The sequence below is a fragment of the Thamnophis sirtalis genome, unplaced genomic scaffold, assembly GCF_051295495.1.
Source record: "Thamnophis sirtalis isolate CommonGarterSnake01/CBP01778 unplaced genomic scaffold, rThaSir2_p1.2 scaffold_3, whole genome shotgun sequence".
NCBI lineage: Eukaryota > Metazoa > Chordata > Lepidosauria > Squamata > Natricidae > Thamnophis > Thamnophis sirtalis.
The window spans coordinates 3,591,271-3,735,449 of NW_028261383.1; the positions used below are offsets into that span (position 1 = coordinate 3,591,271).

A 144,179-nucleotide genomic window follows, 5' to 3' on the forward strand; every position below is an offset into this window, starting at 1 on the left:
TTGGTACTGATTTGAGAATTGCTTGTTCCTGAAGTAACATTTCATTTCCCAATTCATCTAGAAGCATTCACTTTTGGATGAGAGCTGATAAAGAGACAGGAAAGTGGTAGCTTGTGGTTTATATCTTTAGATAAAAAGAAAGAAAGATACAGAGCAGATTGAAATTTTTATTTTTCTTCCTTGACACTCTTCATATAGTCTTTCCATATTGATGGAAACACACTGAGAACCTTTATATTTAGAAATGTGTGTTTGTGTGTGTCAGTGTTGGGTTTCAAATTTTTTTAGAACCTCTTCTGTAGGTGTGGCCTGCTTTGTGGGAGTGGCTTGCCAGCCATGTGACTGGGTGGGCGTGGCCAAACTCACTTAGCAACACTCTGCTTAGCAACCAAAATGTTGGCTCAGAAACTCTGGCATTTGAAGCACACAAGTCTTAAAGCTGTCAAGTTACAATACCCTTGCTCCCATAACCCTTTAGAAAACACCCCCCCCGGGGTGTTCAAACTTGACAGCTTTAAGGCTTGTGGACTTCAACTCCCAGAATTCCTCCTCCAGTCATGTTGGCTCAGGAACTCTGGAATTGAAGTGTGCAAGTCTTAAAACTGTCAAGTTTACAAGACCAAGACCCTTGCACCCCTAACCCTTTAGAAAAAAAAACCCAGGGGTGTTCAAACTTGACAGCTTTAAGACTTGTGGACTTCAACTCCCAGAATTCCTCCTCCTGTGGACGGGCAGGGGGAAGGGAGCTGGAACCGGTTCTAAACGGCACTGTAGATTTGTGGAACCTCTTCTATAGAAGAGGTTAGAACTGGCAGGAACCCACCCCTGGTGTGTGTGTCCTTTTTGGCTGTGAAATTTGCAGCTGAGGTAGCCGTTATTATGGTTGTGTGGATGCATCTGGTATGGTGGGACCCTTTTGGCATTCCTGTCTGTCAGGTTATTTGTGAACACCATGCAAAAGGCTCCAAGTGTTTGGAGGTAAAGTTGGGACTCCCTGCGTCCTAGTTTATCTGGATCAATTGTTGAGGGATTATGTTTCTTATCTGGAGGGGGGGATTGGCTCAGAAGAAAGAACTGGGGATTTGAATGAGAGTGAGGAGTATAGGAGATTGGCAGGTCCATCCTGTTGGCGAGGAACAGAGAACGGCCCATTTTTTCGATACGAGTTCCACAACTTGATCTCTCTAGATGGCTTGTACTTTCAGTGCCTCCCTACCAGATCGTTGATGGTTCTAGACTCTGGCTGTTGCTTTTGAATGTCAGGTTGATGTGGAACAAGACTGTTCTCATCCATGATGTTTTCTGCCATTTCTCACTGCAGCCCAGCTGTGCACAGTGGGGGGGGGGAGCCCCTTCTTGGTCAGAAATGTGGCCATCTGGTTTCTGGATTTGTCTCAGGCAAGACCCAAGAGAGGGAAGAATGGGTGGCTATTGTCTTCCATGGTTTGTTACAGGTTCTCTGGAAGCTGCATCTAGACCTGTTTTTGACCTTAGGGTGACTATGAGAAAAAAAATTTCTGGCCTAATTAAGTATACGTCATGTGAATATGGTCCTTGCCAAAAGAAAAATGTCCCATGCTGACTTCCAATACAAAGTATTGTACAGATTGACTCTGTTCAATGAATGAACTTCAGGTTTCTCTTAATTCTTAATAATTTCAACCTTAGAAAACAGACCATGGTTAAAAGTTAACATGTGAATACAGCCATTGGTGAAGTGAAAGCTTTAAATGGATTGCATGGATAACATCAGAGCCACTCTACTGTAGTGGTTAAGGAAATGGGAGACCAGGAGGTCTTGAGCCAGTCACTCCATGCCGTAGGAAAGTGGCAACCCACAAATCACTTCCCAAAAAACCTTGCCAAAATCTCCCAGTCAGCTACACCTGTGGCCTTTCTGACAACCACACAAAACTGCCCAAGGCTTCAGACCTTAGTGTGCATGGCTTCTTTCAGGCAAGCCTAGCCAAATGACCTCCAACTTTTAAACTTCAGAAAGGTGTGCCACACAGAGATGGAAGTAAAGTCCAAACATTGACCAGGAGAGGAGTTTGAAGTCCTCTCAAAGGCAGGAGCAAAGGGGGGGGGGGAGATATTTGATGAGGAAGGCCCAGTACTCTTCAACATCTTCATCAATTATTTGGACGAGAGGATAAATTGAGAACTCATCAAATCTGCAGATGACACCAAACTGGCAGGAATAGCCAACACTCCAGAAGACAGGCTTAAGATACAGAAGGATCTTGACAAACTTGAACATTGAGTGGTAGCTAACAAAATGAAATTCAATGGTGAAAAGAGTAAGGTTCTACATTAGGCAAGAAAAACAAAATGTGCAGGTACAGTATATGTAGTACCTTGCTCAATAGTAGTAACTGTGAAAGGGATCTTGGAGTCCTAGTGGACAACCATTTAAATCTGAGCCAGCAGTGTGCAGCAGCTGCCAAAAAAGCCAATACAGTTCTAGGCTGCATAAATAGAGGGATAGAATCAAGATCACATGAAGTGTTAATACCACTTTATAATGCCTTGGTAAGGCCACACTTGGAATATGGCATCCAGTTTTGATTGCCATGATGTAAAAAAGATGTTGAGTGCAGAGAAAAGCAACAAAGATGATTAGGGGACTGGAGGCTAAAACATATGAAGAATGGTTGCAGGAACTGGGTATGCCTGGTTTAATGAAAAGAAGGACTAGGAGAGACATGATAGCAGTGTTCCAATACCACAGGAGCTGCCACAAAGAAGAGGGAGTCCAGCTATTCTAGGACAAGAAGCAATGGGTGGAAACAAATCTAGAAGAGAAGCAACTTAGAACTAAGGAGAAATTTCCTGACAGTTAGAAAAATTAATCAGTGGAACAACTTGCCTCCAGAAGTTGTGAAGGCTCCAACACTGGAAGTTTTTAAGATGTTGGATAATCACTTGTCCGAAGTGGTGTAGGGTTTCCTGCCTAAACAGTGGGTTGGACTAGAAGGCCTCCAAGGTCCCTTCCAACTCTGTTATTCTAAGGGGTTCTGGAAGGCCTGGCTAGGGGGGCTGCAGGAGGTCTGCATCCCTTCCTGGCATGGGCAGGGAGGCTGCCCTGGAGGAGACAAAGGCAGCAGTGGCCTCTTAACCAATCTAATACGTGTACAAACTCTGCTCTGAGGGAGGAGTTCTGTTTGCACCGACGGTAATTCAGTGACATTGGTTTATAACACCCCAGTTGGACCTTAAGGTCTGTCCATTTCTTCCACTAAGCTCTATTTCTGCAGCTATAAATATGTCCTACTCATTTACTTATATTAATTTAGGCTGAAATTGGAGTGTTATATACAAGATGACTCCATTAGTCTTTTTTAGACCAGTGGATATGAATTCCTCCTCTAGTTATTTATTAGGTATTCCTTATCTTAAAAGAGCTGAAGAAGCTTCTTGGATGAGAAGCAAAATGTTTTCAAAGAAAAGGAAAAGAAGAAAGTCCAATCGCCTCTTGAGAAAACCATGACTGGGACAACCATGACTGGATGATTAAGAAACACTGCAGACATATTCTTTATCTTGTACCTTAATTTCTGTTTCTTACAGACAAATTATATTGAGATTCAATTTTCTCAGCTAATGGAATATTTTTTTCCACTAGGATGGGAATGGGAATTGCCTCATTATTATTTTATGTTCCTTAGTCAGCTATATATTTTTTCAGGCATGAAGGAATTTTAAAATCAGCTCCAATTTAGGATTAATATATGGAGATCTCATAGAATAGAAAATCTGAAACAAGAGTTACTCTTAACATTAGGCAGAGTTCAAGGGTGCAGATGGTGTTAGAAGAAATAAAGCACTAGAGTTAAGTGTCAACAACCTAGAGTGGCACCAAACTCCATAGCTCCAGGTGATCTTTCCCAGCAGTATCTAGAGACCATATTCCACAATGGAGGACAGCAGAAGTCAGTTCCCTGGATGTTGAAGTATCTTCCTCAATCCTCAATTTGTGGACACGTCTTAACAGGAAGAATAACATTCACTGTAGAATAGAGTCCCCATGGGATGACCCTATCAGTGACATTTCCCTTTCTCCAGCAAGCCCTCTGTACATGGAAGGTGTTCAGAAGCCCCAAGGACAAATTATCACTCACAGTAATGATTATGATACTGGTCTTTGTGATCTCTGCTCCTACTTCTCCAGTGACTGCCAATGATGTAAACATGAGACAGAAGCAACATAGAAGGGACCTTGCATCAGAAAAAGATAAAAGCCTCTATTCATGCTGAATGGTTTGCCCAAGATTTAGGATGGGCAGAGGCTGTGTTTGTGAATGTACTTTCTCTCCTTTACAGATGAAGCTTGGTTTGCCTCTGTTTGAATAAGGAAAGCCACGGGATATTCCATGTTAATTGAATTCTTCTAACTATTTTTCAGAATCAGGAAAGGGATTGATTCAGCTTCATGAATTATGAACCTCCTGCTTCTGCTTTTGATGCTGCCGATATATCAGTTAGTCTCTGGGAAACCCAGCATGAAGTGCACACTGAACTTGGACCACCAGAGTGGAAAAAGACCATGGAGCTTCTATAGGCCAGGAGACCATCTCATTAGCATAATCATCAGTAAATCAACAATACTAAGTGAAATCCTCAATTTCAATAAGACTCCTTACATGGCTCACACGTAAGTCATTCAGTGTGATGGAGTTGCTCTCTCTCCGTCTGCAGTTGTAACATTCTCATTCTTTTCTTCATATTCTACTTACTCCTAAATTGCAGGAATTGTCCAATTTCTTGAATCGTTCTGATTTATATGAGTTCATTTTTTGTATTATTTTCTGGAAGAGACAAAAAATGCAAAGGCAGGGCATAAAATTACCTGAAAGAAGTCCATATTCTTTTCCTCTCCTTGTATAATCATAAAATTATAAGTTGAATACTGACTTTTGTTTAAAATAGTGATTGCTGTAGTTTCCCTTGATCAGTGCATGTTTTTGTAACCACTCAGTGATATTTAATACCTGATCCTTATAGAACTAGAGGATGTCTTGTTTTTAGAATGATATTGCTGACTCAGTTATGAAATACCTGCTTCTTCCTTTTCTGATGGTTCTACTGTAAGGGTTGACTTATTTTGCAGACTGGGTACTGGGCTGATGAAAATTAGTACTATTACATTTTGTGATTCTTAACTCTTGTGAAGAACAATATCCATTCCATTTTCTCAACATTCACAAATATTAAGTGTTGACTAGAGATTATCATTTGCATCTAGTTTTGGCTGAATATTTGCTCAATAGTCCATCTTACCAGGCATTCTCATTGAAAAGTTGACTGACCTGAATTTCCCTCCCCTCACTTGTGAATGGATCAAAGTCTTCCTGATGGATCATCCACAAACAGTAAGGGTTGTGTCCTTTACATCTTCCATGCTGAAACTCAGCACAGGCTCCCATCAGGGCTGTGTGCTCAGCCCATACCTGTACTCGCTATATACATATTATTGCATATCCTCTGATCCATCCAATATCATAATAAAGTTTGCAGATGACACAACTGTGCTGGGTCTCATAAATGGAGGGGACGAATCAGCATACAGGGAAGAAGTGCAGAAGGTATCCACATGGTGCTCAAGAAACAGCTTATATCTAAATTCTAGTAAGACAAATGAGATGGTGCTAGATTTCTGGAAGCACAGAGAGGAACCTGCCCCACTGTATATCGAGGGGGGCTGTGTGAAGAGGGTTTCCTCTTTTACATTTTTGGGAGTGCTTATTAGTCAAGATCTCACCTGGGAAAGCAGCACGTCTCTGCCAAGGTGCCAAGAGCCAAGGTGGCGCAGTGGTTAAAAGCAGCACTGCAGGCTACTGCTAGATCAGCAGGTCAGCGGTTCAAATCTCACCGGCTCAGGGTTGACTCAGCCTTCCATCCTTCCGAGGTGGGTAAAATGAGGACCCAGATTGTTGGGGGCAATATGCTGACTCTCTGTAAACCGCTTAGAGAGGCCTGAAAGGCCTATGAAGCGGTATATAAGTCTACTGCTATTGCTATTGCTATTGCTCTGGTGATTGGAAAGGCCCAACAGAGACTTCATTTCCTTAGTGTCCTGCAAAAAATCAGTGGAACAATGGCTGATGATCTCTTTCTATCAGTTCACCCTAGAAAGTGTCCTCACATATTGTATTACAGTATGATATACTGGTTTAACAGCTGCAGACAGGAAGGAACTGCAGAGAGTGATCAATTTGGCAGAAGAAACCATTGGTTGCCCTCTGACACCACTGGATGACATCTCCAGATCTCTCTGCTTTAGCAGAATAAGGAAGATACTCAGAGATGATTCACACCCTGGTCAGTGTCTCTTTACACTTCTACCATCAGGCAGAAGACATCGAAGCATAGCCAGCCGAACAAATAGGTTTAAAGATAGTTTCTATCCTTGGGCTGTGAGACTTTTAAATACGCCACAATCACTCCATGCATGTACTAGTTTTTTTTCCTTTTTCTGTCTTTTTTTGTTTCTGTTATAATTTTGCACCAGTGAGGTTAAACCAATTTTGTTGTATTTAAGTACAATGACAGTAAAGATTATACTTATACTTAGAGTCATATGTTGACAAAAAGGATGAAATTGATAAAAGGTATTATATTATTGCTGTTGATCCTGCTGATATTAACTGGAGTATTTTTTCACATTAGTTACCCTTATGCTACCTTAGGAATAAAACCCTTTGTTTTCATCATTGAAATGGTCAACAAGAATATCCAGCTCCTGCACAATCTCACCCTTGGCTACAACATCCATGATAATTCTTTGAACACCTTTGGCACTTCAGATGCCTTGCTGGACATGCTCTCCACTGGAAAGGCCAATGTTCCTAATTACAGCTGTGGAAGGAAGGACAATCTTTTGGCTCTTCTTGATGCAGCTGATAGGGCGATCTCAATCCAGATGTCAACATTAGTAGGCCCTTACAAAGTCCCACAGGTTTGTGCTTTTGTTGATCTATCTGGTAAGGTAAATGAGGTGGTATGATAGATCGAACCATATCTTCTGCTTGGAATTCAAGAACTGCTTTTCACTACGGCCATTGTAAGTGTCATGGCTGGGAATTGGGATACATATTAGTATGGGAGCATCATTCAAAACAGATGTATCCTCTCATGACACCATCCTCATTGCTTTGATGGCTGCTACTGCATAACTGTGATGGCGAGAAGACACTATGCACAATCAAAATGTCTTCTATATAATAAGGTGCAGCACTGCTGGAAAGCTCACATTTTGTACATTATGCTAAAACATATAATGATATTTTCAAAGCTGAACAAATCCCATATTCATGATAGAAAACCCAATCTTAAATAGTGTTGATAAAATATATATGTCTAATTGAGTCATTGGGAACACCATCATTATTTAACCACTTTATTCTAGAAATTACAAGCATCCTAGCCAACATGTGGACTGCGTTTTACCCTAATATGTGCATGATCAAATTCAACATAAAATGCTTGAAAACCAATAGAGCTTCTGGAGAGAACTTTCTACCAGTTGAACTATTCAAAAAAAGTCAAAATTTGTGGGTCCCTCTATTGGCTGGTTTACATATATTACTATTACTATACCCATTACTATTGTAGTATGTTTTTTACATATATTTGTTAATTGGTTAGCAAAGAATTCATCCATTTCTTCTGCTTGGTTGGGTGTCCTGCAGTATATGCCTATAGCAATGTCAATGTTATTTTTTTTTTCATTTTATATTGACACAAATGGATTTTAGGAGATTTTCATTTTTGATTTTATGCATTTCGGTAAAGATGTGATTATCATTTATAGATAATTCAACTCCACCTCCTCTTTTGTTAGGTCTGTTTCTTTTGAATAATTTGTATCCTTCTATCAGTACATTCCAGTCATGAGTTTCATCCCATCAAGTTTGAATAATGGCAACCCTATCATAGCTGTCTCCATGTACTTTTCTTGTTATAACTAAAAGATGGGGAGGTAGGGAATAGGAGAAATGAGTATGGAAGTGGGATTTGCTCTTGATCCATCAACCATCTCCAGTGTGACAGTCCCCAAGCCAACAAGCCAAGCCAGGTTTTCAGGTTCTTGCAAAAGGACAGGAAGATGCGATCCAATCTAACTCCATGGGACAAAAATAATGGCAGAGAAGTCTCTTCTCCTAGACCCCACCAGTTGAATTTCCTGACCAACAGGATTCACTGCTTGCCTCCTCTGTCAGTACACATCAGGAGTGGGATTCACTTACCTTCTCTACTAGTTCTCAAATTGCACATGTGCACTCACTCCAGGGGTGGGTTTCAACCGGTTCGCGGCGGTCCCCGCGATCCGGTTGGTCGCCGAACCCGGAAGTAAGTAACTTCCGGGAATGGCGAAGCCCCCCCCCCGTGCCCGCGCCCGCCCGCGCCCGCCCCCTCCTTACCCGGTTTTGCTGAATTCTGCGCTTCCATGCATGCGCAGGACGCATACAGCGCCTGCGCGATCCTCCAGGAGCAGCTGGAGCATCGCACAGATGCTAGTACACATGCGTGCTGTGCGCGCATGCACGCGCACACCGTGCGCATGCGCAAGGACACCGCCGGCCTTGTTCCAACCGAACCGGTTGGAACGGGGCGAGAAACCCACCCCTGACTCACTCGCTTTGCTGGCACATGCCACATCTGTGCATGTGTACTGCCTTCTGCACATGTGGGTGGCTGGAGCATCTCGTTGCTGCCACTACCAGTTCGCTTGAACCAGAGAGAACTGGCTGAACACCACCTCTGGTACAGATGTTGTGGGCCAATCCCATTGGAATGTGGAGGTTCCTCAGTTTTTAGGCAGAAGTTTGACTGATCAAACACATTCAGCATGTAGTCCTTGATGGAACCTCTTGGATTATACAACTGGCAAATTATATGAGGGCCTAGCGTCTCCCTGTTACAACTCTCTGTTACAACTGGAGAAGAAGGTAGAAAGCATGTTGTGCACAAAGAATCAGGGATCTAGAAACAGAGAAAGATGTAGCAATCTTCAAAAATTAAATAAAACATGGCCCTTCATTGGAACAATATACTAACATTTTTTATTATTATTATTACCACTCTGTTGCTTTGTATGTACACTGAGAGCACCAGACAAAAATTATCTGTGTCTCTAATCAGTCCTAAATAAAGTATTCATTCCTCTGCATACATGAATCTTATTGTGATAAATTGTAGGGGTGATAGAGATGTTTTTTTATTTGTTTCTTCTATTCCATGTTTATATACAGTCTTGTTAATATTCTGTGTTATATATTTTAAACAATGCCTAATCAACAAAATATTCTGACATGTTTATCAGGGCAAAGTTGGGTTTATTAAAACCTTACTTTTGGTATTTGATCTGACCCCAAATATAAATATAACAAAGAATTCTTCATTGCTTTTCCAGATCAGGGACAGAATTGCTTCAGAGGTTTTGAATGATAAAAGCAACTTCCCTTTTTTCCACCAGATGCTCCCCAAAGAAGGGTTTCAGTACCCAGCAATTGTCCAACTGCTTCTTCATTTCAGATGGACCTTGATTGGTCTCCTTGCTTCAGACACAGAGGACGGAGAGCAGTTCCTGATTACGTTTCCTCCTTTGGTTGTGAGGAATGGAATTTGTGTTGTTATATCACAACAATTATTACTAAGAGAATATACTGAATCCCTTAGGGATGCCATCTCTAAGTGGAGACAAGTCAATGTCTTTGTTATCTTTGTAGAATATATTATTCCTGCCCGCATGTTTTATTCTTTACAAGTATCACTTCAAGATTTTTCAAGTTCCATTGAAGGGAAAGTCTGGATCACCACAACTTTGGGAAAATGTTTAATATTTCATCATGGACTGCTCAAATACATTCACAGTATTTGGAACTTTGATTTTCTGCAAAATATAAAGCCAGAATATGGTGTTTTTGAATCCTATCCCCCTTTAGATTCCCGGTTTGAACCTCAGAATTTTCAATGTTCTTTTTCAAAGCATGTCTTTTCTATCAAGGGCCGGAGAAGATGCACCCAAAAAGGTTCAGTGAAGACCCAAAAGAAAAAGGACATCGACTCTCTTTACCTTATCTTTATGACTCTGGTCCATGCCTTGAAAGCTGCGTATTCAGCCAGGTCCTGGAGGAGATGGAAGGAGGCCCACAGGACATTGGGTGTTCCAAGGCTAAAGCCATGGCAGGTATGGCATCAAACAAGGATCCAACAAATTGTGTTCCTTTGCAGAAAAAATACATAGGAGAAGGAGGAGAACCATATCATGCTCCTAGTGTTACAAAAGTGTTACATTTGGTCAATCTGTTGCTTGGGGAATAATTTACCAAGGAATTGGCACCAGATATATTTTGATATTAAACACAGCTAATGTTTAAAAGATGTCTGTATTTTTGTGAATAATTCTGTATGTATGATTTGTAATTAACATAGAAGATTTTTACTTTTTATAAACTTGAAGGAGAACTTGAGCATTTTCCCCAGTTTATTTAGTTTATTTAGCACCCCTGTCAAGGTACTTGTTTTTGGCATGGGGACTTGATATTTTTAGAAAAAGCAAAAAAATGTTTAAGAATGTTACACAAATCTTAAACAAAATAATATTTTACCAACACTACTGTTAATGACAATATATGTTTTATTTGGAAAACATTATGTTGCTGCCTACTCACAGCAACTCAAGGCAGCTTACAGCTTAGGAAAACACAGTATAAAAGAAATAAAAATGATAAAATAATAACCCCATCCTCCCACCGTAATGACAACAGACACATACCAGCCATTTTACGGGCTCCATCCACCTCTGGAAGAATGATAAAGGATGAATTATTATTCGTAACTACCTATTTTATGACATTTAAAAGATTTTAAAAATAGTTTTTATTTGCTTAATTACCATACCATCCAAAACTTGTTAATATTTTGCTGAAATGAAATTATATCACTACTATCCCCATAATCTATTAAGGAACGGTAATGATATGTGAGAATAAACTTTGGGGAAAGGCAGAAAATAACCTGCCCGGGGAATGATCAGATAAACTCAGAAGGACCCTCCCCAACTTTTCAGGATAAAAAAAATGAATTAGTGGGATATTTATACTTTTAGACTTACAAAATTCTATTAATAGCACTCCAATAAACTAGAATTAGCTCATGTGGTCATATTTCCTGTTTAGTCTACCTGGCAGCAGATTAACTAGGAAACTTTCATCTTAAAAAAAATCCATGCTTCCTTAAAAACATCCATGCTTCCATCCTAATCATCCTCTTGTTTTCAAGGAATTTATGAATAATCTCCTTTTTTGTTGTTGCTTAATTTGCTTGATACCTGCTCTAGAATGTTTCATATAGTTTTCTTGAATTTTCTTTGTTCACTTATAAACTGAGTGGTAACTAAGAATCATACATGAAAATACCAAATGGGATAACAAACATAGATTTATGTTTTTATTCCTGGATGTTTCCATTCTAGTTCCATCCCTTTCTGGAGAAGAGTGAGTTCTATAATCTGTCCCACTGGAAACTTTACCTGGACCAAAATGGAGAAGTAACGGCAGATATGGACATTCAGTTTGTGGTGGTTTTATCCAGGTTACACTTGATCAAAAGGAGCCTGGGTAGTTTCAAAAGACAGAGAGTTTTTATCAACCAAAGTGCTCTTTCATGGCTAAAGTTGATCAACAAAGTGGGTAAAATATTGCTATATTTTCTCTTTTTTCTAAAGATTATGACCCATTTCTTTTTAAAAAATTTTTTTAATAAAATTTAATTTTTAAACAAACATAAACAAACAAGACATATAAGGTAAAAACATCTTCAATTACATACAGTGTGTCGATTGGTTACAAGGTTTCAAGGTTTTTGTGCATTCTTCCATATCATCAGCTTAAATTTTATCTAAAGTCACATGTCATCAATCAAATATATTTTTATTTAAATACATTATTATTATAGTACTTCATTTGTTTGATTATCACTATTGTTTGTTCATTTTAAACATGGTGTTCTAAATATAAATTCATTTATATTATAATAGTCCATTATATCATCTTCAATATGTCCACAAATAATAAAGTATTTTTTATATCCTATTCTAAGTCATTCTATTATTTTAGTATTGGTAACATTCTCTAATAATTTCCAATTCCATGTTTTTTTCCATTATTAATATCATCAATCTAATATATATGTATACAATTATTATAATTATTAAATATTCATTGGGTATAGCTATTATTACATTCTTTTTATGTGAAGCATAACTAAATTTAAAGTAAATTTATATTATGGCGCTTCATTACATCGTCCTAAAATCATCCAATGATATTACATCTTTATATTCCATTCCATATAAAATTGTTTATCTTTTATAAAAAGCTTTTCAACCTCACCTCCATAGTCCCACTTGCAATTTTATATAAACTTTCATATTATCAATCTAGTATATATAAATGCATTATTATCATTGCTAATCATTTATTTGACTATAACTATTATTACTTTATCTGTTACATAATAATCAAAGTTTAACTAAGTTTAGCTTGATTTTATTGCAACATTTCATTTCATCATCCTGTATCCTTTCAGTAGTAGTACAATCCAATATCTCTTGCCATTTGTAGAATCTGTATTCTAAGTGTTTTCTTGAAAGTCTAATGTGGACTTCTCTTAGCAACTTGTTGTTCATTCCATATCTTATAGAGAATTGAAACCCTCCATCTGTTCCTTCTATCATCTTGCCTTTGGTTATCACTGGTAATTCTGCCAAAATTACTCTCATTGTTTCTGCCAATTTTTCTCCCCTTTCTTCATCTATATTTTGAAGTCTGGGATAGAGTTCGAGTATGTGATCTCTTCTTTCAGTAATTCATACATATCATTTCCCTCCACTCTCAGTTTGCTGTCAATGTCAAAAAAAATCTTATCACTTTGTTCATATTTCTCTGCAGTTTTTTGAACTCTGTCCTCAAATTTTATCATTGTTTTGTAAATATTCTCAACTCTTCCCTCTATTCTTTCTATTTTTTTGTTCTATAATCTCAAATATCTTATAAATTTTCTCTGTGCTTGTTAGAACTTTTTGAATTTCTAACATAATTATTTGCAATGTTAATTCCTTTTCTTCTTCATGCTGTGCAATTTTTCCAGGTTGTAAGCACTGCCACTAAACCATCCAAGGCTTATTGTTAAATTTCAAACAAATTCACTATAATCTTTCAAATCCAGGCTTTCTCTTTACTCCAGTTCATCTACTGATAATACCCCCAAAGAATACCTGTATAAACAAATTGTGCTCTTCCCACTGTTCCTTTCAGTAAACAAATTCAAGGACTTTGAGATATAAAACACAAATCAAATGTTCATAGTAATTAGTGTTTCCAAGCCTCCAGCTTCTAGGTGGCAATGTTACTTCTTTTTCTCCTGATTTTAGCCCTTTCTTTGTTCCGAGCTTCAGAGAATTTTTTTAAAGGTAAAATCCACCTGAACATTGCAAAAAGAAAGAGATTCTTACTCCACAAATACAAAAAGTGAGGAAAAATAGAAGAAGAAGGAAGAGAGACTTCCAATTTAAAAAGTAAGAGGCATTTGTAAGAATTCCATCCAAACAAGGAAAACAAAGTTAAGGGGAAAAAGATAACACTCTAATATTAATGCAGGCTTAATCCACTACTTACTGTCTTCTGTCTTCAATTTTAATTTTGGTCTAAATCTTTTTGGGTGTTCTCTTCTCCAATAGTAAAATTCATATCACCAATTTCTTTCTCCTGCTCTGCTTCCATTTCAGGGGTCTGTCCCAAACTTGTGCAGCTTCAAGGCTGCTTCTCTTGTAGCCAGAGGAAAGAGCTTCTCCTGGATCTATCAGGGGCTTTGTGATGCCCCTGAGATCAGCAGGATGTGCCCTTCTCTATCACCGTCTCTTTGGGATGGTTTACGTCCAAAAGGACCTTCCAGCAGCAGAGATATCAACAACAATCCTGGAGCCCCAAAATTGCATGTCATGTTGTAGCGACATCAGCCCCCCTCTGAAGATTATGACCTATTTCAAGTGGGTTAATTCTAGCCACCATGGTGCATGACCTTAACTGAAGGTCTGTGAATGTGTGGAGGAGAAAACATATAGTTTTCTCAGACTATTTCTTTTTGGGGGGAATGCTTCAGTACTACTCATAAAGATGTCCTTCAGAGATACTTCATATTATCCTAATGTCTATAATATGGAAGACTGTCTTAAACTGATTCAGTAATGTCCAGCAATGGATGCTGCCTGATTATTCTTTAGGATACAGACAATGGTTCTTTTGTATATCTTCTATAATTTAGATTCTGCTTCAAAATGGTGAGAAACTCTTAAAATATTTTTTCTAAATTTTAATATAACAAATCCATCATATTTTAAAATCATGGATATATGAAGAATGGAAGAATGCATGTTAATACAGCCATCAAGCGGAAGCCACTAATTGTCAGTGTTTAAATCTATTCTCAAGGCCATATCTCCAAATTTTATTAAACAGAAAAATCTTGTATTGCTATGAGATATGCCAGAAATAAAAGGTCTGAACTATATGAATATTTCAGTGATTGTATCTCCTGCAACTATTTAGAATTTCTTATTTCTCCAAATGAAATTCAGAGACTGCTTAGCTAAGCTTCCCATCTACCTCCATTTTCCATGGAACTTAGTCTAGGCACATTTTCTTTGCCCTTCCTTGTTTTTCTCCTTAGCCTCTGCCTCAGTCCAAATGTGTGGAAAATTGTCACCCTGGATTTGTCAAGCAAAAGCGAGAGGAAGAGCCAGTTTGCTGCTATGACTGTGTTCCTTGTCCAGAGGGGACCATCTCCACTCAGGAAGGTAGGTGACATCAAAGAAAAGAGCAGGTTAGTGGGATTCAACAGGAGGAGTACCAAACTTGATTTCATTGCGGGCCACATTAGGGTTGTGTTTGACCTTGGGAAGCCTTGGAGGTGAGTGTGGCCAGGATGGGTGTGGCCAGCTCAATGTCACTTTGTTGGGGATGCCTTTGGTTGCCTGAGCACTCTGCCAGTGAAAATGGGCTCCCAAGTTCCATTTCGGCTGTGATGGCCTCCTGCAATCCTCTGCCAGTGAAAACGGAGCTCAGGGAAGCCGCACACAGCTCTCCTAAGTTTAAGGTTTCTTTGTTATCATTGCATCTCGTGCAATGAAATTAAATGCCATCTTCAGTGTACATCATACATAAGAAAACTATAAAACTATAAAAAAACACACATATAACTATAAAAACTATAAAAAACACATATCCTTCACATTCTGCACAATTGAATTGAAAACCCCTGATACTGCATTAATATTGCACTATACAATAGAATTCAACATAGTTACTGCTCTGTTTTTCAGCCTATTTAGTCTTGTCTTTATAATCCTGTACTGGCTGCCAGATAGTAATGGTTCAAAAAAAAAAAAAAAAGGGTGCCCAGGATGAGATGGAACTTTAAGAAGGTTTTGAACTTTCTTAAGGCAATGGGAGGTATAAAGCTCTTCCAAAGAGGGGAGAAGGCAACCAATGATCCTCCGGGCAATGATGTTAACCCTCTGGAATGCTGTCCTATCTGCCACTGTGCAATTGGCAAACCATACACAGGTCCGTATGGTAAGTTAACATACTCTCTATAGTGCAGCAGTAGAAGGTCACCAGCAGTTTTTCATTCAGTTCTTGTTTCCTGAGAAGTCTCAGGTACTATAATCTCTACTGGGCCCTTTTGACCACTGGTGCAATGTGAGCATCCCAAGTCAGGTCCTATTTTATGCTAACACCTAAAAACTTAAAACTGACAACTTGCTCCACTTTGTCTCCATTGATAAGCAAGAGTTGGACGTCTGATCTATTCCTTCTGTAGTCCACTATAAACTCATTGGTATTATTGGTTTTAAGAACCAAATCATTGTCTCCACAGTATGAAAGCAAGCAGTCTACCTCCTCTCAGTAGGCAGACTCATCCCCCGTCCCCTGAAGATGAGTCCCACTACAATTGTATCATCTGCAAATTTAATAATAGTATTAATAGCATGAGGGGTGATGCAGTCATGCACATAAAGATTATAGAGTAAAGGACTCAATACACAACCCTGTGGTGTACCAGTGTTCAGAATAAGGAGAGAGGAGATATGATTACCTAATCTGAATCTCTGAGAGTGGCCAGACAGGAAATCCATAATCCAAAGGCAGATTGAATGAGAAAGCCGAAAGTCCATAAATTTAGATACTAGTCTATGTGGAAGAATTATCTTAAATGCCAAACTAAAATCTACAAAAAGCATCCACACATAGCCTTCCCACATCCGTTTCTGCTAGCAGAGGCACTGTGAGCCAGTTCTTTGCTGTTTCCAGAGAGGCCCCACATTCTAGAGCTAAGCACGCCATGAGCCGGATCCGGCCCCCAGCTATTGAATTTGACACCTCTGATCCAGAGTATTTTATGGAAGTAATGCTAAAGACGTGTTGAAATTCAAATGTTTATTTTCAAACTGCACAATTTCTTATCTAAAGGAAGGCATAGCAAAAACATCTTGGATGAGGGACTGGATAGAGAGAGGAGTGGATGGCACTTTGGGCAAGGTTAAAGAGTTCTTTAAAACTGGAGGGACCATCTTAGGTCCACATCCTGGAAGGATTATTGCAAAGCACTCTCCATTGGCTTCCCCTGATGGATCACTAGAAGTTATTGCTGATCCACAAGGAGATCCTGCAGACAGTTATGGGTCCACATAATATGGGTACAACCATATTATCATTGGTCCTGGTAGCAATTCCAGATGATTAAAAAACTAGTTTTCTCCATTAGTCGACTTTATTTCACAAGATTGGCATTCTCTGAGTCGAGCATATTGATTGATTGATTGATTGATTGATTTCATTTATATGCCGCACTTTTCCCCGAAGAGGACTCAGGGCGGCTCACAATTCAGTCAGGGAAGGGGTACAGACAGGGGGTAAAAAAAAACATAACAGTACACAATTTAAAAACACACAACAACCATACCATTCGAGAAGGGGGGCAGAAGCTCTTTAGCCCCAGGCCTGTCGGAATAGCCAGGTTTTAAGGGCTTTGCAGAAGGCCTGGAGGGTGGTGAGGGTTCGAATCTCCACGGGGAGTTCGTTCCAGAGGGTCGGAGCAGCCACAGAAAAGGCTCTCCTCCGGGTAGTCACCAGTCGACATTGGTCGGCGGATGGAATTCGGAGGAGGCCTAATCTGTGGGATCTGATCGGTCTATTGGAGGTAATTGGCAGCAGGCAGTCTCTCAAGTACCCAGGTCCAATACCATGAAGGGCTTTATAAGTGACGACTAGCACCTTGAAGCGTATCCGAAGACCAATAGGCAGCCAGTGCAGCTTGCGGAGGATAGGTGTTAGGTGGGTGAACCGAGGTGCACCCACGATCGCTCGCGCGGCTGTGTTCTGGACAAGCTGACGTCTCCGAATGCTCTTCAAGGGCTGCCCCATGTAGAGCACGTTGCAGTAGTCCAGTCTAGAGGTCACAAGGGCACGAGTGACTGTTGTGAGGGCCTCCCGGTTCAGGTAGGGACGCAACTGGTGCACCAGGCGAACCTGGGCAAATGCCCCCCTGGTCACAGCCGACAGGTGGTGTTCAAAAGTCAGCTGTGGGTCCAGGAGGACTCCCAAATTGCGAACCCTATCTGAGGGGCATACTGTTTGACCCCCCAGCCTGAGAGATGGAAAACTTGGCCAATTAGTAGGAGGGAAACACACCAGCCACTTGGTCTTATCCAGATTGAGTACAAGCTTGTTAACCCCCATCCAGGCCCTAACAGCCTCGAGGCACTGGCACATCACGTCAACCGCTTCACTGACTTGGCACGGGGCGGACAGATACAACTGTGTATCGTCCGCATACTGATGGTATTTTATCCCGTGCCGTCGAATGATCACACCCAGCAGCTTCATGTAGATATTAAACAGGAGGGGGGACAGGACCGAACCCTGCGGCACCCCATAATTCAGGGGCCTAGGGGTCGATCTCTGCCCTCCGACCAACACCGACTGCGACCTGTCCGAGAGGTAAGAGGAGAACCACCGTAGAACAGTGCCTCCCACCCCCACCTCTCGCAGTCGTCGCAGAAGGATACCATGGTCGATGGTATCGAAGGCTGCTGAGAGGTCAAGGAGCACTAGGACGGAGGCATGACCTCCATCCCTGGCTCTCATCGGTCAGCGCAACCAAAGCAGTTTCCATGCTGTAGCCAGGCCTAAATCCTGACTGGAAGGGATCTACTGTAGATAATCAGTTTGCTCCAAGGACCGCCGGAGCTGAAAGGCCACCACTTTCTCAACAACCTTCCCCACAAAGGGGAGGTTGGAGACTGGACGATAGTTGTTTAAAACGGCTGGATCCAAAGATGGCTTCTTCAGGAGGGGTCTCACCACCGCCGCCTTTAAAGCGGGGGGAAAGAACCCCTCCCGAAGGGAGGCAGTAACAACCGCCTGGATCCAGCCCCGTGTCACCTCCCTGCTGTTAGCAACCAGCCAGGAGGGGCATGGGTCCAGCACACATGTGGAGGCACTTACGGCTCCCATGGCCTTGTCCATGTCCTCAGGGGTAACAGCCTGAAAATCAATCCAGGGATGTCCATCCAGATTCACCCCTGGTGCCTCGGCTGGCTCTGCGCAATTGGAGTCCAGGTCCATCCGAAGCCTAGCAACTTTATCAGCGAGGAATTGGACGTAGTCCTCAGCTCTGCCTTGCAAAGGATCGCCCGTATCCCTCCTGTTTAGGAGGGAACGGGTTATCCTGAACAAGGCGGCTGGGCGCGACTCAGCGGAAGCTATCAGAGAGGCAATGTGTGTCCTTTTTGTCGTCCTGATTGCCCGGAGGTAGACTCTGATGCTGGATTAAAAACTGTCATTTTGCATAATTTAGGATTTTTGCCTAGAGTCTTAACTAATTCATAATTTCAGTTTAATAATGTAGATATTATTATATCCTATGAAAGTTCTGCACATTACACAGGAAATCTTTCAGGTCCAAGGGCTTCCCTCAATTTCATAAGGTATTAGAAAATTTGTTATTTTTTTTTAAAAAAATATGTTCTTATCTTGTTTCTCTGGAGAGGTTAAGAAATTAATCTTGGAAAATGCTCCTGGTATCAATTGATGTTCTTGAAAGGTGAAAGGATAGAATATTAAATATTTTTTAAAAATTATTTTCAGATACAGAAAAATGCACCAAGTGTCCGGATGATAAATATCCAAATGAGGATCGAATCCAATGTATCCTCAAAGATGTAACCTTTCTGTCTTATGAAGAACATCTGGGCACCATCCTGATCTCTTTCTCTCTACTCTTGTTTCTAATCACAGGCTTTGTTTTAGTCATATTCCTTAAATACAGAGAAACTCCCATTGTCAAAGCCAATAATCGAGATCTCTCTTACATCCTTCTGGTCTCTCTCCTGCTTTGCTTCTTGTCTCCTCTCTTCTTCATTGGTCGACCAAGGAAAGCCTCCTGCCTTCTCCGACAAACTATTTTCAGCATCACCTTCTCAGTTGCCATTTCTTCTCTCTTGGCCAAAACAATCATGGTTGTGCTGGCTTTCCTGGCCACAAAACCAGGAAATCGAGTGAAAAGATGGTTGGGGAAGAGCTTAGCCAACTGCATCATTCTTTCTTGTTCTGCTGCCCAAATTATCATCTGTTCCATCTGGCTGGGAGTTTCTCCCCCATTCCCTGATTCTGACCTCCACTCCCAGTCTGGAGAGATCATCCTGCAATGCAATGAAGGCTCTGTTGTCATGTTCTACATCACCCTTTGCTATATGGTATTCCTATCTGCTATCTGCTTCATGATGGCTTTCCTTGCCAGGAATCTCCCCGGGGCCTTCAATGAAGCCAAGCTGATAACCTTCAGCATGCTGGTCTTCTGCAGTGTCTGGGTGTCCTTCCTGCCCCCCTACCTGAGCACCAAAGGGAAATATATGGTGGCTGTTCAGGTCTTCTCCATCTTGTCCTCTAGTGCTGGTCTACTGGGCTGCATCTTCATCCCCAAGTGCTACATTATCATTCTGAGGCCAGACCTGAATACAAAGGAGCAGCTTACAGTCAGAAGAAATGTAAAAATGTGAGACAGGGGACTCTCAAGTCTCAAAATGTTCCAACAGACCAAACCTACAGAATCCTTTCTACATTTCAAGAAAGTTTTCTCCCACTTTTTTTCTGGAGGGAAATTCCTGCAATGTCCACTGAATAAATATGCAGGGGATGACCAGGCTGAGTCCAAAAGATTGGTCAAAGAGGTCATCCATTATGAGCCCCTTTGCACCCACAAGAGATCAAAGTCCAGCCCCCTTTCTTTTCTTAACTCCCTATAATTTCTTTTGACCATTAGTAGTTCAGTTTCTTGTAGAGAGTTTAGGATTACAATAAATCTAGATGTAAATTTGATCTGCCTGAATCTCCTGATTTTCCTGTTGTTTGACAAAATAATCTGTGGTGAGCCTCAATTATTGTTTTTTTTTGGGGGGGGGGGATTCCTGTATTTTTTACTAAGAAACTAATGTCAGCAGTGAGATTCACAATGCAAATCCTGGTAGACTCCATGTAATCCCAGACATTGAGATTTGAGACCCGATCTTGCTTACAATGATGGAGTATCAATTTTCTCCAATCATTTGGTGTGCCTGAGTTCATTGGAGGGTCAAGAAAGAAGCATAATAAAATGGTATGGACAGGTCTTCCTATAATCTCTCAATCCCTTCTTTTGTGCCTATTTGCAAAAATAGAATATATTTTACACAATGAAATAGGCAATTTTATAAATAGGTGTGCTACTGACAATTGTACTTTTTATTAGTTTGCAGCATAATCGCTTGGAAGAGACTGATAGAAGAAACTAAATAGAGGTCCAGATAGAAAGCAATGCTTGCTATTTACTTAGCATGCTCCCAATCATGCAATCTCTCTGTTCTTTGGAGCAGAACATTTTTCTAGGAGGAAAATGATTACATGGAAAACACAGGGAAAATGACCCCAACAAATGCAGGTCTCATAATCTTCTGAAGACTTCATTTGATTGGGTTTGCTAAAACCCAGTTTGCCCATTTTTATACTGGCGACACAGTGCACACAAATAATAACTGCACACAATAAATAAAAGCATATTAATAATCCCAAGCATACAGATCAATACCATTTTCCATTATCCCCCACTTTCATTAAACAAATCTGGCCACGGTTGCACCATCAGTCCTAATATAAATTCAATCAGAGGTACTGCTGTTCAGTGAAAGAAATTTGGTAGATTAAATGCAGATAGGTCAGATTGGTATTTGCAGTGGTCAGCAAGAGGAAGAAACACAGAAGAAAATCAGACAAGCATTTGGGCTGGTGAAGACGCCTGCCATCCTTGGTTTAAACAGGCTCAGTGCTATCTAATTCTCAATATCTTGGAGTCCTTCTGAAGGGACTGGAGTGCTCCTTATAAGTTTCTATTGAAGCCTATCAAAAAGACAATAATTAAACATTGCTGTGCAACACCAGCATCTATTATATATACACATACACATGCACCATACACCACACACCTATGCCCAGTAGTGCCAAGTCTGTTATTATGTGCCCATCCAGATTTCACATTCATGTTATTGGGCATTCTCAGGTTTGTCCCTACATCTTTACTCAGTTGTGACCAGCTGCAGGAAAGCAGTTCTCGCTTCTACGCATGGAGCATGGAAACTTTCTCTCCTGGGGAGAAGCTTGCTTGCTAGGTGTAGACTGGGTGATGGGGGTAATTATGGGTGGGAGGACCTCATGGTTCAGAAAGAAGACAGACAAAACCCAAGTGCATGCATAGATACATTTGATTGTAACACAAAAACAACACAGCACGCTACTGGTAATTGTTGGTTTTCACAAGGTTGAGTTGCAAAAGTTCCAACTGCCCAATTTGTTGCCCAAATTGCTGTGGGGGAGCTTTAAAATGACATTCCCACCCATACCTATAGCAGATTTCTACCATTTTCTCTTGAATGAGTTTCAAACATTGCTTCCTCGGAGACAAGATGAAAACCAGGACTGTCCTTTTCTTCCAGAATCCCATTTCTTGGAGGAGGGGAAGAAGAGAGAGGAGGATAACTTCTCCTTATGCTATTTGGCTGTGTTGGACAAACCAGGATGGGATCACTCACTAAGGCTATTTCACTCATTTTCGTCAAAGATTTTTAAAAAAATCCCATCTCTGGTGCAAAAAGATGTTCAACAGTTGCATCCTATATAAATTTCCCAGCACTCTTCCCATTCAAGATTTCCCACTTGGCGGTTTCAGGCCTCAGCTACCAATGATGCAATCACTGCATCATTTCACACCAATTCTCTCTCTCTCTCTCTCTCTCTCTCTCTCTCTCTCTCTCTCTCTCTCTCTCTCTCTCTCTCACTGAAAAGACACTAATGTCACACCATACACACATTCATTGAGGCAACAACTGAAAAAATAAACTCACACAAGGAGAAAAGAAAAAAAGTCCAGAACTCTTAAGTTTCACACCTCATGATCCAGTTTTTGTAGAACTTAAACCCTGCTCCAACTTTAACTTAAAAATATATCCCACCCAGAGGTGGTATTCAGCAGTTTCTGACCAGTTCTGGAGAACCGGTAGCAGACATTTTGAGTAGTTCAGAGGAATGGTAAATACCACTTCTGACTGGCCCCACCCCCATCTATTCTCTGCCTCCCGAGTCCCAGCTGATCGGGTGTAAATGGGGATTTTGCAGTAACCTTCCCCTGGAGTGGGGAGGAAATGGAGATTTTACAGTATCCTTCCTCTGTCATGCCCACCAAGCCACGCCCATGAAGCCATGCCCACAGGACCAGTCGTATTTTTTTTAATCCCATCACTGGTTTCCACCCTGCTCAGGTGGAGGTTTCAGCTTTTAGATTTTGAGAATTTAATATGGCAAAGTTGAAAGTCCCCATTTCAAACCAGATCCGATTACCAGCCATGTCCCTGATCTCCTGAAGGTAAAGAGAAGAAGTAAGGGATGGAAACTAATCAAGGAGAGTAGCAATTTAGAAGAGAGGAGAAATTTCCTGACAGTTAGAACAATTAATCAATGGAACAACTTGCCTCCAGAAGTTGTGAATGCCCCAACACTAGAAGTATTTAAGAAAGGATTGGACAATCATGTGTCTGAATTGGTATAGGGTTTCCTGCCTGAGCAGGGGGTTGGACTAGAAGATCTCCAAGGTCCCTTCCAACTCTGTTATTTTGTTCTGTTAGTCTGATTCTTTCATGATGACTTCCTTTGTGAATAGGATTTACTTGCAAAACGTCTGTGGAGATTCTGAGCCATCCAGGTCATACTGTCTCAAAGGTGTTTTTTCAAGAGGCAACTGGACTTTCTTATGGGTATTTTTTTCTTTGACAACGTTTTCCTTCTCATCCAAGAAGCTTCTTCAGCTCTGACTGGATGGTAGGGAAGGGAAGGAATTATACTCCTTGCAGGCAGCTGCTCAGTTGCATTCTTTTAGAACATGGGTGTCAAACCTGATGTCACATATTACAATAATTATTATTTTTTGCCTTTGTGGAGCTGGGTGGGCATGGCCTGCGTGTGATGCATCCGGCCCGTAGACCGCCGGTTTGACACCCCTGTTTTAGTGAATTGTTGAAGCCACCTGGAGATTTATCTATGTCATCAGTGTCACTTGAGTAGTACAAATTCATGTGGAGCCTTCTTGGAACTGTTGAAAGGACTGTGTTGTACAGTTCAAAGTCCTGTTGCCTCTTTAAAAAGCACTTTTGGGATTTGCTTCCAAACTTCCATTTAAAGAAGATTAAAGGAAGGTCTTCTATATCTGGCCAAGGCCCATTTTCATGTCAAAATGATTACCCAAATACCTCTGGGCTGTCCACAAGCAGAAGATGTATGAATTATCTCAATTCGGACTGGGTATTTATGCTAAATCTCAGCTATCTTCCTTACATCACATCCATGGGAAAGTCCATCATGCCATTTTGTAGGAATTCTTTTCTCAGAATTTATGAGGATACATTTTAACTCCTCTCTTGTGTAAATTCCACATAATAATTTAGTTCACCAGTTAGATACTCCAGATTATCCTTACCATAATTTGTCTGGAGGTGTTTCTCTCCTCTCCTTATACTGATGAAGTTGGGATGTTGAGTCCAATATTACAAAAAACCATAACATACAATTAAAAAAAATATTTTTCCACCCCCTTGAAATGATAGTTATTTCCACAAGATTTCCATTGCACAAGTGTTATGTTTAAAATATCTTAGTGGGGCATTTCAGAGCTCATCCAAGGGCATAGGGCAGATATGATACCTTTTTTAATATAAATTTTATTAATGTTCTATTGTTTACATTTATTAGTGGTTAATAAAGATAATGTTGTCTGGGTATTTAATTTGCTTAACAATACAGATTACAGTTTTTAATTTCTACCCCCTTTTTCCAACCACTAGTAAAATAAATTCTTCTTTCTGTTTAACTTTCAATGTAAGTCTATCCATTTCTGCACAATCTAATATCTTCCTAATTATCTCTTTATCTCACGGTTTTTCTTAATTTTTCCAATATTGTGCAAATATAATCCTCGCTGCTATTAAGACATACAATATTAAATATATACTTTGCTTATCAGGTTTTTCTGGTATTATACTTAATAAAAATAGTTCAAGTTTAAAATATACATATTTCCTTATCATCTTTTGTAAATAACAATCCTTTTTTTTTTTGCTTTAAAACCAGTCCACCACATATGATAAAGTGTGCCCAGTTTTTGGTTACATTTTCAACATTTTCTAGACAGATTTTTAAACATTTTAGCGAACCAAGCAGGTGGCAAATGCCATCTATAAAAGATTTTATATAAATTTTCTTTATAAGAAGTTGCCATTGTTAATTTATAGTTTCTTTCCCATAATTTTGCCACTTCTCCAATTCTATGTTATAGCAGGACAGATATGATACCTTGACTGCTGAAAAGAGCCATCTTGCAATTCTAGAGTACAAGGAAGGAGGACGATTGTGCAACTAGCCCTTAAATTATCATTAGCCCACTAACGTATGCAAAACATCTTGGACCTTTTTCTAGGACTGGCCTGTTGGAAATTACATTGTCTCATATTTCTACATTTCTTCTGGTCATAAGCTTCTCCTTTGTGTTCAGGTCTGGCCTCAGAATGATAATGTAGCACTTGGGCATGAAGATGCAGCCCAGCAAACCAGCACTGGAGGACAGGATGGAGAAGACCTGAACAGCCACCATGTGTTTTCCTTTGGTGCTCAGGTAGGTAGGGACAAAAGTCACCCAGACACTGCAGAAGACCAGCATGCTGAAGGTGATCAGCTTGGTTTCATTGAAGCCACCAGGCAGATTCCTGGCCAGGAAAGCCACCGTGAAGCAGATGGCAGCCAGGAAGCCCAGGTAGCTGAGAGTGATGTAGAACATGACAACAGAGCCTTCATTGCATTGCAGGATGATCTTTCCAGACTGGGAGTGGAAGTCAGAGTCAGGGAATGGGGGAGAAACTCCCAGCCAAATGGAGCAGATGATAATTTGCATAGCAGAAGAAGAAAGGATGATGGAGTTGGCCAAGCTCTTCCCCAGCCACTTCTTTACTCTGTTTCCTGGTTTTGTGGCCAGGAAAGCCAGCACCACGGTGATAGTTTTAGCCAAGAGAGAAGAAATGGCAATTGAGAAGATGATGCTGAAAACCTTTTGTCGGAGAAGGCAGGTGGTTTTACTCGGTTGATCAATGAAGAGAAGAGGACACAAGACGCAAAGCAGGAGAGAGACCAGGAGGATATAGGAGAGGTCCCGGTTGTTGGCTTTGACAATGGGAGTTTCTCTGTATTTAATGAAAATGATTAAGACAAGGCTTGTGATTAGGAACAAGAGTAGGACAAAAGAGACCAAGAGGATGCCCAGATGTTCTTTATAAGACAGGAAGGTTATAACTTTGGGGATGCATTGGATTCTGTCCTCATTTGGATATTTATTATCTGGACAGTTGATGCATTTTTCTGTATCTAAAAAAAGCAAAAAAAAAGCATTTCTTAAAATTCTGTTCTTTTACATTTCTAGAAATACCTTCTTGGGATATTGGGATCCACTGATACTTGGAAGTTTCCAAAAGATTCATTTCTTAACATCTGCACAGAAACAGATAAGCATACCATTTTTTTAAAAAAAAAGCTGTATTTTTTTTTAAGATTTACCAACCATTTATATTTGTATATCACTGTTTTCAATTATGCATAACTCCACCAATCAACTATCAGATATGGTTATGTTCATTATTGTCCTTGTACGTCATACATTCAATATATACCAATTTTTAATTACTTGAAAAAGTAATAATTTCATTACTAAAAAATAGCTGTATTTCTAATAGTCCATGAAATAAATAGAAGTCCTAGGGATACAATGAGTTCCAGTGTAATGTAAACGTACATTGTTAAAAGTAAATAATAATAGCTGACACCACTAGCTTTTTCACAGAATATTTTGTTAAAAGTAGAGCAAGATAAATTAAGAATATAATTGTAACCCTAACCCTCTTTCTCTATCTCTACTGTTAAGGTTTACAAGTTGGAGGAAGTCCTAGGACATGAGTGATTTCCTCTTTCATTTGCAAAAGTAAAAATATTTCTAGGAAAACATCCTGAAACATGTCAGATGGCATTTTTTAATATACTGGATCTCTTGTAAAATCTTGTTGGCTGTCAGAGAAAGCTAGTCCAGCAAATCATCTGGAATGACTAAAGGCAGAAGTGGTGATTTCTATGTAATGAGCTGCAGCCATAACTGTCTGCAATACCTCATCATGGACACCTTCTCAATGATCCTCAAGGGTATTACAATAATCCTTACAGAAGCTGTTCCTAAGGCAATTCCACAAGTTTCATGAAACTCAGATGTTCACAAGGACAGATCCAAAATAAAAAGTAGAATACATATTTTCTCTGGCAGTATTAAAGCTTGTGTAATCTTCCATGTGCTCCTATCTCTATCCAGCTCCTCTTTCTGAGTGTTTTTTGGTATTATCCCTTTAGATCACAAATTGTGCATTTTTAAAAAAAACCAAGAATGTATTTGATCTTCAAACTTTTTTTAACATGCAGTTCCATGAAAATGCTCTGGATGAATCCCTTTTCCACAAGCCCTCCCATTATCTTCACTGCAACCCACCTTCCTGAGTGGAGATGGCCCCTCCTTTACAAGGAATGCAGTCATAGCAGCAAATCGGCTCTCCTTCTCGAGCTCGCTTGACAAATCCAGGATGACATTTCTCCGCACATTTGGACTGAGGAAGAGACTTAGGAGAAAAACAAGGAATTCCAAAGAAAATATGTTAGCACTAGCCTCCTGGCATGCTGACATGCTGTTGAAATAAGACTAAAAGTGACTGTTCTATTTCTAGAACTCTTTGATATGAGATAGAGGAGAGGTCATGAATATATATCCCTCAAAAAGGGTAACTCTACAATATTTTGCTGCAGCATGTGCAACCTGGATAAACTCTGTGTCAGAAAGAGATATTTCTAAGGCCCAACTACTGTAGGCATCCAAAAATATTCATTGTGAAGAATCACAAGTAGGTAATAACAACTATCATAGAAGAAAAAAACACATATTTGCTATTAGATAAATTTGGAAGCTCCTTTTATTTAAGAATATTTGAGATCGGTAACACTCAAGATGAACAATTTGCATTCAAGGGTTTTTCAGATGCGATCCCCTTTTACAATACTGCCTAGTCAGAATCTAGGCAGTATTTCCTTTCTAATTTCTCCTTATTGTTTATTTTAGATATCAGGAAGGGCTTTTCTCTGAGTCATAGCCATGTTTCAATGCTTCAGTTTTCTGGATCAAGGACTTATCTCTCATCAAACCAGTCACTATGGTTTCATGTGAACAGAAATTCTTGGGGTTTCTTCAAAGGTGCAGAAGGCCTTTTGCACTATTCCAGTGGGACAAAAGATTAGACTGGATAACTCTGGCCAGGGCTGGGTTGCAGAAAAACCTCTTGCCCTGTTCTTTTACGGGACACTGGACCTAACCAGGACAAGGTGAATCCTAATTCCAAAGCTAATTGTCCATTGGGCAGCAGGACCTCCATCCGGTGATGATTCAACTTCATTGGATTCAGTTCATAGCTGAATTCAGGCAATGCTCAACAAATTTATTTGAAATTTGCATAGAAGGAAGAAACAAACCTGAGGCTATCAGCACTCTTATCATTTTCATGCAGCTTCTCCATTTCAATGCTAAGCCATGGTACATAGGCTTAACCCAATGAAAATGGTCAGAAGCCTTTGGAAAATAAAAAGACATCAAAATTTCTCTCACCCTGTTGACTGAAATTAGCCGTGACAGATAATGTTCAATGATTATAAGTCTCTGTCTTTCAAAAAAGAACAATCTGTCCATGAAGGAACCCTCCTTGGTGAAAAACACCCAGCTGGTGATCTCCAGATCAGCTGCTAAATCTCCATTTTGGTCCCAGTACAGGTCAAATTCAGAAAAGTTGATGTATTCAGTCTTCTCCAGAAAGGGATGGAACTAGAATGGGAACATCCAGGGATTTTTATTGTTAATTATTTTTTTTACTCACATTTTCTTTTCTGTCTTGTCTTGCACTCCCCTCCCTCATTATTGTAAGCCGCCCTGAGTCCCCTCAGGGAAAAGGGCGGCCTATAAGTGTCAATAAAACTCATAAACTCATTTTCAAAATAGTAAACTTGACAAGTTATTCCTTTTTGTCTCTTCTCATCTGAAACTTTCTTGTACAGAGATCTAACTTGCAAATATTCTTAGTTGGGAGAACAAGTTTTACAACAATCTTCAAAGGTGAAAAAGACAGGTTCAGCAAAATTTATCAATTATATATTGTCAATATATGCATTGAGAAAATATATAATTGACAAAATTTGTCACATAGAGAACAATCTAAAGCAGAAATAAATTGGTCAAAAAAGAGGACATTCATGACCTTGTTTGGAAAGAATAGGATGATTACCAGAAAGCAATGCGATGGTTACGGAAAGAAAGCATCTTATGCAGCCATAAGAATCTGAGGAAGTGAATGTCAACTAGAAGGTCAAACAGATAATTTTTAAATGGAATTCCTGCAGATGGGAAGAACTGGACTATGTAGTCTAAGGTAGCAGTTCCTAATCTTTGTGGCTTGGTATCCTTGCTGGGTCAGGGTAGAGGAACTGGGCCACATAAGTGGTGGACTGGTGTGCATGCACATGTGCTCTGGCCCCTCATTTTCATGAGTAAAGCTACACGCAAGCAGGCATGCTGGCCCATTGTTTGTGTGAGTAAAGCTGCATTTGGACATGTGTGGTGGCTCATAACTCACATAGCCCAGTTCCGAATAGACCACATCCCAATATTGGGCCATAACCCAGGGGTTGGTGGACGCTGGTCTAAGGTGCTCCCTCAAATTTATGAAGGTAAAATTATACAATGCTAATCATAAAACTACACATACAGGATTAGGAGATCTCAAAGGTCCCTTCAAGCTCTAATAAGATTCTGATTCTAAATTTATCCTTGTTTCATATTAAACTATAGATGTCATTGTTCCATATCTTTGGAATATTATGCCCTCAGTGATTAGATTGTAGCACAAGAAAGTTGAAAAATTTCCCCACCTTCTCCTTTGGATTCATTCTCAAAAGGAACTAAGTTGGATGGCTCCTTGTTGGAACCACATACCTGCCATGGCTGCAGCCTTGAGGCCCTAAAACTATCTGTGCCCTCCTTCCTTCTCCTCCTGGATCTGGAGGAATATGCAGCTTTCAAGGCAAAAGCTAGAGTCTTAATGGTACTGTAAAAACGGTGGTAATTCCTGGTCCAATGCATGTTTCCTTTATTTTTTGTTTCCAATGGTGCCTTCTGAGTGCATCTTCTCCTCCCTTTGACAGAAAAGATGTGCTTTGAAAAGGAACAACTAAAGATTTCCCCTCCAAGTGTATCCTCCATAAAGAATTCATTTATAAACGCATCATTCATTGGTCTTTTCTTTCTTACCAAACCAAGGGTCCATATAGTATTTACATATTTGAGAACACCCATGTTCACTGGCCATATTCCAATGACTGTTGTGATCCATACTTTCCCTTCAATGGGTCCTGACAAACCATCAAATATTAATTGGAAAGTAAGAAGTCTTTCCCAAATGGCTTGATATTCTATGTAGTGAACATAGGCATTGACTTGTCTCCACTTAGAGAGGGCTGCCCTGAGGGATGAAGTAGGTCGAGTTGTTGAGATTTGTTGTTTTATAACAGCACAAATTCCACTCTTGACAAGCAAAGGATTAAAATTCCTCATGAAATTCTCTCCGTTCTCTGTGTCTGAAGCAAAGAGACCAATCAAGGTCCATCTGAAATGGAGAAGCACTTGAACAATTTCTGAGTAGAAGAAGCCTTTTTGGGGGAACAGGGAATGGTAAAATGGCAAATGGCTTTTGCTATGCAGTGACTCTGAAAATAATTCAAAATTCATCTAAAATAGCAAGAAAGAATACTGTATTATATTCAGGGTCAGATCAATTCCAAACTATTAGCTTTAAGGGCATCCAATTTGGTTCTCATAAGGATATTCAAATAATTTATTGTAGATTAATCATTAAAACATAGGAAGAAATAAGATAAAAGAAAAGATAGTAAAAAGAAAATAAAGATCAAAGAAAAAGAAAAATAATGCAAATCATATTTCTGATTCAGACAGAGGGAAACTGAGCTTTACCTAGAAAGGAGAAAAGGAGATATCTTTATGCCTATTTAAGTGCCACGCAACATCGCTAGAGCTATTGATCCTTATCATGAGAGGTTATGACAGCTTTGATCCTTACCTCCTCTCCACCAATCCCTAACTATGACACTTAAAATGGCCTTAGTGATAAGCAGCTCTAAATTTTCAAAGAGAAGGTATGGTTGGATCTATCACTCATGCATCTCTCAATTTACCAATAGAAGATATACATACATACTTGAGGGACTTTGTAGATGCCTCCTAATCTTGAAACCTCAATCGAGATATCAGCAGCAGCTGTATCAACAAGGACCAAAATGTTGTCCTTCCTTCCACAGCTGTAGTTGGGAACATTCGCTTCTCCAGTTGAGAGTATGTTCAGTAAGGCATCTGAAGTGCCAAGTGTGTTCAAATAGTTGTCATGAATGTTGTAACCAAGTGTGAGATTTCGTGGAAGCCAAGGTGTCTTGTTGGCCACTTGAACATTAAAAATGTACCGTAGAAATGTTTCTTTATCAGAAGGGTTACTAATTAAAAAAGGTTTCATGTTATCATCAGTAACAAAATACTTTTTTTCAATTTAGTCCTCTGTCTCCACAAAACTTTCAATTCTTAAGCTAATATTGACCCCAAATCAAATGCAAATGACAGTCATCTGTTCACCATTTCCTTTTAACAAATGTTGGAAATATGGGATTTAAATGGTTTTCCACTATGGTTAAGAACCACAAACATACCATTATTTTCACAGTACTAATTTTTATCTGCCCAGTTACTAGAATTAAAGTAGAACCATCATAAAAATAAGATACTATTTATATATATAAAACCACCCACTATTCTTATATATTAAATATTGAATATGAATAAGCAATTATATAAATATGGAAATATGTAGGGCAATGGCAGCAGCAATCCATTGCTTTTAACTAAAAACATTGAAGTGATAACACAGGATTGATCTGGGAAAGTTATATAATCTGGATTTCTTTCACAGTTATTCTGCCCCCATTTTTATATTTGAGTGTCTTCCCACCAAATATGACAAAAGAGAGAAACCATGGAAATCAAAATGATTTGGGAAAGTAGCCAATTTCTGCAACAGAGAAATAAGTGCAATAAGAAAAAAAGAAGGAGAACATTAGAAGCAGAAATGGAGGGCACGCAACTACATCACACTGAATGACTTACAAGTTTGCCTGAATAGAAGGAGCCCTGTTGAAAGGCAATGTTGTTGTATGCAATATTTTTGATGCAGTAGTAATCATAGAAACGAGATGGTCTCCTGGTCTGTAAAAGCTCTTTGGTCTTTTTTCATCCCGGTGCTCCAAATTCAGAGGACACTTTATTTTAAGCTTCCCAGAGACTGGCTGGGACATCAGAAGCAACAGAAGCAGAAGCAGGAGGTCCATTATTCATAGGGCTGAATTAATCCCCTTCCTGTTTGTAAAGAAGAAAAAGAAGAAGAGTTAGAAGAATCCAAAGTAGCCTCATGAGATGGAAATGCCGGTGGCTTTCCTAATTCAGAGAGAGGGAAACTGAGCTTCACCTAGAAAGGAAAGAAAGAGATGTCTTTTATGCCTGTCCTTTATCTTATGCCACACAACATGATCAGAGCCACTGATCCTTTTCTGATGCAAGATCCGTTTCATGTTTCTTCAGTCTGATGTTTACATCAAAGACAAGAAGTAGCAGAAGACCAGAACACTGAAAATTACAATGAGAAACAACTTTTCCTCTTGGGATCCTGAACTTTGTCCATGTGTAAAGGGACAGCTGTAGAAAAGCATCTTAGTGAAAAATCACAAATACACCCCTTGGGGCACTATTCTGAAGTGGTTGTGATCCTTCCTGCCAGTACATGTCCAGAAAGTGATGTTGGAGGAACATATAGTTAAAAATCCAGATAATGTCTTCTGCTGTCCTTCAATGATGTATTTTGTCTCCAGAGAGCACTGGAAACAACATCAGCCAGAGCTGGTGGAGTTTGGTGACATGCTAAGTTAGTGGCAGTTAACTCTAATTCTGCCTGTCTACAAATCCAAATTAAGTAATCAGGACCCTTGAACCTTGTCTAATGTTAAGAGTAGGACCTGTTAGGGATTTTCTTTTCTATTTAGATCTATTGTATGAATCCTATCTGGAGCTGATTTTAAAATTTCTTGTGATGGAACTTAAATTTTATTTCCCATCTTTTTTTTCTTTTTCTTTTTTAGAAATAACCATTTTTGGATGAGAGCTGACTAAAACAAAAATGCCAGTCTGTGGACTGTACCATTTGGTTAATAGGGAGAAAGTTACAGAATGGATAGATTTTTTTTTTCTTGATGATCTCTTGATGGTGCTTCCACATACTATGGTAGCTCACATAAGAATAATGCTGTAGACAGCAGCTACAATGCACACCATTCATTAAGATGAAGGTTCCTAAGTTTTGTGGCTTGGTGGCCTAGCTCAGTGGGAACTGGGCCACTCAAGTGATTGGCTGGTGTGCGTGCATATGTGCTCCGGCCCCTCGTTCTCATGAATAAAGCTGCATGCATGCAGTTGTGCTGGCTCTCTGTTTTTGTGAGTAGAGCTGCATGTGCACTAGAAGTGGTATTCAGCAAATTCTGACCATTTCTGGAGAAATGGTAGCAGACATTTTGATGGGTTGGGAGAACAGGTAAATACCACCTCTGACTGGCCCCACCCCCATCTATTCTCTGCCTCCTGAGTCCCAGCTGATAGGGAAAAATGGGGATTTTGCAGTATCCTTCCTCTGCCACGTCCACCAAGCCACACCCATCAAGCCATGCCCACTGAACCAGTAGTATTTTTTTAACCCATCACTGGTCCCCACCCTGCTCAGGTTTCAGCTGCCACATCCACAAAGCCATGCCATGCCCACCAAGCCACAGCCACAGAAACAGTAGTAAATTTATTTAAATCCCACCACTGATGTGCACATGTGTGTGGGCCAGCCACTCCCATGGCCCAGTTCTGAAATAATGATTGGTGAATCCTGATCTAATATGCTCCCTGAAATTTATGAAGGTGAAATTATACAATGCTAATCATAAAACTATACATACAGGATTAGAAGACCTCAAAGGACTCTCCCAGCCCTATTGTGATTCTGATTCTAAATTTACCCTTGTTTCATATTAAACTGTATCTGTCATATTTCCATCTCTTTGGAATATTATGCCCTCAGTGCTTAGATTGGCTAAAGCTGTTGGCCTTTAGTAGAAAGTTGAGTTGGTTCCCCTCCTTCTCCTTTGGGTTCCTTCGCAAAAGGAACTAAGTTGGATGGATCCTTGTTGAAACCACACCCCTGCCGTGGCTGCAGCCTTGAGGTCTTAAAACTTTCTGTGCCCTCCTTCCTTCTCCTCCTGGATCTGGAGGAATATGCAGCTTTCAAGGCAAAAGCCAGAGTTTTAATGGTACTGTAAAAACGGTGGTGATTCCTGGTGTCATGCATGTTTCCTTTGTTTCATGTTTTTCCAATCGTGTTTTCTGAGTGCATCTTCTCCGACCTTTGACAGAAAAGATGTGTTTTGAAAAGGAATTGGAATGATCTCCTCCCTGAAGCACCTTGAACAATCCTTGTTGGCAACTTTCCAAATTTTTGGAATTGGGAAGGGGCTAAATAGGAAGATTAAAAGCACTGAGGACCAAATGCATTGTAAAAAGCACAGGGCCTAAATAGGAAAAGGAGGAACACTGAGAACAAAAGGCATAGAAAATAAATTCATAACCCTTGATATTAAATTGAAGCAACCCAACCAGTGCTGGGTTCCTACCAGTTCAGACTGCTTTGGCCGAGTAGGTAGTAACTTAGCCTACCACTCTTCTGAACTTGTTCTCTCTGCAGTGCCATAGGCACCGCCATCTTGTTTTTTGCTTCTGTGCATGCACAGAAGCATTTTTTGTTGTGCTGTGCATGCATACATAGTACACATCAAGCGCATGTGCATGCAAAGTATGTCCCTAAGCAAATGGGCAGTAGCAGCAGCTGGAACCCACGCCTGAACCCAACAAATCTGAACCTCAACCTGTGCAACTGAAACAAGGTGAATAAGAGACCTGCTAATAATGACTTGCTCCTTGCTGGTTTTCCTTGTTCCAGATTTGGGAGCAGGAACTGATGGAAAGGCTAAAGCCCCCTTCTCTAATATCTTTATATTAAGAAGTTAAAATCTAAAAGCAGATATGCCATGCAAGGATGGTCAAGAATGCTTACAAAAGAAGAGTCATTAAGAATTATTCCTGAATTGGAGTCTCAGACATATCATAAGACAAGGCAATGGCTGGAGAAAAGAATAACTTGTGGGACAATGTACTAATTACAGAATAATGTGCTAATTGCCACTGGAAATTAGGGATAAATGTGCTGATTGCTGCCAGATAATACTGATGCTAGCTAAGTAATATTGGGTGATCTCAAGTAACATGGATAAGGACATAGATGACCTAAAAGGGGTTGGCTCAAGGTGGGCCTATGGAGAAGTTAATTACAAAAACTGTACTGTTGAAGGAGTGGCCTTTACACAGGCCTTGTGGGAGTGACCCCCCTGTTGTCAGGCCTGCAGTCATATTCATTTTAGGATCTTTGGTCTGCCTCTCTCTCTCTCTCTTTATTTGCTATGCTGTTTCATTAGTGGGGAATTGGGAGGTGTAGGAGTAGAAAGTGTTTGTTTTCAAAATAAAAAAAAATCCTTTTTAGAAATCAAGGTCATTCTTTGTCTCTGGACCTCTGCATCTGACCAGAACTAGATGGGTGGAAATGCCAGCATGGCAGAGGAAGATTGGACCATGTGATGGATTTGTGGGTGTGGGGACAAGTTCATGAACTTTCAACTGGGTGGAAACCCAGGATGCCTTCAGATTCGGGTTTCTGCAGATGTGCCAACATGTCTCTCTTATTAAATTGGAACTTTGATGAAAGTTATGTCTTGTACTCTGATTTAATTCTGAATGATATTTGGAATGCTGACACCTGTGTCCTTTCCAAAGTAAAGCCTTTGCAATCTCCACCTCAGTGTGTGTTTCACTGGGTATGGTTCACCAGGTATGAAGCCAGCTTATTGGGGGAGCACCATTGAGATGTTCTCCTGGGTGTAATGGTTCAGTGGCTCTCCTCCATCCTATTCCAAAATCAAGGGGTTGGATCCAAAGTCAGGTATCCTGAGTTTAGCATGAAGCTGATGTAAGGTTTTTGAATTCAGCTCAGAATCTGATAATTCCAATGAAACTCTGAATATGAGGTAATAATCAGTTTTTATTTTCTGCAGAAAGCAAAAACTTGATGGTGTTTTTGTCTCCCACCTTAACAGAGCAGGGAGGGAAGGAGGGAGGGAGGGAGAGAGGGAGGGAGGAGAGAGAGAGAGAGAGAGAGAGAGAGAGAGAGAGAGAGAGAGAGAGAGAGAGAGAGAGAGAGAGAGAGAGAGAGAGAGAGAGAGAGAGAACAGGCTCGTGCCTTACCATCATGGAAAAAAAACTTTTGGTCAAACATCTTATAGTCACACAGCTGGCACAGATCATCATAGTGTTAAAATTATTTCATGGTACGCAAACCTCATGATTTTTCTCAGCACTCTGAAAACCTTAGACCTTAGAAGGGGAAAGAAATATATTTTCTGGCATATAAGTCAGAGCTTTGTTAGGGAATGCTGAACACACATTTCAAGTTACAAGCAAGGTTACTTGGCAGAATACTTTGCTAGCTACGCTTGGCAATTTGCTTAGAAAGTTTTATCTATGCAGTTGGGACATTAGGTTACAATGGAGCTTCTCTCAACAGCAATTTAACCAAAGCTGAATTAGGTTACACTCTGTGTATGCTCTAATCCTTCAGGGATCCTTTCATTTCCTCCCTTTTTATGGCAATATAATGCTTTCTATTGCTGGAACAATGGTGAATATTGCTTGGGTACTGGTGTCAAAGCAATAACCTTGCCAAAGTTGTCCTGTCTTCCGAAAGCCACAACTGTTATTCCAGAAATTGTGCTAGTATCCACTGATCTTATTACAGGTATCAAACAAGGTAATATCATCAGTCCTCCAAAGGCCAGACTATGAGGAACAAAATTCCTCTATACCTGTTTTTATGGCAAAAGGCAAATTGTGCATGTGCGCACAGTGTGCGTCGCCTGCGTGAGCCCTGACAATCAGCTGGTTGTCGCAGGGGTGGAGAATTGTGCACCTGCTGCAGTGTGTCACAGTGTCTACTAAGCCTCTATAAGTGTCCCCATTGACTTTTGCTGTGATCACAATTGTTCTCCCCAGAAATGCTCTTTCCAATTGACAGAGACATATTAATTTAAAAAACAAGCAATTATTACATATGTAATGGCATGATAATATATGCATGGCTACTATTAGATCTGAAGGCTTCAAGTTATTGTTTGGTGATAGAGTAGCAAATTTATTCAGAAAGGAACACTGCTATAGCTTTTTAAAAAATATCTTTAGTTTCACTTTTAACACTCAACTGAACATGCTTCAAACATTTTTCATAATCCAAATCCTTGCAATCACCTCTCAGGCTGTTTCTCTTTCAATTTTAAAAACTCATTTTCTTTCACTGTCCGTGGAGCCCTGATTGATGGCACTACTAAACCCATGTGCATTTGTGAGCCACAGCAGAATTATTTATCTGGTAGTAGGAAAGAAAGAGGAAGAGTGGAGGAGAGGTAAGGGAAGAAGAAAGAGGTAAGGAGAGGTGGGTGGAAGGGAGAGAAAGAGAAGGAGAGGATGGAGGAAGGGAGAGAAAGAGAAGGAGAATGGGTAGGAAGGGGAAGAGAGAGGGTAAGAGTAGGAGAGAGGTAAGGGAAGAAGGAAGGGTAGGGAGAGGAGGAAGGAAGGAAGTAGAGAAGGAAGGGAGAGAGAAAAGAAAGGGAAAATAAGGTGGTGTTACAACAGGCGCTAGGGATGGTAAAGAAAGCAATCCAAACTGTATATTATAACCTTTTAAATGGAATAACAAAGGTATAAGAATGGCAAAGAAAAAGAATAACTATGTGAATGTATACCTAGAACTGTATGTAAGAGAATAAATGACAGTAAGAATATATAGCACAATATAGGTAAACAATATTTGGTTATAAATAGCTAAGTATAAATAAATATAGAATTGTACATAAAAATGGATAACGAATAAGGAGACCATGAATGCAAGATAGAAATGTATAGAAGGGAAAACACTAACTGCAAAGAAACCAATACGGAACTGCTGTATGATATATGAAGGAACTTTGTGTTCCTATGTTGTCTTAAGTCATGTGTTTGTTTTTGTTGATGTGTTTATGTGTTTAAAATAAAAATTTATATAAAAAAAGAATTATTTATCTGGGAAAGTATTTGTTCCCCAATCACAGTCTTCCTGGGCATCATTAGGCAATTCACTTGGCTGAGGCGATTCATACTTTAAGAGAATAGGAAAAAGGGAGTTTGAACAGAGCCCAGGATCAGTCTCCATTTGACATAGATCACACCCTTTCAAACCCAAATTCCCTCTGGCTTTCTGGACATTTGAGATTTTTTTTGAGATTTTATTAATATTTGTAGGCCGCCCTTTTCCCTGAGGGGGCTCAGGGCGGCTCACATAAAATCAGGGAGGGGGAATACAGACATTGACATAGAGACATATAATAAAATAGTAAGCAACATACATTCATCATTCGGGAGGGGCGGCTATCCTTATCCCCAGGCCTGACGGGCTAGCCAGTTCTTAAGGGCTGTGCGGAAGGCCTGGACGGTGGAGAGGGTACGAATCTCCACGGGGAGCTCGTTCCAAAGGGTCGGGGCTACTACTGAGAAGGCCCTCCTCCTTGTAGTTGCCAGCCGACATTGGCTGGCCGATGGAATACGGAGGAGGCCTAATCTATGTGATCTTATTGGTCGCAGGGAGGTAATTGGCAGAAGGCGGTCTCTCAAGTATCCAGATCCACTACCATGTAGGGCTTTATGGGTGACTAGTAACACCTTGAAGCGCATCCGGAGATCGACAGGCAGCCAGCGCAGCTCGCGGAGGATAGGTGTTATGTGGGTGAACCGAGGTGCACCCACAATCACTCGCGCGGCCGCGTTCTGTACTAGCTGAAGTCGCCGGATGCTCTTCAAGGGCAGCCCCATGTAGAGCACATTGCAGTATTCCAGCCTAGAGGTCACAAGGGCCCGAGTGACTGTTGTGAGAGCCTCCCGATTCAGGTAGGGCCGCAACTGGCGCACCAGGCGAACCTGGGCGAATGCCCCCCTGGTCACAGCCGTCAAGTGGTGGTCAAACGATAGCTGTGGATCCAGGAGGACTCCCAAGTTGCGAACCCTCTCTGAGGGGTATAGAATTTGACCCCCCAGCCTGAGAGATGGAATATTGGTGGAATCTTTGGGAGGGAAACACAACAGCCACTCGGTCTTTTCTGGGTTGAGCACAAGCTTGTTAACCCTCATCCAGTCCATAACGGCTTCAAGGCCTCGGTTCATCACGTCTGCCGCTTCATTGAGTTGGCACGGGGCGGACAGATACAGTTGAGTATCGTCCGCATATTGATGGTATCTGATCCCGTGCCTGCGGATGATCTCTCCCAGCGGTTTCATGTAGATGTTGAATAGTAGGGGGGATAAGACCGAGCCCTGAGGCACCCCATAAGTTAGGGGCCTAGGGGACGATCTCTGCCCCCCCACCAACACCGACTGCGACCTGTCCGAGAGGTAGGAGGAGAACCACCGCAACACGGTGCCTCCCACTCCCACCTCCCGCAGTCGTCGCAGAAGGATACCATGGTCGATGGTATCGAAAGCCGCTGAGAGGTCAAGGAGGACCAGGATGGAGGAATGTCCTCCATCTCTGGCCCTCCAGAGATCATCGGTCAATGCGACCAAAGCGGTTTCAGTGCTGTAACCGGGTCTGAAGCCTTACTGGAAGGGGTCGAGATAGTTTGCTTCCTCCAAGGACCGTTGGAGCTGGAAGGCCACCACCTTCTCAACAACCTTCCCAAGGAAGGGAAGGTTGGAGACTGGGCGATAGTTATTAAGAACAGCTGGATCCAGAGATGGCTTCTTTAGGAGGGGTCTCACCACCGCCGCTTTCAGTGCGGCGGGGAAGTTCCCCTCCCGAAGAGAGGCGGTCACAACCGCCTGGATCCAGCCTCGTGTCACCTCACTGCTGTTAGTAACCAGCCATGAGGGACACGGGTCCAGTACGCAGGTGGAGGCACTTACAGCCCTCATGGCCTTGTCCACATCCCCGGGGGTAACATCCTGAAACTCAACCCAGAGATGTTCTACTTGATCGTCTTGTGCCTCGGCTGGAACTGCGGGGATGGAGTCCAAGTCCGACCGAAACCGAGCAATTTTGTCCGCTAAGAATTGGGCATAATCCTCAGCTCTGCCCTTGATTGCTCATTTGAGCTCCCAGCAGGGCCTGGAATGGCTGAGAATTGGAAAGGAATGACCAAATATATTCAACCAACCTCCCTAATCAAAATAGACTTTTAGACACAGAATGTTTCCTTATCCACACTCATAAATGATGCTGGTACATGGCAACAATGTGAATCCCACAGCTAGCACCTGTTCCTTTTGAATCAAATGCAGGAGACAAAAACAAATAATTAAGGCTCACTGCAGTTATTATTCATTCACTGTAGACTGGAAGAATTCCAGTGCAGACGGGAAGAGGAAATCCTACAGGCGAAACAATACATTCATTTTATAAAAATATAAATGAAGACTCAAATGTTTAGGCCAAAAGTATCTAGAAAAATCAAACCATTCTTTTGGCCTGGGTGATTGAGTCTTCATTTACATTTTGAAATACATTTTTTGGGAGAAACTCCTACAGTTGGTGTGGCAAGAGTTAGTACATTCCAATGATTTTCTGACACTCTGCCTAACAAAATTTATTTTGACTGAAGAAGTTACTTGGGTGAATATGTGACCTGTCAAATGCGCGCCCGACAAAAGCGTGCCAACAAAACTGCGGCGAGAAAAGAGCGAGGTCAAAATCGTGCCTACAGAAGCGCGCCGATAAATGCGCGCCGACGAAAGTGTGATTAGGGTTAAGGTAAGGGTTAGAGTTAGGGTTCGGGTTAGCGTTCTTACGTTGTTTTCGCGTTGTTTCTTGATGGCGTGCTTTCGTTGGCACGCATTTATCGGCGCGCTTCTGTGGGCACGATTTCAACCTCACTCTTTTCTCACCGTGGTTTTGTCGGCGCACTTTTGTTGAGCGTACATTTGTCGGTGAACCGGGTGAATAACAAAATATATCAGTATAAACAAATTTTGGTCCAGTTGCCATGATTTAACCTTTTTTAAATACTCATATTTCTACATTTCAGGAAAGGAAGATAAGATGGTAATTGTAGATATGCATATTTAATTTTATGTAAGCATGAATCTTCACTATTAGCAAGCTTTAGTTCACTTTCCTGTCCATCTATGTTACTATGTCCCATGTTTCATATTTCTACATTTCTTCTAGTTGTAAGCTGTTCCTTTGTATTCAGGTCTGGCCTCAGAATGACAATGTAGCACTTGGGGATGAAGATGCAGCTCAGCAGACCAGCATTGGAGGTCAGGATGGAGAATATTTGAACAGCCACCATATATTTCCCTTTGGTGCTTAAGTAAGTGGGCACAAAGGTCACCCACACACTGCAGAAGACCAGCATACTGAAGGTAATCAGCTTGGCCTCATTAAAAGCCCCAGGTAGATTTCTGGCTAGGAAAGCCACCATGAAACAGATGGAAGCCAGAAAACCCAAGTAGCTGAGAGTGATGTAGAACATGACAGCAGACCCTTCATTGCATTGCAGGATGATCTCTCCAGGCTGGGAGTGAAAGTCAGAATCAGGAAATGGGGGAGAAACTCCCAGCCAGGTGGAACAGATGATGATTTGGACAGCAGAACAAGAAAGGATGATGGAATTGGCTAAGCTCTTTCCCAACCATTTCTTCACTCCGTTTCCTGGTTTTGTAGCCAGGAAAGCCAGCACCACCATGATCGTTTTTGCCAAAAGAGAAGAAATGGCAATTGAGAAGATGATGCTGAAAACTGCTTGTTGGAGAAGGCAGGTGGCCTTTCTTGGCTGACCAAAGAAGAGAAAGGGAGACAAGAAGCAAAGTAGGAGGGAGACCAGGAGGATGTAGGAGAGGTCCCGGTTGTTGGCTTTGACAATGGGAGTTTCTCGGTATTTAATGAATATGATTAAAACAAGACTTGTGGTTAGGAAGAGGAATAAGGCAAAACAGACCAGGATAGTGCCCAGATGTTCTTCATAAGATAGGAATGTTATAAATTTAGGTATACAATCGACTTGATCCTCATTTGGATATTTATCATCTGGACACTTGGTGCATTTTTCTGTATCTGAGAAAACCAAAAAGGAATATTATTTTAATATTCTAGCATTTCACTTTTCAACAAAATACATTCTTCACACAACAATTTTTAGTTGGGGTATTTTCCAAATTGCATTTCCGAAGATCTCCAGAGAAAGAACGTAAGAGTAATACCATTTTCTTTAAAAACTATCTACAATACTAGCAAATTGAATGGAGACCCAAATGATTTCCTGTATAATATGAATCTATATTATTAGTTGTTTAAAAAAAAAAGAATAAATCTTTCCAGGGAAAATTCTTGGGTCCTGCCAGATGGCATATCATGATGTACTTGACTCACAGAATGCAAATTTTGTGAAATCTATTTGGCTGGCAGAGACAGCTAGTCCTACAAATAATCTGGAATGGCTACTGGGAGCTTTGGTAATAAGCATGTAATGATCTATATCCAATAACTGTTAACATCTCTTCAGCTTCTCAGTGAACATCAAGTAGCAATACCAATATCAATAGCACTTAGATTTACATACCACTTCAGTGTGCTGTACAGCCCTCTCTAAGTGGTTTACAAAGTCAGCATACTGCCCCCAACAGTCTGGGTCCTCAGGTAAAGACCCATATTGCAACAATCCTTCCAAGAGGTGGGCCTATAACAATTCCTCAAGTTTCAAGTAACTTATATGTCCTCAGAAAGACAAATGTGGCAGAATGCATTCAAAAAGCATAAGAGATGTTTTCTCTGGTAGTAGTAAAGGTTGTCCAGTCGGTCACACTCTCCTATCTCTTCCCAACCCCTTGTCCAAGGTCTTTTTGCTATTCTTTTCTTTAGATATCCAGATTGAAAATAGAAAAGAAGACCAATTGAGCTTACATCAGTCTTTAACTTGTACTTTCATGAAAATATTTTGGATGAATCCACTTCCATGACACTGTTGTGGTCCACCGGTGGCCTGCAGAGTTGGCAGCAGAGTCGGACAGTGAGGAGGTTGGGGAGGAACATGGGCCAGTCCTGGAGTCTGGGGAAGGCTCTGATGAGGGCTCTGTGTTGGAGGCAGAGAGGGGACCAGGGCCATCTGGTAGTTATGTGTTGCCTCCAGAGCCTCCAAAGTCAGACATCAGTGAGGAGGAAAGACAAGGGAGCCTATTCCCATTGTGTGCATGTGCAGAGCTTCCAGAAAGCAAGAACAATTAAGACAAAAAGGGCAACTCAGGAATAAGGCTTGGAGATGATTGGCTCCTCCCATAGGACAGAAAAGAGGAGCAAATAGATGTGAGCCTTTGCAGGAAGCAACTTTGTTCATTCTGGTCGGTTCAAACTCTGAGAAGCTCTGTTTGATTCTGTGCTCCATTTGGCCTTGCAAAACTAATTAGCAATAAGGTCTCCGGCAGAGTTTCAAGAGAGATAAAGGTGGGTGCTTATCAACACTACCCTAAAAGACTGTGGCAGATATCTGTAGGACTCTTTACAGACTGTTTGTGAATCATTACAGGCTGTGAATGAACATAATTTATAGCCATTGAAATAAAAAGAGGGTTTTGGGGACTAAGCATGTGATTTATACTGTCTCAGGAAGCCTAGGTCAGAACTGCCCTTTTCTCTGGTTAACACCCACCTTCCTGAGTGGAGATGGTCCCTTCCGGACAAGGAACACAGTCATAGCAGCATACTGGCTCTCCTTCTCGAGCCTGCTTGACAAATCCAGGATAACATTTTTCTACACATTTTGACTGAGGCAGAGACTGAGCAGTAAAACAAGGAAAACCAAAGAAAATGTGTCAGGACTCACCACCCATCAAAATGGTGGTCAACATGAACATCAGCCAAGTATTCTCTGGGCTGCACTTAGGTATATATAAAATTTCTAAATGACGGTAAAGATATTCAGTCATCTAACAGTGAGTCTATTCAGATTAGGTGAAATTAGAGAATAATATGAAACTACCCTAGAAGACATATACCTAATCAAGTTGCTCATATTGAAGAAGTCACTCAGATAAACAGTAAACCCTTACAACCCAACAAGAAAAGAAGCTCAGTGCCATGAAATATCTAACTAGTTCCAAACATTGGTAGAGATAGAACTACTGCCAGATTCTTCTTTTAGTCCCTTGTTTTTCCTTCTGGAATATCATCCTGCAGTAAAGGACTTTTCTACTTAATAAAGTTTGAAGAGATGGAATTGAGAAAAGATTTAGCATTAAGTAAATGTTTTTTTTTCCTGTATCAACTCAGAAATTCAGAATGCCCAAGAAGCTGCTGGTACTATTCTACAGAGGAAGTATTGAGTCTGTAATTTGTATTTCCATAATTTGGTTGGTACATCAATGAAACAGGACTTCAACACGTACTTAGGACTGAGGAAAAGGAATAGTTGCAACCAGCCTGCCTTTCACTAAGGACCTGCTATACTGCACAGGTTGGAAAGAGCTGAGAAAATATCTACAGACCTCTTAAATTGTGGACATAAACTGTTCCAACTTCTCCATTTAGGATGCTACTACAGGGCATTGAATGCCAAAATAACCAGACACAGACAGTTCCCCCACCCCCATGTCATCATTTTTCTAAACAATTAATTCTCAAAGCGCTGTCTTATGCTTAAGGATATTTAATCATGAAGTAGGACAGCATTACTATTACCCTTATCATCTTTTCTATTACCTTCTCATATTGGTATCTTATGATTTATCACTTTGTTGTTTTTATGTACACTGACAGTTTATGCAGCAGAGACAAATTCCTTGTGCAGCCAATCACACTTGGCCAATAAATAATATTCTATTCTATTCTATTCTATTCTATTCTATTCTATTCTATTCTATTCTATTCTATTCTATTCTATTCTATTCTATTCTATTCTATTCTATTCTATTCCATTCCATTCCATTCCATTCCATTCCATTCTATTATCAATGGGTTTGTCCTCATGGCCATATTAACATGCATTCCTCCACTTTTCATATATCCATGATTTTAAAGTAAGATGATCTCAGATTAAATTTTATTGAAAGCCTTAGACTTCCTTCCTAGGAGCAGAAGACCTGTTGCTCTATCCCAGTTGGATGAAAGAGAAGCATGGATAACTTTGGTCAGCTCTGGCCTGTTTAAAAACTTCCCACAGTATGGGCTTCCCTTTCAAGAGACACTGTCCCCCAACCAGGACAAGCTGAATTGTAATGCCAAGAGTTAGTTCCACTGGATCAAGCAGAACTTCCATTCAATTTTGACTCTTTTTTTACCAGGTTCACTCCAAACTGGAACCGAAGCATTAGTCAACAGAATTGTCTTTTGCTTTGCTGTTTCTGGACAAGGAACAAACAAGCTTGAGACTATCAGCCCCATAATACCTAGCACTTGAGGGCCTCTCTCACCAATTTTATCCTAAATAATAATCACTCAGTAGTTCAATCTGGATGTAGCTGAATCAGCTTAAAACACTGTCCCATATTACAGATTCTGAAATACACCTTGATTGAAGTGTTTCTGAAGCTTCCCTATCCATCTAAGGAAATGATAAATGTTTTTGTCCACACATAACATTCTTAATGAATTTCTGGCTAGATTTAGCCCACTTGAAATGGCCACTTTTTTGGAAAAGAAAGAAAAGATGCCAATATTTCACCTACCTTGTTGAGCCACTTTAGTAGTAAAAGAACATATTGGTCGATAATAAGTCTCTGCCTTTCAAAACTACCCAGTTGTTCTTCCATACAATCCTCTTCGGGGATAATCACCCAACTCAGGATGTTCAGATCTGCTGCCAGATCTCCATGTTGGTCCAAGTACAGTTTCATCTCAGAAAGATTGCAAAATTCATTCTTCTGCAGAAAGGGATGAAGCTAGAATGGAAACATCCAGCCATTTTAAAAGCAAAAACCTTGCTATCTAAACCAACAGGATCTTTTCATATTTAAAACCTTTCTTCTACACTTGTCTAATTTCCAAATATTTTTAATTCTGACAAAAAGTGTTACCATTACCTGCATAACTGAGTGAAAAAGTTTCAGCAAAACTGGTCGATCCTATATTCTACGCTTCTCTAATTTGCAAATATTCTTAGTTGGGAAACAAGGGTTACCACCAGTGATGTGCGGTGAAGTTTATACCTGGTGAGGCTCAGCTGGGCATCCTTTTGCGAAGCAGCTCAGCAGGGCAGCGGTCGGCCTCGGCGGGGGGGGGAATTTGCATCGCGGGAGCAGCCAAGCGCCCGTGTCTGCAGCAAAGGCGCTTGGCGGCTCCCGCGATGCAAACTGCCCCACTGCCCCCGATGCCGCCGCCCACCCGCTGCCCTGGCCTGCGGCCGCTGCTTCTCCAAGCTTCGCCGCTGGAAGTCCCGGATCGCCTCTGGGGGAAGGCTGAGTGAGAAGTGGAGCGAAGCTTCTCTGCGGCCTCCCGGCGCTACGCAGAGGCTCTCGCAGGAGCGCGTGCCAGCGGCTGGTGGCCCAGAGTGGCCCTGGCTGCGAGACAAGGCAGCGCTTAAAGCAGCCGCTGCCACTGCCACCGCCCCTCCTTCACCCGGAACGCCCCGTCGACATGATTCGCTGCTTCCAGATCAGGAGGCGGGAGAATTAGTGCCTCTTTTCCATCTGAACTTTTTTGCCTTTTAACTCTTTCTTAACTTTTAGAAGGCGAAAAATTCCTCATGGAAAGGAGGCCCCAAGTTCTCTTGCCTCCTGCTTTGGTTAACACTAAGCAGACACCAAGCCACTGTGACCTGGAATCTGGTAGCGACTATCTTGGCTTTAATTATTTTAAAAAAATATTTAAATTTCTTTCTTTTTCCTGAGGAGACTGGTGAGGCTCCGCCTCCCTTGCCTCTAGTGACTGCACGTCCCTGGTTACCACTATTTTCAAAAATGAAAAAGAAAGGTTGCACAAAATTTCTCTATCATATACAGCATTAACAAAATATAAAATTGACAATATTTCTTAATTATAGGGAACATTCTAGAGCAAACAAAATACAATTAAGAAATAAACAAATGAAGAGATTATTCTTAAATGTTTTGGATGATTTCAAGAATGCTTAGATTTGACAAGAAGAAAGTTGCCAAGCTAATCTTCTCCAAGTTAGAAGATGGGAAACCCAAGCCAACCATGAGCTAATTTGACTTCATTGTAAGGCTACATTAACAGAATCTTGCAAGTTTGAAAGAACAAGTCTTCTATCAACTCTTTTAAAAGCCTTAAAAGTTAGGGGTGATCTTTTATGAGTTTCTTTCTCTGCCCTTGATCCAGCTGTGGAATCCCTTTCTTTTTTCTAATAATTTTTTAGGGAGCTTCTCTTACTCCCGCCCCCACTCCCAAGGTGATTCTCATATATCACTTCTCTTCCTTAGTAGATTGTGAGAATGGTGGTGAAATAACTTGATTTCAGTAGAATATCAACAAACTGCTTTCTTATGTGACATATGATAATTAAGTGGATGAAACAGATTAAATATTATAGTCAAATAATTTTCAATATTTCTTATACAACTTGAAAGTTATGAATAATAATTAGAACTTGTTTGTCTATTCTTCTATAATTTGGAATATTGCATCCAGTTTTTGTCACCACAACATAAAAGAGATGATGAACAAGTGCAGAAAAGACCAACAAAAATGATTAGGGGACTGGAGGCTAAAACATATAAAGAATGGTTGTTGGAATTTGGTATGTCTAGTTTGATGAATGAAGGACTAGAGGTGACATGATAGCAGTTTTCCAATATCTAACGGGCTGCCACAAAGAAAGGGGTGAACCTATTCTCCAAAGTTCCTGAAAGCAGGACAAAAAGCAATGGATGGAAACTCATCAACTAATCAAGGAAAGATCCAACATAGAGCTTAGGAGAAATTTCCTGACAGTTAGAACAATTAATTAGTGGAACAACTTATCTCCAGAAGTCGTGGGTTCTCCAACACTGGAGGTTTTAAAAAGAGATTGGACAATCATTTGTCTGAAATTGTGTAGAGTTTTCTGTCTGACCAAAACTTTTGGACTAGAAGACCTCCAAGGTCCCTTCCTACTTTGTTATTCTTTCATTTTTTTATTATAGTTAAAGTTGATAAATCACTAGTTTGTAATGCAAGATTTATAGCTACTCTTAGACATCCCTACTTACATTCAAACATAGAAAACTGATAGCAGAAAAGAACTTTGTGGATAAAGGGTCTGGCCTTTGATTTTTTTTCTTATTATTGTATTCCTTTTAATTAATTTATTCATTTTTAATTAGGGATATTATTTTTATTTTGGAAGTTGGTTCCAAATTTCCACTAGTCTTTCTAACATTACTTTTGAACTTCCCTTCTGTCAGTTTGAGGTTATGCCCCTGTGTCCTTAACTCTGCTTAAAATTAAAAATGCCACCTTCTATAACCTTATTCACATCTTAATATATTTAAAAGTTTCAATTGTGTCCCATTTCCCCCTTCTGTTCTCTGGGTTGTGCAAATTCATATTTTGATCTCTTGAAAAGTTTCCAGGAATAGATTTATTTCATCATAGAGACAAGTGCATAATGAAAATTCAGCAGAAAGTGGGACTTGAAGTATGTTATCTTGTGTAAGAACAAAATGATTGGATCCACAGTGTAGATATCTTCCTAAAATTCATGAATGTAAAATGCTAATCGCAAACCCATATATACATGAATTTATTTCAAAATGAATGCATCCTTTTTTAAAATTAGAAGTCACGGCATCCAGTCTTTGAAACATTATTCACAAGTGAACAGATTCCCAACAATTGCCTGTTGACCACTCACAGCACAAGGAGGTGCAGAAAGTTCCCCTAATTTTCCTTTGGATTTCTTCTCCAAAGGAACTAAGTTTCATGAATCCCATACCTGCCACGGCTGCAGCTTTGGAATGCCCAATTTCTCTTCGCCCTCCTTCCTTGTCCTCTTGGATCTCAAGGAATATGCAGCATTCAAAGCATGGGCCAGAGTCTTAATTACACTGTAAGCACGGTGGTCAATTTTTAATCTGTTGCTTTTATCTTGGGTCTCCAGTGGTGCTTTCTGGATGCATCTTCTCCGGCCTTTGACAGAAAAGACGTGCTTTGAAAAAGAACAGTGAAAACACTTGTGCAAGGGTTCCACAAATATAAATGGTTCAAAGGGATCTTCATACCCTCTTTCCTGAATAACAAAGTTCCAAATACTATGGACATATTCATAAAGTCTGTGACTTTTCATTGGCAAGTCTCCGAAGAGTGTGATAATCCAGACTTTCCCTTCAGTGGGTTGTGGCAAACCTTCAAGTGTAAAATGGACTTGGTGAATTCCATCCATCATGCTACTATAGTCTGTAAAGAAAACAAAGACATTGACTTGCCTCCACTTAGAGATGGCATTCTTAAGTGGTGCCGCAAGTCGAGTCATAGACAGTTGTTGTGATATAACAACACAAATTCCATTCCTGACAAGTGTAGGAGTAAAGGTCCTCATGAAATTTTCTCCCTGTTCTGTATCTGAAGCAAAGAGACCAATCAAGGTCCATCTGAAATGGAGGAGTATTTGGACAATTGCAGGGTACTGGACCCCATTTTTGGGGGCCATCCGGAAGAAAAAGGGGAATTGTCTTTTATCACTCAGAGCCTCTGAAACAAATCTACAAGTAATCTGAAAAAGCAATTAAGAATTATGTGTTATATTTACAGCCAGATCATCCAAAATATTAGATTTTAAGAAATCCAACTTGGTGCTCATGAAAATATTAGAGCAGTTTATTCTTGAATAACTATTAGGCCATATTAAGATATAAACCAAGAGTGTCAAACTCGATTTCATTGAGGACTGCATCAGGGTTGTGTTTGACCTTGGGAGGGGGGAAGGGCATGGCTAGGATGGGTGTGGCCAAGTCAACACCTCTTCTGTGGTGGCCCGAATACTCTGCCAGTGAAAATGGGCTTCCGAGCTCCATTTTCGGCTGTGATGGCCTCCTGCAACCTTGTGCCAGTGAAAATGGAGCTTGGTACTGCCACCGGTGCCCCCCACAAACTCTATTTTCACTGGCAGAGGAACTGTGGACCAGTCCTTCACTTTTTCCAGGGTGGCCACATGGGCCAGACCTAACCACCCCATGGGCTGGTTCCGGCTCCCATACCTTGAGTTTGACACCCCTGATACAGTATAAACTCTTAAAAACAGAACATTAAGAAGACTGTACGCAAATGTGGAATACAGGATACAAATTAAGTAAAAAAAGAATAAGAATAAAAATGCAAATCATATTTCTGTAATATTCTGGAGTTGAATGCAATCAGACACGCGTATATTTCAAGAAAACTATTTCATTCCAATAAGGAACCTACTACATAGGTCAATAAATATTCTCAGTCATCCAGTAGAGTTGGCTGGAAGTAAAGTGATGGCAATTGGACTTCTTTTTCTATTTGAAACTTTTCACTGCTTATTAAAGTAGCTTCTTTGGTGAGGGGTCCTTGGTGCTCTCTGAGCTTGCTTGTTTCCTTGCAGGCATTTCATTACCCAAACTAGATAGCATCATCACTGCTAGTAAGGAGGGCCATTTGCTGTCGGTTTATATTCTGATGGCTTGCCTGTCAGTGTTAGTGGGTTTGGTCTTAGAGATTCTTTGGTTGAGCTGTTTGCTGTTGGCTTCTTTTGGCAGTTTCTTGATTGGGGCATTGTTGACCTTAAAGTAAATCTGTGCTGATCTGGGTGCTGATTGCTGGTGGAGAGGTGCTTAGATCTTTTTGTTTCCTTTTGGGATGGTTGCTTGTCTCTTTTGCTGTTAATGTCTATGTGCCTATTGATGGCTAATTTGTCAGAGTGCCAGGCTTCTAGAAATTCCATGGCATTTTTGGGATTTGGCCTGGTCTAGGATTGTTACATATTCCCCAATTGAAACTGGTAAAGTCTGTCTATACGTTGTAAAATTAAAGAAGAATTTTCATCATTCAGCACTCCTTGCCAGCACTGATGATGTTACCTAGATTGGGTAATGAAACATCTGCAAGAAATCAAGCAAGCTCAGAGAGCACCAAGGAGACCTCATTTCAGTCCTGCACTACAAATATTCTCCTTTATTAGCTTCTTAGTAACTCTAAGAAAGTTACTTAGGCAGACTCCATATATGTCCTTCAGGATAACCACCCTGGTGAAAGTTTGAGAAAGGAATGAAGGAATCCATTTATTCTAAAGTGGAAAATACTTCCCTCACTAGAGGTGGAGGCCTCAGGCACAACCTGCCCCCTATTTTATTTATGCTGCTTTAATCTATCATTCCCCAGGAAGATAAAGACCATTTCATAGGTTCACGAGGTAGGCTTGTACCAGCTCATCTATTTCAACCTTCCTGAAGATGGCACTAACTTTCTTTCCTTCAATAACCCAGATTCTTTGTGCAGCAATCTTTTTAGCTTCTTCTCCAATTGTAAAGAGGCAAGAAGACCATAGTTCCTAATATAATTTGTCAGTTGTACAATCCAAGAGGATTTCAATTGAAATGATGTCTGTTCTAACACAGATACAATTATATATCCTTGATTAGTTTCTACCCATTGCTTCTTGTTCTGCCCCCAGGTGCTTTGGAAAATAGTTTGACTCCCTCTTCTTTGTGGCAGTCCCTGATATATTGGAACACTGCTATCATGTCTTCTCTAGCCCTTCTTTTCATTAAACAAAATATACCCAGTTCCTCAACCCTTCCTCATACGTTTTAGCCTCCAGTCCCCTAATCATCTTTGTTGCTCTTCTCTGCACTCTTTCTAGAGTCTCCACATCTTTTCTACATTGTGGCGACCAAAACTAGATGCAGTGTTCCAAGTGTGGCCTTACCAAGGCATTATAAAGTGGTATTAACACTTCACGTGATCTTGATTCTATCCCTCTGTTTATGTAGCCTAAAACTGTGTTGTCTTTTTTGGTAGCTGCTGCACACGGATGGCTCATATTTAAATGGTTGTCCACTAGGACTCCAAGATCCCTTTCAAAGTTACTACTATTTAGCAAGGTACCACCTTTACTGTACCTGTGATTGGGTTCCTTTTAATACAGGTAGCTCACAACTTATGACCTCAACTGAGCCCAAATTTTCTGCTGTTAAGTTAATGTTGCCCCATTTTTATGATCTTCCTTGACACAGTTGTTAAATGAATCACTGCAGATCATAAGTAGGCAACACTGTTGTTAAGCAGATTTGGCTTCCCCATTGATTCTGTGTGTCAAAATGTTGCAAAAGGTGATCACATCACCTTGGGTCACAAAAACAATCATATGTATAAACCAGTTGCCAAGCATCTGAATTTTGATCACATGATCATGGGGGTGCTACAAAGGTTGTCAGTATGAAAAATGGTCATAAGTCACTTTTTTCAGTGCCACTGTAACTTTGAACAGTTATTAAATGAACTGTTGTAAGTCGAGGACTACCTGTAGTGATATCTGTTTTCAGCCCCAAATGTTAGCTCCATGTAAGAGCTTGGGGTAACCTCGGTCTTATATACTTTAGTAGTTTAGGACTAAGGAAGCTGGATAACTATGAGTTTTTTAAATTGAGCAAGACATTTACTCTTGTCTAAGTCAATTGCATTGATGGTGAGGGAGCCAAGCTACAGTCTCAGAGAAAAGTGGAATACTGAATGGTTTTACTTGTTTTATTGGCTCACAATTGAATAGCCATCTATGGCTACTATTTCATTTTTGAAAGAACTGTTTGTTTGATTATTGATTAATTGGTTTATTGGTTTATTGGTTTATTGGTTTATTGGTTTATTGGTTTATTGGTTTATTGGTTTATTGGTTTATTGGTTTATTGGTTTATTGGTTTATTGGTTTATTGGTTTATTGGTTTATTGGTTTATTGGTTTATTGGTTTATTGGTTTATTTAACATATAGAAAGTACTACTTCCATCTCCCACCTGGGGGATGGCAGATATTATTTAATTGTGTAAATAAGTCTGCCAAATGGAAGACCCCCAATACCAATATATTTTTAATAGTTCAGCCAGTAGGAAATTCTCACTACGGTCTTTATTTCTATTGAAAACTTTTTTATGATGAATTTGACTACAAGAAGATTAGGGCAAAAATAATTTAAATATTGCCTAATATCATTTTATTTTTTTTAACTAAATAGTTAATAGTAGTGGTCAGTATAAGTCAATAAGACATATGTGTTTTGTCAAAAATTGGTAAGATAATCCATTGGGATTCTTTTCATGAATCTGGGATTTGTTTACCATTTAAAATGTCATTACTTTGGCTAAGTTCATGTACAAAATATCAGCTTCCCATCATTGCTGCCAGCTTCCTTTTTATGGTGGACTATTTGATTGGACAGAGAGGCTTTCTTCACTTTCACAAGTTTGCAGCAGAAGCCTCCAAAGCAATGGAGATGATGTCATGAGTGGATTTGAGCCAAGGTGGCGCAGTGGTTAAAATGCAGCACTGCAGGCTACTGCTAGATCAGCAGGTCAGCGGTTCAAATCTCACCGGCTCAGGGTTGACTCAGCCTTCCATCCTTCCGAGGTGGGTAAAATGAGGACCCAGATTGTTGGGGGCAATATGCTGACTCTCTGTAAACCGCTTAGAGAGGCCTGAAAGGCCTATGAAGCGGTATATAAGTCTACTGCTATATATGGCTATTTTGATTCCTCCTCACTGAGTATTCCAATGTCCACAATGACAACTAAAACAGCTGTGATGAGAAGCAGCCTTGAATTCTAAAGAGAACTTATGGCTAGATCTATTGTTCACCCACCCTGTTCACTTTACCAGATCAAGAAACACACAAACATACACAAACCTGAGGGACTTTGTAGGTTCCTACTAATGTAGACATCTGCATGGAGACTTCCCTAAAAGCTCCATCAATAACAGCCAGAAGGTTTTCCCTTGCTCCACAGCTATAGTTAGGAACATTGGCTTCTCCAGTAGAAAGCATGTCCATTAAGGCATCCGAAGTGTGGAGAGTGCTCAAATAGTTGTCATGGATGTTGTAGCCAAGGGTGAGGTTTTGCAGGAGTTGGGTATTCTTGTTGATCACTTGAATTGGGAGAATGAAGGGTAGCATTTCTTGAAGACTAGAATCTTTAATCCTGTACAAATATGTCCATGTTATTATCATCAACATGTATAAATATATATTTATTAATTTATTATTTGTCCCCACAAGCCTATCGAGTATTAAAGCAATATTGATCAAGAGACAGGTCATTGTCACCCATCATCATTTAGGTTTTTCTGACATTGAGAAGATGAGATGGTGATAGTCCTCCATCAGGGTTACAAGTCACAAATACTTCATTATTTGCAATAGTAGATATTTTTATTTGTCAAACAATCAGGATTCAGAATTGTTTAATCATGAAAGAAGGTATAATATACTGTATAAATATATTGTATAGAAGCAACATGAGGGAGGAATAAGTCATCCAGCAAAGCAATTATAAAAACAAATCATTCTTATTCCTATAAGGAGCCGTAGTTAACATGGACTGGCAGGCAACTACAAACTTTCAATGATTATGCAAAATAAACATCAGTATTAAAGAGTTGAACTCAGGACTGAAAGGGGAGGAGAAGATGATCTGGACTTCTGTGTCTGTCTTCCTCAAGTTAATACAATAGCAGAGTTGGAAGGGACCTTGGAGGTCTTCTAGTCCCACCCCCTGCCTAGGCAGGAAACCCTATACTGTTTCAGACAAATGGCTATCCAACATCTTCATAAAGACTTCCAGTGTTGGAGCATTCACAACTTCTGGAGGCAAGCTGTTCCACTGATTAATTGTTCTAACTGTCAGGAAATTTCTTCTCAGATCTAAGTTGCTTCTCTCCTTGATTAGTTTCCACCCATTGCTTCTTGTTCTACCCTCAGGTACCTTGGAAAATAGCTTGACTCCCTCTTCTTTGTGACAATCCCTGAGATATTGGAACACTGCTATCATGTCTCCCCTAGTCCTTCTTTCTATTAAACTAGACATACCCAGTTCTTCATATGTTTTAGTCTCCAGTCCCCTAATCATCTTTGTTGCTCTTCTCTGCACTCTTTCTAGAGTCTCCACATCTTTTCTATATTGTGGCGTTCTATACCACCTATACTGTACCTGTGCATTTTCTTTTTCTTTTCACCTTTGAATTTCATTTTATTAGATAGTGCCCAATGTTCAAGTTTGTCAAGATCCTTCTGTATCTTAAGCCTATCTTTTGGAGTGTTGGCTATTCCTGCCAGCTTGGTGTTATCTGCAAATTTGATGAATTCCCCATTTATTCCCTCATCCAAATCATTGATGAAGATGTTGAAAAGTACTGGGCCTAAAACAGAGCCTTGGGGTACTCCACTGCATACTTCCCTCCATGTAGATGCAGTTCTACTAAGGACTACACGTTGAGTGTGGTTGGTCAACCAGTTACGAATCCATCTGGTGGTGATGCTGTCTAACCCACATTCTTCTACTTTATCTAGTAGTAGGTTATGGTCTACCTTATCAAATGCCTTACTGAAGTCCAAGTAAACTATATCAATGGCATTCCTCTGGTCCACTAATTTTGTCACTTCGTCAAAGAATGCAATAAGATTAGTCTGGCATGATCTGTTTTTGACAAACCCATGTTGGCTTTTGGCTTTTACTTTGTTTACTTCTAGATGTTTGCTAATTCGTTGCTTGATTGTCTTTTCAGAATCTTCCCTGGTATTCAGGTCAGGCTGATAGGTCTATAGTTTCCTGGATCTATTTTTTTTTCCTTTTTTGAAGATGGGAACCACATCAGCTCTTTTCCCGAAGAGTGTTAGAAATGCAAATGCGGGAAATGCAACTCCATTGCACTGAATGACTTACGGAGAAGAAATATAACGAGCCCCATTGAACTGCAATGGTTCAAGTGAAGGTTTTGTTGCAGTTTCAACCACACTGATGATGTGGTCTCCTGGCCCATAATAGTTCCATGGATTTCCTCTGTCTTGCTGCTTCAAAGTTGGGGGGCATTTTGTTCTGAGCCTCCCAGAGTTTCTTTGGATCAATACAAGCAACAGCATCATAAACAAAAGCAGGAAGTCCATTGCTGCTTGTGCTGAATCAGCCAGTATTTCTAAACAATGTTAGAAAAAATTCAATGCACTTTCATAAGATGGAAATGCCTGTGGCTTTTCTAATTCAGAAAGAGACAAACCAAGCTTGACATGGAAAAGAGAGAAATATACATTTAAAGCACATCACTTGCCTGTCCTAAATCTATGAAGAATACTCATCATGTCTAAAAGGTTTTATCCTTTTCCAATGCAAGAATCCTTCCATTCTGTTTCATTCTGATGTTTACATCAAAGGCAGTCACTGGAGAAGTAGAAAAAGAGGTTTCAAAGACTGGGATGAAGATAATTACAGTAATAAGCAACTTCTCCTCTGGGAATCCTGATCTTCTTTGGGGCTAGAGAAAAAAATATTGGTGAAAAATCAGACACACCTATGGGGACACTATTGTTCAGTGGTTCTGGCTTTTCCTACTGGGACATGTTTGGAAATTAGCATTGGAAGAAGAAAGTTAAATCCCAGTTGAAAAACATGTGATGCCCTTCTGGATGGTATCTTCTGTTCCATATTTTCAATACTAACAGATACTAGACAAGCTCATCCTCCATCTTTGCTGTTGGTGACTATTATATGCTGATGATATTGGTTTGTGATTGGCTAAACATACTCAACATGTTGTCCTCAACAGAACTATATCCTCATGGATGGAAATAAGCAGTGGGGTACCCAAAGGTTCCATTTTAGACCAAATACTCTTCAGTATCTTCATAAGCAATCTACACAAGGGAATCGAAGGGGAATTCATCAAATTTGCACATGACACTAAGCTGATAGGAATAGCCAACACCCCAAAAGACAAGCTCAATAGCAATAGCAATAGCACTTAGACATATATTGCTTCACAGTGCTTTATGCCCTTCTCTAAGCAGTTTAGAAGTTTACAGTATCGGCATATTGTCCCCAACAATCTGGGTCCTCATTTTACCCACCTCAGAAGAAAAGAAGGCTGAGTCAACCTTGAGCCAGTGATGATTAAACTGCCAAACTGCAGCCAGAAGTCAGCAGAAGTAGCTTTCAGTACTGTATTCTAACCACTGTGCCACCACAGCTCCGCCAAAAGGTTCTTGACAGACTTGAACAATGGGCCCTATTTAACAAAATGAAATTCAACATAGATAAACGTAAGATTCTACACCGAGGCAAGAAAAAAATGGTATAGGTATAGACTAGGTGAAACTTGGCTTAATGCCAGCACCTACAAGGATTTTGCAGTCCTAGTGGACAATCACTTAAATATGAGTCAACAGCACTGACGTGTAGTCTGGGTAGGCACAGCCTCACCACTGTCATCATGAAAAGGGGAAAAAATGTAAAAGGAAAAAGGCGAGTGCTGAGGTGAGGCTAGCTAGCTGCTGCCTCACCGTGAATGACTGCCTAACTATTTAAAAAGCCTCTAAAAAAGCGTCCTCTACTATGAGGTGGAAGAACTGTGTGCCTCATCTAGTCTAGTCTGACTTCTAAGGCATTCATAAAATCGCTCGAGCAGAGTTAAGCGAGGGTTAAAAGCCTAAAAAATCCTGAGGTAGATGAGGTGCGCAGTTCTTCTGCCTCATAGTAGAGGACGCTTTTTTAGAGGCTTCAACTCTGTCATTCTGTTTAAAGCTGCAGCATCGCGCCTGCTCTTCCTCCTCTCTTTCTCCATTTCTGATGCCCCCACGCCACACTCCCTCTTTTCCTTCAGATTTCCTTTTTCCTTTTTTCTTTAATAAATACAATGCCAGTTGCATTGAGGATTGAGTCTTCTCTGTTGAGTTAACCTTGCATGAATTGCAAAGGGAGGAAGATTGGGGAGTGGGGGAATGCGAGCCTACCAAAGCTTCCGACAAATAGGTGGGTTAGTCAGTGGGCAATATTCCCTCTAAGGGGCATGCCTGCACGGCCGCACACATAACAAGAAAACACCGCACACCAGTTTCCAACTGCCGCATAGTGTTTTTTAATGTGTTAAAATGATTTAAAATATTCCCCCTCCCTCCCTCCTCTCTCTGCATGGAACTCTCTCCTGAAGTCAAGGAAGACTCTGCCTGGAGACTGATGACGCTGCAGAAGAGAGAATTCTCATTGGTCCTCTAGGGCTTCATTGGTTCCTGGGAAAATGCAATTCGCTGGTTGTAGCCTGCATTTCTCTGCACATCCAGCATTTCTCAGGCATTGTGATGACATCTCCCTTTGCTTTGTGGAGAGAGGGAAGCAGCGTGGAATTGGACTGCCTGAGCCAAAGTGGTCAACAGGATCTTGAGACCTGATTTTTGAGCAGTACCAATCCATTCCACTTTCCTTTCCCTTTCTCTCCTTCTATCTTCCTTTCCTTTTCCTTTCCTTTCTCTTTTTCTTTCCTTACTTCTTCTTCTTTCCCATTTCCTTTCCTTTCCCTCACCCTTCCTCCCCTTCCTTCCTTCCTGGGGGTCTGAGGGAGAGGGAGTGGACCCTTTTCATCCTTGCCCCCCTCCCCAACATCTGCTCTGATGGCAAATGTGCTTTGTTGTGTGTTACAATATGTGTAAAGAATGCTGATATGAGACCTTAAACATAACCCTTTAACTGCTGCCAATCAAATGTTGGATAAGATAATTTGTAGGATTTTAATGTTTGTAAATCTGATTGTGATGACATCAGTGCCTCACCAGCCATAAACCTCACCACATGTCACTGGTCAACAGTGTGCTGCAGAAGCCCCCAAAACCAAGAAAAAGAGGTCATTAATCTAATCAAGAGAATTCCTAGTCTTAAAAAAGAACTTTCCTCTTTACAGAGTCAAAATATTTCTTGGAATAATAATTCACTGCCATGAAATTGGATTAGCAGTACCCTGGAGAAAGGGAGAAGGGCTATCATCTGGTTGGGCTTTATGGGAAATGTTGGCCAAGCATCAGGATAAACAACCTGAAGGAACAACATCACCGCTTCAGAGTTGTAGTACTAGGAGTGACCCTGGGAACATAGCAGCCATCCCACTATCATTGACATCAGTAGCTGAACCCACAAAGAAAACCAAAAGCTCAGGAAGAGGAAAGGGTTGGGAAAAAAACCCTTCAGACTGAACTTTTCCATTTGTTCTAACATAATTCACTCAGCAGAAAAAAAATCATATAAATGAATGGAGTGTGAAAAGAGTTTCAAGATGAGTTGCTTCTAAGATAACTTCCAGAGGGACAGCATCCTTTTAACTGTATTAATGTGGAGATCTGCCACTCCAGTGCTAGAGCAGTGATTGATGGGCAGAAATGTGATGCTAGCAGATGATTGGGATGAAAACACAGCTGGGAATATTGAAAGAGAGAGAAGAAAGGAAAGGTAAAGTATATTGGAGAAGTAAAAAGGTGGGGTAGCCAGGAGCAACTGGTCCTTTGAAGATCAAGCCTTATGCGCTCAAAGATAGTTACCTTACTTAAAAAGCTAATAATGGAAAAGAAGGTGAGAAGGGATTTGGGGATCATTTGAGAGAATTGGCTGGATTCCTGGATGCTATGGGAAACTGGCAAAGCTGGAAACTGAATTGTTTGACCAAACCTGGAATTGTGTTAGGGTTATCAGTTTTGAATACTTTTTACATATTTAATTAATACTGTTTTGTGTTTGTGTGAAACCTATGTTCTTTTGGCACCTTTAACAAAGTTAAAGGTGCCAAGAGCCGAGGTGGTGCAGTGGTTAGGGTGCAGTACTGCAGGCCACTTCAGCTGACTGTTATCTGCAGTTCAGCGGTTCTAATATCACCGGCTCAAGGTTGACTCAGCCTTCCATCCTTCCGAGGTGGGTGAAATGAGGACCCAGACTGTGGGGGCAATATGCTGACTCTATAAACCGCTTAGAGAGGGCTGAAAGCCCTATGAAGTGGTATATAAGTCTAACTGCTATTGCTAACGTTGACAATGGTTCAAATCCTGGAGTTGACCAATGGCCTTCCAACACCTGTATCAGGTTGAGCCCCAAAGTGAGGGAGAAGACTTCTCCTTCAATCCTCTTCTGGCTCCCCAAAGGGCTGTTGGGAAGGGAGAAACTGGTTGATAATGAAGAAAGGAGGTGGCAGCAAGGAAACCAAACTGGCCATTGGCTGTTCACCCATAAGCAGGAATCCTCAGAACTGAAGGACTTGGAGGAGGGGAAGGTTTGAGGGTATCTTTTTATTTATTTATTTTTAATTTTATTTGGTTTGTCAAGCATGTATGAGAAAGCAAGTATAAATACCAATAAAACATATAAACATATGTATAAACAGATATACATGTACACATAAGAAATGAGTGCAAATAAATGGGAACAGTAGGACAGGGACGGTAGACATGCTGGTGTGCTTATGCATTTCTCCCTTACAGACCTCTTAGGAATCAGTCCATGGTAGACAGTTTAAGATTGAGGGGTTGAGGATGTAACTACAGAGTCAGGTAATGTATTCCAGGCATTGATCACTCTGTTGCTGAAGTTGTATTTTCTGCAATGAAGTTTGGAGTGGTATACTTTGAGATTGAATCTATTGTTTGCCCGTGTATTATTGTGGTTGAAGCTGAAGTGCTCATTGACAGGAAGGACGTTGTAGCAGACAATTTTGTGATCTAAGCTTAGGTCAGACTGTAGGCGGCATAGTTCTAGGTTGTCCAGGTCCAAAATATCAAGTCTAGTGGCATACGATATTCTATTGCAAGCAGAAGAGTGGAGTACTCTTCTCGTGAAATACCTCTGGACTCACTCCAATGTATTAATGTCCATTATACAGTGTGGATTCCAGGCAGATGGGCTGTATTTCAGAATTGTTCTGGCAAAGATTTTGCATAACATTAACACTAGAGAATCAAGGAGTTTCCCTCTTTAAAAGATTCCTTTCTTCTATGAACCAGTAGAAATCACAGACTAACCATAAGCTTTTAAATTGACAGCCACTTGATATGTTGCAAACAGTACTTGCATGCAACCTTGTCTGGAAGACACAAGCTATAAAAATGTACTGTACATTGCAGGAAATTCCTTACCAGAAATGTGAAAGTCCTGCGTTGATTATACCTTAAGCGAGAATGATACACAACTCCATTTTTATGTGAAAGGTATAAATTATTAAGGTTGGGTAAGAATAATAAAGCAAAATCAGATCTGAGGTTCATGTGGCAAATTCCCAAATGTAATTCTCCCCTTCTAAGAGACTTCCCCTCTCCATTGGTTCAGGTTTATCTAATCACATTCAAACCAGATGTGTTTGAAGCAGCCATCCTTGATGTGCAGCTGCATTCCTGATAGACAGTTGTCCTTGAGGTCTTGTCTCCAACTGGCACAATGAACAGTGGAGTTCTTCTCTCTTCCCAATCAGTTTCCCTCCCCCTAAAGTTCATGGCAGACTGGCACCAAAACAAAGTTAAGTGGGTATGTGAGGTGGCAGCTCCAATAGTTCAGAACCTTAGCCTAAAGAAGCTGGAATTGGAGGGTAGGAGAGCAGAATCCACAAAGAAGATGAAGCTTGATCGGGAGCTTAATTAAATGAAGGTTGCTGAAAAAGAGCACATTAGGAGGAACAGAAGAAGCACCAACACCAGTTCGAGCTGTTGAAGTTGCAACACCACCTCTTTTTCACTTACCATTCTCCTCCCTGAATAATCCAGAGTTGAGGGAATGGAAATACCTAAATTAATTTAGTTGACTAAATTAGTGGGCCAGTGAAATACAGTGAACATAGTACACTTGGATTTCAGAAAGGCATTTGACAAACTAGACCACAACCTATTTCTTGACAACCTAAAAATAACGTGGAATAGACAGCATCATCACCAGATGGATTTGTTTATCCCTGCCAAAGCGACTGATAAATCTCACTCAATGTGAGTTTAGAAATTCAACTCAGCCCTTTTGGGAAATGGATTAGGTTTATGTTGGGCTACTAACGGGGGCAACTTCTGGCAAACCAAGCCCAAATAGAGTCCCACTCCATCAAAACACCTAGCAGTTTCAGTGTCATTGCACATACCAGAGAAACCTCTATTAGGTTTCTAATCACCCGCCCGAGTGTTTGATTGCTGAATGAAAGTTGTGTTTTATTATTTTTCTTTTGTTCACCAATTGTTTTGTTTTGACCTTGCACTTCCCCTCCCCTGTGGTTGTAAGCCGCCCTGAGTCCCCTCAGGGAAAAGGGCGGCATATAAATCCCAATAAACCTAAACCTAAACCTAAACCTATTGGAGGCATGGGCCATGCTTGATTCTGGAGCCAGACAGAACTTTAAAGACCTCCAGTTTGCTTCAGACCATTGTATTTCTACATACACTCTCCAATCACCCCAGTGGTTCAAAAAAAAAATCAAAGGCTGTACACTATGATCAGTTCCTTTGGCTTGGATCACACCACCATTGAATAATTTCTTTTTCTTGCCAATAATTTTGGAATATCTAGAACACCTACAAAATGTTCATCTATTTGTCAAGCTGGACTTTAGGGGTGCTTCTACAATGTCCAATGTATCAAATGACTTTTGACTCTGGAGTAGGATGAAGAAGAGACACTGAACCATTACAGGCCAGGAGGCTATCACACTAGAGAGGTCATTTCTACAACAACACCTATCTTGATATCATACCATGTCAAGCAGTGTCCTTCTACTGCAATTGCTGGATAAGTCACTCCTCTGGTCATGGAATTAACTCACAAATGATTCCATAAGCTCCAAGCATTTCTCAGTTTCCAGAATGTATCTGTTTGCCTGATCCCTTTAGTGAATTACCATCCTATTTTCCTATGGAGAAATGTTTGGGACACATCCGTACCAGGAACAAAGCACAGGTTACTGTTCTCAAGCAGCAGCTGATCAAGATCCATGTGCCTCCATGTGCAACTGGAAAGTCTTCTCCTTTCTAATTGCCCTCCAAGAGATCAACCAAAATCTCCATCTCCTCTCCAATGTAGACCGGACCTGAGTTACAACTTTCATGACAATTATTTGAAACCCAGAGTGGCTTGGGATGCTGGGCTGGACCTGCTCTCAGCTGGGGCAGTCAAGGTTCCCAACTACAGCTGTGAAAGGCAGAAGGACCTCTTCATTGTTCTTGAAGGGACTAAGACTTACATCTCCTCCAAGATTGCCCCCATGTTGGTCGGCTACAAAATCCCAGAGGTTTGTATGTATTAGGTTCTTTAGTCTACTTTCCATACTGTAGGGATCACTAAAAAAAGCTGTAACACCTGAGTAGAATGAAGAGATAAGTGCTTCTTGTGCCAAATTTTCTATCTGCAAAAGGACTTGCTTCTTCATAATAACCACCATGCTTATAACAATTTTGCTTTTCTATTTCTATGAAAGAGCAGTTCACACTGTTGCATATTCTTAATTTCATCTTTTCATTATTTTCATGTCAGCTCTGTTTTGGAAGAACAGAATTCAGTGACATTCAGTCCTTTCCCATTTCTATTTTACAATTTGTAGATAAATCAATTTTCAGAGGAAGGCTGGATAAAATGGCCACAGATTAATAATTTGGACTCTTCCCCCAGGAGGAGAGTCTCTTGTACCTAAAAACCACAACCAAATAATGGAATTTTTAGAGCCTCCTCCACAAACTATATATTTCTGGCATGGTAACAAGATTCCCATTGCACAAGTGTCATGATTGGAAAACCTGGGTGCAGCATCTCAGACCCCATGTAGGCTAAGGGCATTGGCAGATATTCTGCCTTAAGGATTCAAACATGCTGAGTGGACATCTTTGAATTTTACTTTATCCAATTGGAGACATTATCTTCCAAAGACTATCTGAACATATTAAGAAAAATCATTGGTTTGCTTATGTATGGAGAGCAGCTTGGACCATTTTCTTGATGTGGACTGTTGGAAAAAGTTAAGACTTGAAATTCCTCTCTCTCACATTTCTACATTTCTTCTGGTTGTAAGCTGCTCCTTTGTATTCAGATCTGGCCTCAGAATGATGATGTAGCATTTGGGGATGAAGATGCAGCCCAGCAGAGCAGCATTGGAGGACAAGATGGAGAAGACCTGCACAGCCACCATGTATTTTCCTTTGGTGCTCAGATAAGTGGGCACAAAACTCACCCAGACACTGCAGAAGACCAGCATGCTGAAGGTGATCAGCTTGGCTTCATTGAAGGCACCAGGGAGATTCCTGGCCAGGAAAGCCACTGTGAAGCAGACAGCAGACAGAAAGCCCATGTATCCAAGGGCAACATAAAACATGGTGACAGAGCCTTCATTGCATTGTAGTATGATCTCTCTAGGTTGGGAGTGCATGTCAGAATCAGGGAATGGAGGAAAAGTGCTCAACCAGATGCTGCAGATGACAACTTGGAGGCCAGAACAAGAAAGGACAATGGAGTTGGCTAAGCTCTTCCCCAGCCATCTCTGCACTTTGTTTCCTGGTTTTGTGGCCAAGAAGGCCAACACTACTGTGATGGTTTTGGCCAAGATTGAAGAAATTGCAATTGAAAAGATAATGCTGAAGAATGTCTGTCGGAGGAGGCAGGTTACTCTCCTTGGCCGGCCAATGAATAGGAAGGAGGTCAATATGGAAAGCAGGAGGGAAACCAAGAGGATGTAGGAGAGATCACGGTTGTTGGCTCTGACAATTGGTGTTTCCAAGAATTTAATGAAGATCCACAAGCCAAAGCCTGTCATCAAAGAGAGGAACAAGGCAATGGAAGTCAGGATAATCCCCAGACTTTCCTTGTAAGAAAGATAGGTTTTCATCTTGGGAATACAGTGAACTCGATTGGTATTTGGATGTTGATCTTCTGGACATTTTGTACATTTCTCTGCATCTGAAAAAGAGCAAAAAATTGGGTCTCCCTCTAACACGTCCTTTAATTAAATGCATTGTTTGGGTACACTTGTTTTTTATGTGAATGACTTTGTGTAGATTAATTCAATATTTTTTCTTCATTTCTTTCCAGCTAGTACAGCTCAATATTATTTTTCTTTTTCAATGACACCATTTTATCAATGAACTTGTTGAGAGAGAAGGAGGGAGGGAAGAGGAAAGAATTCAAGAAAGGAAGGCAATTACACCCTTTTAGCATTCTACTGTTGAACCTATTGAAAATTGGAGCCCAGCCTTTTGTCAGTGCTTACAGGCATTAATGAGAACCAGCCAGGGGTGGGTTCCTGCCAGTTCTAACCTCTTCTATAGAAGAGGTTCCACAAATCTACAATAAATCTACCATTTAAGTTCTAGCTCCCTCCCTGAAGAGCGAGAGGAGGAATTCTGGGAGTTGAAGTCCACAAGTCTTAAAGCTGTCAAGTTTGAACACCCCTGGGTTTTTTTCTAAAGGGTTAGGGGTGCAAGGGTCTTTTAACTTGACAGCTTTAAGACTTGCATTCTTCAAATGCCAGAGTTTCTGAGCCAATATTTTGGTTGCTAAGCAAGAGTGTTGCTAAGTGAATTTCACCACATTTTACACATTGGCCATTCCCGCCCAGTCACATGGCCGGCAAGCCACTCCCACAAAGCAGGCCACACCTACGGAAGTTCTAAAAAAATTTGAAACCCACCACTGGAACCACCCTACAATGGAATGAATACACGTGAATGATCACTCAGCATTCCTTATGCAGCTGAAGTGGATAAACACTATTTTTGCCATGGAGAAAGAAATGTTAGATGGAGTGACCCTTGAAGATGAGTTGGATATGGAGTGAGGACATCAAAATGCATTTGACACTTTTGTATAAACAGAAAAGAGAGCCATCTTCCCATAAGGTCAAGAAGGAAGTGTCAAGCACAGCTGAAATGATCCAATCTCTTAATGCAAAACTTTAATGAGTTTATCATATTGGGAAAGATGAGGGAAAAACCAAATCTAACTATTTCCTGCACAATCTCATATAGTTAAAGTTCAAAATCTTCCTCCCCCCCATTAAGCCAGGTCACATTATCCAATGGAAATTTCTAGTATTGTTGTGAAAAAATCTTTTTCAGCTCTGGTAAACACCTTCTGAAATTTGGTCCTTGCTTCCCATGGCTGGCATGTTGATGTCTGGATCTTTGTTCTATCTCCCACCGGCTCAGGGTTGACTCAGACTTCCATCCTTCCGAGGTGGGTAAAATGAGGACCCACATTGTTGGGGGCAATATGCTGACCCTCTGTAAACCGCTTAGAGAGGGCTGAAAGCCCTATGAAGCGGTATATAAGTCTACTGCTATTGCTCCCCCTCCCCTCCCCCACCAATAGTCTGTTGCCAAACAGAGAAGCCATAATAGTTGCAACAGCACAAACACAATTTGAAGTTTGACAGGAAGTCTGTCTCATTCCCAACTCTTGATTCCTCTCCTCTCCTTGTCATGGGCAAATATTCACCAATGTCTTTAAAGAAGAGTCTCCAGCAGAACTTGTGGAATGTCAATCACAGGAGACATAAACCCAGGAGTTATCTAAGGCTGACCAAAAAAGACACTACCTGAAGTGATGGAGCAGTCAAAGGATTATTATAAAAGACAAATAGCAAAAGATGTTATCTCTCTCACAATACTCAACCCAGACTTATCCTTAGTCCATGATTTGTATCCCTGTTTGATTGGCATATATACCAGATAAAGCTCCAAGATCATTTCTTCTAATTTACTATGAGATAAATGTATATCTTGATCAAGACTCAAAGAGGTGGGACCCAATCTGGCCAAGCCTTTCAAAATGCACATTCATGTAAAACCTCAGGATTTATGGTCCTTCCCCAAGTCTGCTCTTTTCCTCTGATGGCACCTACCTTCCAGGATGGAGATGGTTCCTTCTGCACAAGGATGACAATTGTAGCAGCAGATGGGCTTCCCTTCCTGAGCCACCTTCATGAATCCAGGAGGACAGTTTTTCACACATCTGGAAATGGACAGGGGCTGAGAAGAGAGAGGGTGGAAATAACATCCATAACATGAATTATTATATAGGATAAGGGATGTGAAACAGAAAAGTCAGGGCATCTCCAGTTCAAGATTTACATTTGCTACATTTGAAACCTACAAGAAATCTAGAGATCATCAAACCTATTTAGCTTCTTGATGTTTGCCTTCTTATTTTCTCTTCTCATGTTTGCCACAGTACAATTTTTAGTTTAAATTCTCAATGTATCTACTCAATAGAAAGTTAAATGGATTTCTGCAATCCTATTGGTAAGACTTTAAAAAAAAGATAATAAAGTATTTTTCCCACCTTGTTCAGCATTTCCATCTTTACAATAGCATTCTCGTTCATGATCAATTTGAAATCTGAGGATCCCACTCTTTCTAGACTCCCAACTGTCACTTTACTAACAGACTTATTGGAGAAAACCACTGTGTTCACAATGTCCAGGTCTGCCACCAGATCTCCATTCCCATCCAAATATACTCCATCGATGGAATTATTATAAAACTGAGAGGTCCGAAGAAAAGGATGAAGCTGGAATGGAAGAGGAAATGGACAATGTTATATAGACACAGAAAGTTACCTGGCAAGACTCCTCTATTTGAGTTGGAATGAAGGATCTGTACTGAGGAACATAGAATAAAAATATTGTTAAAAGGCCCAAGGGTGACTTGGAAAATAAGGATGGTCAAGGATGTCCCTTATCTCTTCCACTCATAATAGTCACTGCAGAGTTTGGAAAACCAATGGAAAGCACAGTATAACAAAAGATACAGCCAGGATAAATTTGTTGTTGTGAATTGCGAAGTCATGTCTGACCCATTGCGACCCCATTCCTGTCCTCTACCATTTCCTTGAGTCCATTTAAGCTTACACCTACTGCTTCATACTCCATCCAGCCCCCTCATTCTCTGTCATCCCTTTCTTCTTTTGCCCTCAATCTTTCCCAGCATTAGGCTCTTCTCCAGTGAAGCCTTCCTTCTCATTAGGTGGCCAAAACATTTGAGTTTCATCTTCGAGATCTGGCCTTCTAAAGAGCAGTCAGGGTTGATTTCTTCTAGAACTGACCGGTTTGATAGCCTTGCAGTCCAAGGGACTCACAGGAGTCTTTTCCAGCACCATAGTTCAAAGGCTTCAATTCTTTGGTGCTCAGCCTTTCTTATGGTCCAGCTTTCATAGCCATACATTGCAACTGGAAAAACCATAGCCTTGACTATATGCACTTTTGCTGATATGGTGATGTCTCTGCTTTTTAGTATGCTGTCTAGATTTGCCATAGCTTTCAAATTTTCATAGCTTCAAATTCACCTGGTCCTGGGATTTTATTATTTTTCTGGATTTTCAGGACTAATTCCACTTTGGCTAACATTATTGGCCTGTTTATTGTCTCCCTTTGTTCTTTTGAGATCGGGGTTATCTTTTCTGTCTTTAAATATTGTTTTATCTTAGTTTCCTCCATACTATCTTGCGCGTACAGTTTTGCGAAGTATTTATGAATAATATGCTTCTTTATTTTTATATTTCTATATTGTAAGCAACTCTAACCAATGAGAGGTGAAATGTAACAAGGGAAAAAAATCAAGAGCAAAAAAAATATATACGGAGTTATTTGCCAGAGGGAAGAATAAAGCAAGTGAAGTGGTCAAGATGCCTCTCTCTTTTCTTCCTATCCAACTTAGGTGAAACCGAATTTAAGTTGGACCAGAATTGTGAAATAAGAAGAAACTTGGGAAACTTGGGATTTAAATTATAATTAACCATACAACTAACTGTAATTTTGGAACTGGATATTATGGAAAGATGGGAATTTGAAGCATTACATGAAATTATAAAAAAGTATGCATAAATCATTAAAATTAACTTTATATAAAATTTTGAAGTTAGAATCTGAGGAGAGGTAGGAAGCGAAGGAAGAAGAGGGGGGGGATAATGAAAGGGTAGAAACAGTGGTAAATAAAAAGCAGACAAAAAATTTCACTGGGTTTGACAGTGGTATAGAAAAAATTGAAAGGGGGGGATGTGTCCCAACAAAGGGAAATAAAAAAAATGACAAAATATTTCACTGGGGTTGGCAGTGGCTTGGGGAAAATTGAAGAGGGAGGACATGGCCCAACAAAGAGAAGGGAGGAGACAGGAATAGAGAATTGGGACAAAAGATTTACTAGAAAAAAATCAGATATTTAGAAATTGTTATGTGGAGAATCTAAAACTGAGGTATGTGATTTACCCTTTTACGTGATAATTAAACTGAGTTGCTAATTGATTGAATATGATAATGGAAAGATAATTAAATATAGGTAAAATATACAAAATATGCATGTATAGAATTCTTAAGAAGCGAGGTATGTATTGCTCCTTATTCTACATAGCAGATCAATGGAATTGTAATGAACATTGAACAGTAAGGATTGTTATTTAAAGACAATTAAAGGTAAGCTAAGCTAAGATATGGAAAAATGGAGAGAGAACATGAAACATACTTACAATGGAAAATTATTGAGACTATAAAGACAGAACTAAAAATTTAGGATGTGTAATGATGTATAACTATACAATATTATGATTAGAATAGTTGGGAATCATAATCAGATCCAAATTCCCGGCCAAAAATAGGTTGGGAGGGGTGGTGGTAAAATATAATTTCTATATATGTATACTTTTTTTTCCTTTCAAAAAAAGAAGGATATATGTTAAAATTAAAGATGTTCATTGAAACAAAATTATAAACACCATCAACATAAAATGGAGGTTGCTCAGAGGCTGAAATACACCAAGTAAATGAGATGAAGAGTGTGGAGTAGAGGAGAGAGATAAGGGAAGAAGAGTGAGTTAGGAGAAAGGCAGGGGGGAGAAGAGGAGAGAAAGAAGGAGTGGAAAGGGGAGAGAGAAGAAGGAGAGAGGAAGGGGAAGTAGAGAAGAGAAGGATGACAGAGGGAAGAAAGGAGGTAGGGAGGAAGAGAAGAGAGGGAGAAGAAAGTGATGGATATGGTACAAATATGGTGTATAGAGAGCAGAAGAGCCAATAATCATTTTGATGGTTTGATGGTAAGATGAATTGATGTAAATATTTAATAATATAAAATAATGTTGGTTATGTAACAGTATACATGTGGTTATTTGTTATGAAAATGGGAAAATAAAAAACTTTAAAAAATTTTTACTACTGGTTCTCCAGAACCTGTCAGAACCTACTGAATTTCATCCCTGATTTTAGAGGAATAAATGGTGTATGCATAGAAAACATGTACCCATACCCCCTCATGAAAGACATGTTGGAACATGCTTCTGTTACAGAAGCAAAAGAATCTGGTTGGGTAGTCAACATGTCCTGCCATTATTGGCAGGCTTAGAAGGAACATTTAAAACCACTGGACTTCCCACAGAAATCTAAGATAACATCAGACAAACCAACATTCCACAGACTGGAAAAAGACAAGAATAGAATCAACTGGCAGCAGAGGTAAAACAGCCATCAGAAAAGCATCAGATCATCTTAATCCTATCAGCAGACAAACGCTGAACTACAATTATGGAAAGAGCACAATATTTTCAAAAAGCAAAAGATGAAATTCAACTTAATTTTTTATATTCAGAATACATTATAACTATGGTCAGGATAATTACACAGTTCTTACAATTTAAAATTAATCCCCAACAGCTATAGAGTGCAGTGCAATAAAAAAATAAATACCTGCCATGCATCCAGTATTGGAGTTTTCAAGTTTTGACCCCATTTATATGTTGTCCTCCTGAGTTTGCATAAATAAGCAGTATTGACGGCTTGTCCCAGAGCCCAGATTGTGTTATAAATGAAATAGCTGTCCAGAGTCAGGATCGGATCCATCTCCTCTTTCCTCAGAGTCTCTAGTTCTTCTCTTTCCCTACACCTTCTCCAGACTTTCACTGAAAAGGCATCCATGGTATAAGAACACAGGAAGGACTTCTCTGCAAAGCGCCTCATCAAAGGATAATACTTTGTATAACCACCATACTTTCCCATTTGATTGTTCTTCATAAGAAAGGAAAAAGTACTATGGAGGTATTTAGTGGGGAAATGCTCATCTCCCAAATAAATAGTGAAGTCCCAGCGGGTTGTGATGATCAGGATTTTTCCTCTAAGAGGTTCAGTGAGCATTTCAAACACCTGATGCATAATTATAACCCCTATAGAGAATGTATTTATGTCTATACCATAAATAAAGACATTCACCTTTCTCCAATTGCGGTAAAGAGGGAGGTCTACGAATACATTCTGAGAAGCTGAGGGAAAGGTTTGTGATAAAACTGGGCAAATGCCATTCTTTATTAGCATGGAAGTCAATGTCCTCATGAACCTTTGTCCGCTGTCAGTGTCTGGAGCAAGGAGACCCACCAAGGTCCACCTGAAATGGAGGACCAGCTTCACAATCCCTGGGTACTGAAGTCCTTCAGTCGGGATCATTGGGTAGAAGAAAGGAAAGTGGATTTTATTACTCAGAACCTGAGAATCGAAACCATAATTGATCTGAAAAGGAAAATAAATAAAGAAATGCTATTTTATTTAAATACCATTACATCAAAAATCTAGCCCTAATCAAGGAATTGTTCCACTGCTAGCAAAGAATAACCTTCTGTAGGGACCTGTTTGGTTATTCTGCTCTTATGTTGTTTCTCCTCTCACTTCAACGTTGTATTTCTTCTTACAAATAGCCTGCAGAGATGCCCAGCAACATTAGGAACGTGCCAGGAAGAGATCTATGTGCTCAGATCCTTCAATCATTTGATAGATTCATCCTCTCTTCATACAATTCCCATAATAGAACTTGGCTCTTCATTTAGGGTAGAAGATGTTTGACTGAAAGTTGCATGTCTAAAAAAATTCTTCTCAATAAAGACACACCTGTGGGATTTTGTAGGTTTCCACCATGGTAGAAATCTGGATGGAGATGTCAGTATTAGCCTCTTCTAGAACAGCCACTGTGTTTCTCTGCCTTCCACAGCTGTAGTTGGGAACGTTGGCCTCGCCCTCCGAAAGGAGGTCCAGCAAAGCCTCTGAGGTCATTAGTTGGTAGAAATTATTTTCATAGATGTTGTAACCAAGGGTGACATTGAATGAAATGTTGGGATCCTTGTTGATCTCCTGGATAGCAAAAAGGAAAGAAAGCATTTTCCAATACTCTGGTGATGCTTTCCTGAATATATTAAAAGATAATTAGTAGAAAGAACATTTAATTAATTTCTCTCAACAGTAATAGTTTTAATCCACCCAATGCTGAGAGTTTTGGGAGCATTGAATTCTGTATCTGATAGATTTTTTTTTTTCAAATCTCCAAAAAATATCTCATCTATTTGATTGTAATTCATCTATTGGATTGATTGCAAAAATAAAAAGGAAAAAAACCTTTAAGTTTAGAAATATATGAATGATTTCCAGCCTTCTTTTCAACAGATAACGTGTCATTTTTGTAAAATCTGAATTTTTCATAATCTAGTCCTCCCACTGTGGGGGGTGCCATGATTTACCCATTGTTATGCATACAATAATCTGCTGTGATTACCATATATAAAATCCATCCATCCACTATAAATCTTTTCTAATTCATTATTCAGAAGTACCAATACAAATAATATTGGTTTATATTTTAAATTATGACACAGTGTAAACTGAATCCCCAACAGCTGAACACCAGTTACCCAGATCCTTCCATCTCTATTTCATATCCAAATTGAATAGCACATTTAATCATGCAATCTGTAACCTGTTACATTTTATATCTGTAACATCTTACATGTTATAACTGTAACATGTAAAAATAAAAATAAAAGTCAAGGAAACTTTGGTCTATTAACAGGAACAAGAAGGTGACAAGCTGCGGGAGAAAGCAGAACCTTTTAACTGAGTTTTTCCATCTGTTTTACATAAAAGGGAAAAAAAGCATACAATTTATTAAAAATGTAAAATGCAAATTAGGAATGCAAGTCAAATTAATCAAGAAAATGGTAAAGGAAACCTATCCACTCTACAAGAGTTCAAATCACCAGGACCAGATGGATTGCACCCTCATGTTCTGAAGAAATTGGCAGATGAGATCTCAGAACCATTTTCAAAGATCCTGGGGAAACAGGGAATTACCAGAAGATTGGAAAAGGGCTGGTGTAGTCCCCATCTACAAAGAAGAAAAGTGGACCCAGGAAACTACAGACCTATCAGCCTGACACATGGGCCATGGTGGTGCAGTATTGCAGGCTAATTCTGCTGACTGCCAGGGGTTTGATCCTCACTGGCTCAAGACTGAGTCAGCCTCTCATCTTTCTGAGGTTGATAAAATGAGGACCCAGATTGTTGGGGGCAATATGCTGACTCTATAAATCACTTACAGAGGGATGTAAAGCACTGTAAAGTGGTATATAACTTTAAGTGCTATTGCTTTCAATAATTGGAAAAATTCTGGGAAAGATAATAAAGCAACAAATCTGCAAACACTTAGAAGCAAACAAATTTATAAGCAGAATCCAACATGGATTTCTCAAAAACATATGATGCCAGACAAATCTTATTGCATTCTTTGAAAAAGTAACAAAATTAGTAGACCAGAGAAATGCTGTAGATACAATTTATTTAGATTTCAGCATAGATTTGATAAAGTAGACCACAACCTACTTCTTGGCAAGCTATTCAATCACACTCAACTTGTCATCCTTAATGGAATTGTATCTACATGGAGGGAATTGTGCATTAGGGAGCCTAAGGCTCTCTCTTAGGCTTAGTACTCTTCTATATCTTCATCAATGACTTAGATAAGGGGATAGAAGGGGAAATCATGAAATTTGCAGATGACATCTAGCTGACAGGAATAGCGAACACTCCAGGAGATAGGGTCAAAATACAGAAGGATCTTGACAGACTTGAACCCTGACCCCTATCTAACAAAATGAAATTCAATGTAAAGAAAACTCAGGTTTTACATTTAGACAAGAAAAACCAAATGCATAAGTATAGAATTCTTGGTGATACCTGGCTCAACAGTAGTAACTGTGAAAGAGAACTTGGAGTCCTAGTGGATGATCAATTGAATATGAGCCAGCATTTTGCTATGGTTGCCAAAAAAAGCCCACACAGTTCTAGGCTGCATTAATAGAGGGATAGAATCAAGATCTATTGTTAAGACCACACTTGGAATACTGCATCCAATTTTAGTTGCCAGAATGTGGGGAAAAAAAGATGTTGAGATTCCAGAAAGAGTGCAGAGAAGAATAAAAAAGATGATTAGGGGTCTGAAGGCTAAAACATATGATGAACAGTTGCAGGAATTGGGTATGTCTAGTTTAATGAAAAGAAAGACTAGAAGTGACATGATAGCAGTGTTCGAATATCTAAAGGGCTGCCACAAAGAAGAGGGGGTAAAGTTATTTCTCAAAGCACCTAAAGGCAATGGATGGAAAGTAATCAAGGAAAGAGCCACCTGCAATAAAGCTGATAGTGAGAACAATTAACCAGTGGAACGGTTAATATGGATTAAAAGACTATTCTAAATGTCTGTTAATCCATATTAAATCTTTTTTTAAACCTGTGCAGATGGGAATCACTGCAAACTATGCCCTTTTGCGATCACTTGTTCTCTTTACTTCATTTCAATTTCTTGTATTAATAAATCTCGATATGTTAACCATTTTTCTCTTTCTGTTCTAATGAATGTTCCTTGTGATGGAGATACCATAAAGGTATCTCCATCTGTACTTAAACTCTCAATGTAGCACTTTCCACATAATGATTTTTAAAATCTACATTATCTTTAAGTTTGTTCTATCATAGGTTTTGTCTTATTCTTCTTGTTGTCATTATTTCCACTTTTGTATTAAGATTTCAAATTCACTTCCAATCTTTCTCTGTCCCTTTGTTTGTTTATCTTTTCTAGCAATTGATAATTGGAATTAGTATTTCACATGAAATATAGAATCAGTGAAGGACACAAACAGAGAATTACACACACACAGTCCCACATACACACACCAGCTGACAAACACGTAAAATGAGCAACTATGCTTGTTAACAAAAGGAGTAAGTGCTTAATTTCTGGAAGAGTTTATATGATTTATATGTTTATATGAGTAATTCTGAGAGGAATCTTGGAGTCCTAGTGGAAAAACACTTAAATGTGAGCCAGCAGTATGGCACCAGCCAAAAAAAGTCAACACAATACTAGATTGCCTTAACAGAGGGATGGAATTAAGATCAGGGGAAGTATTAGTCCAGTTTTATAAAACCTCAGTAAGACCATATTTGGTTGCATTCAGTTTGGTTGCCACATTGCAAAAAAGATGTTAAGACTTTGGAAAAATTGCAAAGAGCAACTAAAATCATGAAGGGCCTGGGGACTAAGACATATGAAGAACAGTTACAGGATTGGATATGGCTAGTCTAGTGAAAAGAAGAACTGGAGGTTTTTAAAAAGAGACTGGACAGTCACTTGTCTGGATATGGTATAGGGTCTCCTGCTTGAGCAGTGGGTTGGACTACAAGACTTGTAAAGTCCTTTCCAATTCTGTTGTTATTATGTTATTTTGTTTCAAACATTTTCACAATAAAGACCTTAGTGACATTTAACTCATTAAATGATTAGGATGCTGGCATCCATTCAAATGGGATTCACAATGTTTTAAAAAAGGCAATTCTGATCTGGAATCTAGTCATTTAATTTTCGCTTAATAGGTGACTCGGTGCAGAATAAAATTAAACATTTCTGCATTTTTCAACCCCTTATTGTGCATAAGAATGGTAGTCTCTTGCCCATCCACAGTCCAGCTCCGCTGAATGGATATCAATCACAGTGGATGCTTCTGCTTCAAAATAAGATCTCTACTTTTTAAAGGTTTTTAAAATTTTCAATAAAAATAAATAAATAACATCTCTACTGATTATTTGTTTGTGAGTTTCAAATCAGATGAAAAGAGGAAAATGGATCCCCAAGAATGAAATGAAGCAGAAAGAGAGATAAACTAGCAGATCAATAAGATCAAACCCTGAAGGAGAGGAGGCTGGAACAGGAGAACTCAGGGTCGAATGGAGAGGCTCTAATTCTGTGCAGAAACTTTAACGTACCTAGAAAATTGAGTCAGGGGAGTTTTGTTGAAGCTTAGTAGTAAAAATCTAGCCTTTGTTGCAGAGACAATGCCTCCAATGAGAAACTCTCCTGGCCTGTAATGGTTTTCTGGGTGCACCTCGTCCCTCTTCAGAGTCAGGCAGCAATTGGCTCTGAGGCTCACCAAAACTTCCTGGGGCAGCAGAAGCAGCAGAAGCAGCCACATGATGTTTTTCTGGCAGAGTCTCCAGCCCTGGGTCTACTTTGAGGAAACACTGATATGAAGACCTGGAATAAACCAAAGCCTTTTTCAAGACAGAAGCTTCAGAGGTTTCCTAATCCACACTGAGTCCAGCCAAGGCTTCACATCTGAAGGGCAGGGGAGTAAATACAGTCCCTGCCTGTCCTAAAACCCTCCAAGGTTCTCTCTTTCTCCAGAAACATTTATGCCCCCAAGATTTTTTTAAATGCAAAGACATTTGGCAAAAATGCTTTGATGTGATATCAAGGTAAAAGCACATTATGGCTGTGTTTGTGTGACATCCAAAAGCTTTTCTAAATGTCTTTAGAGATTTAGCATCCAGACAGCAAATAAATCACTATGATTTGGATAATGGCCACAAGGAGAGACATCAACTCCCTAAACTCTGAGTGAATCAGCAAGAGGTGCTTAATGGGAGGAGTCATAGATGGGGTGAAACTCTGAAAATGAGCCAAGGAGTGAGAGAGAAGTTGTCCCCAAATGCCTCTTAGAAAACCTCTGGAAACCTTCCACCCTCAAAAGAGAATTTTAGCATGAACGTGACATTTCAGTCCTCAACATGGATATAGTTGGCATGGAATATATAACAAAATATATTCCATGCCAAGGCTCAACAGTTTTTAAACTCACTAAATCAAATTTTGAATTATATCCTGGTAAATTTTTTTCCTTGAATCGAGCTCATACTAATGATTGTTTTAAATCAAGGAAAAATCTTGAAAAGGGGCACATCTGAAAGAGGTTTATGTGGATAAAATGAAGTTTATAACATTACAAAGGACAACACAGGTCTGCGACTAAAAAGCTGTTTGATTATTTTCATCTAATTTCAATGTATTTCAGTGTGCTGAAAACAAATAAAATATTGAAAAAACTCCTAGACATCATGATTTGCCACAACATGCAAAATTGTCTTCAAATTTATAATTTTTTATGGTATTTTTTTATATTAATGGGTTTTTAACCAAATTTAAAGTCCAAATTACTATTAATTAATTCACATAAGTGCATTTAAGATATAAAATGCCAAAAAAATCTTAAAGGGTTTGTCCGAGTTATGTAAAAAAAAATATAGCACTGTAAATCTGATGGTCAGCAATATATACATAAGCTAAGCAAGTTTTAAGTCTGTCCTTCTAATGGTAAAAGGGAATAATCTTTCCTGAAGAATCCAGTGTGGGAGGGAGACACAGGGCAGATAGCAGAATCTCCGGTCAGTGCAGGGGGCGTGGCCAGCACTGTGATGTCTCATGTACAGAAACAGAGCTGCTCTCTCCTGCATGCCACACTTGTGCACGAATCATCATCAGGTTCTTGGTTCTAGGCTGTTCACACTTTTTCATTGCAATTCATGTTAGCTCGTCATTCTTCAACTGTTATGTTATGGTTCTGCAAAAGTGTATTAATTCACCAGACAGTTTCTGTTTCATCTGTGGTGAATATACAGAGTTGAAGCAACAGCAGAATATTACAGACTTTGTGAAAAAAGTATACTTTGCACACTTTGGACTAAAAATTGGAGATCAAGATAAAGTTTGGGCGCCTCATAAAGTGTGCAAACAGTGTGTTGAGGACCTCCGAAACTGGTTCAAGGGTAAGAAAAAATCTTTCCATTATGGGATTCCTATGGTATGGTGAGAGCAAAAGAACCATAGTGATGACTGTTATTTTTGTTCATGCAATGTGAAAGGGTTTAATTCCAAATGGAAGCATTCCATTTCATACCCCAATCTTCACTCAGCAATTCATCCCATCCCTCATGGCACAGATTTACCAGTACCCAAGTCCCCTGCTACCATGGAAGAGATACAAAATAGTAATGGGAGATTTTAACAACCCTGACATCAACTGGGAAACAAACTCTGTACCAAGTGGAAGATCCAACAGGTTCCTAACAAACTGAGCAGACAACTTTGTTTTGCAAAAAGTGGACAAGGGAACAAGGGGATCAGCCATATTGGACTTAATTCTCACTAACAGAGAGGAAATGATAGAAGGTGTTGAAGCCACAGGAACCCTGGAGGCAAGTGACCATGCAATATTGGAATTCAACATGCAAACACAAGTAGTAGAACAAAGTCAAACTAGAGTCTTGGACTTTAAGAGAGCTAATTTCAATAAACTTAGAGAGAGCTTGGGAAAAATTCCATGGATGAGAATCCTAAAGGGGAAAACAAGCTTGGGAAATTTTGAAAAATGAGATTACAAAAGCCCAGTCTAGCACAATACCAATGAAGAAGAAAAATAACAGCTCCCAAAAGAAACCAGCATGGCTGCATAAAGAACTCTCTGACAAATTGAAAGACAAAAAAGATAAGCATAAAAAGTGGAATGAGGGGGACATAACTAAGGCAGAATATCAGCAAATAGCCCGAGCCTGTAAAGATGAGGTGAGGAAAGTTAAGGCTGACAATGAAGAAAGGCTTGCCACAAAAGTAAAAATTAACAACAAAAAAAAGCTTTTCCCAACATGTTAAAAACAAGAAAAAAGTTAAGGGAACAATTGGTCCATTGCTGGGAGAAAGTGGCAAGAAGGTGACAAGCAACAGGAAGAAAACAGAACTATTTAACTCATGTTTTGCATCTGTCTTTACACAAAGAGATAAAACAGTCCAACCTATCAAAAACAGCACCACAAAAAATCAGATTAGGAACACAAATTGAAATAGGGAAGAAAATGGTGAGCACCTGTTTACCCTAGACGAGTTCAAATCACCAGGACTGGATGGATTGCACCCCAAGGTTATGAAGGAACTGGCAGATGAGATCTCAGAACCACTGAATTATATCTTTCAGAGATCCTGGAGCACTGGGGAACTACCAGAGGACTGGTAAAGAGCTGATGTGGTTCTCATCTTCAAAAAAAGAAAAAAAATAGATCCAGGAAACCACAGACCTATCAGCCTGACCTCAATACCAGGAAGGATTCTGGAAAAAATAATCAAGCAACGAATTAGCGAACAACTAGAAGCAAACAAAGTAATAGCCAAAAGCCAACATGGGTTTGTCAAAACAGATCATGCCAAACTAATCTTATTGCATTCTTTGATAATGTGACAAAATTAGTGGACCAGAGGAATGCTGTCGATATAGTTTACTTGGACTTCAGTAAGGCATTTGATAAGGTAGACCATAACCTACTACTTGATAAAGTAGAATAATATGGGTTAGACAGCATCACCACCAGATGGATTCGTAACTGGCTGACCAACCACACTCAACATGAGAAGTATGGAGGGAGGGAAGTATGCAGTGGAGTACCCCAAGGCTCTGTTTTAGGCTCAGTACTCTTCAACATCTTCATCAATGATTTGGATGAGGGAATAAGTGGGGAACTCATCAAATTTGCAGATGACACCAAGCTGCAGGAATAGCCAACACTCCAGAAGACAGGCTAAAGATACAGAAGGATCTTGACAAACTTGAACATTGGGCACTATCTAATAAAATGAAATTCAATTGTGAAAAGAGTAAGATTCTACATTTAGGCAACAAAAACGAAATGCACAGGTACAGTATAGGTGGTACCTTGCTCAGTAGTAGTAACTGTGAAAGGGATCTTGGAGTCCCAGTGGACAACCATTTAAATATGAGCCAGCCGTGCGCAGCAGCTGCCAAAAAAGCCAACAAAGTTCTAGTTTGCATAAATAGAGGGATAGAATCAAGATCACGTGAAGTGTTAATACCACTTTATAATGCATTGGTAAGGCCACACTTGGAATCCTGCATTCAGTTTTGGTCACCATAATGTAGAAAAGATGTTGAGATACTAGAAAGAGTGCAGAGAAGAGCAACAAAGATGATTAGGGGACTGGAGACTAAAACATATGAAGAACGGTTGCAGGAACTGGGTATGTCTAGTTTAATGAAAAGAAGGACTAGGGGAGACATGATAGCAGTGTTCCAATATCTCAGGGGTTGCCACAAAGAAGAGGGAGTCAAACTCTTCTCCAAGGCACCCGAGGGTAGAACAAGAAGCAATGGGTGGAAACTAATCAAGGAGAGAAGCAACTTAGAACTGAGGAGAAATTTCCTGACAGTTAGAACAATTAATCAGTGGAACAGCTTGCCTCCAGAAGTTGTGAATGCCCCAATACTGCAAGTCTTTAAGAAGATGTTGGATAGCCATCTGTCTGAAACACTATAGGGTTTCCTACCTAGGCAGGGGGTTGGGCTAGAAGACCTCCAAGGTCCCTTCCAACTCTGCTATTGTATTGTATTGTATGGATGGATCATTTTCTCCCTTTTGCATCATTTTCCCCTCCTTTCTGAAATGTATAAATGTTTATGTATTTATTTAATAAACAAACACACTCAATTCATACATAGATTATTGTGGTGGCTTACAGCTTTGAACACAATAACACAAAAACTAATAAAAAAGCCCATCACAGTATGAGTGGGATGAGTATCACTTTGTCTATAAGAGTTTCACCCCATTTTGGAGAACACTCCATTCCCAGTGCTTACTGTATAATAAATACTGCAGTGAGGTCTGATTCTTTGCTTTGGGTCCTGTGGTTTGATTCCACATAAACTGGAATTCACTTTTTTTTTTCATCTGGGACCAGGGATCATAGCACCATATGTGATGTAGAGGTCTTATGTCCTTTCCTGTTGCCAAAAAAGGGCACCATTTAGGAGTCTTTTAAGGCAACAGTCTCTGTCTAAAAGTTTGTTTTGGTTAGGAAGGTTTGTTAAATGTGTGTGCTCCCTTTTTCATTCCAATTCTCAGCCACCCTTGGCCATGAAGTCAGCTCAACTGAGCAATGACTGGAGATATCTGGCAGGGGGAATTTGGCTATGGAGAGGTGAGTGTGACCTTTCCCTACTTATGTGGGTCATTATGAGTCTCAGGCAAGGACAAGGAGCAATCATGCTGTCTGTTGTGAACCTTTAGAAGATCTTATGATAAATGACTTGAGGACCTAAGTTTGACATGAAAGGCTTATCTTGGGTTGAGATATGGCAACCCCTTGTTTAAAAAACAACAACAGCCCATGTGTTTGTCTTAAGTTATTTGGTAGAGATTCCCCAAGACCAAAATGAAATTTTTGTGTGTAAACTTTTAGCCATGTTATTCTTTAGAGAATGGAGGACATGCAGGGCCTTCAGCTCATCCAATTTCTTCACAAACCTCTCTGTCTGCAGCTCCTATACAGCCTCCGCCATAGTGAGTTCCTCACTATTGGGTGTTTAGAAAGAAGGGGACAGAGTGAGGAATAAGGAGGACCATTGATAATGTCTGCTTGTGTTCCCTCTTCTTGCATCAGAGCTTTGAGCCAGGAAATATGCCTGCTGCCTTTGACTCCCCTTTTGGGATGGAGCTTTTCACCAGGAAAGTTTCATCAGCCTAATTTGACTGACAGTGTTAGCTTTAATAAATGAGGTTTTCTGACTTCACTGCCAAAAAGGAAATATTTTACTCCAAAAGAGAAGGGAAAGTTATGTGGAGTGTAGGGAGAGGAGAGACAGGGCCCATCACCCCCACTGCTGCTCAGGTCTCCATTGAGTTATGGCAATTTACTATTTCTGCTTATCAGTAACAGTAATGAATCAAGATACAGTTTTTGTGTGAAGATATTGGAAGCATTTTTAAGAGGGAAGTTGAAAATGTTTGTGAGGAATGTTTTTCGGGGAAGGAAGAAATCCCATGAACAGCAACGGATGCCAGTGATTCAGAAAGGGAGGAAGAGGGCACAGAACAATTTCTTTCTCTTCCTTCCCAACCTCTATTCAAAATCAATGTGCTGCTTTGTCAGCCTCACCGGCACATGGTGCCATCTATAAAATATCTTATACAATTTTTTTTATTATAACAAGATTACTATTATAAATATTAGGATTTAATACTACTATTATATTTTTATTAGAAGATATGTTAAGAGGGAGAAATGAATATGTTTATCATGTTCAATATTAGTTTTGTAAGATCAGAGAATCAATATTAATGTAATGAATACTGTTGTAAATTTTGATTATTACTGCACAAAGATATTTGTACACGGACAACACACTGTTTAATGGAAGATGGAAATAAATAAATTTATCTCTATCTCTATCTCTATCTCTATCTCTATCTCTATCTCTATCTCTATCTCTATCTATCTATCTATCTATCTATCTATCTATCTATCTATCTATCTATCTATCTATCTATCTATCTATCTACCTACCTACCTACCTACCTACCTACCTACCTACCTACCTACCTACCTACCTACATACATACATACATACATACAACCCAGATACAGAGAGACAGAGAGACAGAGAGACAGAGACAGAGACAGACAGACAGACAGACAGACACACACACACACACACACACACTCCTGTGTCCTTTCTTCTGTTCATAACAAAGTTTTTGCAATCTCCACCTCAACGTGTGTTTCATTGAGCATGGTACACCAGATATGAAGCCAGCTTATTGGGACAACATAACTGAAACAGTCTATGGATCAGTGGCTCTACTCCACCCTGCTACAGAGTCAAGGGGTTGGCTCCAAAATCAAGTATACCAAGTTTGGCTGGATTTGATGCTTGGACTATAGACAGAGACTTTTTTCTTTCTGAAGTGGCTTCTTTGCCCATGTCAAAATATGAATCAGTAACAAATTAAAGCAAAGCAAAGCATTTATAATGGGTTTGTGCGTGTGTGTTTAAGTGTTTTTATAGGGTACAGAAACAAATGATCCATATATTCGATATTTGTGATATATCAGAAAGCAAGTGATCAAACAATAAAAGGCATCAATTACCTGTGAGTCTTGAACAAGGGAAAACATTGATTCTACATAACATTCCACATGTAGCAAATTTATGGGTTACCTTAAATTTCCCAGGTGAGTTTCTATCTTTCTTGAAACTTACAAATGTATTCAAGGACTTTCAAAATACCTACACTATGTTGGAATTGCTGAAATAGCAAGCTCTCACAAATTTCCAAGAAAAAAATGTTTTCTTAACATTAAAAAAGAAGCCTAGATTGTCATGTTAAAAGTGCTAATGTTATCTTTAAAAGGGTTAATAAGAAAGCCAGAAAAAAAAAGCTATAACTGTTTAATAGATAATATAAGAATTAAAGATAAATTTACTTATTCGATCATGATTATAAAGTGTTTACATTAATTTTGAATGATTGATTATAAAGCAAATTACAAGTTTAGTCATGAAGATCAGTGTAGATTTTTATCCAGAAGAACAAAAGACAACATGAGAACTATATTGAATATCATAGTATATTTACAAGAATTTAATGAAAAACAAGCTGGGTTAATATTCCTGGATGTAAAAGAAATAATGTGGCAATTCAAAGAGGATGGGTGGTTAAAAATATGAAATACAAATAAATAAATAAATAAACAACAAACAAACAAACAAATAAATAAATTGAAGATATTGACTTTATTAAAAACATAAAGAAATTACTGTATTTTTCAGAGTATAAGATGCAACTTTTTCCCTCAAAAAAGAGGTTGAAAATCTGGGTGCATCTTATACACTGAATATAGCATTTTTTGCCTCGCCAATCCCTGCCCCTTCACCAAAATGGCCATGCATAGCCTCTAAGAAGCTTTCAGAATGCTCCTGGGGGTTGGGGAGGGCAGAAATGAGTGAAAAACGGGCCAGTTTTTGCTCAATTTTGTCCTTCCCCCAGCACTCTATAAGCTTCCTAAAGGCTATGCATGCAATTGTTTGACAAAAAACCAGGCCCATTTTTGTGAAAAATGGGACATTTTGGAGAGGTTAACAGAGTGCAAAAACTTTTTTTTTTGATTTGCCTCTTCAAAACCTTGGCGCATCTTATTCTCTGGTGCATCTTATACTCCGAAAAATACGGTAAGTTTTTATATTCATTTCAGAAGACTCAAATTATGGTTAAAGGTAATGATCTAACTAAACCATTTGACCATCCATTAGAGGGATATAAGACAAAATTGTCTACTACCCTTTTTGTTTTTCATTTTGGCTCTTGAAGTATTGACTTATCATGGCCCAGGAGGAAGGAGAGCAGAAGGGGAGTTTCCATTAGGTTAGTTGCCTAGCAACAGAGTCAAGATTCCGATCACTGACAGTTGGTTGCAGCAACATTCCGAGGAGAGAAAGCCCATATAAAATAAACTGGGTTTTCTCTCTTCTCTTTGCTGGAAATGGAAATAATGTTCAGCTCAAGTGTGATTCTTGTGTATGAATTCACTCTTGAATCTTAGATGTTTGGACCGGCTGATACTTTGAACTTGGACTAGCTTTAGATGTCTCTTTTGCAAGGTCCTCTTTGAAAAACAGACTTCCTTTGTTTGACATTGCTCAGTGTATATCATTAGAAGAAGATTCTGGTTCAAATCCAGGCTGGGTCTTCCAAGGAGCACACAGTGCAAATTGCTTGAGGCAGAGGCAAAGTTCATTTGACATGGTTACTTTTATAGAGCAGCTTTTCTATCATCCCCAGAAAGCACATGAACTCATCCTGCCTTTTGGGGGTTACTGGAAGGCACAAAGGATCTGGTACAGAGGAAGACATGGCTTCACTCCCTGGGGGAGGTTAAAAGTTAGCTTTTGTCTATCAATGGTGGTAACCTTGAGGCTGGGGAATTTATGTTAGGAAATGTGTCATTGGAATGAAGAGTAATATCTAGTGAAGATAAATATCCAATAAATGTCCAATTTCCTTCCAGCACTACACAGACCTCAGGGGAATGGGAAGACTGATACCCATACAGTTCTTAAGGAGATAAACTTGAGTCCTTCCTAAATAATTTTGAAGACATCTACCAAGTTTTTTCAGGGCCCAGGACATCGCTCATATGTGTTCTCTTAAATGGTTGATTAAGTCAAATATTAGCTAACCTGTGTATGGAAGACAGGAAGGACTACCAACAGTTTAAACATATTTACTTGAAGTAATTGGTCTCACAGCAGAAGAAATCAGAAGGAGATGTTTCTCACTGAGGAAGGTGAACAAAGAGGATAAACTAAGGAAAGAGCTTAGTTCAAGCCCAAGCACTGGAATAGAGGGGTTTTTTTAAATGTGGATTTCAGGCAACAGATCCTTTTCCACCTCTATTCATGGGCTTGGGGATTGGTTAAACCTGTCTGATTTATTTGATCACCTTATCTCAAATTTCAAGGCATTTCGAATAGAGGCAATGAACAGAGAGGGATGTCACACGTGAGCTATCTGCAAACACAGGGAAACTTTATTCCCAGTAGGACTCCAGCTATGAACTTTCCCCTTTCTCCCTTGGTTGTTTCTTCAAGGAAGGGAGAAAAGATCAGGGAACTGATTTTCAGCTCCACTTGCTCCCCTGTTTGAGTTTCAGCTCCAACCCTTTTACCACCATTGGACGTGACAAAGACAGTTCCAGGAACTCCTCTAGGAAACTTCTGGAGAGCAACATTTCAGGAATGACATTTTCTATCATACAGTCTTTCCCCATTCCCATTCCCATGGTACAAAGTGCTAAACACTTTCCATTTCAAGGACCAGAGTATCATGTGGTTTGAGGATATTTTCTCTTGTCTTCCCTAGATTAAGTCTTCACAGAAGTTGTTGAACATTCCAGGGGCTGTTTTGCTGTTGGATCATCACTTTTAGATTATGTCCAGAAAGTGATAGGACAGTGATAACTCAAGACCAAAGTCATGAAATTCTGAGATCCCACAAAGTCTGTAAAGTCATACAACACCTGCAAACATAACTGGCATGGATCATCTAGAATGTGACTTGTGTCCACCTGCACATTCTTGACATCCAGCTGCAATTTCTCCATCTACATTTATTAACAAGTCATAGAAAGAGAGTGTGTTGAAATTTTCATATATACCCCACTTTAGGCAATATATTCTTTCTTGCTTTCTTTTGGGAATATTTTCTCCTCTGCATTTCTCTCATGTTGATATAACTGTCTTGTTTCTTAGCTATATTTTACTGTGTGATGATTATATTGGGTTGTAATTTGATTAGTCTTAAACTCTTTATATTCTTATCCTTTTCATTTGTAACAACTTTAATTATCAAATTGATGCAAAGGAAGCAAAACAATAACTGCAATGGGATGGAAAGTCATGAAATCCTTCAAAATATACTGCAGCCAAACTCACAGCATTAATGCTGTCTGAGCTCTGAAGGACACTTGCCTCCTGCTCCCCCCCCCATATTAACATATTCCTATGAAATTATAAACTCTGGGGAAAGTCACTTTCAATTGTTTAGCAATGGCGGCTTTAAACAGAGCAGATGTTGGCCCAGATCTTCTTTACTGTATCTTTTTGATAAATAACGTATTCTTTCTCCAGACTGGAGCCTTTTTTAGGCTGCAAACCATAGACTTCTGATCTGTAGAAAAAAACTGCTTATCAAGTGAAGCTAGCTTGTCATTATGAAAAGCTTTACTACGCACAGCCTTTGCATATTACTATTCTAGCAAAGATGCTCATTCTGGGAACCATTCTACCAGATGGCTAAATCATCAATTCAGTGGAAAGCTAAGTTTATTGTTACATAAAGTCTCCTTCAAATCCAAAAAGAAAAAAGAAAAGAAAAATGTGATGGTACTAGCCCAAAACAGTTTTGCTATTATTTCTCTACTTTTAACATTAGATGTTCTTTAGCATTTAGATCTGGTCTCAGGATGATAATATAGCATTTGGGGAAGAAAATACAGCCCAGCAGCCCAGCACTGGAGGATAAGATGGAGAAGATCTGCACAACTACCATGGATTTTCCTTTGGTGCTCAGATAAGTGGGCACAAAGGTGACCCAGACACTGCAAAAGACAAGCATGCTGAAGGTGATCAACTTGGCTTCATTGAAGGCCCCAGGCAGGTTTCTGGACAGGAAAGCTACAGTGAAGCAAATGGCAGCTAAGAAACACATATAGCCAAGGACAACATAAAACATAACAACAGAGCCTTCATTGCATTGAAGGATGATCACTCCAGGCTGGGAGTGGAGGTCAGAATCAGGGAATGGGGGAGACATTCCCAGCCACAGGGTACAGATGAAAATTTGAACACCAGACCCAGAAAGGATGATAGAGTTGGCCAAGCTCTTCCCCAGCCACCTTCTCATCCTGTTCCCTGGTTTTGAGGCCATGAATGCCAATACCACTGTGATTGTTTTGGCCAATACAGAAGACACAGCTACTGAGAAGACAATGCTGAACACTGCTTGTCGGAGAAGGCAGTTGGCTTTCCTTGGTTGACCAATGAAGAGTAAAGGAGACAAAAAGCAAAGCAGGAGGGAGACCAGGAGGATGTAGGAGAGGTCCCGGTTGTTGGCTTTGACAATGGGAGTTTCTCTGTATTTAAGGAATATGATTAAAACAAAACCTGTGGTTAGGAACAAGAATAGAGCAAAGGAGACAAGGATAATGCTCAGATGTTCTTCATAGGACAGGAAGGATATTCCTTTGGGGAAACACTGGACTCTGTTCTCATTTGGATATTGATCATCTGGGCATTTAGTGCACTTTTCTGTATCTGAGAAAATAGAAAATAGTATTTATTTTATAGTCTCTCCTTTCACATTTCAAGAAAACTCTTCCTGGAATGACTGCTTATGCTGAGACGTGAGAAAGCCCTAATAAATAGTAAATAATACCTGTAAAGACACATATACATCAAAAATTATATATACATTTATATAAAGAATTATGGAAATAACACCCAAAGGAGTAATACCTGGCACCACCATTACCTTTCACTGAGTCCATCCACATTTTCATCCTGCTCCAAACTCACCCTATCTTAATGCCTCAGGGAACAGTCATTTCTCTGGAAGTTAAGAAGGGTAGCGGTCTGTCAGATATTAACAAGGAGGTTGTCCTGTAACCATGATGGTGAACCTATGGCATGCATGCCACATGTGCCATGCGGAACCATTTCTGAGGGCACACAAGACTTTGCCCTGCCAGCTCCAGCGCACGTGCACACTGAACAGCTGATTTTCGGCTGTTTTTCACCTACCGGAGGCTTCCCTGAAAAATAGCCCAATGCAGACTTCCAGTTTGCACATTATGCTGTTTTTTCACCTCTGGAAACTCCAGGGAAGCACCCTGAGGCCTCCAGATGGAGAAAAACAGCCCAAAGGTAACCCCGAAGTTTATTCTCAAACTTCCGGTTTGCGTGTTGGACTGTTTTTGCCCCAACCCCTAGGCTCCCTGAAAGCCATGCGTGCATGTGTGGGGCAGCAAGGGGGGGCACATGCCCATTCACAGGGGGCATGGAATGGGGGGTTAGATTATGGGAGTGATCACATAAGTGTACACCATAGCATTTGCGCATGTGCTTTTGGCACCTGAGGCGAAAGAAGTTCACCATCACTATCCTATTAGATGGGGGCTGCAACAGAAAAATCAGGCTTTCTGTGATGCACAAGTGGCTAACTTTTAGGGAACAGACCTGGAGTATCCCTTTCATATCTGCCTTAGAGGGACAAGTAAGTATCCTCAAAGAATGGACCTATGCTATATAGGTTTTTAAAGATAAACCTAATTGATCTTGGGAAGAAACTGGGAGCCTGTGCAGCTCACACAATGGGGCAATAGTATTGTAGAACATAGGGGAACAATACACAGTCCATTCCATTGCATTCAGAGCCTTTTTTGAAACTGCAGACAGCGTTATTTGAAAGAAGAAGGATCCATGATGTGAACAAGGGCCCCTCGGCCAAGGAAAAGCACAACTGGTACACAAGAAGAATCTCTGTGAAGATTAATCATAGTGTCCACCTCCTTTTTTCATACTTGTCATGATTCTAGGAGGACTCCTAAACTGTGCACCCCATTTTTTCCAGGGGATTGCTACCTGTCTAGAATAAGAGATGGATTTGCTGTATATATCAATCCCTCAAACCCCAGGCCAGGGATATGGTGGATTATGCAAAATGTTCTTAAAAAAAGGATAAAGTTTACCCCTCAGTTATTCTTGTTAGGTATAATTACTGATTGTACAGTTATAGAGACTAACTTGATTTTGCATTTAATAACCGCAGCAAGACTGTTGGTGGCGAAATACTGGAAGAAGGAAGATTTGCCTACTATTCAAGAATAGACATTAAAAATAACAAACCTAGCAGAGATGGCTAAAATATCAGCATATCTCAAGGATCACTCAAATGAGAGATATAAACTGGAGTGGAGAAGATTTATTTATTTATTTATTTATTTATTTATTTATTTATTTATTTATTTATTTATTATCAAAATTTATATGCCGCCCAATCCCGAAGGACTCCGGGCGGCTTACAAAAAAAAGAAGAAAGAAAAAGAGAAAGAAAAAAAAGGAAAAAAAAGAAAGTTTAAAATCACAAAAACACATGCATTCATTCTAATTGGGGCTGGACCTCAACAATGAGGTCAACAGCCCCAGGCCTGCTGGAACAGCCAGGTTTTTACAGCTTTCCTGAAGGCCATGAGAGTGGGTATGGTCCGGATCTCTGGGGGTAGCTGATTCCAAAGAGTCGGAGCAGCCACAGAGAAGGCTCTCCTCCGGGGGCCTGCTAGCCGACACTGTCTGGCTGATGGCATCTGAAGGAGGCCCAATCTGTGGGATCTTACTGGCCGCTGGGAGGTATGTGGCAGTAGGTGGTCTCGAAGGTATGCTGGCCCTAAGCCATGTAGGGCTTTAAAGGTAATAACGAACACCTTGAATTGCGTCCGGAGACCAATTGGTAGCCAGTGCAGCTCACGGAGGACAGGTGTAACGTGGGTAGCAATAGCAGTTAGCAATAGCAGTTAGACTTATATACCGCTTCATAGGGCTTTCAGTCCTCTCTAAGCGGTTTACAGAGTCAGCATATTGCCCCCAACAACAATCCGGGTCCTCATTTTACCCACCTCGGAAGGATGGAAGGCTGAGTCAACCCTGAGCCGGTGAGATTTGAACAGCCAAACTGCAGAACTGCAGTCAGCTGAAGTAGCTGCATTTAACCACTGCGCCACCTCTTCTCGGTGCACCCAATATCACCTCGGTGCACCCAATATCACTCGCGCGGCCACATTCTGGACTAGCTGCAGTCTCTGAACGCTTTTCAAGGGTAGCCCCATGTAGAGCGTGTTGCAATAATCCAGCCTTGAGGTGACAAGGGCGTGAGTAACCGTTTGAAGTGCCTCTCGATCCAAATAGGGCCGCAAGTGGTGCACCAGGTGAACCTGGGCAAAGGCCCCCCTGGTCACAGCCGACAGATGATGTTCCAGTGTCAGCTGCAAATCCAGGAGGACCACAAAATTGCGGACCCTCTGTGAAGGGTGTAAATTTTCACCCCCCAGGGTTAAGGATGGACTGTCTAGGCTGTCCTTCGGGGGCAGCATCCAAAGCCACTCAGTCTTATTGGGATTGAGCACAAGTTTGTTCACCCCCATCCAGATCCTAACAGGTTCCAGGCATTCGCACATCACGTCCGCCGCTACACTGAGCTGGCACGGGGCAGAAAGATACAGTTGAGTATCATCTGCATATAGGTGGTACTTTACCCTGTGCTGTTGCATGATCTCACCCCGCAGCTTCATGTAGATGTTAAATAGGAGGGGGGGACAAGACCGAACCCTGTGCCACACCACATTTGAAGGGCTTAGGGGTCGACCTTTGCCCCCTGACCAACACCTACTGCAACCTGTCAGAGAGGTAAGAGGAGAACCACTGTAAAACGATGCCTCTCACTCCCACCTCCTCTAGACGTCCCAGAAGGATACCATGTTCGATGGTATCGAAGGCCGCTGAGAACTCAAGAAGCACCAGGATAGAGGAATGTCCTCTATCCCTGGCCCGCCAGAGATCATTGGTCAGGGTGACCAAAGCGGTTTCCGTGCTGTACCCAGGCATGAAACCGGACTGAAAGGAGTCTAGCTAATCCGTTTCATTCAAGGTCCGTTGGAGTTGAAGCACCACCACCTTCTCAACAACCTTCCCCAAAAAAGGAAGGTTGGAGACAGGACGATATTTTTTCAAAATAGCTGGATCCAGGGAAGGCTTCTTGAGGAGGAGACTTACCACTGCTTCCTTTAATGGTTGCGGGAAAGACCCCTCCTGCAAAGATCTGGAGCCAGCCTCATGTCACCTCTCTGCTGGTCAAAACCAGCCAGGAGGGGCACGGGTTCAGTAAACAGGTGGACGCACTCATCGCTCCTTTTTCTTGTCTTTGAATTCACGTCGATGGCTGTTTCTCTTTCCAATTTAATTTCTCTTTCCAATTTAAGGATTCCTTTTAATATCATATCTCCTTTTCTTTCATAGCCTGTGGAGCCACGTTGGGTTTATTTATTTATCTGGGAAACATTCATTTACCAATCACAGTCTGCCTCAGCATTGCCATACACTTCTTTCCTGCCTAGTTTCAGATTAAGCAATTCATGCATTAAGGTGATAGGGGAAAAAAGAAATTTAAAGAGAGCTTAAGGTTTCAACTGTGCCCAAGATAGAATGGTCATTCTCACACCGCCAAAGCCAAATTCCTCCTTGTTTCAATGTCATTTCAGTTTTGGAAGAAAAAAAATAATGACATTCAGGCCCTTTGTGCTTCTATTACACAATTTGTTGATAAAATATATATTCTGGCATATGAACAAGATTTTCGTTGCACAAGAATTATGTTTACAAAACCTGGATGTGGCATTTCAGGACTCGGGTAGGATAAGGGCACTGGAAAGACAGGGTCCCTTGAGAATTAAAAAAAAAACTCAATGGACATCTTGGAATTTTACTCTCCAAGGTTTTTTATTTTCCCAACACTCTTTAATTATTTCAAGTAAAGTTACTGGCCCACTTATCTATGGAGAGTAGCTTGAACCATTTTTCTAGGTGTGGACTGTTGAGAACTGATACTTAAAATTCTTCTGCTTTATATTTCTACATTTCTTCTGGCTGTAAGATGCTCTTTTGTATTCAGGTCTGACCTCAGAATAATAATGTAGCACTTGGGGATAAAAATGCAGCCCAGCAGACCAGCACTGGAGGATAAGATAGAGAAGATCTGAACAGCTACCATGTATTTCCCTTTGATGCTTAGATAGGTAGGCACAAATGTCACCCAGACACTGCAGAAGACCAGCATGCTGAAGGTGATCAGCTTGGCTTCATTGAAGGCCCCAGGTAGATTTCTGGCCAGGAAAGCCACAATGAGGCAGATGGCAGCCAGGAAGCCCAGGTAGCTGAGTGTGATGTAGAATATGAGAACAGAGTTTTCATTGCATTGCAGGAAGATTACTCCAGGCTGGGAGTGGAAATCAGAGTCAGGGAATGGGGGAGAAACTCTCAGCCAGATGGAACAGATGATAATTTGGACAGCAGAAGAAGAAAGGATGATGCAGTTGGCCAAACTCTTCCCCAACCATCTCTTTGCTCCATTTCCTGGTTTTGCAGCCAGGAAGGCCAATACCACCGTAATCGTTTTAGCCAAGAGAGAAGAAATGGCAATGGAGAAGATGATGCTGAAAAATGTTTGTCGGAGAAGGCAGGTGGCTTTCCTTGGTTGACCAATGAAGAGAAAAGGAGATAAGAAGCAAAGCAGGAGGGAGACCAGGAGGATATAAGAGAGGTCCTGGTTGTTGGCTTTCACAATGGGAGTTTCTTGGTATTGAAGGAATATGATTAACACAAACCCTGTAGTTAGAAACAAGAGTAGGGCAAAAGAGATGAAGAGGATGCCTACACATTCCTTATACAACAGGAAGGTTACAACTTTGGGAATACATTGGACTTGGTCCTCATTTGGATATTTATCATCTGGACGCATTTTTCCATATCTGACAAAAACCAAAGAGCAACATTTCTTCAACATTCTGTCCTTTAAACTTTCAAGAAATAAATTCTTGGAGCAACAGCTGATACCCCAAACATTTTCAAAGAAGCATTTTTTTAAAAAAATATACTGTATGAAGTAGAAAAGATATGAAGAATATAATTTCAAATGTATGTCTGTCTGTCTGTCTGTCTGTCTGTCTGTCTGTCTGTCTGTCTGTCTGTCTGTCTACCTACCTACCTACCTACCTACCTACCTACCTACCTACCTACCTACCTACCTACCTATCTATCTATCTATCTATCTATCTATCTATCTTGTCATTTATCTCCCATGAAACATGCAGAACCTCCATAAAAACCTAAAGTATTAGAGGTTATTAAAGAATCAGTTAATCTTTCCAGAAAACTTCCTGAGTTGTTCAGAATGGACTTCTTAATATACTGGATTCAGAGGATGTCTATCTGGTGAACTCTAGTAAGCTTGCAGAGAGAGCTCTACTCATGGAAATGGCTAATAGGAGCAATGGTGAATAGGAGCAATGGTAATATGGGTGGAGAGTAATAACTCACAGGGAGGCCCATATAGAAACATTGCAATAATCCTTGCAATAATTATTCTAAAACTTCAAAGAAATCAGCTGTTTCCTGAAGTCAAAATGTAGCAGGTACATCCAAACTAAAAAAAACAAAAAAACAGAAGAAATATTTTATCTGGCAGTAGTAAAGGTTGCCCAATTGGCAAACCTGTCTGAGAAATTGTGCAGTTTCAAACTAAAGGAGACAATAATTGAGCTTCAATGCTGTCTTTTAACCAGTGGTGGGCTCCATACATATGTGCGGAAGGTGCCCAAGCGAGCAAAGTGCATGTGCAGAAGGCTGCATGAATTCACGGAAGGCTGCGCGCATGCACGGAAGGTGCACAGAAACATTTTTGGTGCTCGACGAACCAGTTGTTACATTATCCCCACCTCTGCTTTAACTTGTACCTCCATGAAAATACTCTGGATGAATTCGGTTTTACCAGGCCCTTGCTTTATTTTGGTGAGACCCACCTTCCTTTGTGCTGATGGTCCCCTCTGGACAAGGAATGCAGTCGTAGCAGCAAACTGGTTCTCCTTCTCGAGCCCACTTAACAAATCCAGGATGACAATTTTCCACACATTGGGAATGAGGCAGAGACTAAACATAAAAATGTGGAATCCCGAAGAAAATATGTTAGGATTAACCATCCATGGAAAATAAAGTCAAAGTGAACATTAGTCAAAGACCTTTTGTTCTTCACTTAGATTAATACAAACTCTGAAACTACTTCCAAATAGTTGCAGGAAAGACAACTACTGACAGATTCATATTTTAGTTCATCTATTTTGCGTTTGGAATATTTGACTGCAATAAAAGGTTTTTCTACTTAATAAAGTTAGAAGGAATGGGATTGAGGAAACATTTAAGCATTAATTGACAATCAGTGGGTTCTTTGTCATGCCTCTATAAACATTAAGTTTTTCATTCTTCATATATCCATGAATTTAGTATACATTAAACTTTAGAATGAAATATATTCTGAAATATGTATTAGAGTTTTATTCCATTATATTTATGAAGATACAATAAATGTGAGGAAGAAAGCAATTTATGACTGGTAGGATCTGATTCTTACAGATTTCATAAAACATTGCAAAGACACCACACACACACCAACTTTGAAAGTTCTCTAAAATAGTGTCCCATATAGGATATGTTACTTACAAATTAGAGCCATGAACCTTAAGGAGATGACCTTGTTTATTTACATTTTGTATTTATATAATTGCAACCCTGGTAAAATTAGACTAAAACTTAGTGCCTAGTTTCTCGAACTGTAGTTAAATGATATAGACATGAGGTTATGAAAACATGTCCCTCAAAATGTCAAGCATCCTTTGCTGCATGAGAAGAACATAAGTATGAGCCCTTCATTGGAAAATGTTATTTCTAAAACCAAGCTGGGTAACCAAGATTAGGTCCTTTCCTTTGAAGAACTACAACTAGATGACAACAACTGGCAGGGAAAGACAGACCCATGCTTATTATTATTTAAATTGGAGCTTCATTTCTGCCTAGAGAGATTTAAAGTAGTTAACAGTCATGATAAACAATATCATTCAACAGGTTTTCAGACAAAACACCCTCTTATAAGCCAAAAGCCAAATCCAAGTAACATTTCCTTTCAAATTGTCCCTTGTTACTTCCATTATGCTGAAGGGATTTTTATTTTTTTTATTTTTGGATCAAAGCTATGTTTCAGTGCTCCAGTTTTCTGGGTCAGGGCATTATCTCACAACAGGCCAGTCATTGTGACTACAGGTGAACTGAATGCCTTAGACCTCCTTCCAATAAGGAGAAGACCCATTGGTCTATCCCAACAGGATGAAATAAAATTATAGATATTTATGGCCACACCTGGCCTGCTTAAAAACATTACTCACTATGGATTTTCCCTTTCAGGAGACACTGCTCCAGCCAAGACAATCTGAATCCAAAGGCATATTTGCCACAGGGACCAAGAAGGTATCTATCCAGTCTTGATTCAATTTTTTTGGATTCTGTCCAAACCTGAACTTGGGACTAGTTTAACAGAATTGCCTTTTCCTTTGCTATTTTAGAACAAGAAAGAAGCAAAAGTGGGTCTATCAGTATCACAATCATCGGCACTTGATGGCCTCTCTCACTAGTTTTCTGGAGACACCAGATTAACGAGCATCCACAAAATGCTCATGACCTGGGTCTTAAAAGAGGACAATTCTCCATATTTTAGTATGTAAAGAAAACCTTCGGCAGCACATATACTAAAATTGGAACGATACAGAGAAGATTAGCATGGCCCCTGCGCAAGAATGACACGCAAATTCGTGAAGCGTTCCATATTTTTCCCTCAGTTATTCTTGTTAGGTATAATCACTGATTGTACAGTTATAGAGACTTACTTGATTTTGCATTTAATAATGGCAGCAAGACTGTTGTTGGCGCAATACTGGAAGAAGGAAGATTTGCCTACTATTCAAGAATGGACATTAAAAGTAACAAACCTAGCAGAGGTGGCTAAAATATCAGCATATCTTAAGGATCACTCAAATGAGAGATATAAACTGGAGTGGAGAAGATGGATTGACTATACTCAAAATAAATATGGGACTAAGAAATTCCAGATAGTTTATGACTGAAGAAACAAGGAATGATATAATCTGTTTAGAGTTAGCCTAGCAAAGAGGAGTTAAAGCTCAAATGAAAGATGATACTAACTTTTTTAAAGTTTATTTTAGAACATCTTTGTTAAAGATTTATACCCTGTATTGGTTCTGGGAAGTCGGGGGGGGGGAGGTTGAGGGGGTTCGGGGGGGAGGGCAGGGGGGGAGGTAAACATTTTTAAAAGTTTTTTTCTAAAATTTTCAATTAAAAAAAAAGAAAACCTTGATCAAAAGAAACTGAAGCCTTCCAAACTGTCTAAGAACACTCTCAGATTTCTACTCTACACATTCAATTCTCAGTGAAGATTATTCATCTTGTTGATTAGCCTTAGCCAACTTAAAATGGGTCCTCAGGCTTTCAGAAATAGAGAAAGGGCATAAATATTTCTCCACCTTGTTGACCAACTTTAGCCATGACAGAGTATCTTGATTGATGGTAAATTTCTCCCTTTCAAAACTCCCCATTTGCTTGTCAATGGGATTCAAACCGGGAAGAAGCACCCAACTTATGATGTTCAGATCTGCTGTTACATCTCTGTTTTGGTCCAAGTACAATTTCCGATGGGAAAGATTGCAAAATTCATTCTTTTCCAGAAACGGATGGAACTAAAAGAGAAACATGTCCAGGAATTTTAAAAATAGAAATCTTGGTTTCTTATCTCAGGTAGTATTTTCACATTTGACTTTTTCTTCTAACTTATAAATATGCTCAATTGGGAGAACAAGTGTTACCATTATATTCAAAAGTGAAAAGAGCTCAAATAAATTGATCTACCATACATTGAAAACAAAATTTGTATTGATAAAATTTATTTGATCAAATTTGTCTATTCCAAGCAACATTTTAGAACATATCACAAAAAATTGAACAAAGAAACAAAGATTATTCACAAACACTTTGGAAGAGACAACAGGATGATTATCAAAAAGCTTGTAGTTTTCAAGAAGAAAATTGCCAGATTAATCTTCCAAGTAAACCAGATGGGAAACATAACCAGATGAGCTAATTCTGTGTCTGGTTTAGTTAAGTGCAATACTTGATTTGCAGCTGTTTTTCATGGTACTTTTGGAAGTTTGGATACTGTCCTATTTGTATGCAGATTGCCAGTTTCTAGTTTCCATGGATAGATTATTTATGTAGTTTAGTTTAGTAAACTGTTTTTAAATGAAATGAAGGTGAAGTTATGAAAACATGTCTGTCAAAAAGTCAAGCATCCTTTGCTACATGAAAGGAACATAAGTATGAGCCCTTCATTGGAAAGGTTATTTGTAAAGCCAAGCTAAGTATCCAAGACCAGGTCCTTTTTGTTGCTAGATGGCAACAACTGGCAGGGAAAGACAGACCCATGTTTATTATTATTTAAATTGGAGCTTCATTTCTACCTAGAGAGATTTAAAGTAGCTAACAGTCATGATAAACAATATCATTCAAGGTTTTCAGACCAAACACCCTCTTATAAGCCAAAAGCCAAAGCCGAGTAACATTTCCTTTCAAATTGTCCCTTGTTACTTCCATTATGCCGAAGGGATTTTTATTTTATTTTTTATTTTTGGATCAAAGCTATGTTTCAGTGCTCCAGTTTTCTGGGTCAGGGCATTATCTCACATTAGACTAGTCATTGTGACGAGACCCTTTTCCAATGAGCAGAAGATCCATCGGTTTATTCCAGAAGGATGAAAAAAAAACTATAGATAATTATGGCCACATCTGGCCTATTTAAAAACATTACTGATTATGGGTCTTCCCTTTCAGGTGACACTGTCCCTAGCCAGTGCAGGAACATAGCACGATAGGCTGTAGTGTTACTTTTTTAGAGGTTTTATCTATATACTAGTAGCTGGGTACCCATGCTTCGCTATGGAACTACGTGATCAGACTTGATAAATTGACAGTTAAAGCTTGAAAATTAATGAGTAGTTACAATCGGGCTTGATACACAGACACTTAAAGCTTGAAAATTTATGTAGAATGTGTAACTCCTTCGCATCAGAGCGTATTTAATATAATGCAACTGGCAATTGGAACAGAGTTCTTTCAGGTGGGGAGGGAGGATAGAAGGTCTAAACTCCCAGCCCACAGGCTGGATGACTCGTGCACTGGCCATGCCCATGGCTGATTTAGGGAAGGGGTAGCATCAGAGTGTTAATATAAGGCAACTGGCAGTTGGAAGAGAGTTCTTTTCAGTTGGGGAGGGGAAGTAAAGGTCTAACTCCTTAGCAGCAGAGCATGTTAATATAATACTGTATAAGAAATACTAATGGTATGATGGTCATTTTGAAAAATCCTTTCTCAGCTAGCACCTAGAAGCAAAGAGGAATATATGTGCCAAGTTTCAAGTTTGTAGGCTTTACAATTCTGGAGATTTTGTGATGAGTGAGTGGTATTTGAAACAAAAAGGAAAAGGTCACCCTATAGTGTTCAGGGTGTGGCTAAGAAGTGTTGCCAGGATTCAGCCAAAATCTCTTGTCTCCCATCACCCACAACATTATTCTGTGAGTGATTAGATTGGCCAAACTGCTGGCTTTTTGTAGCAAAAGGAGGTTGAGAAGATTCTTCATGGAAAGTGATAAAAGACTCCATACCTGCCACGGCTGCAGCCTCAGAGCTTCCAACTTCTCTTTGCCCTTCTTGCTTCTCCTTCTGGAACTGGAAGAATACGCAGCTTTTAAGGCATGGGCCAGAGTTCTAATAACACTGTGCAAATGGTGGTGAATAGGGATAAATATCTTTCTCCTCTCCTGTATAGGCTCCAGAGGAGCTTTCTGGATGCATCTTCTCCGGCCTTTGACAGAAAAAAGGGGCTTTGAAAAAGAACAGTGAAAACGCTCATTTGCAAGATTCACTGAGTGTTTGTCTCCAAAGGCATCAGATTTTTGCCCCTTTTTCCTCTGAAAAGCAAAGCTCCAAATACTATGGACATATTTGTAAAGATTCCCAATTCCCGATACCACAGACTCGATGGTTCGCAGAATCCAGACTTTCCCTTCAGTAGGTCCTGTAGTAGCTTCAAATGTTAATTGTAAAGTTTTAATTCTGTCCCAAACACTAACATATTCTATGTAGTTCACAAAGACATTGACCTGTCTCCACTTAGAGATGACATCCCTGAGGGGTGTTGTATGTCCAGTCTCTGAGAATCGTTGTAATATAACAACACAAATTCCATTCCTGATAAGCAAAGGAGTAAAAGTCTTCATGAAATTCTCTCCCTTCTCTGTGTCTGAAATAAAGAGCCCAATCAAGGTCCACCTGAAGTGGAGGAGAACTTGTATAATTCCTGGGTACTGGATCCCTTCTTTGGGGAGAATCCGGTGGAAAAAGGGGAATTTACTTTTATCATTCAGAGCCTCTGAAACAATTGCATCACTGATCTGGAAAAGCAATGAAGAACACTGTGATATATTTGTGATCAGATCAAGTCCAAAATGCTAGATTTCAATAAATACAGCTTGCTAGTTATGTACATCTTAGAATAGTTTATTGTGGTGGTACAGTGGTGTGTGAGAGAGAGAGAGGGAGGGAGGGAGAGAGAGAGAATGAGTGTGTGTGTGTGTGTGTGTGTGTGTGTGTGTTGTGGCCCAGGATCCGGTTGAGCTGCTGATGGACCTGGATAGCGAGGAACCATGTGAGTCTTCCAGGGAAGATGTGGGGGACCCTTGGCAGACTGAAAACAGGGACCAGAGAGGCTGGTTGGCCACCAGGAGGCACCTGAAGCACGGAGGCATGGAGTAGTGGGGAGGATTCAAGGCAGTTTGTTCCTGATGCCAGGCTAAGAAGGGCAAAGAAATGGAAGCAGCAGCTCTGGAGGCAGATTCAGAGACGATAATTAAGCCCAGGTAGTTGTGTCTTGGCCTCTCCCAAGAGAGTATATAAGTAAAGAAGTGGGGAGGACTCATTTGCAAGACACAACTATTTGAAACAGTATTGGAATACTCTGTTTGCCGTGTATCTGTGCCTGTTGGATTTTGGGTTGCTGCCAACTAATCTTGCATGTGAGTCGTGTCTGGGCCTTCAGCCAAAGGAGTTGATAAAGCTGTGATTAAAGAGTGGCAAACAGCCAAGCCTGTGTCTGGGTGATTTGCAGGTCGGAGGGGGCGGTCAGAACATGTGTGTGTTTGTGTGTGTGTGTTTTTTTTTGTGTGTGTGTTTGTGTGTGTAATCTTAGACCACAGGTATTTTTATTGGGTATTCTACAAGAAAAATATAGCAAAAAGAATACATATTTGATTGTACATATAATAACAGCAGCTAGAATTGTATTTGCACATAACTGGAAAGCAGACAAAATCCCATCAGAAGGAGAGATAATAAAGAATATATTAGATAATGCAGAAATGAACAGGTTGACGTTGAGTATAAAGGACCAAGAGGAATCATTGTAATACAAGAAATGGGGATGATTTTATAATTGGTTAGAAAAGAGATATAAATAGAAAAAGAAAGGAATAAAGCATAAAATGAAGAACCCAGAGAACACATTATTAAAGCAAGGGGGGTAGAAAAGTATTAAAATACAAGTATACAAGTTAAAAAATGGTACAAATGGATTTAATATTGGGAAGCAAACTGTTAGAGAGAAAATTATTTTTACGTAAATATAAAGTTGGGATTGATGAAATGCCATCCGGAGAACCCATCAGAGAAAGCAATAAGCAAGGGCAACAAAGGAAAGGGGGGAAGATGAAAAAGGAAAGGAAGAAAAAGCAAAACAGAGGAAGAAAGGGAGAAGTTAAGAGTAGGAGAGAGGGTAAGAAGGAGGAGAAGAGAGGAGGAGTGGGGGAAAGAGAAGGGAAGAAGAAAGGAGGAGGGAGAGAAGGAAAGAAGAAGGCAGAAAAGGGAGGTTGAGAAGATGGAAGGAGCAAGGTTGTAGCAGAATAAGATGGAGACACGGGGTGGCAAGAAAGTGACCCAAACTGTATTTGATATATTTGTAAGAAGATAGTGATAAATATTAATGGTTAATATATAAATGTTAAGAGCACTTATAAGAACGTATATTTGTGAATGTATCTCAGGGGTTGCCACAAAGAAGAGGGAGTCTAACTATTCTCCAAGGCACCTGAGGGTAGAAAAGGAAGCAATGGGTGGAAACTAATCAAGGAGAGAATCAACTTAGAACTGAGGAGAAATTTCCTGACAGTTAGAACAATTCATCAGTGGAACAGCTTGCCTCCAGAAGTTGTGAATGCCCCAACACTGCAAGTCTTTAAGATGATGTTGGATAGCCATTTGTCTGGAACGGTGTAGGGTTTCCTACCTAGGCAGGGGGTTGGACTAGAAGACCTTCCAACTCTGCTATTGTATTGTATTGTATTGTATTTGAATGGGAAAAATAAAAAATGTTTTTGAAAAAAAGAATATTGTTACTTTCTCTACTTGCATTATGGTATCTATTTGTCTACCTGCATTTGCATGCTTTTGAACTGCTAGGTTGGCAGAAGCTAGGGCAAGGATGGGATCTCACACAGTCACACAGTGCTCGGGTCTCCAACTGTCAATATTTCAGGCAACAAGCCCAGGGATTTAACTGCTAGGCTACCACCCCTTACAGACAAAATGTGGTTGGATTTATGGCTCATCCATTGCAACCCCACTTACTTTGCTGGATAGAGAAACACACACACCAACCTGTGGGACTTTGTAGGGACCTACTAATGTTGACATCTGGATGGATATGCCCATTTTAGCTGCATCCAGAAGAGCCAAAAGGTTTTCCTTCTTTCCACAGCTGTAGTTGGGAACGTTGACTTCTCCAGTAGAGAGCATGTCCATCAAGACATCTGAGGTGCCAAGAGCAGTGACATAGTTGTCCTGGACGTTGTAGCCAAGTGTGAGATTGAACAGAAACTGAGGATTCTTGTTGACCATTTGAATGGCAAACATCATGGTTCGCAGTTTAAAATCATTAACCTTACTGTAAAAAATGTTCATGTTGTTATCATCATCAACAAAAACAGCATTTCTTTTCAATTAAATCCCCTTTGTCACCCCAAGCTTACTTTGCCTTAACCCGATACAGATCCAAAGCCAAAGACAAATAAAATCCACCCATCAGTAGGTAATTTTATGAACATTGACAAGATAGGATGGAGATAGTCCTCCACCAGGCTTAATAATTACAAATGCACCATTATTTGTAACAGTCCAGTAACTTGTATTCAAAATCATTCACATATTAAAGTAGAATAACAAAAAATAAAGAATATGTTTCATAAGTGACCCAGAAAAGCAACTGTAAAAAGAAATCATCCTCTATTTCTCTAAAGATCCAGCACTGACTATCACTGAGCTGTTATATAAATATGGAAATGATTGGGCAGAGACATCTACAACACTTTCAATCACTACTTTAAACTAGACTCAGAATTCAAGTGATGAGCTCAATATTGGATGGGTATAGATAAATAATCTGGGTGCATTACAGGTTGTATTTGCCACATATTTGGATTTGGATATTCCACAGAAGAAGGAAGTGATGGAAATCAAAATTATTTAAGAAATTAGATCGGTCCTGAAATACAGGAATAAATGAAATAACACAGAAAATAAGACTGTTATAGTGGTGGGCCTGCCCTCCTTACTTCTATTTGAGCCAATTGGGGCATTCGCGCACAGAGCATATTGGTGTTTGTGCGATGCTCCACCGAGCAGCTGGATTGTCACGGGTGGTGAGTACGCATGCGTATCAGTTGCAATGGGATCTGGAACCCACCACTGGACTGTTAGAACTGCAAAAGAAGAGAACGTAACTGCATTACAGTGATTAGCTGAGCCAAGGTGGTGCAGTGGTTAAATGCAGCACTGCAGGCTACTGCTAGATCAGCAGGTCAGCGGTTCAAATCTCACCGGCTCAGGGTTGACTCAGCCTTCCATCCTTCCGAGGTGGGTAAAATGAGGACCCAGATTGTTGGGGGCAATATGCTGACTCTCTGTAAACCGCTTAGAGAGGCCTGAAAGGCCTATGAAGCGGTATATAAGTCTACTGCTATTAACTTACGAATGAGATTGATTAGTAGGAGTCATGTTGAAAGACAACATTTTATGTGATATCCTTGTCATAGAGTTGACTATACCAACGAGATGGTCTCCTGGCCTGTAATAGTTCCATGTTTTTTTTCCCATCCTCGATCTCAAAATTCAGCAGGCACTTTCTTCTAAGTGTCACAGAGACTGCCTGACACAACAGCACCATCAAAAGCAGAAGGTCCATAATATTGAGGACTGAATCAATCCCCTTCCTGTTTCTAAACAAAAGCAACAAAAAGGATTAAAAGAATTCAAACCATCCCCACTTTCCTAATTCGGACAGAGACAAACCAATCTTCACCTGAAAAGGAGAGAAAGGCACTATCTCTGCCTGTCCCAAAACTTGTACCACACAGAGTGTGACCTGAGGATTTATCCTTTGTGGATGCGATATCCTTTCATGCTGTTTCAGTCTGATGTTTACATCAAAGGCAGTCAATAGAGGAGTAGCAGATGCGGTGTGAAAATCCAGGATGGTGATAATCACAGTGATAAGCAACATTTCCTCTGGGGATCCTGAAGTTTTTCCAAGACTCCATGTGCAGAGGGGCAGCTGCAGAACAACATGGAAGTGAAAAGTTACAAACGTATCCCTGGGGGTGTTGTGGCCCTTTCATGACATGTCCAGAAAGTGATGCTGCTCAAGTGGAAAATAGTTCAACACTAGAGTATTGACTTCTGTTGTCCATCATCATGATGCCTTGTCTCCAGAGACTCCTGAGGAAGGTCATTCAGAGTTATGGAGTTTGATTAAACTCTACATTGATGACACAACTCTAGTCTTTCCTGCCTTCTAATTAAAAGGAGGCAATCGGTATCTTTCAACCCTCCCTAATGTTAAGAGTAGGGTCTTTTTGTGATTTTCTTTTTGATGAGTGCTCCATATACTAATCCTAAATTGGAGCTGATTTTAAAATTCTTGCTTGGGAGAGCCACCCAGAACTGCTATAAAGTGTGATGAAACTCTAGGTTGGAGACAGTTAACACCAGGGCTTCCTTTTTACTAATGCCATGGAAGTAATCAGCACACTTGAGCCCAGCCTCATGTTTAGAGTAGGGCCTGTTTGTGATTTTATTTTCTACCATGTTTCCCTGAAAATAAGACAGCCCCACGAAACATGGCCTTGGGCTTATTATACGGGAGAGCTGATTATTTTCTGGGGCAGGTGAGAAGCGAGGCGCACCTTTTACCTTTCCAGCTCCATCGTGTTCCTCACCATTGTGTTCAAGGAAGCTGCTGGTAAAAAAAAAATCTTCTACCAAGTTCAATCAAACTTCTTGAAGTAACAAGAAGGGCTTTATTTTTTACCAGGGGCTTCCCTGAATCCAATGGAGAGGAACGCGATGGAGCTGGAAAGGTATGAGGCGTGCCTCATGGCCCAACACCGCCCACCTCATCCCAATGTTAAAGGCAGCCTGCCTGGTTCCCTTCCGTCCCTTTAGCGAGAGGTGGAAGGTGGGGGGGGGGAGAAGCGAAATGTGCCCCTTCTCTTTCCAGGTCTGTTGCGTTCCTCGCCCTTTTGCCCATTGAATCCCCTTGTAAAAAAAAACCTCATGAGTTCAACTCGCAAGGTTTTTTTTACAAGGGGCATCAATGGACAAAAGGCTGAGGAATGCAACAGAGCAGTCAGTCTCTGGTAGCGCTAAGACACATATCTCACTTTCCCCCCCCCCCCTCACCTGCCTCTGGCAGGGAAGGGAACCAGGCAGGCTGCCTTTACCATTGGGGTGAGGTGGGCGGTATTGGGCCGCGAGATGCGCCTCTTACTTTTCCAGGTCCATTGAGTTCCTCACCCTTTCGCCCATTGAAGCTCCTTTTAAAAAAAAAACTCATGAGTTGAACTCAACTCTTTATAGGCAAGTGCTCTCCATGCTACCCTGGCAAGCACACATTCTTTCAGTTGTTGGATGTTCAACTTTACATCAGGTTTGAAATTGAAATTGCAATTTAATAAATTTGTATGCCGCCCAATCCCGTAGGATTCTGGGCGGCTTACAGAGACAAGATAAAAAGTTAAAAATTAAGAATAAAAAATACAGTTTTTAAAATAACACACCATCCATTCTGTCTAGATGGGGCTGGAGATTGTTCAGCAGCCCCAGGCCTGTTGGAATAGCCAGGTTTTGGTGGCTTTTCAAAAGGCTGAGAGAGTGGAAAGGGTCCGGATCTCTACGGGTAGATCGTTCCACAGGGCCGGTGCAGCTACAGAGAAGGCCCTCCCCCGAGGGGCCACCAGCCAGCATTGTCCAGCCGACGGCACTCAGAGGAGGCCCAACCTGTGAGATCTTATTGGTTGTTGGGAGGTCAGTGGCAGGAGGCGGTCTCTCAGATAGCCAGGTCCTAAGCCATGTAAGGCTTTAAAAGTAATGACTAGCACCTTGAAGTGCATTCGGAGACCAATAGGAAGCCAGTGCAGCTCGTGGAGGATGGGTGTAACATGGGTGTATCTAGGTACACCCGATATCGCTCGAGTGGCTGCATTCTGGACCAAATGTAGTCTCTGAACACTCTTTGATGTTATCAAGATTTGATGTTATCAAGCCAGCTTGCTCCTTCTTGTTCCACTAATTCAAGGACTACCTGTATTATAAACAACACCACTGAATTACCATTGGTAATGTCATTGAGTTTTGACTCCATAAGAATGCTTGAGGGAATTTATTACACAACATTCTCAGAGACTCTTCCCATCCTGCTTACAATCTTTTTGGACTGTTTCCTTCTGGCAGAAGATACAGAACAATTAAAACTTGGACCACACATCTTCCGAATAGTTTTTATGCCACAGCTATAATTGCACTCAAGAATGAATTAAAGGGCCACCATCAGTGAACTGTTGGAGAGCATTACTTGGTCTGTTGTCTGGATGCTTGGGTGGTTTAGAGGTGGGGAATTTTTGGTGGGTTGGGGTGTGTTTGGGGATTGTCATGTGTGTTGGGCCTAGTCTCTGGATGTTATGTGAATTTCTTTGTATGTATGTACAATGGCAATAAAATAAATTACTTTAATTACTTTATATTCATCTAGATGCCTCTATTCTGATGGGTAGTGCATGTGTGTCTCATTATCTAAAGAAAAAACATTTCAAACCCGTATCTGAAGTAATTTACTCAAGTTTATGAAGCACTGGCCAATAGTGGGGTTGGAGCCTTGGAACTCTAGGAATCTTGGAAGTTGAAAGTCCTGTCATGGAAAGGAATTCTTTCTTTCTTTCTTTCTTTCTTTCTTTCTTTCTTTCTTTCTTTCTTTCTTTCTTTCTTTCTTCCTTCCTTCCTTCCTTCCTCCCTCCCTCCTTCCTTCCTTCTTTCTTTCTTTCTTAAATAATTTTATCAATATCACAGAATATGGTAATACAAGGTTAGAAAGCAAAATTAAAAAAGTATTTTTTTAAAAAAAAATAATGGTTTCTAATTTTTTTAGAGCAGATATAAATCCATTTACAATAGAACCTTTGGTCATGAATGCTTCTGACCACAGCCAAATCAAATTCCAACTCCAAAATACATAAACATTTTGTATCTAGTCGCGGACACATACTTGGGTGGCAATCAAATATAGCCATGGGAAATTTCCCCTTCTGTGCCTTTTTTTGTAAGCACCAAATTTTGGGTCAAGACCTAATCGAGTTCCGACCAAAGTTATGGAACGAATTATGGTCATGACCAGAGATTTTACTGTGTATATATATTATCCTTTCTCTTTAAGATTCTTTCCATTTTCAGCTAAAGGGCCATGAAGGTTTCCATTCATGAAGAAATATAATTCTTGTGTTCCTCCTAGGCCCCAAGTTGTGGGGGTGGACTCTTTTTGCACACCTGTCTTCTTTTCTCAACCACTGCAGGTTGAGAAGCAAAATAAACCCTATTTGGATTACTCAAAGAAGCACCATTGTTCAGAGCTCTGATGATTCTTATGATGCATTTTACATCATGCATGAAAAAACTTTGAAGCATGCATAGTTTCATGTTAAAAATGAAAATGAAGAGAATGTGTTAGGTAAGCTCCCCGTTGGGAGAGCGAGTATGTTCAGTGCAGCGTTGTGAGAGTTGTGTTGGAGAACACACAAACCAGCATAAAGAGACACTGCAGTTTAAATAGGCTTTTACTTTCATGGCAATAGAGGTATCAGAGTCCATCAAACAGTCCAAGTCACACACGGATAAGACAGTCAGTCACCAATGTCTTTTAGTTAAGGGATAATCTAAATAACATAGTCCAGTAACATATAATCAGTTTGATACTCAAAGTTTGCTAGCAGTTGCAAAACTTACAATAGCTCACGGCAATTTCTAACAGCCAGCTTCCAAAAACACTCAGATCAGATCAGCCCAGCATCTAACAAACAGAGAGCTAACAGTCATTCTGGCTCCCTCTTTTTTTTAATGAGAATTTTGAAAAACAAACTTTACAAATATTTACTGCCCACCTCCCCTCCCCCCACCTCCCCTCCCCCCACCTCCCCTCCCCCCAACCCCCCTCCCCCCAACCTTCCCCTCCCCCAACCCCCCCAACCTTCCCCTCCCCCGACTTCCCAGAACCAATACAGGGTATAAATCTTTAACAAAAACAATCTAAAATACACTTTAAAAAAGATAGTTAAGAAAATCTTTCAATTGAGCTCTAGCTCCTCCTTGCTAGACTAGCTCTAGACAATTTATATCATTCTTGGTCTCTAATCATAAACTATCTGGAATTTCTTAGTCCTATATTTATTTTGAGTATAATCAATCCATCTTTTCCACTCCAGGTTATATCTCTTGTTTGAATGGTCCTTAAGATATGCAGATATTTTGGCCATCTCGGCTAGGTTTGTTACTTTCAATGTCCATTCTTGAATAGTCGGCAAATCTTCCTTCTTCCAGTATTGCACCACCAACAATCTAGCTGCAAAATCAATTGCAAAATCAAATTAATCACTACAACTGTACAATCAGTAATTATACCTAACAAAAATAACTGAGGGGTAAACTTTATCCTTTTTTTAAAGAACATTTTGCATAATCCACCATATTTTTATCCAAAATGCTTTAACCTTTTTGCAAGTCCACCATATGTGAAAATATGTAGCGTCCACACAATCACATCTCCAGCATTTAGGTTGTAAATTCGAATACATAGAAGTCAATTTTTTTGGATCTAAATGCCATCTATAAAACATTTTATAAAAGTTTTCTCTCAGGTTTTGGGCTTGTGTAAATTTTACATTTCTTACCCAGATCTTTTCCCATGTATCCAACATTATTGGTTCTTCAATATTTTGAGCCCGCTTTATCATACAGTCTTTAACTAATTCTGTTTTGGAGTCCATTTCTATTAATACATTATATAATCTCTTTATATGCCTTGGACTTTGATCTCTAATTTGTTTCAGTAAATTATCCTCGACTTGCATAAAGCCAATTTTTTTAATCTATTTTCCATCTGGCCTGTAACTGCCCATACTGAAACCATGTTTGAATTACCTTTTCCTCTTTTAGTACATCCAGGGTTTTAATTGTAGTACACTTCTTTCTAAGGTAAGAAGAAGTCCAAGTAATACAGAGATAAGACAGTCAGTCATCAATGTCTTTCAGTTAAGGGATAATCCAAATAACATAGTCCAGTATCATATAATCAATTCAGAACTCAAAGTTTGCTACCAGTTGCAAAACTTACAATAGCTCACGGCACTCAGATCAGATCAGCCCAACATCTAACGAACAGAGAACTAACAGTCATTCCTGCTCCCTCTTATGGCCAGTTGAGTAAAACAGCAACCAATCATATTCTACAAAATGATTTAAAGAAACAGGTACAGTATTGTTACACAATTTATATATTGCCAACCCAACTGTTAGATTATATTCCTAACAGAATGTTTAAAACTATAGCCAGTTTCTTTTTGTGAATTAGATTGTTGTTACATTACAAGGCTAATATTAATCATACAAATGCTATTGTGCCATTACATATTTAAGTAATAGAACATCATTATTTTGTTCATGTGTCTTCCAGTCAATTGAATTCAACATGAACCTTTTTTTTTGTCCCATCTGAGAAGGGTGAATTCCTGTCTCTGTACAGGGCTGAGATAGATTCCATGCAAACACACATATAATTCTTTTTGTTGGTGTTTGATTCCCCCCCCTTTATTATTTTTACAAATAGCACAAGGTGGTGAACATATCCAACACAGTTTCCTATTTTACCCACAATAATAAGCCTGTGAGGAGGGTTGAATGTCATAGAGAGTGACGGGCCTAGGGTCACCAGGCTGTCTTTCAGGGCTAAAATGGGACTTCAACTCATGCTGACCAAATCTGTGTTCTCAAATTATTCTGATCTTATGAGTTTTGGGCCACTTTTGTGAGAAGTCAAGAAAGTTAGGAGATTTCCGTTAATTTTTTTTGTTCTTTATTTTTCAATGTTTGAAGTAGATGTGAGTTTTTTCTTCTTCCAATTTGTTTTAGACATTGACAACTCCAAGTCCCCTACTCCAGATTCTATAAAATTTTCCATTGTCATGTCTGTCTCTTGTCTGTTTGATACATTAATTGAAGGTTACATGTAAGAGGAAGTGGACACAATAAAATGCTTAAAAAAATTAACAAGGGAATGGACTCTTCCCCCCACCCACCCCACATACAAACAGCTTTTGCAGACTTTTTACAATGCATTCATACAAATGTAAAATTCAATCCTTTCTTTTTTTTTTTTTTTTTTACGTTTAAATGTTTTATTCATTTTCATTTTCAATTTTGTACATTCACTTATATACTGGATATTTACAATAATAATAATAAAAAAAGAAAAACCCCAACCTAAACACAACTCATAAACCCAACCTATCACTTTCATACACCCCTTCTTCTCCCCCTCCAACTTTCCTTTCTCCCTCCAACGATCACCCCTCCTACTTCCCTTTCCCCTCCTGCCTTCCTTTCTCGCCTTCCTCACCTTCCTTCCCCTCTCATCCTTACATTCCCCTCTTCCTCCCTCCTTACTTCTCCCTCTTCCTTTCCTCCATTTCTCACTATGGTGCATTTCTCTATTCCTTTTACACTAAAAAAAAAAAAGAAAAGAAAAAAAAAAGAGAAAAATAAAAAGAAAAGATAAGGATCAACAGTATACAAGTGTATTCTTCTTATTCTATATATTGAAGCTATATCTCCACCCACCCACCCATCCCCAATGAACCCCCCTCCCTAACCCCCTCCGACTTCCCAGGTCCCACACCCGGCACAGTTCAGTACCATTCACCTTCAAAATATCTTATTAACAATAATAATGAAAATAACATAAAAAGAACACTCCAAAAAAGAAAAGAAAAAACGAAAAAGTAAATAATTTTTTTTTAAAAAAATTCTTTTGCATTATGCTCAGCCTCCCATCATTCTTAAAATTTAACCAGTGTGAATCATTCCATTTATATTTTGTCCTCGTCCCTTACTTCTTTGATATTTACCCCCATCTTCCTATAGACTCTCCAGATAGCCTTTCTTAACCTTATATTCAAATATTAATTTATACAAAAATCAATTTATCTTCAAATACAGAGCAATCTAATCATGCTTTCGCTACTCATCTTCCTACCCTTCGTTTCACGTCTCTATTCCTCCCAAGCCCAAATTGCATATACCAGTTCGTTCAATCCCAAGATCCCTTCATCAATATCCCGCTCCACCTTCCTTTCTGCCCCACTCCTCCCAGCTCCATTCATCCCAAACCGGCACAGTTCAGTACCATTCACCTTCAAAATATCTTATTAACAATAATAATGAAAATAACATAAAAAGAACACTCCAAAAAAGAAAAGAAAAAACGAAAAAGTAAATAATTTTTTTTTAAAAAAATTCTTTTGCATTATGCTCAGCCTCCCATCATTCTTAAAATTTAACCAGTGTGAATCATTCCATTTATATTTTGTCCTCGTCCCTTACTTCTTTGATATTTACCCCCATCTTCCTATAGACTCTCCAGATAGCCTTTCTTAACCTTATATTCAAATATTAATTTATACAAAAATCAATTTATCTTCAAATACAGAGCAATCTAATCATGCTTTCGCTACTCATCTTCCTACCCTTCGTTTCACGTCTCTATTCCTCCCAAGCCCAAATTGCATATACCAGTTCGTTCAATCCCAAGATCCCTTCATCAATATCCCGCTCCACCTTCCTTTCTGCCCCACTCCTCCCAGCTCCATTCATCCCAAACCGCAATTCAAATAAATCTTAGTCCTCACAGAAAACACTTCATGCGCAGTTTGGATTGAGATTCAAATAAGTCTTGTAAAAGTCCCGTATAATATCTGTCTAGAATAAGCAATGCTTCTTTCCATTCCTCATCAGTACACAGCTTTACCATTTCATACCAAACAGAAATCCTAAAGTTTTAATCAGTCCAAAGGCTTAAAAAGTATTTTAAAGACATCGCTGGATCTATATTCTTTACTTTTCTGCCCTTTCGAAAAAAGAGGGCTACCCTCTCCCTTATCACCACGTGTCCCGCTGCTTTGAGAATAAGACTAAATCCTCAGTTTCCGCTCTTCTGCCTCTCCAGTAGGGGGGGAACAACTCCCTCCTTCTTGTAACCAAGTGACTTGCTGCTTGTCTTTCCTTCACCTTGTCCTTCCGCATTTCTGAGTGAGTCAAGAAGCCCCGCCTTCAGAGTTTTATAATAAAAGTCCCGAGCTTCCGAAACAGAATTAATACGAAATCTTTGATTTTCAAATGTAACTGTGATTCCAACTGGAGCGTCCCATTTATACTGTATTTGACGATTTCTAAGTTCTTGGGTTAAGAAAGTATAGCCTCTCCTTGCTTGCAGCATCTGAAGCAGGATCTCTTTAAAGACAAACAAATCATGGCCATCGATTCGTAACCTGTTATTGTAGAACTTTTGAGTGATCACATTTCTGGATTCTCTTGTGAAAAAGTATATAATTGTGTCTCTTGGAAGCTGTCGTTGCTCTGCTACACGCGAATTCTGGCGATAGATTTTTCGGATATTCCAATCAAAATTAAGTCCCGGACCTCCCACCGCTTGGCTGAAAGCTTCTACAAACGTCTGTTTCAAGTTCTCTCCTTTCTTTTCAGGCAGTCCTCTGACTCTTATTGCAGACGCCTTTCTGTTATAATTTATCATTGTAAGTTGTGCTTGAGTACTTCTAATCTCTTGTTGTAATGTTTGGATATTAGAAGTCAAATTAAAATTAGCCTCCTCCAAAGTTTCCAGTTTAGACTCCATTTCTTCGATATAATCTGTCAAAGTAGATGTAACTTCAAACATATCCGCCTTTATTTGAGCAATTTTAGTCTGTATTTTATCGCATAAATCCAGCACAAATCCTTTAATTTCGTGTTTAAAGTCATTAATTATTTGAAAGAAAAGCTCCTGTGTCAATGAATCTCCAGTAGGTGGTGTAGGAGACAAAGGCAGCAATTTACTAACAAGTTCTTTAAGCACATGCGGGGGGGATTTTTTTGCCTGCTTAGATCTGGGAGGCATTATAGATAAAAGCTGAGAATAAACAGATAAACAGTATCTTCACCTGGTCAGTTCTCAATAAATTATTTGTAGATTTTGCTTGTTAATGAGTAGCAGTCTCCGGGGAGATAAAGCCGGTTAATTGCGTCATCAATCACCAACACAGTAAAAACGCCATTTTGTATCCCAATTGCACAAAGAAGTTTCAAAGGAAAAACTAGGCTGGTATTTAGATAGTTATAAAAAAAAAAAAACATCACAGGGGTGAGACCCGCTCGTTTGCCTTAAGTTGCTTTAAACAATTTATCATTGTCCTGAGTGGGGGGGTCGTCTGTCTAGGGCTGCAAAAAGGCAGCTGCGAGGAACTGGCTGGAGATAAGAGCTCAGTTACACTGGATCTCTTCTCCGTTCGCAGCCCCCCCCCAAAAAAAGAAAGAGGGCTGTGAACTACGAATAAATCCTAGCACCTGAGCTTCTGCCTGCCCCTTTCTGCCAGAAAGGGGTGATATCTATTGATCTTAATTAGATATACAAACCAGAACTCTGAGGAGCTCCGTTGAGCTCCTTCGGTGACAGACTCCTCCCACAGGAAGTCCCAAAATTCAATCCTTTCTATTTGAACTAAGAAAAAATAAATAAATATGTTTGAATTTAAAGTCTTGAAAGATATTGACTTTAGCAAAAAATCATTAAGAAATTATGCTTAACAGTGATGTAGCTAAACCATGTGATAGCTAGAGGGGGATAAGACAAGATTGTCTACTGCCCTCTTTGTTTTTTATTTTGGCTCTTGTCAAGGCCCAGGAAAAAGGAGAGCAGAAGGGAGGTTCTGTTAGGTTAGTTGCCTAGCAACAGAGTCAAGATTCCAATTAGCGACTGTTGGCTGCAGCAACATTCTGAGAAGTGACAGTTGATAGAAGAGACTGGGGGGAGGGTTCCCTCTCTTCTCTTTGCTGTAAATGACATTTAATACTCAAAAGTGACCTCTGTGTATGAATTTCACTCTTGGACTTTAGTTGCTTGGACTGGCTGACACTTCGATCTTGGACCAATTTTGATCTTGGGCCAACTTTAGATGACTCTTTTGCTACTGGAGGGCAAACAGGCTCTGGTAGAGAGGAAGATGTGGCTTTAGTCCTGGGGGAGAGTATAATATATTTTGTCAGTCAGTGATGGTGACCTTGAGTAGTGGGACTTTATGTGAGGAAATGTGTCATTTGAATGGGGAACTTTTAATATCTAACAGAGGATAAATATCCATTTTCTTGCAGTACTATACAGACCTCAGGGGAATGGGAACACTGATTCCTGTAGAACAGGAGTGTCAAACCCATGTTATCAGGGCAGCATCATGTGTCAAGTCTTTTCTCCCTTCACTAACTGGGCAGGAGTGGGGATAGCATGTGACACATCTGACCTGTGGGCCACGAGTTTGACAACCCTGCCATAGAGCTTTTAAGGAAACTAGGTTAAGACTGTCAAAATAATTCTGAAGAAATCTGCCAACCATTTGAGGACAGCACTTGTGTATTCTCTCTTAAGGAGTTGCTTGTCAAATATTTGCTAACCTGCATACTGGACAAACTAATAGTTTTTTTTAAAATATACCTGATATAATGGGTCTCTCAGCAGAAGAAACAGAAGGGGATGTTTCTCACTGAGAAAGGTGAAGAAAGATAATGAAGTGGACAAAGAACTTAAACTGACTTAGAGTAAACAAATGCAGATTTCAGGCAAAGGATCCTCCTTTTTTAAATTGAATCCCTAGCATTGGGAACTAGCCGAGCCTGTCTGATTTATTTGTATACCTCATTCCAAATCTCCATGCATTTTGAATAGAGGCAATGTGGAAACCCTTGACAGAAAATCAACACAGAGAGATGTCTTCCATGAACCATCTGAAAATACAAACTTTATTCCCAGTACAACTTCAGCTATGATTGAAGAGGCAGAGTGTGAATCTTCCCTATTTCTCCCTTCTCCTTAAGATTTTCTTCTTCTTCAAGGAATGCAGAGAAGGTCATGAATGAATCACTAGCTTTCCTTGCTCCCCTATTTGAAGTTCAGCTCCAACACTTTCCCCATCATTGGATGTTATAAAGACAGCTCTCCAGTAGTTTGATTAGACTTCAACTTGCCATATTTCTATTCCGTTTATTTTTTAATAAGTTTAATTGTCAAATTGGTGCAAAGCACAATAAGAACTGCAATGAAAAATGAAGTGTTATGAACCTAAAAACAATTTTATTATAATTTCCCTACTTTTATCATTAGATGTTCCTTAGTATTTAGATCTGGCCTCAGGATAATGTAGCATTTTTGGGAGAAAAGATGCAGCTCAACAGAGCAGCACTGGAAGCCAAGATGGAGAAGATCTGCACAACTATTATAGCTATTATAGCTTTTCCTTTGGTACTCAGATAAGTGGGCAGGAAGGAGAGTCAGACACTGAAAAAGACCAGCATGCTGAAGGTGATTAGCTTGGCTTTGTTAAAAACCCCAGGCAGGTTCCTAGCCAGAAAAGCTACGGTGTAGCTGAGCACAAGATAAAACATGGTGACAGACCCTTTATTGCATTAAAGGGTGCTCTCTCCAGGTTGGGAGTGGAGATCAGTATCAGGGAATTCAAGAGAAATTCCCAGCCAAAGGCACAGATTATAATTTGGATGCTAGAACCATAAAGGATGATGGAGTTGGCTAAACTCTTCCCCAACCAGTTTCTCATTCTGTTTCCTCATTTTGAGGCCAGGAATGCCAACACCACTGATTGTTTTGCCAACATAGAAGGCACAGCTACTGAGAAGACAATGCTGAACACCCCTGTAGCATGCAGTACTGGCTATTAAGCTGGCTGAGAAGTATATCTAAGGTGGGCTGATTGACTAGTCTTCTTGAAACAAACATGAACAATTGAATTTGTTGCAATATTCTGCTTTGGATTCTGTACATTTTTATTAATGACTTTGATGAAAGGAGAAAGGGAATGTTTCTTAGAACTTGGAGTTCTAATACTATAGAATACCAAAGGGATCACTGAGGCCTTGAACCATAACTGTGTCCATGAGGTTGCCTAAATCAAGATGGATTAAAATATTTAAGTTTCTATCTGGAAATGGATTGAAATGTGTCTTGAAGAACTGATTTATTGCATTTTGAAATAAGCATCTATAATGGAAAAGGGGCATGATAGCAGAAAGTCTGAAATTAGATATACTGTATAATGTCAAAATCTAGCCAAGCCAGGCATTTTTTTCTGATTCAGGGTAGGACATAACTTTGTATTAATCCTTGTACTTGCAATTTACAGGATTGTTTTCCGAAGTGACAGTTAATTAAACTCCCTGAAGAGAAAAGAGGGAGGAAGAAGTCCCCAGTGACTCCATAATTATAGGAGAGAAGTGGGACACCTGCCACAGCTGCTTTACAGAGCTAGAGGTGAGTCTGTAAACAAGAACTTACTTTCAAGGTTTCACCAGCTTGGATACTAATCAAGGAGGGGCAAAAATGATTTTCTTGCTGAAAGAAATCAAGGCTGAGATTTGGTGATAAAAGAACAAGCAACACTGGTTAGCTTAAAACCTTGCTTTCTATAGCCCTGAAGAAGTTCCCTGCAGATTCAGATTCTAAACCATGGGAGTCTAACCTGCTGGCTTGCCTGGGACACATTGAGTGAAGAGGAATTGATATGGGCTGCATATAAAATATGTAATATAAATGTACATAAATAAACTCCCTGTTCTTTTAAAAATATATTTATTATATCTTGTGAGACCATATTACTGGCTATCCACCTGCATACTGGACCCGTGTCCCTCCTGGCTGGTTGCCAACAGCAGTGAGGTGACACGAGGCTGGATCCAGGCGGTTGTTACCGCATCTCTTCGGGAGGGGTACTTCCCCACCGCGCTTAAGACAGCGGTGGTAAGACCCCTCCTGAAGAAGCCGTCTCTGGATCCAGCTGTTCTTAATAACTATCGTCCAGTCTCCAACCTCCCCTTTGTAGGGAAGGTTGTTGAGAAGGTGGTGGCTCTCCAGCTTCAGCGTACCTTGGAGGAAGCTAACTATCTTGACCCCTTCCAGTCTGGCTTCAGACCCGGTTACAGCACAGAAACCGCTTTGGTCGCATTGACTGATGATCTCTGGAGAGCTAGGGATGGAGGCCATGCTTCCATCCTAGTTCTCCTGGACCTCTCAGCGGCTTTCGATACCATCGACCATGGTATCCTTCTGCGACGACTGCGGGAGATAGGGGTGGGCGGCACTGTCTTGCAGTGGTTCTCCTCCTATCTCTCGGACAGGTCGCAGTCGGTGTTAGTGGGGGGGCAGAGATCGTCCCTGAGGCCCCTAACTTATGGGGTGCCGCAGGGGTCGGTCCTATCCCCCCTACTATTTAACATTTACATGAAACCGCTGGGCGAGATCATCCGAAGGCACGGGATAAAATATCACCAATATGCGGACGATACACAGTTATATCTGTCCGCCCCGTGCCAACTCAATGAAGCGGTGGACGTAATGAACCGGGGACTGGAAGCCGTTAAAGACTGGATGAGAGCAAACAAGCTGATACTCAACCCAGACAAGACCGAGTGGCTGTTGTGTTTTCCTCCCAAAAATTTGACCACCATACCATCACTCAGGCTGGGGGGACAAAATTTAAACCCCTCAGAAAGGGCCCGCAACTTGGGAGTCCTCCTGGATTCACAGCTAACTTTTGACCACCATCTCTCAGCTGTGACCAGGGGGGCATTTGCCCAGGTTCGCCTGGTGCGCCAGTTGCGGCCCTACCTGAATCGGGAGGCACTCACAACAGTCACTCGAGCCCTTGTGATCTCTAGGCTGGAATACTGTAATGTGCTCTACATGGGGCTGCCCTTGAAGAGCATCCGAAGACTACAGCTAGTCCAGAATGCGGCCGCGCGAGTGATCGTGGGCGCACCACGGTTCGCCCACATAACACCGATCCTCCGTGAGCTGCACTGGCTACCTGTTGGTCTCCGGGTGCACTTCAAGGTCCTACTCACCACCTATAAAGCGCTCCATGGTAGTGGATCTGGCTATTTGAGAGACCGCCTTCTGCCAATTACCTCCCTGCGTCCCATCAGATCGCATAGAGTTGGCCTCCTCCGTATTCCATCCGCCAGTCAGTGCCGACTGGCGACTACTCAGAGGAGAGCCTTCTCTGTTGCGGCTCCGACACTATGGAACAATCTCCCCGTGGAGATTCGTACCCTCACCACCGTCCAGGCCTTCCGCACAGCCCTCAAGAACTGGCTAACCCGTCAGGCCTGGGGATAATCTTATTTCGCCCCTCCCGAATGCTGAGTGAATGTTGAGTTTTATTGTCTAATTTATTTTGTGCACATTTCTTTTTTCGTATTGTCCCACACTCCCCTTCCTTTTTTGATTGTAAGCCGCCCTGAGTTCCCTCAGGGAAAAGGGCGGCCTATAAATAAACAAATCTAAATCTAAATCTAAATCTAAATCTATGAAGCGGTATATAAGTCTACTGCTATATTTAGGGCTGCATGTGGTCTGTGGGCTTCCAATTAGGCCTGCTTGTTCCAATTAGGCCTGCTTGTTCTAAATGGAGTCCAAAGCTCTTTCCTGAGAGCCAAGGCGATTTAGACAATCGTCAGATCCACATCTCCCACAATTCGCCATAATAACAGAAGAGAACCATTTATATGAAGAGGTACTTATGAGATCATCCGGTGTAGTTGAAATTGTTCAGTTTTAAGGCACCAGAGAAAGAACAACAGAAAGGACATCAAAACATATTCATTGCATTGATCATTTATCTTGGGTTAAGAAAAGACACCACTTTTCTCATTTATCAGTTTGTAGAAAACTGCAAATCTCTTAATGTAATGTTTTAAATCAAAAGGAGCTTTCGGATTTCACTCTCTCTGCCCCTATTTCTCCTTTGCTCTTTCAGACTTACTTATTAAATCAGTGAAATATCAAGTATAATTCCTGAAAAAACGTGATATGATTTAGAAAAGTAAAGTAGTCTAACAAAACACTTTTTGTGCAGAGAAATTTGTACATATCCCCCTCCCCATATTTGAAAAAGCAGGGAAATTTTCTTCTTAAATTACATTCCTGAAAAATGAATCCAGAAGAGTTAGATTTTCTATTTTACTTTTATTGCTAGGTGCTCCTTGGTGTTCAGATCTGGTCTTAGTAAAATAATATAACATTTAGTGAAGAAGATGCAGCCCAGCAGTCCAGCATTGGAGGCCAGAATGGAGAAGACCTGTACAGCTACCATATATTTCCCCTTGGTGCTCACATAGGTGGGCACAAACGACACCCAGACACTGCAGAAGACCAGCATACTGAAGGTGATCAGCTTGGCTTCATTGAAGGCCCCAGGCAGGTTTCTGGCCAGGAAAGCCACGGTGAAGCAGATGGTGGCCAGGATGCCCAGATAACCCAGGGTACCATAAAACATGGCAACAGAGCCTTCGTTGCATTGCAGTACAATTTCTCCAGCCTGGGAATGCATGTCAGAATCTGGAAAGGGAGGAGAGATTCCCAACCAAATGGCAGAAATGGCAATCTGGACACTAGAACCAGAAATAACAATAGAGTTGGTCAAAGTTTTTCCCAGCCATCTCCTCATGGTGTGTCCTGGCTTTGTGGCCAAGAACGCCAACACCACTGTGATGGTTTTGGCCAAAACAGAAGAGACAGCAAGTGAGAAAATGATGCTGAATGTTGTTTGACGGAGAAGGCAGGTGGACCTTCTTGGCTGACCAATGAAGAGAAAGGAAGTCAAAAAGGAAAGCAGGAGGGAGACCAGGAGGATGTAGGAGAGATCCCGATTGTTGGCTTTGACAATGGGAGTTTCTCTATATTTAATAAAGATTCCTAACACCAGGGCAGCAATGCTGGAAAAGCATAGGATAAAAGAGACTAGTATGGTCCCTAAAAATTCCTGGTAGGACAGAAAAGTTATCTTCTTGGGAGTACACTGAACTTTGGCCATGTTTGGATGTTGATCTTCTGGACATTTTAGGCATTTTTTTGCATCTGAGGAGAGATAGAATAATGTCTCAGGTACAACTTTTTGTTTTTTCTATTTGGTCAAATGCCTGTTTTGGATGAAAACTACTCCATATACAGTATACATATTTGAGGGGGAGATATTAAAGGCAAGATGAAGCATGGGAAGAAATTAGAGCAATGAGCACTAATCTTCCCTACATCCCAGGTAGTTCTCAAGAGGATTGGGAAATCTCCAGCATGGTAAACTCAAAGGCAATCAGGGTGTGAAAGAGTAATGTAATAACAGAATTAGAAGGCCCCTTGGAGTTCTTCTAGTCCAATCCCCTGCTCAAGCAGGCCATCCTGTACTATTTCAAACCAATGGCTGTCCAATATCTTCTTAAAATCCCCCAGTGTTGGAGTGACTACAACTTCTGGAAGAAGCTCTTCCACTGATTAATTGTTCTAACTGTCAATAAATTCCAACTGTCAGGAATTTGCTCCTCTCCTTGATTAGTTTCCATTTACCGCTTCTTCACCCTCTTACCTTCAGGTGCTTTGGAAATAGTTTTACTTCATCTTTGTGCCAGTCCCTCAAATATTGCAACACTGCTATCATTTCACTCCTAGTTCTTCTTTTCATTAAATTAGACAAACCCAATTACTGCAACCATTCTTCATATATTTTAGCCTCCAGTCCCCTAATCATCTTTGTGGCTCTTCTCTGCATTCTTTCTAGAGTCTCAAAATGTTTTTTATTGGTGTCATCAAAACTGGATGCAGTATTCCAAGCATGATCTTACCAACACTTAACACTTCACATGATATTGATTCTATCCCCTCTATTAATGCACCGTAGGACTGTGTTGGCTTTTTTGGCAGCTGCAGCATACTGCTGGCTCATATTTAAGTGATTGTCCACTAGGACTTCAAGATCTCTCCCACAGTTACTACTATTGAGCCAATTTCCTCATATTCTATATCGATGCATTTGGTTTTTTTTGCCTAAATGTAGAACCTTACTTTTATCACCATTGAATTTCATTTTGTTAGATAGGGGCCAGTGTTCAAGTCTGTCAATATTCTTCTGTGCATTGAGCCAAACTTCGGGAATATTGGCTGTCATCTGTAAATTTGATGAGTCCCCTTTCTATCCTCTCATCAAAATCACTGATGAGGATAATAAAGAGTACTGTGCCTAAGATAGACCCTTGGAGTACCCCAGTGAAAGCAACTATATCCAAGGATCACCTATTTTTGCAATTTAGTCTTCCTTTGTAAGATTACAGACCAAATTGAATGAATATATAACAAAGGCAACAGTAAAAATGTTGGGTTTCTGTCGTGATGGACTCTTGTGATGAGCCAATAGACAGATGATGGAAGCAGTTAGCTTCCTCCCATAATTGGGGCTTACCAGGGGTTGTAAAAAATCATATATATATATATATATATATATATATATATATATATATATATATATATATATATATATATATATATATATATATATATATATATATATATATATATATATATATATATATATATATATATATATATATATATATATATATATATATATATATATATATATATATATATATGTTATATTTATGCTGATAAATAAATAAAGGGAGACTAGTATAGATCTATTTCAAGCTATTTAGCTCTCATCAGCTAGCCATACCCTATGTTGGGAATCGAACCTGTGCTCTATTGCCTCTCAGGCAGATGTGTTAACCATTGAGCTACAAGGCTCGACTCCTTATCAGCCAGCCAGGGTGAGAGGTATATGTTTAAAGTCACAACCCCTGGTATGCCCAAATATGGGAGGAAGGTCACACTTCCACTCTCTGTCTTCGGCTCGTCACAAGAGACCATCCAGACAGAAACCCAATATTTTTTTTACTGTTGCCTAGTCTCCCTTTATTTATTTATCAGCATAAATATAACAAATGTAACAAAAAGCCAACAGTAAAAAAAATATTGGGTTTCTGTCTGGATGGTCTCTTGTGACGAGCCGAAGACAGAGAGTAGAATTGTGACCTTCCTCCCATATTTGGGCATACCAGGGGTTGTGACTTTAAATATATACCTCTCACCCTGGCTGGCTGATAAGGAGTCGAGCCTTGTAGCTCAATGGTTAACACATCTGCCTGAGAGGCAATAGAGCACAGGTTCGATTTCCAACATAGGGTATGGCTTGCTGATGAGAGCTAAATAGCTAGAAATAGATCTATACTGGTCTCCCTTTATTTATTTATCAGCATAAATATAACAAATGTAACAAAATGGCAACAATAAAAAAATATTGGGTTTCTGTCTGGATGGTCTCTTGTGATGAGCCGAAGAGAGTGGAAGTGTGACCTTCCTCCCATATTTGGGCATACCAGGGGTTGTGACTTTAAATATATATATATATATATATATATATATATATATATATATATATATATATATATATATGTGTGTGTGTGTGTGTGTGTGTGTGTGTGTGTGTGTGTGTGTGTGTGTGTGTGTGTGTGTGTGTGTGTGTGTGTGTTTATGTGTATGTGTATGTATGTATGTATGTATGTATGTATGTATGTATGTATGCATGCATGCATGCATGCATGCATGCATGAATGAATGAATGAATGAAATGAATCAGTGTATTGCTGATTTGGTCTGCATTTCTTCCAACTGGTGGATCAGTGAGGATTCCTGTAAGAAAACCAGTATCTTAGTCTATTTTCGGTGGCTGCTAGGAGAATGTCACTAATGGCCCTAGCACTGGAGTCCATAGGAATAGACTGATGAAAGCAGAGTGACAGTAATGTTTTGCAAGTCTCACCCCTTTTCTAATGGCACCAAGTCATAGAGAAGGAACCTATGATTTGGTATTGTAGCACCATTTTGATGAAACCTGCATGAAGCATGTGGATGCTACTATCCTCCACAAAGTAACAAACACATGCACACACAGAGAGATGCACAGATGTCCTCCAAACTCTTCCTGTTACTTCAGCATCACCCACCTTCCCAATTGGAGATGGTCCCTTCTGCACAAGGAAGGCAATTGTAGCAGCAAAGGGGTTCCCCTTCCCGAGGCACTTTGACAAACCCTGGATGGCAGCGCTCCACACACTTGGAAGAAGGCAGGGGCTGAGCAGAAAAAAGGAGAAGTCAAAGAATTTTGCTTGATCTCATTTACTTGTGAACATGAAGGTTTGGGAGGTTCGGGAGAATAAAGTCATTATTTGGTTGTGGGCAGAATCTAGAACTTTATACCGGTGTCCTGTTCTTGTGAACAAATTTAAAGTAAATAAAGCACCAGCAAATACACAAACACACACACACACACACACACACACACACACACACACACACATCTGTCATACATGGGATCAAAACTCACAGTCAGAAACTAGAGAAGCATCAATTACAATACATTATTTTAAGAACTCACTGACAAAAGATATTGGACCCCAGATCCATATTTTGCAACTAAACATAGAAGGCACAAGTAGAAATAAATGGGGGTACCTAAGCAAACTGGCCATAAATAATAGGATAGATGTTATAACACTACAAGAGACTCATTTGGCTGATGAGGAACAGATTAAACCTTGAGGGAATATCCTGGAATACAAAATTGTAGCTGACATAACATCTGGGTGGTCTGATAGTGCTGTATAAATGCCAGTCTGATTTAATACTAAGGAGATTTCTACATTTGCCCCCTATCCTAGCAGAAACATGCCGGATGACTTTGCTTTTCTGCTGTTTCTGTAAGATACAAACTTTCCTATTGTCCCCAACCCATAAACAAGACAAACTTAAGTTGTCTTAAATTAGGCAGAAATATTTGACATGCATTCAAGTCAGTAAAGTTATTAAAGTCTGAGAAAATAAAGACTTTTGTCTCTCACCTGGTTCAGTGAATGGAGGAGGGCAGTACCATCTTGGTCAATGAAAAGCTTGAAATCTAGAGATCCTTCTCTTTTCAGTCTCCCAAATTTCCTTCTCATTATGGACTTATTAGGGAATATCACAGAGTTTATGACATTCAGATCAGCCGTCATTTTGCCGTTCTCATCTAAATACATTCCATCCATGGAAGAGTTGTAAAAATGGTTGCTTTGGAGGAAGGGATGAAACTGGAACAGAAGTAGAAGTAGAAATAATGGAGTGAAGATGTGGGGAAGAAAGGGAATGAAACAGAGGAAGAGAGGAAAAAGAGAATACATGTTGCCCATGTTTTTTACCCTATGGTGCAAAACTCATTCCAACTCAGGTGGCTGTACATTTTTCTAGACATCTGGAGACATCTTATTCTAGCCTTGAACACCCATTAAGAGATCTAGTACTTTGGGAAGGCAAAGACATATGTTGTGTATTAATGAGAATCCTAAAAGTGAGCTGGGCTTCCATTCAGGAAAAATAAAATTGGCAAAGGTTAAAATACGTTAGTATGAAATGGGAGGACACAAAAGAAACATTCAAGCAAACTTTAATTTATTCAGCATCACTCCCTTGAATAAAGAGTAGAGCTACTGATTTAGAGTTATATTGGCATTGATCTTCACTCAAGTTTTTTTAAAATACTTATCATTGTATATCACATTACATTTAGAACTTTTAAATAAGTGCTTGAACCATTATTGTTTTATACTTAAGACAGGTTGACTTTGGCACTTGCTCAAATCTCAGCATATTGCTTTGTTTCCATTTAGTTGTCCAATCCATGCAATTATAGAACTGACTCTCAGGTAGAGCACAGAGACCTATAATGGAAAAGATAATACCTGCCATGGTCGCAACCTATGAACTTCCATTCTGTCCCCATCCTTCCTCCTCATCCTCCCACTCCAGGAAAAATATGCAGCATTTAATGCCCGTGCCACAGCCCAGACACAATGGTAAATATAGTAGCTGTCTAGAGAGAAACTTCTTTCCTTATCCTCCAGGTACAGTTGGACATTCATCTTCTCTTTCTCAATGCACCTGATCCAACCTTTCTTGGCCAAGGGATGCTTTGAATATGAACAATGAAATGCTTTCTGGAGAAATCTCTCAATCGATCGATAAAATAAGTAGAAATCATGTTCATTATTTTGGTGGCTGAAGAAGGAAAAGAAAACATTAGTGTAGAGTTTTGTGCCTGAAGTATGTCTCAAATCCAGCAAAAAATCCCAGTTGGCTGTAGTGATCCAAACTTTGCCACAAATGGGTGCTTTTATGCTCTCCGCCACTCTCTGAATAAGGATTATTCCATGTAGGAAGGTACCTTGATCTCCAAAGTAAACAAAGATATTGACTTGAATCCATTTGCGGAATGGTTTTAAGGAAGTATTTATATTGGAGGCAAACAGAGAGATGGTTGGTGACAAAACTACACAAATTCCATTCCTTATAAGCAGGGCAGTGAAGGTTCTTACAAAGGTTTCTCCATCATCAGATTCTATAGCAAGAAGCCCAATTAAAGTCCACTTGAAATGATGGAAGAGTTTTACAATTCCCAAGTAGAGCATTCCTTCTGAAGGAACAGTTCGGTAGAAAAAGGGGAAATGAGTTTTATCACTTAGCACATGTGAAGCAAAAGTATAACTGACCTGAAAAGGAAAGAAAGAGAATAAGGGTTACTTTGTATGCAGATCAAGGCCAAAACTTTAGCTATCCAAATTGGGGGCTACTGGGGAAAGGGTAGTCTACCTTTTGCAAGAAAATGAACTTTCATAGGGAGGCTTCTTTCCATGATGCTTTGCCAATCCCTGAGCCAAAAAACAGAAATCTCACTTTAATGGAGTTCATTTCTCCACTAATGTTTAAGACTTCTAGAATCATCCCACCAATATTCGGCCAAAATAATTATTAAAAGGGACAGGCCTTTTACCATCTCAACAATGGCTGGGTGATGCTTTGAAGATGCTATTATTAAGGGAGAAATTGAAATTAGCATTCACCGATCACCAATCAGCATTGGGATCTTAAGCTGCTAGCATATCACTTCTATTACAGATCTAGATAGAGTTCCATGCACACAAACACCTGTGGGATTTTGTAGGTAGCCAACATGGATGAAATCTGGATGGAGATATCCGTGGCAGTGCCTTCAAGGAGAGCCAGGATGTTTTTCTGTCTTCCACAGCTGTAGTTGGGGATGTTGGCCTTTCCAGTTGAAAGCAAGTCCAGCAGAACATCTGAAGTCATTCTTACGTCAAAATAGCTGTTCTGGATTGTATAGCCCAGAGTGACGTTGGGTAAGATATTTGGATCCCGGTTGATGTTTTGGACAGCACAAATGAAGGACACAATTTTCCAATAAAACTGAGCTTGTCTTCTGCAAGTATGTACACAACCCATTAATATTAATCTTTAAAACAAACCCAACTATTTCATTGTTTTAATACCAAAGTCCTTTTCAATGGAACTATAACTAATGATTGAGCATCAATGTCCAAGCATAATTCCCAGCAATTGGGGATGTTTTCCGCCTACTATTATTGTGAGCTGGGAGTTGGATCTTAATTTAGGGACAACACCTCTTTTGAAGACGATTCTTATTTCTTATCTCCCAGTTTTTGAATTGTGTTTGCATTTCAAAGGTACTGAAGACCTTAAAGCAAAACAACCCTGAAAAAAATGGATAAAAACATTGACCAGCAGAAGAAAACTAATTAAAATATTTTCCCCCCAAAAGTAGCAGAGATGCAAGTTCTAGTAAATGTACGAGTTGGGGATGAGGGTTCTCTGAAATCCTGCCTTCTAACCAATATTGCTGATTTCTCAGTTATGTAGATTTCTTCACATTGGACTAATAAACTTACTTTTTTTTTATAAAAAAAAAATCAAGAATAAAATGAAGCTGCAAACTGCTCATTCCTTTTTAGGACATTTTTCCTTTTGCAACATGTAAGAAATCATTATCAATTTCCTGTCAGATATTTGGAGCAGTTTCCTCCCCAATCCTTATCCTTAAGCTTATCCTTCTCCTCTTCACTAACTAGGTTGTTATTTAGTCTGGTGTATTTCTATTGGTGCAACTAGAAATTCTATCAACAAAATATGCAGAAAATCAGAGTTGTTGTTTGGTACATTCTGGGTGGTGCACGATAAAGAATCAACATATAAAACAGTATATAAAAAACTAAAATGTTGCAGTTAGCTTCCCAATCTCTCCAGATTGTTAGCCAGCATAACAGTTTACAGCCACATCAGCTGCAGCACAGGAAATACATCTCCTGATCTGCCTTCAAAGAGAAAAGGGGACAGTAATTGCCCCATGTGGAGAGACTTAGGAATTTTGAAGAACCAGAATGTTACCAATACAGCAGCCATCAGATTACCTGGAAAACCACTACAGACTTACAAGTAAGCCACATTAGAGGGAGTTCTTCGGAAGTTAATTGGTTGAAAGTGAATCTTCATTCTACAAATCATGCCACTAATCAGAAGGTCCCCTTGTTTGGCATGATTCACTGGCTGTTCCCCATCCCGCCCCAGAGTCAAAGGGCAGGGGGTCTGCCACGTCCTGGAAACTGTGTCTGACAGGAACAGGAGCAGTAAAAATAACAAGCACAACAGAAACATCCTTCTATGCCTGTACTCTCTCCTGTCTTGTAACTGCTTTCATTACATTGTTAGCAGAACATAATTCATGATGAACCTGCAGTGGGTTATATAGCACAGACAGAGCTCAATAACTGGCTAACATCTGAGAGGATGAGACAGTGTTTTTCTACACAACATCTGCCTTGCCCACAACTTCACTCAAGGAGTTTACGAATCCTGGATGTTGGATTCTTCATCTTGCTCTTCAACCATTGGGAAGGAAAGTCTCAAGGGGGGTGGCAACCAGACGAAAGAAGAGATAACTGTGATTTTGAAAATTATAAAGTAAAGAAACATCACTCTTGTAACTTCCTCAAGAGTGTGTATTCCAAAATGCTCCATTGAGAAAGGAAGCATAAGAAAACACCAAGGCCAATTTATTTATATTTCATATTTCTGAATTGCCCATCTACTTCAAAAAGAGATTCTGAGTGGTGCACAATAAAGCATCAAAATATAAAATAGTACATAAAAGTTAAAGTTTTACAGTTAACATTTTAGAATTAAATATTTAAACAAATTTTTAAAAAGTTTTTAATGAGGTAAGAATAATTAAACCCTGTTTAAAAATTAGTTGTCAAAGGCAAATGGAGGACTGTCATGGCAACAACCAACCTCACAACAGTGTGCTCTGGCTCCCCATTCATGGCCCAGAGCCATATTTTAATCTCTTTTCAGGAGGCTAGGGAAGTGGTGGCCCATGTCACTTCCAGTGGAAGAATATTCTATAGGGTGGGGGCAATGGAAGAGAAAGTTGTCTTCCTACACCTTGCCAATAAGAATTCTTGATCAGATGGGAGCTGCAACATACCTTCTCTGCCTCATCTTGTGGGATGGGATGATGGGATGGAGAAAGTCAATTCCATGGCCTGGCCCCATGCCAGGTAGGGCTTTATGAACACCTTGAATTTGTCCTGGAAGCAAACTGGCACCCAGTGCAATTTGCAGGGTAGAGGTGTTACATGTGCCTTTTTTTGGGCACCCAATATAGCTTGTACAGCCACACTCTGGATACTTCTGGATACTTTTCAAGGGTAGCCCCATATAAGGTGTTGCATTAGTCCAATGAGAAAGGTGACCAGAGCATGAGTGACTGAGCAGACAGTCTCTCTATCCCATAAAGAGCACAGCTGGTGCACAATGCAAAGCTGAGCAAAAAAACCACCTCTTTCAGCAGGAACCATGAGTCCTAGAAGACCCCCAGATTACACACCAGGTCCTTCTGGGGTAATGCAGCCACATCCATGACCAAAGATGATAAACTCCTAGAGAGAGAGAGAGAGAGAGAGAGAGAGAGAGGTCCACCCACAGCTACTGCATATTTCCATATTTCAGTCTGTTATTCCCCATCCAGACCCACACAGCCTCCAGGCATCATGAAAGAACATCCACTGCATCACTCACTTCACCCAGGATGGGGAGACATAACTGGCTATGATCAACATACTGGTAATACATCATCCCAGATGATCTTGTCCAACAGTTTTATGTCGATATTAAAAAGGAGCAAAGAGAACAGTGTAGTACCCCAGAAAGCAGGTATTGTGAGCTGGGCTTCTATTTCCCTATTAACAAAGATTGGGACTGGCCTTAGAAGAAGGAATAAACCAGCATAAAACTATGCTACCCCTCCCCCCAAATCCCTAAGTCACCTAAAAGGATATCATGGTTAATGGTTTTGAAACCCATCGAGAGGACAAGAAAAGCAAGGATGGATGTACCATCAATTCAAAGGAAGGCTCAGCCCTCTGGGCTTTGCCCCTTTTGCTGGACTCCACAGTTCAAAAACTTCTCCACAAGAGAAGTTCAAAAACATTAAGTTTCTCCTCTCTTGCGCAATTTTTAAATTGATATGGTGAGTGCATGGGATTGTATGTGATTGAGTGAATGGTCCCACTTTTACCATTTTATTACCATTGTATTTTATATGTTTTAACTTCTATGTGGGGACTGCTTGGGTGAGTGAATGAGTATGTCTGATTCGGAGGACCTGCCGGGGAAAGTGGGGGCCATTGGGGTGGTTGGGGGGACTACGCCCACGGGAGAGGGTCAGAGCATTGCGGTCATAACAGGGAGAGGCAGATACGGCGGGGACTTTAGGGCTGGCCATTACCGGGGAAGGAGGGCTCGCTACATCATAGAGATCCCTCCTTCCGGCCCTATGAGTCCCACTCCAAGGTCAGATGGTGCGAGTAATCAGGACCCTGGTCTCAGGCTGCTGTCGCTAAATGCCAGGTCTGTTGTTCACAAGGCTCCTCTCGTCTGGGACTTAATTTTAGACGAGAGGGCAGACCTGGCATGTATTACTGAGACATGGCTGGGCACGGAGGGAGGAGTCCCCCTCATAGAGATGTGCCCAGATGGATTTCAGGTGCTTCATCAGCCGAGAGCCCAGGGAAGGGGTGGCGGTGTGGCTATTGTTGTCCGGGAGTCTTTGGTACCTCGTAGGATCCCTGCTCCGGAGCTTGTCGGGTGTGAGTCCCTACTGGTGAAGTTGGACCTCAAGGGTCAAGTGGGTCTGCTGCTAACGTACCTGCCTCCCAACTGCGTTGCAGCAGCCCTCCCCTCGCTCCTCGAGTTGGTAACCGAGCTGGCAATCGAGTTCCCTAGGCTTATGGTTCTGGGGGACTTCAATTTGCCTTCGCTCGGTGAACACTCTGATGGAGCGCAGGAGTTCATGGCCTCCATGACAGCCATGGGCTTGACCCAGGTAATTCGAGGCCCAACCCACTCAGCGGGTCACACACTCGACCTCGTATTCCTCTCGGAGCAGTGGATTTGTGATCTTGGTCTGAGGGGTAATGAGATCATACCCCTGTCGTGGTCAGACCACTGCCTACTGAGGCTAGACTTCCGGAGGCCAAACCTCCACCGTAGGGAGGAGGAACCGACCAGGTGGTTCCGCCCCAGGCGACTTATGGACCCTCTAAGGTTCCAGACGGAGCTTGGGGATATTCCTGATACTCTTGCCCACAGTTCGGCGGAGACTCTTGTTGCTGCCTGGCACTCGGCAGCATCGGAGTCTCTTGACCGGATTGCGCCACTACGGCCCCTCCGGGTCGGTGGATCCCGGAGGCTTCCTTGGTTCACTGAGGAGCTCCGGGAGATGAAGTGCCAGAGGAGACGCCTAGAGCACGTGTGGAGGTCCGATAGGTCCAAATCGAACCGAGCACTTCTGACAGCATGCACCAAGGAATACATCCGGGCATTAAGGACAACTAAAAGAACACACATTGCCACCTTGGTTGCGTCCGCCGAGTCCCCCCCAGTTTAGGATAACCCGCTCCCTCCTAAATAGGAGGGAGGCAGGGGACCCCTTACAGGGTAATGCTGAGGATTATGTCCAGTTCTTGGCGGACAAAGTTGCTCGGTTTCGGTCGGACTTGGACTCCACCCCCGCAGATCCAGCCGAGACACAGGGGAATAACTTGGCAGACCATCTCTGGGTTGAGTTTCAGGATGTTGCCTCCGGGGATGTGGACAAGGCTATGCGAGCTGTGAGCGCCTCCACCTGTATACTGGACCCGTGTCCCCCCTGGCTGGTTGCCAACAGCAGTGAGGTGACACGAGGCTGGATCCAGGCGGTTGTTACCGCCTCCCTTCAGGAGAGGCACTTCCCCGCCGCACTTAAAGCGGCGGTGGTGAGACCCCTCCTGAAGAAACCATCCTTGGATCCAGCCGTTCTTAATAACTATCGTCCAGTCTCCAACCTTCCCTTTGTTGGGAAGGTTGTTGAGAAGGTGGTGGCCTTCCAGCTTCAGCGTACCTTGGAGGAAGCTAGCTATCTTGACCCCTTCCAGTCCGGCTTCAGGCCCGGTTACAGCGCTTTGGTCGCATTGACCGATGATCTCTGGAGACCCAGAGATGGAGGCCATGCATCCATCCTAGTTCTCCTCGACCTCTCAGCGGCTTTCGATACCATCAACCATGGTATCCTTCTGCGACAACTGCGGGAGGTGGGAGTGGGAGGCACTGTCTTGCAGTGGTTCTCCTCCTACCTCTCGGACAGGTCGCAGTCGGTGTTGGTGGGGGGGCAGAGATCGTCCCCGAGGCCCCTAACTTATGGGGTGCCACAGGGCTCGGTCTTATCCCCCCTACTATTCAACATATACATGAAACCGCTGGGTGAGATCATTCGGAGGCACGGGATAAAATACCATCAATATGCGGACGATACACAGTTGTATCTGTCCGCCCCGTGCCAACTCAATGAAGCGGTGGACGTGATGAACCAGGGTCTTGAGGCCGTTAAGGACTGGATGAGAGCTAACAAACTGGTACTCAACCCGGACAAGACCGAGTGGCTGTTGTGCTTCCCTCCCAACAATTTGGCCAATATTCCACCACTCAGGCTGGGGGGTCAAAATTTATACCCCTCAGACAGGGTCCGCAACTTGGGAGTCCTCCTGGACCCACAGCTGACTTTTGACCACCATTTGTCAGCTGTGACCAGGGGGGCATTTGCCCAGGTTCGCCTGGTACGCCAGTTGCGGCCCTACCTGAATCGGGAGGCCCTCACAACAGTCACTCGAGCCCTTGTGATCTCTAGGCTGGAATACTGCAATGTGCTCTAAATGGGGCTGCCCTTGAAGAGCATCCGGCGACTTCAGCTAGTCCAGAATGCGGCCGCGCGAGTGATCATGGGCGCACCACGGTTCGCCCACATAACACCGATCCTCCGTGAGCTGCGCTGGCTACCTGTTGATCTCCAGGTGCGCTTCAAGGTGCTACTCACCATTCACAAAGCCCTCCATGGTAGTGGATCTGACTATCTGAGAGACCGCCTTCTGCCAATTGCCTCCCTCCGTCCCATCAGATCGCATAGATTAGGCCTCCTCCGGATTCCATCCGCCAGTCAGTGCCGACTGGCGACTACGCGGAGGAGAGCCTTCTCAGTTGCAGCTCCGATGCTTTGGAACGATCTCCCCGTGGAGATTCGTACCCTCACCACCGTCCAGACCTTCCGCACAGCCCTCAAGATCTGGCTATCTCGTCAGGCCTGGGGATAAGATCCGAACCTCGCCCCACCCGAATGCTGAATGAATGTTGTGTTTTATCGGTTTATTTTTTTTTATTCACATTTTTTTCCTTTCTTGTGTTTTGTCTTACACTCCCTTCCCATTGATTGTAAGCCGCCCTGAGTCCCCTCAGGGAAAAGGGCGGCCTATAAATGTCAATAAAACTATAAAACTATAAAACTATAAACTCTGAGGATGTAGTCAAAATCCCAAAAAAACCTATATAAGCTGCTAAATGAGAAAGATGAGGCAGAGTTATTCAGCTTTTGGGAAATATTGTGGGAAATCTAGAAAGGAATAGAAGGGCGAAGAAATACAAAGAATCAAATCACAGATAAGGAATCAGTTGGTCACTTATCTCATAAGTGGCAAGTTTGCCCAGATGAACAACTCTGGTGGAAGGAGAAATTTGTTTTCCAGAATCCACTCAGCCGGGAAACCCAACTTCTTAGCCCCAAAGAGGCAGTGGCTTTTTGAATGAATAGCTTTATGAATAGCTTTTCTAGCCTATCCCACTCTTTACTATGCAACCAAGTAAGACTGAGAATGTCTTATCATATTTTTGGGACTCACTAGTTGATTTTTTTGAATTAGAGCTTTTCTTCCTGTAGTGTAGTTCTTATTAGCTCTTATTAAAATATATATTGGAAAGAATAGAAAGGAATTCAAAGTGGGCTCTTCTGGGTGCAAAGAGACTCATGATCAATGACCTGTTTGACCCACTCCTTGGGTGTAGTCTGGTCATCTCCTACATATTTATTCAGTGTACACTGAAGGAATTTCCCTCCAGAAAAATGTGGGAGAAAACCTTACAGACGAAAGGAAGCACACATATATCTACATTTCAAGAAAGGAGGACAAAATAATAATAATACATATGCATTTCTAATACTTGATGTAAGAATGAATATTAATAATTAACAAGTCTCAAGTTATTTTTTTTACAGTTTCTACATGTACAGTTACTAAATTCAATAAAGTGTTATGGTCTAAATAAAAATAAACAAATCAGTTGCATTGCCATAGCACTTTTGATAAAATGTATTGAGAAACAAGGGTGTCGTGGTTACTACATACAATTCTTCTATATTTCTAACAGGTTAAAACTTTACCGCTGCTCCAAAAACCTGCTTCCCTCCCAAGCTATAGTCACCCTTTAATGATTTCAAGAAAAAAACTTCGCCCAAGTCACCCATAGAAAATAATGTGTACCATTTTCTAACATTGGTCTTGTTAGGTAAGCTCCCTGTTGGGAGAGCGAGTGCATTCAGAGAAGTGTTGTGAGAGTTGTGTTGGAGAACACACAAACCAGCATACAGAGACGCTGCAGTTAAAATATGCTTTTATTTTTGTGAAAATAGATTTATCAGAGTCCATAAAACAGTCCAAGTCATACATGGATAAGACAGTCAGTCATCAATGTCTTTCAGTTAAGAGATAATCCAAATAACATAGTCCAGTATCATATAATCAGTTCAGAACTCAAAGTTTGCTACCAGTTGCAAAACTTACAATAGCTCACAGCACTTTCTAACAGCCAGCTTCCAATACACTCAGATCAGATCAGATCAGCATCTAATGAACAGAGAACTAACAGTCATTCTGGCTCCCTCTTATGGCCAATTGAGGAAAACAGCAACCAATCACATTTTACAGTATGATTTAAAGAAACAGGTACAACATTGATACATGATTTATATATTGCCAACCCAACTGTTAGAATTATATTCCTAACAGGCCTGTTGGAATATGTGGAGACTTGACATTCCTCTGTCTCACATCTCTACATATATTCTGGTTGTAAGCTGTTCCTTTGTATTCAGGTCAGGCCTCAGAATGATAATGTAGCATTTGGGTATGAAGATGCAGCCCAGAAGCCCAGCACTAGAGGCCAAGATGGAGAAGAGCTGAACAGCCACCATGTATTTCCCTTTAGTGCTCAGGTAGGTGGGCACAAAAGTCATCCAGACACTGCAGAAAACCAGCATGCTGAAGGTGATCAGCTTGGCTTCATTGAAGGCTCCAGGCAGATTTCTGGCCAGGAAAGCCACCGTGAAGCAGGTGACAGCTAAGAAGCCCATATATGAAAGGGTGATGTAGAACATGACAACAGAGCCTTCATTGCATTGCAGGATGATTAGTTCAGGCTGAGAATGAAAGTCAGAGTCAGGAAATGGGGAAGAAACTCCTAGCCAGATGGAACAGATGATAATTTGGAGAATAGAACAAGAAAGGATGATTGCGTTGGCCAAGCCCTTCCCCAACCATTTCTTCATTTGGTTGCCTGGTTTTGTGGCCAGGAAAGCCAACACCACCATGATGGTTTTGGCCAAGAGAGAAGAAATAGCAACTGAGAAAATGATGCTGAACACTGTTTGTTGTAGAAGGCAGGTTGCTTTCCTTGGTCTACCAATGAAGAGAAAAGGACACAAGAAGCAAAGCAGAAGGGAGACCAGGATGATGAAGGAGAGGTCTCGGTTGTTGGCTTTGACAATGGGAGTTTCTAGGTATTGAATGAATACAATTGAAACAAGGCCTGTGGTTAGGAACAGGAGTAGGGAAAAAGAGACCAGGATGATACCCAGATGTTCTTCATAAGACAAAAAGGAGATAACTCTGGGGATGCATTGGACTCTGTCCTCATTGGGATATTTATCATCTGGACATTTGGTACATTTTTCTGTATCTGGAAAAACCAAAATGCAACATTTATTAAACATTGTGTCCTTTTATATTTAAAGGAATAAATTGTTGGGGTAACAGCTGTTAACCAGCAGCATTTTTTATGATACATTTTTTAACATCTCTAGAAAAAGAAGGCAAGAATATCATTTTTTTTTCTATGAAATTGGGGAAGTCTTATTTCCTGAAAGATTTACAGCAAAATATGCCGATTCTCCACAGCAAACCTATAAGACTACAAGTTAACAATTAATCAGTCTTTCTAGACTAACTTTCTGGGTCCTATTAGAATGAACTTCTTAATATACTGGACTCACATGCTGTCTATCTTTTGAAATCTAATTGGCTGGCAGTGAAAACTGCTCCTGAAAATAATCTGGACTGGTTATTGGGAATCATGGTAATATGTGTGTAATGAGTGTGTCCATAACTGTTCACATCACCTGACTATAAACCATCTATACTTTCCCAGTGATTCACAAGGGGAGGCCCATGTAGAAAGTATTGCAATAATCTTTCTAGAATTGGACCTAAGACAATTACTCTAGCTTCCAGGAATTCAGACATTCTTAGAATGGTAAGTGTAGACACATTCAAATGAAAAAACAACATATATTTTCACTTGCAGTAGTAATAGACCTATGTCTTCTTAGCTCTTTCATCATCCCACTTTGCTACTTCCTTTGAAATAAGAATTGTGCAGGTTGAAAATAAACAAGAAAAATTGAGTTTCAATGTATCTTTTAAATGTGCACTCTCATGAAAATGGTCTGGATGAATCTACTTCCATAAGGTCTACATTTTTCTTTGGTATTACCTACCTTCTTGATTGGAGATGGTCCCTTCTGGACAAGGAACACAGTCATAGCAGCAAACTGGCTCTCCTTCTCTAGCCCATTTGAGAAACCCAGGACGACAATTTCCCACACATTTGGACTGAGGCAGAGACTAAGAAGAAAAAGAAGGAATGCCAAATAAAATACAACATGTGAGGACTAAATCATTCATGGAAAATGAAGATAGTCAAATTGGGCTTCACTTAGATAAACATGAAATCTCAGACTAGTTCCAAATAGTTGTAAGAGATAGAACTACTCACAGATTGTTCATTTAGTTCCTCTCTTTTTCTTCTTGCATATCACGCTTCAATAAAGGAGGTTTTTTTAAATTTAATAAAATCTGAATGGATCAATTAGATTTAATATTGTGACAAGTAGTTTTATATAAAAAATATTTCTTCATTCTTTATATATGCATAATTTAATGCATTATATTGTATTCATGTTAACTTTTAGAATAAATGTTAATCTAAAAGATTTGTTAAATATTTATTCTAATAAAGGAAAATATGTATAGCTCAGGGTCAGTGGTGAAATTCAGCCGGTTCGCACCTATTCGGGAGAACCAGTTGTTAACTTTCTAAGCAGTTCGGAGAACTGGTTGTTGGAAGAAATCTCTTTTTGTTTTTTCCCACTTTATAGGGCTAATCCAGTAAGGAAGGCATGAAGGAAACATTCTGATGTTTTTCTATCCTAACCTTTATTGCCCTGCTTACAGAAACTGCCTTTCCGGTTAACCCTTATGACATTGTAACAGCTAAGGCGAAGCACCTATCGATCTGAGTGACCTTGAGTTGGCCACACCCACCCAGTCACATGACCATTGATCCCCACCTACCCAACTGGTCATTAGGGCAGAGAACCGATTGTTAAATTATTTGAATCCCACCACTGCTCAGGGTTGAAATGAGGGGCCCTTGCTGCTCTCTGAGCTTGCTTGTTTTCTGGCAGATGTTCCATTACCCTAACTAGGTAACATCATCAGTGCTAATAAGGAATGGGGCTTGCTCTCAGTTTTATGTTCTGGTGTCTTGCCTGTTTGTATGGATGGGGGAAGTCTTACGAATTCTTTGGCTGGGCTGTTTACTAATAGATCTTTGGCAGTTTTTTGATTGGGGTATTGCTTATTTATTTGTTGGTTTGAAGTTGACCTTGGAGTTAATCTATGCTGATCTGAGTGCTGATTACTGGTGGAGAGGTGCTAGAGTCTTTTCCCCTTTGGGGCTGGTTGACTGTTTCTTTTGCATAGTTTACAGATGGGTTCCTACCGGTTCGGGCAAGTAACTCAGCTGGCCACCCTCCAGAACTGGTTCTATCAGTGGTGCCATAGGCACATCCATCTTGTTTTTTGCTTCTGTGCATGCACAGAAGGATTTTTTTTTATTACTGCACAAAGTGCAAAGTGCACCCCTGAGCGAACCAGCAATAACAGAAGCTGGAACCTATCCCTGATAGTCTATAGATGTTGTTGGTGTCTATGTGTCTATTGGTGGCTGATTTGTCAAAGTGCCAGAGTTCTAGAATTCCTTGGCATTTTTTGTATTCGAGCTGGTCTAGGATTGACACATTTTCCAGTTGAAACTATGGTTGTGAAATTAAAGAAGTTTCATCATGCCTCTGATTGCCAGTTGGTGTTCATGGATGAGTTCTGCCAGTCTTCTGCCTGTTTGTCCGACGTAGTGGTTGTTGCAGTTCTTATATTGTATGTTGTAGATGACTCCTGCTTTTTCTTCTGGGGTTTCTGGGACTTTCAGTTTGGATGTTTTGGAGGGCTTTAGTTGGCTTGCGTGCTATGCTGATTCCATGTGGTTGTAATAGTCTATTTGTGGTTTCTGATATATTCTTGATGTATGGCAGTGTAATACTTTTTAAAGTTTGTGTTGGTTGTGCTGTATTGGATTGTGTGGGTATTTATTCTGTTAGATTTATGAAAATAGAATAAAACTGTTAGGGAGAAAGAAATGTATGACCTAGGGCCTAGTTTCTAGAACTGTAGTTGGATGATATAGAGCCAAGGTCATGAGAACACATGCCTCAAAAAGTCAAGCATCTCTTGTTGCCCAAGATGAACATGATTATGAGCCCATTGTTGGAACCAATTATTTTGAAAGCCCAGCTAGATATCCAAGACAAAGTCATTTCAGTTGAAGAAGTATAACTAGATGACACCAACTGCCATGGAAAGGCAAACTCACATATATTATTACTTAAATTTGGAGCCTCATATCTGCCTAAACAGACTTATGGTAGCTAACAAATCATGAAAAATAATATCATTCACGGTATTTTAAGATGAAATGATGTCTTACAAGTCAGAGGAGGAATCTAAATTATGTTTGCTTTCAAATTGTCTCTCGTTACTTCCAACATCAGGAAGAACTTTCTTTCCATGAGTGTCATCTTCCAGTTCTCCAGTTTTCTGGGTCAGGGCATTTTCTGGCAGTTATTATGCATTCAAGTAAACTGAAAATCTTAGAATTCCTTCTAAGGGGCAAAATCTCAGTGGGGTAAAAGAGAAGAATGAATTACTCTGGCCATGTCTTGGCTTCTTAAAAGCATCACTGACTATGGATCTTCTCTTTCCGGGGACACTGACTGTCCCCAATTTGGATGGTCAGAAGATCAAAGCTTATTTGCTATAGTGACCAACAGGGCATCTATCCAGTCTTGGTTCAGTTTAATTGGATTTAGTCCAAACCTGAATTTAGGCACCTGTTACCATAACTGCCTTCTTATTTGTTTTTGAGAACAAGGAACAAGTGATGTGGAGGCTATCAGTACCACTGTGGCTATATCAAAGGGCTATGACCTGTCCCCTGAAAAGAGCATTCATGTTCGACATTATTGAATCAGCCTTAAAATTCTTCAATTTTCTAGCACATTAGGACACTTTGGTCAATAGTACTGAAGTCTTTCAAGCATAGTTTAATGCTTTAATGAAATTTCTACACCCCACATTCAACTCTCAGTGAAAATTAATGACCTTAATGATTAGGCTTAGCCAACTAAAATGGGTACTATGATTTTTGGTAATGAAGGAAGAACACCAATATTTCTACTACCTTGTTGCATAATCTTAGCCATGACATGGTATCATGATTGATGATTAGTCTCTGCCTTTCAAAACTCCCCATTTGCTTGTCAATGGGAACCATCCTGGGAAGAAGCACCCAACCTATGGCATTCAGATCTGCTGCTACATCTCCATTCTGGTCCAAGTACAGTTTCCGATGGGAAATATTACAAAACTCGTTCTTCTCCAGAAATGGATGGAACTAGAACAAAAACATCAGGAATTTTAAAAGCAAAAACCTTGGTTTCTTACTCCAGGTGGTCTTTTCACAATTGTCTCTTTCTTGTCTAATTTGCAAGTATTGTGAGTTGGGAAAACAAATGTTACTACTATCTTCGGAAGTGAAAAAAAGTTGTGATAAGTTTGACAATTATATATTGAAAAAAAGGTCTATTGACAAGATATAACTGTCCAAATTTGACCAAAAGGGAACTAATGATAGACCACAAATAAATTGAATGAAGAAACAAATTAAGACATTATTCATAAACTTGTTGGAAAAAAAGTAGGGTGATTACCAGTAAGCATGGATTTGTCCAAAAGAAAGTTGCAGGCTAATCTTCTCTCAGATAGGCCAAATGAGAAACCTGGCTGAGAATATCTGCCTGGACCAAAGTCCCCAAGTTGGCTTTTATGATTAAGATGAGACTTGAACTCATGATCTGTCTCTAGCTTGTACATACTAGTGTGTAAAATAAAAAGTTAAGGTTGTAATATATTATCTTCTACTGTGCTAAAAAGAGTTATAAGTCAATGTTAGGAATATAATCTAACTGTTGGATTGGCAATATATAAATCATGTAACAATGCTATATCTGTTTCTTTAAATCATACTGTAAAATGTGATTGGTTGCTGTTTCCTCAATTGGCCAAAAGAGGGAGCCAGAATGACTGTTAGCTTTCTGTTTGTTAGATGCTGGACTGATCTGATCTGAGTGTTTTGGAAGCTGGCTGTTAGAAAGTGCCGTGAGCTATTGTAAGTTTTGCAACTGCTAGCAAACTTTGAGTTCTGAACTGATTATATGATACTGGACTATGTTATTTGGATTATCCCTTAACTGAAAGACATTGATGACTGACTGTCTTATCCATGTATGTATAAAAGGCATAGCTGTGTTTAATATCAAAATACATCTATCGTGGTGGCTGCTCATTGGAATATTATGCCCTGACAGATTAGATTGACAAAACCTGTTGGCCTTTTGTAGTACAAGGAGGGTGAGATGATTCACCTCCATCTTATTTATTTAGTTTGTCAACATGTATGAGATAGCAGGTATAAGGATCAACATGGACATGAACACAGGAAATGGGTACAAATGAATGGCGACAATAGGACAGGGATGGTAGGCACGCTGGTGTGCTTATGCACGCCCTCTTACAGACCTTGTAGCAAAGGGGTGAGGTCCATGTTAGACAACTTAAGGTTAAAGTTACGGGGGTTTGAGGCTGTTACAACGGAGTCAGGTAGAGCATTCCAGGCATTGACCACTCTGTTGCTGAAGTCATATTTTCTGCAATCAAGTTTGGAGAGCTTTACCTTGAGTTTGTATCTATTGTTTGCCCATGTATTATTGTGGTTGAAGCTGAAGTAGTCATTGACAGGTAGGACATTGTAGCAGACAATTTTGTGTACTATGCTTAGGTCTTCTTTGGATTCCTACTCAATAGGAGCTAAGTTTGCTGGATCCTTGTCAGGATCTCCTACCTGCCATGGCTGCAGCTTTGGGGCTTCTAAAGCTGCTTTGCCCTCTTTTCTTCTCCTGCTGGATCTGGAGGAATATGCAGCATTCAAGGTTTGGGCCAGAGTCTTAATGACACTGTTCAAATGGCGGTGAAAAGGGATCCATATTCTCCTCCTTTCCTTCCCAGTCTTCAGTGGCACTTTTTGGATGCATCTTTTCCGGCCTTTGATAGAAAAGACCTGTTTTGAAAAAGAACACTGAAAAGAACGATATTCATATTGAGGGTTCACAAAGGAAATGTGTTCAAGGGTATCATCCTCTGGCCCTTTTTTCCCCTGAAAACCAAAAGTCCAAATACTATGGACATATTTGTAAAGACTCTCACGTTCTAATATCAGATAATCAATGGTTGCCACGATCCAGACTTTTCCTTCGATAGGTCCTGGCATACCTTCAAATGTTAATTGGAAAGTATGAATTCTGTCCCAAACATTCATATATTCTATGTAGTGCACAAAGACATTGACTTGTCTCCACTTAGAGAGGGCAACTCTGAGGGATGCTGTATGTCCAGTTGTAGAGAATTGTTGTGATATAACAACACAAATTCCCTTCCTGACAAGCATTGGAGTCAAAGTCCTCATGAAATTCTCTCCATTATCTGTGTCTGAAGTAAATAGACCAATCAAGAACCATCTGAAATGGAGGAGAACTTGGACAATATGCGGGTAGACGATCCCTTCTTTGGGGAGCATCCAGTGGAAAAAAGGGAATTGCCTTTTATTACTCAGAGCCCCTGAAACAATTGCATCACTGACCTGAAAAACAGTGAAGAATGCAATGTTATATTCAGAGTCAGATCAACTCTAGAATATTAGCTTTGAATCAATACAACTTGGTTCTCATAAACAGAATAGTTTATGGTTGATCAGTTAGTAGACAATATCAAGAAACAGGATATAAAATGCAAAACATTAACAAGTCCCCCCTTCTCTCTCTGTGTGTGTATAATATATATGACATATACCCTGTTTCCCTGAAAATAAGACCTCCCCGGATAATAAGCCCAATAGAGGTTTTGAGTGCATGTGCTAAAATAAGCCCTCCTGCAACACAGTAGCAGCCATGAGGTGACCATGCTCAACACCTTCTGCACCTCAAAAATAATAAGACCTCCCCGAAAATAAGGCTAAGTGCTAATTTCAGGGGTCAAAATAAAATAAGACACTGTCTTATTTTCGGGAAAACATGGCATACACACATACGCCAACCAAGAGTTAGTTCCTACTGTTATAATAATAAAGGAGTAATAATTAAAGAATAATATTGTAAAATCAGAATAAAGGATGGTGACATAATAGGTATTTCATACTTTAGATGTGTGCACTTCAGAATCATTCATTTGTCCTGGTAACTCATTTATATGTAGACAGGCTTAGAATGGTTGAAACTTGGTTTTCCCCTTGATGAATATAGATCCTACTTTTCATGGCTTCATTCATCCCAAAGAGCAGGCTCATGCAAGTGAGTTTTAAAAGGACTTTGATCAGGGCCAAAAGTCTGGGCTTCATTTTAAATGCTATCAGTTTTCCCCATAATATTTCTCTGATTACTATGTAAAAAAAAACACCTTCTTCTGAGGTTCCATTTCTCTTCAGGTATTTTAGGATGAATTTGATCATGTATATGTTAGGGTGAAAAATAGCTGATATGTTGTCTAATGCACTTGAAGTGTTTTTTTTTAAATAAAGTGTAGTCGCAACAAGTCAATAAAACACATATGTTTTATCAAATATAGATAAGATAATCATTGGGATTTTTTTTCACAAAAGACATATTTGTTCACCATTGTAAATATCATTGTTGGTTAAGATTATCCATCTAAATTACCATCACAGCTGCACTATCCCTTTTACAGAAGACCCTCTGATTGGTCACAAATGTGCAGGAGACATCCCCAAAGCAATGAGGATGGTGTCACAAGAGGCTATTTGTGCTTTGATCCATGCCCCCTCCTCATTGTGAATCCCAATCACTAACCATGATACCAACAACAACTGATCATGGGGAAAAGCAGCTCTTGTGTTCCATAGACAAAATGTAGTTGGATCTATTGCTCACCCCCAACCACTTCACTGACTATGGATAGACAATCATACACACATACCTGAGGGATTTTATAGGTGCCTACTAGTGATGACATCTGGGTGGAGATATCCATTTCAGCTCCATCAACAACAGCCAAAAGGTTGTCCTTCTTTCCACAGCTGTAGTTGGGAACATTGGCTTCTCCAGTAGACAGCATATCAAGCACAGCATCAGAAGTTGCAAGTGTGTTGATATAGTTGTCGTGGATGTTGTAACCTAATGTGAGATTGTGTAGGAGCTGGGGATTGTTGTTGACCACTTGAATGGCAAAAATCAGGATTAGCAGTTTAAAATGATTTGTCCGTGTTCTCCTGTAAAAAAAATCATGTTATTAACAACAATAGAAACAGCAAAACACTTGTTTCAATTTAATCCTTCTTCTCTCCTCAAGCCAAGTGACTCTTAAACAATTCAGATCCAAAGCTAGAAGTAAATGATAGCTACCCATCAGTGTTTAATTGTATGAGCATTAAGGAGATGAAATGGATATCTCTCCACATAGATCATTATTTGTAACAGTTCTAGTTTTCATCTGCCCAGTAATCAGGATTCAAAATTATTCAATCATTGATGATTGAAAATTATTCAATCATTAATCACTTATGATTTTTCATGTGTTCCAAAAAAAGCCGTTCTAAAAATAAGTCTATTTTTAATAAGAAACAGGTATTGAATATCAACAAGCCTTTACAAAAATATGGAACTGGCACTACAACCTATTTAGTAAGTACAATAAACAAAAGACATTATTCAAGTGCTGAACTCCAGATTGGAGGAGAAGAGGAAAATAACTTGGACTTCTTTCAGCCTTTTTTCTGCCCCGTCTTTGGAATTTTGCCTCATTCACAAAATAAGACAAATGAGGGAAGCAATGAAAATGATCCAAGAAATTAGACAGGTACTACAATATATCAACAAGTGAAATAAGGAAAAATGAAGAAGAGTGTTAGAACTGCAAATCGAGAGAATGCAACTCTACCACATTGAATGACTTACGAGTAAGAATGAGTATAAGGAGCCAAGTTGAAAGGTAGGTGATAAGTAGGTATAGATGTTATTTTTGTTTCCGTGATGACTATACTAATGAGATGGTCCCCTGGCTTGTAAAAGCTCCATGGTTTTTTTCCATCCAGGTTCTTGAAACTTAACGGGCACTTCATTTTAAACTACCGTAATCCCAGAAATGTGATGAGATACCAGCAGCATCAGATGCAGAAGGAGGAAATCTATAATTTATAGAGCTGAATCAATCCTCTTCCTGTTACTAAACTATAGCAAAAAATTCAAACCACTTTCACTTCTCTCATTTAGACAGAGAAAAAATGTTTCATTTGAAAGGAGAGAAAGGTACATTCAAGAGCACAGATCCTGCCTATCC

The 144,179-nt window shown here is 40.3% G+C and overlaps 2 protein-coding genes and 1 non-coding gene across 3 annotated transcripts; 2 read left to right on the forward strand and 1 right to left on the reverse strand.

Moving 5' to 3' along the window:
- Positions 1-4,502: 4,502 nt before the first annotated feature.
- Positions 4,503-20,125, forward strand: LOC148047041 (vomeronasal type-2 receptor 26-like). The gene is made up of 4 exons (XM_087707697.1): positions 4,503-4,654; positions 6,670-6,860; positions 10,010-10,192; positions 19,215-20,125. The coding sequence occupies exons 1-4, from the start codon at positions 4,503-4,505 to the stop codon at positions 20,123-20,125; spliced, it is 1,437 nt and encodes a 478-aa protein (XP_087563823.1).
- Positions 20,126-49,405: 29,280 nt separating this feature from the next.
- On the reverse strand, positions 49,406-103,800 carry LOC148047042 (vomeronasal type-2 receptor 26-like). The gene is made up of 10 exons (XM_087707698.1): positions 103,600-103,800; positions 71,863-72,102; positions 71,356-71,487; positions 70,675-71,127; positions 67,290-67,517; positions 66,850-66,976; positions 64,001-64,907; positions 53,885-54,176; positions 49,539-49,736; positions 49,406-49,420 (listed from the first exon to the last, which is right to left on the reverse strand). Exons 1-10 carry the CDS (start codon positions 103,798-103,800, stop codon positions 49,406-49,408), a joined length of 2,793 nt encoding a protein of 930 aa, XP_087563824.1.
- LOC148047043 (U6 spliceosomal RNA) lies at positions 95,845-95,955 on the forward strand. Its single transcript, XR_015696202.1, has one exon. It is a non-coding gene; the product is annotated as a U6 spliceosomal RNA (small nuclear RNA).
- Positions 103,801-144,179: the final 40,379 nt, after the last annotated feature.

Excerpts from the sequence above, each read along its gene's own strand:
- LOC148047041 (XM_087707697.1), top strand. The coding sequence starts at position 4,503 with ATGAAGTGCACACTGAACTTGGACCACCAGAGTGGAAAAAGACCATGG. Across the intron at positions 4,655-6,669 it reads ACTCCTTACATGGCTCACAC|TTACCCTTATGCTACCTTAG; the intron begins GTAAGTCATTCA and ends TTTTCACATTAG. Across the intron at positions 6,861-10,009 it reads CAATGTTCCTAATTACAGCT|GGCCGGAGAAGATGCACCCA; the intron begins GTGGAAGGAAGG and ends TTTTCTATCAAG.
- LOC148047042 (XM_087707698.1), bottom strand. The coding sequence starts at position 103,800 with ATGTTGCTTATCACTGTGATTATCACCATCCTGGATTTTCACACCGCA. Across the intron at positions 64,908-66,849 it reads AACCATCTCCATCCTGGAAG|ATGCAGAGAAATGTACAAAA; the intron begins GTAGGTGCCATC and ends GCTCTTTTTCAG. Across the intron at positions 49,737-53,884 it reads GAACCTACAAAGTCCCTCAG|ATTACTTGTAGATTTGTTTC; the intron begins GTTTGTGTATGT and ends TTGCTTTTTCAG.